We start from the raw sequence: 144,179 nt of genomic DNA on the forward strand, positions 1-144,179 counted from the left end.
GTTTTGACATGTTTGCTGTCCGCAGAAAGGCTATTTGGTCTGTAATGAATATTTCATATTCTTGGGAGCAGCTGAAATAGCAGTCAAATTCAGTGAGGGTGCCCGTGATCAACTGACATGGTGCTAAGACAACCCACTGGGAAGGATAATATAGAGCAACTGGGGTACTGAATGAATGAATGAGTGAGAAAATGAGTGAAGCCTCAAAAATTATTTCCTCTGATTTTAGCTGAGAGGAGAGGAAGTAACCTAAATTCTATTATTTAGTCTTTCTGTTGTTGGTCTAAGGAATTTAGTCTTTGTATAGATGATATTCCATGGAATATAATCTTCAAGTAAATAACCCATTCTGATTATAAACACAAATTTTAATCCAAATCAGGAAATATTTCTAACTCAGGTCAATGGACTTATAAGTATCCACAAACTGTCTTTGTGTATATATATTTACATATGAAATATAAATGTATATATTTATATATATAAGTTAGCAACCACTTAAAAAAGAAACATTTAGTATGGGCAGTCATTGCTCGAATGTTTTAGAAACTTTTTCTCATGTAATCCCTACAACCCTAGAAGGTAGATATTATTACTATCTCCACACAAATAAGGTCACTGAGATACTAAAAGGATAAGTAGGACTTAGAGCTAGGGAGTGGCAGAGCTGGGGTTTTAACTCAGGTAGTCTGGATCAAATTGTATACATGATGTCATGATAGGTCAAGGAGAAAGCATGGATGTGGAGTTGTTTTTCAGTTTTGTTTTATAAAGGAGGGTATATTGAAAGAAATCAGAGCATCTCATAGACTCCAAGGGCAAGAAAGCAGCTACCCTCACAGAGATTAGAACCAGAGGTCAAGTCATCAGGAAGCTCTGTAGCCATCTATCTGGTCTCTTAGAGTTTCTGTGTGTTTTCTCTGCAAGACTGTCCTATGAACCCATCCATCAGCTTGAACATGACTCATTATAGCTGATCAAAACACACCTTGAGGGCTTCCCTGGTGGCGCAGTGGTTGGGAGTCCACCTGCCGATGCAGGGGATGCGGGTTCATGCCCCGGTCCGGGAGGATCCCACATGCCACGGAGTGGCTGGGCCCATGAGCCATGGCCACTGAGCCTGCACGTCCGGAGCCTGTGCTCCGCAACGGGAGAGGCCACAACAGTGAGGGCCCTGCGTACCGCAAAAAAAATAAAATAAAATAAAAAATAAAACACAGCTTGAGCTTCTTAAGCTTAAGCTCCAGAAGCTTCATTGGAAATCTTGATTTGCACTGTAGCAGCCTGTTCGGAACTCCCCATTCCATGTTCCTTCCTTCATGCTATCATACTCATGGCAATGGACTTGGGCCAAGAAGAGGCAAAAGTGTGAGCTTTAGCCCAGGGATGACTGTGTTGAAGATCTAGCAGAACCCACTTTATATCTTAAAACCTCATTTCAATATTCAATCAGTATTATGAATTAGGTCAATATCACCATAATTACCTATGAAAGCTCATTGCTCAGGAAGTGTTAACATTTGGTGGGGAGCAGAATACATCATCTCCAGAATGTGCCACTTTGGCACGTGGATTATTTTGAGCTGAAGACAATTTGGGCCCAGCAAACTCAGAAAGAGCTTTTTTACCTCCCCGTTAACCGCCTAAAAGAATTTTAGATAGAGGGCCTGTACCAGGAAGAGAAGAACTATTACCAGAGATAAATTTTTATATCAGAAAGACTCATTTGGATGGCAGGGCAAACATTGTTAACCAAACATTTGCTCGTCTCATCTTCCTGTGAATTGTCTTCCTCCCTTCTAAAGCCCCAGATCCCTTACCCCTTCTCCTTAGCTCAGGATGGTATGTAAGCCTCAATCACCTGACTGCTGGGGAGTCTCATCTTTACAGGCCTCTCATATGTACAAAACTTGTTTTTCTCCTGTTAATCTGTCATGTGTCAATTTAATTATTAGACCAGCCAAAGAACCTAAAAAGGAAGAAGGGGAAAGTTTTCCACCACTACGTGTTCCATAAGGAGCGAGCACCATTGTCCATGGATCCCTAGGTGTTCTGATGCATCTTATCCTGTAATTCAAAGAGATCACTGTGTGTGCGCTGTCCCCAACTTAGAAGGCCCAACTGGCAACTTTCCACATTCATACTGTTCTTATCACAAGTCACACACACACACACTCTTAGTCCTTAGCACCCACAACTTGTGTTAAAACTGGCCTACTTACTATACCAATGTAGTCACTCATGCCAATTATCAGCTGAGTGAATTGGCAGAACAATAATTAGAAAAAGCAATGAACCCACACACCTATGGTCAATTAATCTTTGAAGGAGGCAAGAATATACAATGGAGAAAAGACAGTCTCTTCAGCAAGTGGTGTTGAGAAAGCTGAACAGCCACATGTAAATCAATGAAGTTAGAACACTCCCTTATACCATACACAAAAATAAACTTAAAACGGCTTAAAGACTTAAATATAAGGCATGGCATCATAAAATTCCTAGAAGAGAACATATGCAAAACATTCTCTGACATAAATCATACCAATGTTTTCTTAGGTCAGCCTCCCAAGGCAAAAGAAATAAAAGCAAAAATAAACAAATGGGACCTAATCAAACTTACAAGCTTTTGCACAGCAAAGGAAACCATAAACAAAATGAAAAGACAACCTATGGAATAGGAGAAAATATTCGCAAGTAATAAAACCAACAAGGGCTTACTTTCCTAAATATAAAAACAGCTCATACAACTCAACAACAACAGCAAAAAAAACCCAATCAAAACATGGGCAGAGGGCTTCCCTGGTGGCACAGTGGTTGAGAGTCTGCCTGCCGATGCAGTGGACACGGGTTCATGCCCTGGTCTGGGAAGATCCCACATGCCGAGGAGCAGCTGGGCCCGTGAGCCATGTCTGCTGAACCTGCGCATCTGGAGCCTGTGCTCCGCAACGGGAGAGGCCACAACAGTGAGAGGCCTGCATAACGCAAAAAAAAAAAAAAAAAAAAAAAGGGCAGAAAACCTAAGTAGACATTTCTCCAAAGAAAACATACAGATAGATGCCAATAGGCACATGAAAAGATGCTCAACATCACTAATAGAGAAATGCAAATCAAAACTACAATGAGGTTTCACCTCACATGGGTCAGAATGACCATCATTAAAAAGTCTACAAATAACAAATTCTGGAGAGGGTGTGGAGAGAAGGGAACCCTTCTACACTGTTGGGGAGAATGTAAATTGGTGCAGCCACTATGGTAAACAGTATGGAGGTTCCTTAAAAAACTAAAAACAGATTTACCATATGATCTGGCAATCCCACTCCCGGGCATGAGAAAACTCTAATTCAAAAAGATATATGCAACCCAGTGTTCAGAGCAGCACTATTTTCAGTAGCCAAGACATGGGAACAACCTAAGTGTCCATATCAACAGATGAATGGATAAAGAAGATGTAGTATATATACACAGTGGAATACTACTCAGCCATAAAAAAGAATGAATTAATGTCATTTGCAGCAACGTGGATCGACCTAGAGATTATCATACTAAGTGAAGTAAGTCAGAAAGAGAAAGACAAATACCATCTGATATCACTTATATGTGGAATCTAAAACATGACACAAATGAACTTATTTACAAAACAAACAGACTCACAGACAGAGAAAACAAAGTTACAGTTACCCAAGAAGAAAGGAGGCGGGGGAGGGATAAATTAAGAGTTTGGAATTAGCAGATACAAACTATTATATATAAAATAGATAAATAACAAGGTCCTACTGTGTAGCACAAGGAAGTGTATTCAGTATCCTGTAGTAAACCATAGTGGAAAAGAATATGGGGGAAAAAAAAGAAAAAGCAATGGGCTAAGTCATGAGGTGGAATAATTTTTGATCGCATGGTTTTATGTGCAGACATGCAAATCATATACTTTTCCACCAAAGCAACAATTTTTACCAAGACAGTATCTCTCTGAAAAGCTAACAGCACATGTGATGAGATATCAAAGATGAGTTTCTAGCATGAGTTTAAGGATAGTTTGAGATTTCAAGGCTATAAACTCAGGGGGGAAATATAAATGCATCAAAGAAGCAAAAGAAGAATTTTCAAGAGAACTGAGCTGAAACTCTTGAAGAGGGTAGTCATTGCAGAGTATTTTACATCAAAAAACAAGGATCAAGATTTCCTGGTCAAAGCCTGATTGCAGAGGTTTTCAGGCATATTGACTCATAAGAAAAGTTTGAGTTGATTTTCATTTGAATTCAGTTCAAAGGACCCTGGAGCAAAAAAGAGTGCTTAGGAAGCTTGTTAGAGGGATATTTGCCAAAAAAGGAAGCCAGCGCTTGCATTTCAGACTTCTTTGCTCTCAGATTTTTATAAAGTCTCTTTAAGAACAGAAAGAAGAAAATACAATGTAGCCTTTACATTCCCTATTTGATTTTTGCTTCTTAATAAATGTTTGCAAAAACATGCATTTGGGGGTTGCTTTTTCCTTCGTTTATGTTCAAGATTAATGTTGGTATTTTTAGGGTATACCAAGTTTCCATAGGGTAATACCAATTCACAGCATCACTCCTATGGGAAATAAGGATTTACATTGTCAACTAGATTTGCCAGCAGAAAACAATTAGATTAGGAGCTGCAGCTTAAGTATATTCAGAGTAGCCATAAGATCACCTGTGCCTTGGGAGGAGTTATGGGAACATGCCAGAATCTTTCCTTAAGGAGAAATGTAACTTCTTTACTGCCATTTTTTGATGTTGCAACTCAGTCGGTGAAAGGGGAAAAGTCTGGCCACCACAGTAGTAGAAGTATAGACTTTGGAGCCCAAGAGAACCGCATTTAAATCCCAACTGGGATCCTAACTGGGCTCCTATGTGATATGTTTGATCTTCAAGAGGCCACTTAACCTTCTAGGACTGGGCCTCTTCATTGTGAAATGGTAAGGATAATACCTACCTTGCAAGGTGATGGTAAGTTTTAGAGATAATATACTTAACAACACCTGACACATAAGATAGACCAAATAAATTGTGGCCATAATTTTTTTGTTTTTGATGATGAGATTCCTGATGTTTTTATTAGAGGTTTGGGATCATTTTCAAACAACCCCCTGGCTCTTTACCTGTGGATCTCTGGAATACGCCATACGATTCCAGTGCATTGTTATAAATCCCTGTTTTTATTTTGTAATTCATCTCAATTCTGCTCAGCTGTGGGCATGATGCTGGGGCAAAGTGTGCAAACACGAATAATGCCTTGCCTTCAAGGAACTTAAACTAAATTTGTGTTTATTGTGCTGAGTGTTCAGCCCCAACTCAGAGGACACCAGCAAACCTCAGTCCTCTTGAGTTTACTTGTTTGTTTGTTTGTTCATTTGTTTATTCAGCAAACATTTATGTTCCTACCGTATGCCGGCACCATCTCAGATCTTGCACCAGACAGTCTCCTCAAGGAGCTCTCTAGAGGGGAAGCAGAGGGAACAGGCAGTGAGAGCACAAGTCATTGGTACTGTGCCCTGCTTAAAACTCAGGGAGAAATGACAGTGGGGACGTCAGTGTAGGTACACTCTTCCTGGCCAGGGTTCCACCCTGAGTGCCTGGCTGATTCGTACCCTGTGGCAGCAACACTGTGACTGATGAAAGCCTCTTGAGAAGTCCCCTTCTTTCTTTGGCTTCTAGACCAAGTCCCCGCTCTGAGCACTTAGCTTTCTCCTTCATCTCAGCCTGGCCCTCCGTGGCCTTTCCAAACTGAGACCCCTATCAACCATAGGAAAACCCAGACTGTTTTTCCATCCCGATCCTAGCATCCATCTTATCCTTGGCATCTTGCTTTGGCTACATCCCAGAGAACCCTTCTTAGAAGTTCTAGCAGGAGATGGGGCAGGGGAGTGATTGGACATCAGAAGAGCTGGTTACAAGCCCAGATCCAGAGGCCAGACAGGTGTGGCTTCCAATCTGGACTCTGCCCCTGTGGACTATGGGATCTTTGGAAAGATATGCAAACTCTCTGAGCCCTATTTCCTCCTCTGTCACATGGAAATAACAGTAGTTCTTAGCTGCCAGGGCTCTTGTGGATTAAATAAGTTAATGCTTGCCAAGGCAATAGCTTAGTGTTTGACATTTGATAAGCCCTCAACCAATTTTTTCCTGTTGAAGCAGGAGCACTCCAAAAATGCTGCAGTTTGGAACAAACTGCCATAAGTTCGGTGAGGGCTTGAGCTTTCGACCGGGGACATGGCTCTGGGGGATCTCTCCCCTTCTCTAGAAAAAGAGAGGAAAATGAGAAGGAGTGAATGAATCACACAGAAGAAGAAGGAGAGCATTGAAAACATACATACCTTCCCAAAAGGCACACCCAGCCTTACCCTCCACCCAAATTATTGCAATTTAACCGTCATTTTTGCTTCAGATTTTTTTTTGAAGTTGACATACAGTTGAAGTTTATTGTGTATCCTCCCACTTCCTTCCTTCTCCAAACATAACTATTGTCCTAAATTTGGTATTAATTATTCCCATGCATGTTTTTATATCATAATAAGTATGTATATATCTATAAACAGTATATCACATTCTTTTAAACCCTATATAAATGGCACTTCCGATAGAAACTCTTTGTTGCCTACTCAGTATTTATTTATTAGTTGACGTACTTCAATATTTACTTTTCTTCTTTGAAGAACAAGTAGTTTGTTCTGGGCAACAATGCATCCAGCTAAAGGCCTACATTTCCCACCTTCACTTGCTGCTAGAGAGGCAGCCAGTGAGATGAAGGTGAAGGTCATTGGCCAGTGTTTCTGGAATGACCCTTTGAAGAGACTCAGCTGCCAGGTGCACCCTTGCTCTTCCTCCCCTTTTCCTCCTTCCTACCTGGAATCTGAGTGAGGTGGATGAAGCTCCAGTAGCTCTTTGGTTTATAACACACCTGGAGGTTGGACGCCAGTGCTAAACGTGGTGGAGCAGAAAGGCCTGCGTCCCTCATTACCCTGGAGCTTGTGTATCAGCCAGCCTTGGAGACCTACCTCTAGATTTGTTTTGTGTCATGACTAAATACCCTGGTTAAGGCACGTTTTGTTACTGTGGTTAAATGCAGTTGAAGCTAAGCCTAATCATACTAATCAGAGAATCATACTGTATGTATCATCTTCCAAACTGAATTTTTGTTCAACATTATATTTTCATTGCTCAGCATTCTATTTATTTTACAAGACAGGTATAGGGTTTAAAGCACCCATTCTGGAATTAGACAGGCTGGCTCACAGCCCACCTCCGGCACTGACAGCTATGAGACCTTGGGTAACTGCTTAAACGTCTCTGTATCTTAGTTTACTCATCTATAAAATGGGAATGATAATAGTACCCTTATCACAGGATTGGCAAGGGAATTAAATGAGTTAATATTCACATGCAAAGTGCTTACAGTTGTACCTACAGCAACATGATAAGTAAACCTGTAGAGACTTATTAACTATTATTTTGCAGCTTATTGATGGTGATATAGTTCAATTTTAACTGCCATACGATATTCCATTTTATAAACATGCTATAATTTATTTCTTTATTCTATGTTTGATGGATTTTTAAGTTGTTTCCAGTTTTTAACTTTTACTAAATGATGGTGCATTGAACATTTCTGAATGTTTCCTTCTGTACATGTGTGTGAGTTTCTCCTGGGTATCTACCTAGAAGTGGAAATGCTCAGTCCAGAGCCATGTGCACTTTCCACCTGGCTTGATAAAGCTAATTTGCTTTCCCAAGTGGTCATAACAATCTCTCTAAGAAAGTGTCCATTACAGCTCATCTTCCCCAAATCCCAATGTAATTCGGCTTCTTATTTTTTGCCCATCTGATGTTGTAGCAAGGTATCATTTTGTTGTTGTTTAAATTTGTATTGCCCTGATCAGTAGTGAAGCTGGGTATAATTTCATGTGATTTGGAGCCGTTTGGGTGCTCTCTTCTGTGAACAACTTGTTCTTATCATCTCTCATTTTTCTTCAGGGTTGTTTACCTTTTCCTTTTTGAATTTGTATCTATAATAATGTTACAAAAATATCTTCCCAATCTGTGACTTGTCTTTCCACATTCTTTAGGGCATAGAAATTTTAATATAGTCAAATTTATCAAACTTTAATTATTGATGTCTGTGCCTTAAGAGTTCCCTCTCAACCTCAAGGTCATAGGGATTTTCTCCTATATTTTGTTTTAAATTCCTCTCCCCAGGAGGGGAGTCTTGACTGCACCTGCGATTGTTTTTTGTACGTGCAGTGTTAAGTAGAAATTGGTTGCTTCTGTATGAGTTAACAGTGATCTCAACACTATTGATTGAGCAGTCCGTCCACCCACACTGATTTGTAAGGCTACCTCTGTCACTTATTGAGTCCCCATATGTACACGAGTCTGTTGCCCAGCTCTCTGGTGTGTATCATCTGTCTGCTTGCTATCCTAGTGCCAGTGTGCACTGCCTGAATCTCAGTCTCTAAAGGGTCTTTAGTCCATGAGAACCCTGGTTTTGTGGCCTCGTGCAGATAAATCAAATCATAGTTAGGATGGATTTTCCCCTGTTCAGACAGCTCTTCCAGCTTTATGTAGGACAAGTCTCAGTGCCACAGGGACACAGCAGAAGGGAAAAATAGGTTTAACTCAAACGTGCATCTTCTCTCTCTTCTCAGTATATACCCTGTGGTGTTTCAGACTCCAAAACCCATACGTGCATCCTGCCACCATCAGAGTTTACTCTACATGATGCTGTACTCAACAGTACCCCCCAACTCTACTTGATAACAAAGCCATTTTGTCTTTCTAATGGTCCAAAGAAAGGGAAAGGTGCCTAGATGCAATATTTATAGCCAGATAGTTATGAAGCACCTGGGACAGGAACCATTATATTGGAGATGTAAAACATCATCAAATCCCCACATGCACAACTCTAAAAAGGTTGAGAAAATTAGAAATAAATTATCTGTTTACCAGATGGAGTGTTATCTCCTTGGCTCTTTCATAAAAGGACAGAATGAAGTGATTAGGAGGTGGGAAGGAGAGTGAGTGTAGCTACCTACATGTGTTAATTTGCTTTTATCTCAATTTTCTATATCAGAATAATAGGCCAAACAAAGTGCCTCAGAGAGAATGCTGATTTTGCTTTATTAATCAGGTAACAAAACCCCTGCAACACCCTAAGTAAATGTTTAAATGGTTGCCAACCACCCCCGGGCACCAGGAAATGTCAGTGGGTCTGCTTCAGCAGCCTCAATCAGAATTCAATCAGACAAGAACATAAAAAGCAAGGCCCAGTGGTTTTTCTAAACATCCAGGATCTCTCACCAAGGACTGAGGTTTAATGAAGAGGGGAGAATTGGGCCTCGGGGACCAAGTCTTCAGAAGGGGTAAATTTCCTGGAGACGTGTGCAGCCCCCAAGCTCCATCAAGCAGTCCAGCCAGGGAACATCACTCTGCCATTCTCCTTCAAGCTGATCATGGCTGATTGATTTATCACTGTGCTGCTTCTCCCCTATCTCCATGGGCCTTTGCCATTTAAGGCAGAAGAGTATTTAAATGGTGAAACCTATTTTCCTACTTTCTTCCCATTTCTTTTTTGTCTATTTTCTCTCTCCTTCTGTCTCTGGGTTTATGATCTCACCATAGGAAACCACAGTCATATTCTCCTTTACAATCTTGTAGACCTCCATTCACTCACCCGATATTAACAAAATTTTCTTTACTGTGGGAAACAAACATTAACAACTGTGGTCTATTATTCTTCACAAAGCCGTATGTGGATCTGTGTGCCCCTATCCTGAAGGTAAATTGTGCATATTACAGAAAAGGAAAAAGAGTATGTGATGTTGTCACATGCCAATGCAAAGCCTCTGTCCAGAAATTTGCTTGCTTGCAGTTTACTGAGTCTTAAAATAGCCAGAGAACCTTTCAGAGTCTGAAATGAGGCAAGAAGCTTGTGATTAGCTCTTCTCAAGAGTCCAAAGTTACTGCCCTGAAGAGCTAGCCCCCTGCCCACTCACACCAGCTCAGGGCTCTGCCATAGTGGGAGAGATAGAAGGAGTGTGGGTGTCATGAGAAAGTCACTTAGTATCGTTTCAGATAGGAATAGAAGGATATGAAAACAAACAATCCACCAACACATATTTAACCCATTGAGTCTCTTGCTGCCAGTGATCAAGTATTGTGGCCCTGGGGTCAAGCTCTGTTTTTTTCTCTAATTTGAAATGCTTTGTAACTTGAGAAATTGTAAAATGCCAAGGTAAAACCCAAATAAAGTTTGTAGTTTAATTAATTGTAGTGTACGGACACTAATTTCTCATTTTGACAAATGTATCCTGGTTTTTTAACGTTAGGAGAATCTCGGGTAAAGGAAGTCTCTGTACTATCTTTGCAACTCTTCTGTAAACCTAAAATTATTCCAAAATCAAAAGTTTATTTTCAAACAAACAATCACAGGGCAATCACAGATGTCTAAAATTATAGGAATAAACATAAATGGCTCACATTGACATAGAAAAACCAAAAGCCATTTGTCCAGCCTATATATTAGGAAACTGATGTCAGCTCTACCACTGATTATTTGTGTGACCTTAAGCACGTCACCTAACCTCTCTTCTTTTTATTTATTATTCCAGAGAAAAAGGGCAATCAAATTGATCTGCAAAATATGGAAAAGTTCAGAATTATCCACAGCCATCCCCTCCAAGGCATGATTTCACCAAACATGAAAATTCAGTAGCAGCAGATTTACTTCTGCACATCTAGTTGACCCAGGCAATATCAGTTCTGGTATATGCAAATATCACATCATTTCTAACAGAACAAGGAACTAAAGAGGAAGAAGATGGTACATTGGAAGTAGAGATGGGAGTGACATAATACTGAAAGATAAAGAATACTGAAAGCATGTGAATTGTGATCTTAGAACCGCACCCTGGTTCTGTAGGGAAAGCCTTTGCTGAGAGGTATGAGAGCATTTTGTTACAAGCACTCTGATCAGAATTCCTTCTGAGCAGAGTGAAGGACATGTAACACTGTGTTATGGGAAGGTAGTTTGAGAAGCACGTCCCCAATAATTTGCCCATATCAAAAATCCAGTCATTCAGAGTCTCTGAGATCTGAGGAGCCAGAAATCAAAAGCTCTGAGTCATAAATCAGCAATTTTGTTTTCATGCTTCATAACAGATGCTAGTGACAAACAAAATTAATTTCAAGTTTCTCGTGTTAGCTGAGGCAAGCATTAAAATGTTCCAAGGAGCAGATTCTGAGTGAAATTGTGCCATACCTATGGTTATTTTAAAAGATAAATGTCATTGATATTGACATGCTATCTTGATTGCTTTGTTCAAAATATTTTTTATTACACTCTCAAACTTGGTCGCAAGGAAGAAGAACTTCTACTATGAGTTCTGAAGTTCCTTAACCACAGGTTCTCCTAAATGGGTATATTGAGGAACTTAACACCTACAGCTGGGGAGAACCAGTATAATACAGACCCAGCCTACCTCAAAGGATTATTTGGAGGGTAAAGTGGAATACAGTCATACCTCATTTTATTGCACTTCTCAGACACTGCGTTTTTTACAGATTGAAGGTTTGTGGCACATCTGCTTCGAGCGAGTCTTCCGATGCCACTTTTCCAATGGCATTTGCTCACTTCGTGTCTCTGTGTCACATTTTGGTAATTCTCCCAATATCTCAAACCTTTTCATTATTATAATATCTGTTATGGTGACCTGTGATCAGTGATCTTTTTTTACATCTTTATTGTAGTATAATTGCTTTACAATGGTATGTTAGTTTCTGCTCTTTAACAAAGTGAATCAGTTATACATATACATATGTTCCCATATCTCTTCCCTCTTGCATCTCCCACCCTCCCTATCCCACCCCTCTAGGTGGTCACAAAGCACCAAGCTGATCTCCCTGTGCTATGCAGCTGCTTCCCACTAGCTGTCTATTTTACGTTTGGTAGTGTATATATGTCCATGCCACTCTTTCAGTTTGTCATCAGTGATCTTTGATGTTACTATTGTATTTGTTTCGGGGCGCCACGAACCACACCCATATAAGACTTGAACTTGATTGTTATTACATAAACTTAGTTGATAAAGCAGTGGCAGGGTTTGAGAGGACAGACTCCAATTTTGAAAGACGTTCTACTGTGGGTAAAATGCTATCAAGCAGCATTTCATGCTACAGAGAAATTGTGTGCAGCAAACTTCATTGTTTTTTTTAAGAAACTTGTACAGCCACCCTAACTTTCAGCAAGCACGACCCTGATCGGTCAGCAGCCATAGACATAATGCTCTTGCATACTTAATAGACTACAATGTAGTGCAAACATAACTTCAAATGCCCTGGGAAACCAAAACCAAAAAATTCATGTGACTCACTTTATTTTGCAACATTCACTTTATTGTGGTGGTCTGGAACTGAACCTATAATATCTCTAAAGGTATGCTTGTAATAGAGTTGAAGTTCTTTGAAATTTTTAAAAATAATATTGGTATATACATTTTTTTTTTTTTACTGTACGCGGGCCTCTCACTGTTGTGGCCTCTCCCGTTGCAGAGCACAGGCTCCGGACGCACAGGTTCAGCGGCCATGGCTCATGGGCCCAGCCGCACCGCGGCACGTGGGATCTTCCCGGACCGGGGCACAAACCTGTGTCCCCTGCATTGGCAGGCGGACTCTCAACCACTGCGCCACCAGGGAAGCCCGATATACACATTTTTTATTCATCAGAGAAATCAAGCATGTCTTGGTGCCTATCATTGCACTGGGAAAGGAGGTGTAAAGTGCTGACTGCTCCCAGGAGACACTGGTGGGTAGAGTAGTGACTACCCTGTAGAAACCCTCAATCCTGACAAGTACATAGGCTTAATATACAGAACTAGGAGCTAAAACGGGATAAGGACAGAGAACTGTGAGGCACACGAGTAGCTCCTCAATCATATTTCAGGACAAAGGATGGCTTTCTGGGGGAGGTAACATCTAAGTCCTAAAAAAAAATGAATGGAAATTAGCTAGGTTTTGGGGGGATGGGAGCTAGGGAGTGCTGGTGGTGTTGGTTGTGACAGACAGACACAAAAGGAAATAAAATAATTTCCTATGATTAAAATAGAGCATGAACGAGAGATTAACAAAAGATGAGGCTGGAAAGAGAGGCCATCGCCAGATCATGGAGGGAAGGAGTTGTCAGTTATATTAAAGTTTTGTTCCTTATCCTGTCTGAGGGAAACTGAAGCCAGAATGGGGTTTTTTTGTTTTGTTGTGCTTTAATAAATTCATTTATTTATTTATTTGTTTGTTTGTTTGTTTGTTGCTGCATTGGGCGTTCGTTGCTGTATGCGGGCTTTCTCTAGTTGCGGCGATCGGAGGGCTACTCTTTGTTTTGGTGCACGGGCTTCTCATTGCGGTGGCTTCTCTTGTGGCAGAGCACGGCCTCCAGGCACACAGGATTCAGTAGTTGCAGTGTACGGGCTCAGTAGTTGCGGCCAGCAGGCTCTAGTGTGTGGGATCAGTAATTGTGGCGCACGGGCTTAGCTGCTCCGTGGCATGTGGGATCTTCCCGGACCAGGGCTTGAACCCGTGTCGCCTGCATTGGCAGGTGGATTCTTAACCATTGCGCCACCAGGGAAGTCCCCAGAATGGGTTTTGAGCAAGGTTATGGCATAAATGGATGGACAATTTGATGATGTCTTTCTGACTTTACTGTGGAAAAACAGATTGGGCGAGGGGGGTGGGGGGTGTTGGAAGCAGAACGACAAACTATGAAACTGTTCAAGTAATCAAGGCAAGAGATGTGAGTGGCCTGGACTGGGGTGGTGGCAATGGGCCCAGAAAAGAGTCAACAGAACTGACAGATATATAGAGGTTACAATAAACAGGACTTGGTAACTGATTGGATACACTGGATGAGAGAAGAATCTAAAGCTTGGGTAACTGAAAGGATAGCATTGCCATTCCATGGAGATAGGAAAGAGGGGGTAATAGCAGATGTAGGAGTAAAGATAATGAGTTTACTTGGAGGCAAACTGAGTTTGATATTCTTAAGAGATGTCCAAGTGGTGATGTCCAATAGACAGTTGGATCTTTCCTGAAATGTCTCTCCACTTTGAGAATAGAAGTTTGGAACATATGGAGGCCTTTTGAGAACCTTGTTATTAATATATTAATCTAATAGAAGAGGAGAAATAAAAATGAGAGAGTAAGTTATTTCTTTGGAAATAAGAGAATGTTCAGTCCAAAGTATGTGTGAGAGAGTAACTCAACCAAAATGGATGGATGAAAAATCTGCATTTCTGAAAAGAGAAAAGATCAGCCACTTAGCAATTATGTGCTGTGAGATCACTTACCTTTTATGAAAAGGCTGGCACCTGGGGAGGAAATAATCTGCCCTCTGGCAATATCCCTCATCAGGGGCACTCATCCCCTTGATTTCAGAAAAGTCAGTGAATTAAAGCTGAAGTGAAAGTGTGAGAGACATACATGCGCCTTCACCATTACCTGGTCCAATTCTTTCATTTTATAGAGAAAGGAACTAAGACCCAGAGAGTGTGACTGACCTGCCCATGGTCACACAGCTGGTCAGTGGGATGTGTAGGCCAGATATCAGCTTGGTGTCTTACTCTGCCCTTTAAAATCCAGATGAGATCAACCTGAGCCCGCATCCCATATCCTATGGAAAACCCCATGCCACCACTTCCCCTGCCCCCAACTTCTGTGAATTCCTGTGGGACTAACGTTTCTGCCAGTCATCTCTGGTTCTCATTCCCAGCATTTGCCAAATTTCTCACTCTCTACTTTTTCTTGTGGCTCTTCTTTTAGCTTCTCCCATTGGCATTGAGCCAAATATGGGGATGCCTCCTTCTTGACTTTTAGACCTCTACCCCCAATCAAACGATACCAATCAGACAAGGCCACTCTGTGTTGTAAAGTTTTACTAACAATTTTAAAGTAACATGGATGGATATTATATCACATTATAATATCATACATATTTGTAAGTAAATATTGTTTAAAGTACCATTTATACCATGGAATATTATTCAGCCATAAAGAAATAAGGAAATCTTATCATTTGTAACAACATGGATGTATCCTAAGGATGGATTATGCTAAGCGAAATAAGCCAGACAGAGACAAATGCTGTATGATCTCACTTATATGTGGAATATAAAACAAATAAAAAACAAGTTCATAGATACAGAGAACAGATTAGTAGTTGCTAGAGGTGGGTGTGGGCGGTGAGATGTGTGAAGAGAGTCAAAAGGTACAAACTTCCAGTTATAAAATTAAGTCATGTGTAGTGTACAACGTGGCAACTATAGTTAATAATGATTTGAAAGTTACTAAGAGAGTAGATCTTAACAGTTCTCATCACAAGAAAAAAAAATTTTGTTACTGTATATGGTGACAGATATTAATTAGAATTCTTGTGCTAATCATTTGCAAAATATACAATTATAGAATCATTATGTTATACACCTGAAACATATATAATGTTATATGTCCATTATACCTCAATTTTAAAAAATAGCCCCTCTGCCCTTTTTTGACAACACAAGCACCAACCTGCTCCCATCTTAATCTCATTTCTCATGCTTTTGGCAACTGATTCTCTCCCATTCCCTTTCCTGTTTCCTCTTTCCCTTAATTCTTGTCCTCTTGCCTTTCATCCCAAGTACTAATCAGAGGATATTCCCTCCCTAGAGAAACTCTGGAGGTACCTGCTAAACTATCCATTTTTCTCACACCACTTAACAAATATGGTCCTATGCTCTTTGCACTAAGCCAGGTGACTCATCCATCTGACCTTGTAGAAAGGTCCTCCCAAATTTCCCATGTCCTGCTCCCTGCCTATCCCCACCTCAGGCTTTCCTGGGCTTGTTAGTCAGCATGAAACTCACATAAGCACGCATATGTTTTGAGTGACGTGAACTGAGGCCATTAGTGTGTACTATTGTCTTTTAATTGCTTTCAGCCCTGCAGACTTTGAACAACTTTCTTCACCCTCAGCTCAGCACTGATTTATTCAGCTTCTACGAGCAATTTATTCACTTTTAATTAGACCCAACTTAATTATTTTGTTGGTAAAAAAACCCAAAAGAATCTATAAAACAACTTTTAAGTGAAATCACATTTCTGCCTGGAGAGATATAAAAAATGAAATTATGCATCTCATTTTACCTGCCTCTTACAAAGACAGGATTGCCCACATTGTCTTTTTATTTCCCAAGACCTTTTGTCTTTCATTAAGGAAAAGACTTGGGAAATCAGGCTTGGAGTAGAGGGGAGAAAATGAGAAGAGGTCATTTTCAATGGAGAGCAGATATGTGAGCGCATATGGCAGGGCCTCTCCAGGTTGGTTCTTTGGCAACCCCTGCCATAGAATATCTGGGAACTGGTTAAGAGAGCAGATTCCCCACCCTAGCCCCAGGCTTTCTGACTAGTAGGTCTGAGAGGTGGGGACAACAGATGGGGCTTCTCACTTGCCTATTCTTATACTTTCTGGACCCAAGCCTGCTTCTGGATACCCAAGTCCTCATATTCACTAATTGGCCACTTCTGCTTCCCCAGGAACTTGCCTCATCCTTCCTAGTCACCCAGGTTTTCTTCCATCTCTGACAACCGCCACTCCTTGATGTCTGCATTTATTCAATTCCCCATTGATAGCCTATCCAGTTACCTTTCCTATGTATACATCTCATGTCTGCAATTATTTTGTTAGGTCAGGAACTGTGCATTACAGATCAGTCTCTCGTCCAAACACCCTGCGTGCAGTCCTGGGCTCCCTCTACTATACCAGTGTTTCCAACCTTTCAGAGCCCAAAGATCTCTTTTGTCATCAAAGAATTTTGATGACGACCTCCACCTGGAATTTACTATAATTTTAATTGAAAAAATGCATAGCAGCTAAATCCAATTGTGTATTTGGTAATGCCTTTATACAAATTTACAATATATCTATCTTAAAAGTATCTGCCACGCTTTAAAATAGGGGCTCACATATGTATGCAACACATAATGTGTTCCATCTACAGACTGTGCCAGGAGCCCATGGGAATTCTCTGACCTCTTGCTGTCAGCAGTCTACCTCAAGGGCAATTTTGAAGGGTCAGAGTTTAGGAGCTACTCTCTTGGCCTCAAATTTGAAGTAGAACACACAAGTAGAAGGTGTCAGAGTATTTGGAAAATGTAAACTCTTTCTTCAGCTAACGGCAATAATGATGTTCTGACCATGTCCTGTCGTCATGCTGCCACGTTACTCCAGTAGCACTCACTGGATTAATCTGTTATTTAACTCTCTGAAGAAACGTCTTTTAATCTGCGACCTGGAAGAGACAGCCAATACCCACCAAAGATTCTGTGTGTTTCCCACATAGCCCAGCCTCCCTTGCAGTTAAGATGAGGCCATGTGACTGATTCTGGTCATTTGACTATGAGCAAAGTAATGTTATTCACTTCTGGGTCCTTGTCATGGCTATATTTAAAGCCACATGTTGAGATCATGGGGTGGAGGGAGCCTGGATCCCTGAGTCACTGGATGGAGGTGAGTTACTTGGACCTGCAAACTCTTCATAGGTTGTGCTAAACCACTGAGATTTGGAGCCTTATTTGTTTCACAGCCTAGCCTAGGTTAAAAGTGAAAAAAGAGCTTTTAAGGAAAGGAACTACTAAATGCCTAGATCCATGCACCAAGAAAAAGAGAGAGAGAGAGAGAGGGAGAGCTTGGAGTGTTTGAGAATATTGAGCAGCAAGGAAAGAGGTAGGCAGGAGCTGCATCCTATAAAGAAATGTAGGCCACAGTGAGAAGTCTCGATTTTGTACAAAGGCAATCATAAAGAGCATTAATAAGAGAACTGACATGATCTAACTTACACTTTAGAAAAATAACTCTGGCTGCTATGTGAAGGCTAGATTGGAAAGGGAACAAGCAAGGATGTAGGAACCAGTTAAAAGTTTGTTGCAGTAACATCCAAGACAAGAGATGCTAATGCCTCTTTTAATTGGAAGCAGTAGAAATGTTGAGAAGCTGATGGATTTGAAGAATATTCAGAAGACAAAAATGGATAGAACACAAAGATAGATCAGCTGTATCACATGAAGGAGGAATCAAAGGTAATGACTAGGTCATTTGGGTAACTGGAGATGCTATTCATAGAAATAAGGACTACTGGAGCCAAAGTGAATTTTGGAGAGAATCCAGGAGTTCTAGAAATGATAAAGTTGAGGTACTCAGCAAAGAAGTAGAGATGGCAGGTAGGCAGGGGGATTACCTTGGTCCAATACTCCATGAGTGAGGTTTGAGCTCCAAGTACACTGAATGAGAGATAAGCTTGCTGGATAACTTGGTGGTGCCCAAGTGCTAATGAACTCAGGGGATAATGACATTTAACATGGCAGACTACAGAAATATCTTCTCATCTGTTTAAAAAATAGTTGTCCTTGAAAATCTGTTGGAGTAAGTCTTTTATGGACTGAGGAGCTAAGAGAAAATCAATCGGATAAGAAACATTAACGAGACTCATCATGGACACTGAGCGTGGCACGCTGATAATGCGTAAGTTTTATAAAAATCTATCTTTTGATAGTTCCTTTCCCACAAAGGTCCTATAGGATTTCATTTGTCAGGTATTTTCATTATCTTCTGCAGACCTGCATCCTTTGGTTAATTTTATTTAAGGTGATTGCTGTTTCGTTCTCACTCTCCCCCCACCTTTCACACTACTCCCACTTTCACCAACCTCTAAAAGCAGCCATCCTCACCCCACCCTGTGCAAGGGCCTGCAGACTCGGTTCTTATTCAGTATTTCTTCCTCTCTAGAGGAAGGCAGCATCTGGCATCCTAATTATAGGACACGTTTTGTGGTCTGTGAATGAGGCACAATCACAGCTTTTGTCCTTCCCTTTGGGAAGGACAGAGCACTGTCTAGTACTTACAGGAAGTGATGGCTCATAGCAGCTCTATGTAGACTCCTGTACTGAATTCAAGGCAAATGAAGACTCTGAAGTTGAGGCATCCACAAGGCTTCTGCCCGAGCTGAACTCTACTGCAGGAAAAGGTCTCCCCTTTGACCATTCCTTTCTCATGAAGCCTTACTGAACTTTCCTGGACAGGTCCTGGAACTAGAAACCTTAGTGAGCGGCTCCCAAACTATGATTTCTGTTTTCTGACTGCAACCAAAGACATTTCTTTGAATCTAAAATGCTATCAATTTAATAATGTTGTGAGGAAGCCTGCCGGCTAACTCAGTTGGTAGAGCATGAGACTCTTAGTAATGTTATGAGGGTAAAAAAAAAAAAAAGAAACATTACCGTATCAATAATGTGACATATCCTAGGTTCAAAACAAATGTGAAAAAAAAAGTTGGACTTCCCTGGTGGCACAGTGGTTTAGAATCCACCTGCCAATGCAAGGGACACAGGTTCAATCCCTGGTCCAGGAAGATCCCACATGCCACAGAGCAACTAAGCCCATGAGCCACAACTACTGAGCCCGTACTCTAGAGCCCGTGAGCCACAACTACTGAGCCTGCATGCCACAACTACTGAAGCCTGTGTGCCTAGAGCTCATGCTCCACAATAAGAGAAGCCACTGCAATGAGAAGCCTGCGCCCACAACAAAGGTTAGCCCCCGCTCACCTCAACTAGAAAAAGCCCATGTGCAGCAACAAAGACCCAACACAGCCAGATAAATTAAAAAAAAAAAAAAAGGTATACCTCAGATTCTAGTAAATATAGGTTTTCCTGAAATGGAGTAGGAAGAAATGACAGGTTCTACAGAGAAATTATTCTATTTCCCCTATTTTTGTTTTTTCATCTGTAAAATGAGTATGGGTAAAATAGGTAAAAGACTACATAAACGTGATGGTCATTTCCTTAAGCAAATCCAATCAACATAAATGGAAAAAGCAAAATGAATAAGAAATTGATGATAAGATTGTTTTATTATAAATCTTTCCTTGATCTAGTAAAATGCTTGGGGAATGGATAGGAATGTGGTCACTGGACTTTTGCTTTAATTCAGGGTTGATGAAAAACCTTTTGTTGCCGTTGCGTCTGTTGTTCTGAAACTTCTGTGAGAAGTAAACAAAAGTCTTACAAAACGTGTTAGCAGTCTTTCCTGCAGTAGTTGGAAATACCTCAAATAATGAAAATGACTGATACTTTCTGGGTGATTGGTGATGTTTCTGAACCTGGTTTCCAGATAGCAAATAGAGTTATAAATGGTCTAGGACAAATGTTGTAGTAACAGGCCAACAGTTTTTATTTTAATAAAAGTCAGACCTGTTAGTGCCTATTAAAAAAAATAATGTGTGTCAAACTCCTCATTTCAGATATCAGTGTTTTAGCACAAAGCCAAAGTTGATTAAGCTTTTAAAAAGTGAGTTGACTTGAAATAAAATATACTGCATTTAATAAAACAAATGTTATTAGGGTATGGCAAGAATTGGAAAGATGACTCTAGAATGCTTGCAATTTGGGGAAAACTGATATAATTGATAGATTTGAGGACACGCTAACCCCAGACTATTTCTTCTAAGGTGTTTATTGTTTAACTCAGTGTTTAACAGGAAATTGTTTTTGTAAGATTTACATGTTTTGTCCTCAGGGTGGAGTGCTTTAAAAACCCCTGTGGTTAACTGAAGACCAAACTTTCTTAGATTCTAATTAATTCTAATATCAGGACAGTGTACTATTCTTCAAGAATCTAAGTGTAGATTAAACTTAATTTTTTAGGGTCCCCCCGCTCCCACGGTCCTGACCAACTGATATTATTTTCAGAGAACTGTACATGAAGGGAAAATAATTTTCTACTCACCACTTTGTCCTGCTTTCTAGCCCCACTTGGGTCTTTTCATTTTTAAAGTCAACATGTTTTCTGTAGCCACAGGAAGCCTGCAAATGTGGCTTCTTCCTAGGTTGCTCACTTACATCCAGACACACATACACAACTTTATCCAGTTACTTCTCATCTCTTGATCTCAGCTCAGTGAACCCCACCTCCTCAGGGACGGGGCCACATCCCTCTGTCCTGCAATCACATGGCACCCTCTTCTCCTTTGTGACACTTATCCTGACAAAGGTTCAATAAGTATTTTTTTGATTCAATGAATAACTGGTTAATTGACCCCTAACGATAAAAATGGAATTTGCTAAAGATGGGGTTTAGTTGAGTTCATTACAATGTAAAAACAAAGAACTAGGGTGAATTGAAAACGTGAGCCAGGCAGGATAGAGAAAGTGTGGGAGTAAGAACAGAATTTCTTAGCAAACTCTCATTAACCCAGACTAATGGTCCACCGTATAGAAATACTCCCCCCACATACCCCATCTAGGGGACATTCTACCCAGTGGAAAAGTGATATTGGTGCTGGAGAGGATTACTGTCTCAAGCCAGAGGTGATCTGAGTGTTCATTAGCAAAATAAGATAATCCCCAAGTTTATTGTTAGTGGAAGGTGCCATTTCGGAAAAATTAGAATGAGAGAGAGATTTTACAATCGGAAGGACCTTGGAGAGTTGCTTCAGATATGCCCCTCCCTTTCTGAAAGCACTAATAAACCACACCTCAGATAAAAGAATTGCACAATCCCCCTTTGTTTCCTGTTCTACTTTTGGAAAGAAGTGGCTTCTCTGGAGCAAAGGGGAAGCAGTGGGTTACGGAGCTGCCTCCCCGTCTTGGTCCCTCCAGCCCATTCTCGTGCGCTTCACGCGGCCTGGGGCCCACAGCTCTGCTCGATGCTGCTTCCCTGCCCAACACCCTCCAGGACTTCTTACTCTCAGCATAATAAATAGCTCTAACAGGCCACCTGCCCTTGCCTGCCTCTCCACCCTCACCTTTTGCTACTCTTTGTCCCCTACTTCATGGCCCCTATAGAACAGACCTATGAACTTTCTGTTTCTAGAACCAGTTCTTCTACCTGGAACACCCTTCCACAACCTCCTACCTAGCTAACTGTGTATATATACACACACGCATATATGTATACACACACATATACAAACATATTATTGTCTGAACCATTGAAGTGTCTTGCCCCTTAACCCATAACTACTTTAGGATGGATTTCCTGCAAACAAGAGCAATTTCTTTTTTTCCTTTTTTTTTTTTTTTTTTAGTATATATTGATCATCTGCTTTGTGAAAGGTCATATGCAAGCTGCTACAGATAATACAAAAGACACGATATATGGCCCCTTCCTTAAGATTCTTTGTTTCAATGACTAATGAAAAAGAGCTTATTTACTAAATTCATATATATTATTATTTAATTAAGTACTGACTAAATATAGCCAACTGCCTAAGAGGCTGGATCAGGTAATACATGTATGCGCGGGGACAAGAAGTAAGATTTCAATGCGTGCAAGAGTTAGGAAATGACACTAAAGTCAACGTAAGGGAAAGCAGAGCTGAGATGGTTTACTGTTGACATCATCTGAGTACCTACCTCTAACCATACTTAAATATAATCTAGCTAAATAAGTCAACAGTTTCCTTCCTCCCCTTATTTTCCTTTAGCTTCTTCTTGCTGACCTCTTTGTTGCTTTTTATTTTTTATTAATTTTTATTGGAGTATACTTGCTTTACAATGTTGTGTTAGTTTCTGCTATACAGCAAAGTGAATCAGCTATACATATACATATATCTCCTCTTTTTTGGAGTTCCTTCCCATTTAGGTCACCACAGAGCACTGAGTAGAGTTCCCTGTGCTATACAGTAGGTTCTCATTAGTTATCTATTTTATACATAGTACTGTGTATATGTCAATCCCAATCTCTGCATTCATCCCACCCCACCCCACCCCCTTCCCCTCTTGGTTTCCATATGTTAAGAACAATTTCTTATATAACCACTATGTAATTATCATAATCAGAAGATTTAACATTATTAAAATCCTGTTTCTAATCCACATTTCATATTTAAATTTTTCCCATTATCCAATAATGTCTTTTATACCTATTTTATCTCCCCCTGTCCAGGAGCCAATCCAGGATCACACAATACTCTTAGCTGTCATACCTTTTTAGTCTTCTTTAATCAGAAGCAGTTCCTCTGCTTTTCTGTGACCTTTGACATTTGAACAACCTAAGCCAGTAATTCTATAGACCAGCCCCCAGGTTGGGATTTTTCAGTGTTTCCTTGTGACTACCACAGAAGTGACGTTCTTCTCAGTATATCGTATCAGGAGACCCAACATATCCAGTTACCCCAAAATGGGTGATGTTTGCTTTGATTTCTTGGGTAAGGTGGTGTCTGCCACATTTCTCCACTACAAAGAGATTCTTTTTTTTTTTCCTTTAACCATTGTAATTAATAACTTGAAGGAAAGATACTTTGAAACTATGCAAATATTCAGTTCCTCATCAAACTTCATCCACTTGTTTGGCATCCACTTTATACCTGCTTTGCTTTTAAGGAAGCTCATTTTACATTGTTAATAAAGAAAATAAAAGAAAAGAATATGATAAGTGGACTTTCTCAATTGCCCCACCTAACATACCTGCATCTCCCGTGTCATCCTTTATGAAGACCTTATCACGTAAAATTGACAGATGTCTGATATGTATGGCATTAGTCAAGGCAAGATTTCTTGTTTGCATTTTCCACTCTATTCATGAATGATATTTTCATTTCCTTTTCTTTTATAATAATAATATTTTAAAAAAAGAATCTGTGAAAGGGGCATTTATTTTAATAATGAGAAAGAAGATATACATTATTATTTCGGGCTTACCACATGTCATAATATTGCTTTTGTCTCATTATGATGGGTGTCAGTAATTGCATTTACTTTTTTTCATGCTTGATACAAGGGCTCACTTAAGACTCTGAAGAGCTTCTTTCAGCCTTGGGGTCTGTGCATTAGAAATCATTTGGATTCATTAAAGTCATGAGGAGAATTAGGGTAAGGGTCAGATCATAGGAGCATCAGGAAGGTAAAATATTACCATTTAAATGAGAAATGGAACTTCTCCTTTAGTGAATCACATTTTCAATGACAGATGGTGTTGCTCACTGAGATTAATAATGCCTGACATTCACTCATCCATTTATTCAAAAGAAAATCATCCTGCAAGCCTACTAGGTGAGAAGCAAACTATCTACAACTTCTAACCTTATAAAGTATGTATTTGAATTAATTCTACTGGGTCTCTAAGCAAGATTTGGCCAAAAGGAACTTTGAGAGCTTGCTTATAGGTTCTATTAAAAGAGCTCAGAAACTGGAATATCCTAGATAAAGCAGCCTCCTTCCTCCATCTAGGTTAAGGGCTCAGTTTCAGAAACCACCAAATGGAATAGCAAGAAAGAAAGGGGTCTCCAACCCTCACCCCCAGACAACCAGATCAGGAAAAGCCCACGGCGTTCATGGAACCACATTCAGTGCAGTCCAGTCACCTCAGGCCCAAATTTCCTAGGAAAGAGACTTTCTCCTGTTTCACCAATCACTCTCACGTGAGGTTCTGACCACAAATGAGCTTCTCTGAAATATCATCAGTATCAGAAAACTTTAGAGCGAGGGAAAACCTAGAGAATAAACAGCTTTCCCTTTAAGACATGTCTCCACTTACTCTTTATACTGTCCAATTTGTTCCTCACAAAAGGCTTGTGAAAAAAATTACAGTAAGACTAGGTCTCCTCATACTCTGGTGAGGACACTGAACCCCAGCGAGGTGAAGGGGCAGTTTGGAGTCAGGAATGAACCAGAGCTAGAATTCTGAGTCCTGGGTTCACAGTCCTCCAGGCCACACTTTTGCCCCAACGAGGTCATCTACAGCCTCTCCATACCATCCACCAGCTGAAATGCTTTCATGGCACTTATCAGAGTGTTAGTTGTATTTTATTTATATGGTCATTTGTTTAATGTCTCTCACCCTAGAATGGATGGATTATAGGGATTGAACATATGTTTCTCACCTCGTGTGCCACAGTCTACCTTGGATGGTTGGGTGGACAAGTGGATGAGCCAATATGCCACCCGTGTATCCTAAACATAGCCACACCTTGTGTTGACACGCCTCATATTTCTCCTGACCATGGTGACTTCATGTCCTTTCTCAGGTCGTAGCTTGCTGCCAGACATGGCCCTCTCAGTGGACTCGTCTTGGTACCGGTGGCAGTGGCGAGTCAGAGATGGCCTCCCACAGTCTCCATCAGAAGCCACACCACTGCTGTCCCCAGAGGAGGGGGCGCAGAACTACAACCTGGCGCAGCAGCGGGTCGTGTTCCCCAACAACAACGTATTCCACCAGAATTGGGCCAAGGTCTCCAGGAGATACTCTGGCAACAGAATCTGCACCACCAAGTATACCCTCTTCACTTTCCTGCCCCAGAATCTCTTGGAGCAGTTTCACAGGTATATGACCACTTGGCTGAACAGTACACACATTATAGCCAAGTATTTGCCACTCAGATGAACTCAGAAATGCTACCCTCTGGGCCAAATGTGTGGTAGCTTTGTCATTCATTCATTCATTCATTCATTCAGTATTTATCAGATTCTACTCTGTGTTAAGTCATGTGTTGTGTATTAGAGATACACGAGTGAAAAAAAAAAAGACACATTGTCCTGACTATATTGGCTAGTGAAAGAGACAGATACTAATTTTAGGAATTATGTAAATTGGCGTAAACTATAATTCAGATAGATACTTCCAAGGAGAAGTATATGGTGCTATTAGAGTGAGTACAAGAGAAATCGGGCCTAGTTAGGAAAGTCAAGGGAGACTTCTAGGAGGAAGTAACTGTGGAAGTCTAATATGAAAGAAGAGAATGTGTTAACTAGGTGGAAAGAGGCAGAGAGAAGTCAGAGAAGGGAGCCAGAAGAATGTTCTTTCAAACAGACCTTCACGTGCAAAAGCACTGTGGCAAGAGGGAGAAAGATGCACTTGGAAAATGTAGAAGTGCAAGCCACTCTTTTGAGATAATATATGCAAAATTAACTTTTAATTATAAAACAAAATATGCACCTAGACATTATCCTAAATTTTGTAATTATTAGCACCTACCATTTATTGAGCAACTACTATACTCTGGAACCCTCCATTGCATACATAACAAATATTCATCCCATGTAATATTTATAGGAGCCCTTTAAAGTAGGTAGTACTATACCCATTTTAAATTGATTTGACTTTAAAGCCCTTACCATGATGTTCGAGGTGACACTGAAAGAGACTGTCATTTTTAGCTGGCAAGGGCTAATAGTAGGAAAGCAGTTATGCGGCAAGTATATTTCTCTTCTCCACGGTTTTCATTCATACCTTGCTTGCCCCTTCCAGATGGGCTAACCTCTATTTCCTGTTCCTGGTGATTCTGAACTGGATGCCCTCCATGGAAGTCTTCCACAGGGAAATCACCATGTTACCCTTGGCCATTGTCCTGTTCATCACCATGGTCAAGGATGGCATAGAGGACTTCAAGAGACACCTCCTTGATAGAGAGATAAACTGCTCCAACATCCAGATATATGAAAGGTAAGGGAAATCATTCCTCTGTTTTCTCTGTGGCAAATAGATTATGCAAACTTATCAGTGTTTTCAAAAAATTGGTCTCTCTTCTCACATTAATTTTCTTCAATTCATTTAATTCAGTGATACTCAACCAGGGCAATTTTGCCCTGCAAGGAACTTTTGACAATGTCTGCAGATGTTTTTGGTTGCCATATCGGGAAGGAGGTTGCTACTGGCATTTAGTGAGTAAAAGCCAAGGATGATGCTAAACATCTTACAATATATGGGACAACCTTCCACAACAAAGAATTATGATCCAGCCCAAAATGTCAATAGTGCTGAGATTTAGAAACCTTAATTTAACTCATGTAAATGCCATAAGAGCAGCGTTGAAACTTCAAGAATTAAACTCTAAAATTGACTGAATCATCTCAGGAGACCAAGTTCAGGAACAGCTCTCTGGAGAGTGACAGGCAATGTCTCCCAAACAGGAAAATGTATACCGTTTTTTTGTTTGTTTGGTTGGTTTTTTTCTTACATCTTTATTGGAGTATAATTGCTTTACAATGGTGTGTTAGTTTCTGCTTTATAAAAAAGTGAATCAGTTATACATATATATGTGTTCCCATATCTCTTCCCTCTTGCGTCTCCCTCCCTCCCACCCCTCTAGGTGGTCACAAAACACTGAGCTGATCTCCCTGTGCTATGCGGCTGCTTCCCACTAGCTATCTATTTTACGTTTGGTAGTGTATATATGTCCATGCCACTCTCTCGCTTTGTCACAGCCTACCCTTCCCCCTCCCCATATCCTCAAGTCCATTCTCTAGTAGGTCTGTGTCTTTATTCCTATCTTACCCCTAGGTTCTTCATGACATTTTTTTTCTTAAATTCCATATATATGTGTTAGCATACGGTATTTGTCTTTCTCTTTCTGACTTACTTCACTCTGTATGACAGACTCTGGGTCAATCCACCTCATTACAAATAGCTCAATTTCATTTCTTTTTATGGCTGAGTGATATTCCATTGTATATATGTGCCACATCTTCTTTATCCATTCATCCGATGATGGACACTTAGGTTGTTTCCAGCTCCGGGCTATTGTGAATAGAGCTGCAATGAACATTTTGGTACATGTCTCTTTTGGAATTATGGTTTTCTCAGGGTATATGCCTAGTAGTGGGATTGCTGGGTCATATGGTAGTTCTATTTTTAGTTTTTTAAGGAACCTCCATACTGTTCTCCATAGTGGCTGTACCAATTCACATTCCCACCAGCAGTGCAAGAGTATTCCCTTTTCTCCACACCCTCTTCAGCATTTATTGTTTCTAGATTTTTTGATGATGGCCATTCTGACTGGTGTGAGATGATATCTCATTGTAGTTTTGATTTACATTTCTCTAATGATTAATGATGTTGAGCATTCTTTCATGTGTTTGTTGGCAGTCTGTATATCTTCTTTGGAGAAATGTCTATTTAGGTCTTCTGCCCATTTTTGGATTAGGTATACTGTTTTTAAAGCATCTGTGGCTCTTGGCTAAAAATCCTTGCTTTTAGAACTTAGCCAGGTAGGTTTTAGGACCCAGAGTTGGCACACCTGTTCTTGGTTGCCTGGGGTGGAAAAGGAAGCTACCTGTGGGTGACGTCTGCATTCCAACAGGTGGAGTCTCAACAAATAGAAGGAAGTGACCTGGTGGGTACACACCTGTTCTCTGCAAGCTCTTTCCTTGTCATACTTCTCCCCTAGTGTTTATACACCGGCTTTTTATTTTTAGTTTCCCTTTTGAAAGAAGAGAGAAATTTTCAGCAGAGAAGGCGAGCAAAAGATGTCAGGAACATCACTCGCTGACAGCTGAACAATGGAACTGATCAGGGAAGAGCCTCTTTTATGGGGAGCTCAAGTGTCCTGCTATGAGAATTAAAGAGACGGGATTGAGCAGAGATGAGAAAGGAAGGCAAGAAAAGGCTTAAAAGGAAAGAAGACAAGAAGCGAGTGGTGGCCTCCAACCTGCCCTTTGAAGGACGGTCCCACAAAGAGAACCCCAACAGACATTATCATGGGAATCAAATTAAGACCAGCAAGTACACTCTCTTGTCCTTCATACCCAAGAACATCTTTGAACAGCTACACCGGTTTGCCAATTTCTATTTTGTGGGCATTGTGGTTCTGAATTTTATCCCCGTAGTCAATGCTTTCCAGCCTGAGGTGAGCATGATACCAATCTGTATCATCCTGACGGTCACTGCCATCAAGGATGCTTGGGAAGACCTCCGGAGGTACAAATCCGATACAGTGATCAATAACCGAGAATGCCTCGTCTATAGCAGGTAAAACGAAACACCCGGGCAAGTCTCGGCCCCAGCTCTGATCTTTCTGTGGCTGCTGCTACCGCAGGTGCTGTTTATAGAAGGATGGGGTAGGGAGATTGCATTATTTTATCGCAGTGAAGCTGTTCAGTTCTCCACAATGGGGATTATGGTTTAAAACCGAAAAACACAAAGCAAAAGAAATTGAGGCTTGAGTCAATCGTTCATTAAAATTAGGAGGTCTTTATTATGTAACATTTTCTTTGCTGTTTCAAATGTGTTAGACACTTAAGAGTTTTGCATAAATTCACAACCATTTTAGGTCCAGTGTGGCCATGAGCACATTGGAGCAGGTTTGGAGACCCTTGGAGAAAAGTGGCATCACTGTTTTTCAGGGAAGCAGTAGGCAGTGTATTAGGGGAACCAGCCCCGGAGACACACTGCCTGGATTGAACGCTGTCTCAATCAGTCGTTAACTCTGTGACCTTAGGCAAGTGACCTACCTAACCTCTCTGAGACTCATTTTGTCCTTCGTAAAATTGGAACACTTCCTGAGGTGGTCGTGAGAATTCCATGTGATAATCCTTGGAAAGTACTTAGCACTGCTCCTGATGTATGATAAATACTCCGTATGCAAACTGTAGTTGCTTTATTTTTAGAATGTAAAACTCACATTAGCTCGATCAAGACTATCCTTAAGCTTTCTCTCTGATATCCCAACCCAAACAAAAATGGCTCACCACCTGTCTTGCCATGTTCTTTAACATAATTTTATACCTGTCATTGTCTTAGAAAGACTCCATTGAGTCAAAAACCAAACTGGGTTGTTAGGAAAAGGACATGCTCTCGATCAGTAAGGGAAGAAAACAGAGTTACCGTGTGTCTCAACTTTGTGACAATCCATGTAGCCCAGAAAGAAGCAAGGGAATGGAGGCTGGGCTTGCAGTGAGATTGCGGTGACAAAGAGTGCTTTCTGGGCTGGCACTAAGAAACTTAGGATGAGTCAGTCACTTAGATGAATACAGCAGGTAGGGGCTTGACTTCCTGCCAAGTAAGGGGAAAAGTCCATCTCTCTCAAGAAGCACCATCCCTCTGACTTGTTCCTTCTGACCTTATGGACCCCAAGATGTTCTGCAGTTGCTCGGGTCCTTCTTAGAGTGAAAGGGGCTTGCTCTGATGTGTGCCCTACAGCTGTTTAAGGGCTGCTTCTTTCTAAGAAGTTCTCTTCCCCGGGGGAGAACATGGAGCTTATGACTTGGAGCTGGCTGATGATAGCTTATGAGCCAGACTCCACTCGGAAAATTGTAGCCTGGGGAAGCTTCTAAGGAGATCATGTAATGCAAGGGACTCAGCTGTCTCCAGGGCACCCCTAAGAGAACTTCTGTACCGTCTCCTCAGCAAAAATGAGCTTCTGTTCTGTTTGCCTACAGGACCAAAATTGCACATCTAAAAATATTAATCTGAAGGCTTGGGGTTTTTTTTTTTCAGCTGGATCTAATTGTCTTGAGTATTATTAGCCCACTGAATACCTAGAGTTGAGATTGAGTCATTCCTCACCTTTGAGTAAGGAAATCATAAAGAGAGAAAATAAAAAAAAACTGTTGGAGTGTGCCACTTTTCCTAAAGAGACTGATTTTTTAAGAAAACATTGTTTTTCTCTTGTCACAAATCCACCCCATCACTTTTTGTTTTCTGTCTTTCTCCTTTGTTGTTTTTCTCATAGAAGATGCACAGTGAGGCTGGTTCCTTGGGGAGGGATACAGGTGGACCTCAGTGAGGCTGGTTCTCTTCTCCCTGCTTTGCCAGAAATCCTCTGCTCTGAGCATCCCAGAAAAATAGGCCTGTTCTTGGGGATAATCTCAGTGTCAATCAGACCACAGACTGACCTGTGCTGGGTGCTGGCCTGATACAGGCCAGGCTGTTGTCATTCTGTTCTCAAAATAGCTTCCAGGAAAATGGCAGAAAACTGACGAGATAACAATCCAGAAAAAAAGAGACATTTATCCCCAGGCTCACTGGCAGGGAGGGACATACAGGTTTGTTTTTTTTTTTAACAAATAATATTATTTATTTCTTAATAATATAATTTCAGAGAAATCATTCTAAAATTATTATAGATAAAAGTTTAGTGATAATAATGGGTTTGATCATTCTTCACTATTTTGGTGAATCATAGTTTAACAAAGAGAGTATTTGAAAACCAGGTTCTAAGTTCAGTTTATTTCAATACTTGATTATCATAGTTGTCAGGACGGAAAAATTACCTTGGAGAAGCACACATCGGGCTCCCCTGGTGGCACAGTGGTTGAGAATCCACCTGCCAATGCAGGGGACACGGGTTCGAGCCCTGGTCTGGGAAGGTCCCACATGCCGCAGAGCAACTAGGCCCGTGAGCCACAACTACTGAGCCTGCGTGTCTGGAGCTTGTGCTCCGCAACAAGAGAGGCCGCGACAGTGAGAGGCCCGCGCACCACGATGAAGAGTGGCCCCAGCTCACTGCAACTAGAGAAAACCCTCACACAGAAATGAAGACTCAACACAGCCAAAAATAAATTAATTAATTAATTTTAAAAAAAAGAAAAGCACATATCATGCAATATGTACTTGGGAAGACTTTATGGTTATTGATAATGGATATACAAATTCATATTTTTAACTGAAGTATAATTAATTTACAATGTTGTGTTAGTTTCAAGTATACAGCAAGGTGATTCAGTTTTATATATATTCTGTTGTGTCAGTTGAGATGCTCTCTACTGCAAGAAGCAGAAACCTCAACTTAAACAATTTTAACAATGAAGAGACTTTGTTTCTTAAGTCACTACAAATATGCTGAGGTGGGCAGGTGATCAGGCATGGTTCATTCAGCCAATCAGCCTTCTAGCTGCAGCAGTTAGCTCTCCTTTTCATTCAGTCCCCCTCTGTGTCATCTTTACCCTCAGGTAGATTTCCCTCATGGCAATGAGATGGCTGCAGCAGCTCCAGCCCTCACATCTACATATAATAACCCACAAAGGGAGAAAGAAAAGCACTTCCAGAAGCATTCTTGGAAGGTCCAGGAAGCTTACTCCCCAGATCCTCCTCATCTCTCAGTGACCCCAGTGGGTCACATGCCCATTCCTGAACCAATCCCTCTGAGCAGGAGGTGAGATTATGCTAATTAGTTTATACCTGAGCCATAGAGCCCAGCATGAGGTTCACTTCCCTGAAAGCATATGGGCTACACAGGGAAGGTGAAAAATCCAAATTTAAAAAATGAGGTATTTCCAAGAGAAGGAGAAACACATGTTGGAGAGGCCACCACCATGTCCTCAACATCATCACCTTAAAATAGTTTTGAGCCTCAACTCCTTGTGAATTGCTTTCCACATATTAACAGGGGCAGACACACTTTAGGACATTCTGTAATATATATCCTTAAAGTTCTTCTAACCCTGAAGTGGATTAATTCTATGAAAAACCTCAGAATAGGAAGTTAGAAAATGCTAGATATTATTATTATCTTAAGTGATGATGCTGAAGGAACATTTCCTTTTGCCAAACATTGAAGATATTGGGTTAGCCAAAAAGTTTGTTCGGGTTTGTCATCCCATCTTACTGGAAACCCCGACTGAACTTTTTGGCCAACAAAATACATGACGGGATGTCAGGCAAAGAATACAAGATCTGAGAGGACAATTTTTTTTTTCTGAGAAGCAGCATAAAAGCTTATATCTCAAGCACTAGTTCTATCCATTTTGTCTCAGATTCACACATTTGAGAAACTGATGTCAAATGTCCTCATTTTTGTACAGTTGAGTACTAGGACCCTAAGAATTTTGCTCACCTTAATCCCATGTATCATCCAGCCTAGACTTGTTTATACTGTGAGAGAATCTTTTTGCAAACAGCAGAAGCCTTGTTTACAGAATTACAATCCTGTTAGAGCATTTTCTTTTAAGATAGCAACTGTGCTTGTGGTCTAAAGGTGACCCATTAATCAGATTTATGGAATGACTTCAAGGAGAGATTAGCTTCAGAATTGTATTAGCTTAGTTTCTCCCAGGGCTCAATTTAATGAATCTAGAAACCATACCCAGCAAGAGAATTGTATTTTTCCATCCAACTTCATATATTTTTATTTGTATTCAGAAAACAGGCAACAAGGAAGCAGGAGTGGGAACCAAGGGAATCCTGAAGGTTTTTGTCCCCATATTGTAATGCAGTAAAAGCCTTCCACTGTTTCAGCAGCTGAGCACACAATTATTCATCTGTTCAGCAAGTCTTACGTCTGGACCGAGGACGTGTATATCAACATGGAAGGTCCCATGTACCCTCGAGGGGCTCTCAGTCCAGAGAGCATGAGAAACTTGTAAACAGCTACAGTGTCCCTTGCCTATGGACAAAGGGTCACAGTCATGCATGGGCCGCAGTGACACAGCTGCCTGCCAGAAACATCAGAGCCAGCCGAGGGAAGCCTTCTCTGAAGAGGTGACATTTCAGGAGGGCACTGAAGGACAAGCAGCATTCAAATAGGTAAAGAAAACAGGTCAGCTCACAGCCTATTCATGTGTCACCTAAATTGTATGTGTGATTTATGCTGGTATCAAAAAGACCAGGATCAAGAGATATCAGGAGCTTAAGAGAGAAATGATTCCGATTAGAAACTTTATTTTATTTTATTGGCCTCGCCGCATGGCTTGGGGGATCTTAGTTCCCCGACCAGGGATCGAACTCAGGCCCTGGCAGCGAAAGCTCCGAGTCCTAGACACTGGACCGCCAGGGAATTCCCTAGAAGCGTTTAAATTCTGACTTTTTACCAAGACTTGAAGATTCTCTTTTCTGTAAGTCAGGTGGCTGCTATAACATAAAAAGAATTCCAGATGCTACAGGATCGCAGCCAGTCTTCTGACAGCATGGCACTGAAGGCCTGGTTTCCCAGCTGTGGAAAGCTCTGTTGGAGAAGGCAGATGCCTGGCCTGCAGCCTGTTTTTATTTGTATGTCAGTTTCCTTCCGTGCCGGTGCCCCCATAGGAAAGCCTGAGAATGAGGAAACCAGAGGTCCTCATCCTGGGTCTGTCACCAATTATCTACATGACCTAAATGAAGCCACTTAGGCAGTTGTGTCCCCATTTGTCTCATCTTTAAATAGTGGTCATAGTCTCTCTATGGTAAATTTTGTGAAAAGATGTGAGATGACATGTCAGAGGGCTTGAACGTAGCAGAGCTATAGAAACAACTAAACAATGCAGTGCCAAAGGAGAGTGCATAAAGCAGTCTCAGCAAGGATGTTTAAAATGTGACATCATACTGAATGCTTGGTATTACACCTGGGCTTGTCTCAGAACTGCCACTTACTAAATGTGTGGACACTTGTAGTTACTTGATCACTACAGCCTCCATTTCAACTTGTATAAAGTAGGGCCAGTATCTCCCAGGGGCATGTGGGTTGAATGAAATAATCCTTATAAACCGTTAACTCAGTGTCTGCACCATAATTAGCACTACGTAATTTTTTAAATTTCCAGTCACTTCAACTCTAATTTTTTCAATGTCAGGCCCAACCTCAGCCTTCATCTTTCTTGCTACATTTCCCACCCATACAAGGGAGGAATTGTTTATTTTATTGGCAAAAGTCACGGACATTCACTGCGCCACATTTACCAGTGGGCAGTGTAACAGTGTTTTCAAAGCAAAAACTTAGGCTCTGCTCTCTCATTTCTCTTCTATTCTATGTGGCAGGATTTAAAATCTGAATTTGGGAAACCCTTCTAGAGCCTGGAGCTCTTTCCCCTAACTCCGTTTCCACAGCACTCCTGAGCACACCCAGACCAAGATTTAGATTTAGGTGAGGGATTTAGGTGGCTTCATCTGGCCCGGAGCCTAAGCCACATCTCCCAACCGAGCTTCTAACATAGAATGTACATTCAAATATCATATTTGTGTGACTCTTAATATAATAGCTATTTGATCCCCATTCTACTATCATTTTCCTCCATATATCATCGCTCTGGGAAACCCAAAGGATATGAGATGATTGACAGGGTAGAATTTAGGCTTTGCCAGGACCGTCCTAACATCGAAATACAATGTATTCTTTACCCTAAAACTATATCCTCAGTTTGCTGCAGCTGTTAAATGAACAGCTGTACCATCGGTTTGCTGCAGCTGTTAAATGAAGTAATGCATGTAAAATGCTTAGTATAGTTTCTGGCATTCAGTAGCCCTCAGAAAATATTGGCTAAAATGTTACTAAGGAGAGTTCTATAACCTTGATAGCCAAGAGTCACCATGAGCTTGACTCAAGGGAAGTAAGAAAGACAGATCATTGGCTGGGGTTTTGAACCACATGGAAGAAGACAAACGCTTTACCATAGAACTTGACGCCAAGCTATAACAACATAGCAAAATAGGCCTGGGGAAAGAATCTGAAAGTGCACAAAACAGAGGATCACAGTGTCATTTGAAGCATGACTATGAAAAGTGCCACTGGCTGTAGTTGACAGACCAGCAGACCCCTGCACCCACTCTGCGGGTCTTTGCTCTGCATTTGGCACCAGCCAAGTAGCCTCCTCTCTAAAGGGTCAGTTTTGCTAGTGCCCACCCGACTCCCATGGCCTCGCCCTGTGCTCAGAGAAGGCCATAAACTATGTTGGCCAATTCAGCTTGTCATTTCAGGATAGAATGCATTAGGTTCTCCCCCAAACTCAATGGGTGGAAGAATCATAAAACAAGAATTCAGGTGTCCCTGAAGCTCTGCACTTGTGTCAACAGGCCTGATTTGTATCTGAGCGGGTGAGCATTTATAGCCTCTGATTTGCCATTGTGGAGCTCACAATTCCAAAAGCTGAGGCTCCTGTTCCCCACCCAGCCTCAGTTATGTTTATGTCACCAGCTTCTGAGGCGTCATCTGCTTAGTACTGCACTTTTGAACAGGACCAAGAGACCACGCTGAGCCATGAAGTCCCCACAGCTATCACTCCTATGTCCTGGCAGACACACCTATGTGACCTTACACAAGTTAGATAACCTTTCTGGGCTTAAGTTTCCTCATCTATGAAACTGAGATAACAGTAATAATAAAAGTTGTGTCATTATTAGGCAGCTAAATGGTAACGTTGGTTAAATGCTGGGCTTATTACAGGCACTTAATACAAATAAGTTTATTCTATTACATTACATTAAATACATTATATTATATTATATCATCTCATCATATCTCATCATATCATACATCATATTATTATGATGCCATTTTGGGAAGTCTCCATTAGTGCGTCCATAACAAAAAGATGTCAAGATGACTTAAGATTAGGAAAAGCTTCTCCTCTACTGCCTCATGTTCAAGACAAATCTACACGGAATCAATTACTGAATATTTACTGAACACTCCCCTGTGTGCTAGACACCATACCGGACTCCGCGTAGGTACGGAAATATAAGACTCAGGGTCATCCCAGCTCTCAGCAAGCTTATTACATAGTTGAAAGTAGAAGACACATGAAACAATTAGGCCTCTGGGTGTTAATGAATTCACATAAATACAGATGCCCCAAGCTGCTGATTTGGGTCTTCATTCTTCCCGCCCTAATACTCAGGCCTCCCCAGGTATATCTGGGCATCCTCAGGTATAGTTAATATGTTCATGTCCCCCAATATTTCCATCCAAGCCAGGGGTCCAGGTCTCCTACCCACTCCTCTGGCCTCAGCTGTTTCTTTCTGGAGCTTCCCTGAGTCTAAAGCCCCTGTCATCGTGGTCTGTAGCAAACAGGCGGGTGCGGGGACACAGCTGCACTCACTGCCCTCTGCCCCAGGCCCACGCTGTCTTTAGCGTAACTTTAACTTAACGCCAAACCTTTAACTGCTGTTCTATTTCCATTTTGTGGGACCAGGTCAAGACAGAAGCCACAGGACCCTTCCTCCCTTTTCAGTTCCTTCCCCCTTACTAAGCTCCTCCTCCAACCACAAAGCCCAGCCCTCATTCACGACAGCTCATGAAAATAGACAACCACACAGATTCTGTTCTCCTATCACCACAGCAGTGACCCTGTTTGCTCCAAGCTAATAATAACTAATGATCATAATAGCAGCAGTAAATGCCATTTGCTCTAAGGTCATTTCATGTATTATCTTATTGAACTCTCACTTTAACCTGTAGAATAGATTTTATTTGTCCATTTGGTAGATGAATAAATTGAGGGTCATATAGTCAAGTAGTGGGTTCAGGGTCACACTACCTTGTATGTAAGAAGTAAGTAGTAGTTCTGGGTTTTAGTCAGGCTCACATGACTCCAGAGCTTTTAACCACCCCCACGATATTGTCTCTACGTGAGCACACCGCTGTCAAGACAAAGACAGTTGGGCATTTCAAGTATTCCTGAACCAGCTTCAGGACGCTTGACTCTTCTTGGAGCCATGGAAAGAATAGAGGTTCCAACCCAAGTTTTGTTGCTATACACCTTGGCCAGGTCAGTTTCCTCACCCAAACTGGAGATTTATCAAATTTCCTCCAGCCTTGTTTTAGGTTCACAGTAAAACTGAGGGGAAGGTACAGAGATTTCCCATATACCCTCTGCCCTCACACACGCACAACTTCCTCCATTATCAACATCCCTCACCAAAGTGGTCCGTTTGTCGAAATTAATGAACCAACATTGAGACATCATAGTCACCCAAAGTCCATAGTTTACAAGACGGCTCACTCTAAGTATTATACATTCTATGGGTTTGGTCAAATGTATAATGACCGGTATCCACCATGATGGTATCATACAGAGTAGTTTCACTTCCCTAAATATCCTCTGTGCTCCATCTGTTCATCCCTACCCACCTCCCAACCCCTGGCAATCACTGTTATTTTTACTGTCTCCATAGTTTTGCCTTTTCCAGAATGTCTTACAGTTGAAATCATACAGTGTGTAGCCTTTTCACACTGGCTTCTTTCACTTAGCCATATGCATGTAAGTTCCCTCCATGTCTTATCATGGCTTGATAGCTCACTTCTTTCTAGCTATGAATAATATTTCATTGTCTGCATGTACCATAGTTCATTCATTCACCTACTGAAGGACATCTGGATGCTTCCAAGTTTTGGAAATTATGAAGAAAGCTGCCATAAACATACATGTGTGGGTTTTTGCATGGCATAAGTTTTCAACTCATTTAGGTAAATAGGATATGTGATTGCTAGATCGTAGAGTAAGAATACGTTTAGTTGTATAAGAAACCACCACCTTGTCTTTCAAAGGGGCTGGACCATTGTGCACTCCGACCAACAGCATGTGAGAGTGCCTCTCACTCTACCTCCCCACCAGCAACTGGTGGTGTGAGCGTTCAAGAGTCGGGGCATTCAAACAGGTATTTTGTGGTATCTCATTTTAATGTGCATTTCTCTGATGACATGGGATGTGGAGCTCTTGTCATGTTTATTTGACATCTGTATATCTTCTTTGGTGAGATGTCTATTCAGATCTTTTGTCCATTTTTAATTGGGTTGTTTGTTCTCTTGTTGAGTTCTGAGTTTGTTTTTTTCTTTTTATATTTTGAATAATGACCCTTTATCAGATGTGTCTTTTGCAAAACACATATTTTCTCCCAGATGGTGGCTCGTCTTCTCATTCTCTTACCATTCTCTCACAGAACAGAAATTTTTAATTTTAATGAAGTCCAGCTTCTCAGTTACTTCTTTCATGAATAGTGCCTATGGTGTTTACCTAAAGGTCATCGCCATACCTAAGGTCATCTAGGTTTCCTGCTATGTTGTCTTCTAGGAGTTTTATAGTTCTGCATGTTACATTTAGGTCTGTGATGCATTCTGAGTTAATTTTTGTCAAGAGTGTAAGGTCTGTGTCTGGATTCTTCTCTCTTTTTTTTTTTTTTTTTTTTTTGGCATGTGGACATCCATTTGTTGAAAAGATTATCTTTCCTCGGTTGTATTGCCTTTGTTCCTTTGTCAAAAGTCAGTTGACTATAATTATGTGAATCTATTTCTGGGCTATCTATTCTGTTCCATTGATCTATTTGTTTCTTCTTTTGCCAATACCGCACTGTCTTGATTACCGTAACTTTATAGTAAGTCTCGAGGATAGGTAGTGTCAATCCTCTCCTTCAGTTATCGAGTTGGCTACTGTGGGTCTTTAGCCTCTTTATATAAACTTTAGAACTAGTTTGTCAACATCCACAAAGAACTTGATGGGCAGCCCTGATTTTAACAATGTATTTTTCTGGGAGTTTGCCCAGTAGCCAGCATCCAGAGCCCTTAGTCTTCAGTAGGCTGAATTTGGGTCCTTCTTTTCTGGACTTGGGGAAAATGTTTGGATTTTTTAAGTTCCTTGTGTTTGCACATTATGTGCCTGAGCCCAATTCATGAAATGTAATCACAGACATAAAGCAGGCATCCCAATAGCATGAAGAAGAAAATGCTGGGGCTGGCGGTGGTGGTTAGCCCTCACCATAGCATTAACATTCACTGTCATCAACATCATAAAAGAAGCTTGTATTCATCAAGTACTTACTAAGTGCAAAACCAAGATCTCAGTCCCTTACATGGGTCATGTCACTAATCCTTCCAATCACCCTCTGAGGCAAATACACGTATTACCTTCAACTGAAGAAATAGAGTCTCTGAAAGATTAAGTAACTTCCCCAAGTCACACAGGTAGTAAGCGGTGAAGCTGAGATTCAAACCCACTCTCAATCCCTAGATTGCACTCATTCTCACTGGCTTCCCCTTTCACCCTGGGGTAGTGATGCTGACCATCCTGGGCCTGACATTCCAGCTTCCTGAAGGACAGCCCAGGTCAGCTCATCATCTTGCACTGAATGGGAAATCCCACAGACAACTAAGCTTCCTGATAAATCCACTCTACTTTAGTTCCTTGAAACCCTTTTTACAAAACCCACATAGTATTTGAGAAATGGAAGCTTAAGCACCTTCTCCTCCTCCATTCCCCCCCCCTTTCACCTGCTTCCCCACAGGATCCAGTTGGTTATAAACCTCTCTTGCTGTTTATTTACCTCTTAATAAGCCCTATCTCCTCTCAGAAAGCCATTTAGCACTGCACCACTTAATTTCTCCCCATGGCAGAATCTGCCAGATGGAGTCTTCGTCCCCAGCCACGTCGATTTGTCTTATTTTTAAGCAGCAGTGAACATGCCACAAAACTAAAATAGCAATCAGTTCCCAGGTGTGGACTCACTGAGCAGGGAAATGACCAGAAGTGTGTGCATGTGTCCACCCGGGGCAGCTGTTCTGAACGGGCTGGATTAACCCAGGAATGACTCCCGAAGGTGGCTCCCAGCCAGCTGTGGCCACATCTGGGCATCCCTCACTGCAGAAGCACGCCGCTTTTCTGCCTCAGCTGGATTCAGCCACTCAGCACCTCCTCGGGCTGGACGCCCCAACCCTGGAGCTATGTACCCTTGCCTTTTCCACAGTTGAGGAGACAAAGTGGGCCCCCAGAGGATCAGGAAACCAGCACAGAATAACCCAGTGCAAGAAGGAAATGTCCCTGATGTCACTTTTTCTTATTCCAAAATTCCTATAAAATCTGACTCTGATTCTATAATATTACTACATTTGGGTCAATATAAATATAAAATTCTTCAAATTTTGTACCAGCTAAATTACTAAATTATGTCCCCCCCAAAAAAATTTTGAACACCCCAAAAATCATGTTGTTCTCATAACTTCAGTGCTCCTGGACACACACGACAAGATGTGTGCCTGGAGGTGTATGTGCCTCTGTTTGAGCAGCACGACCCGGAGATGGGCAATCTCTGTTTTGGGGAGGGTAAGCCTACAACAGGGATGAAGAGTGTCCCTTCACCACTGCATGTCATCCTAAGGAAGAGAAGATGACATCTAAAGGAAAGACAGGCGATTATTAACAGGACAGCAGTACTGGACAGGACCTCCCAGGGACCCAAAGAATAATAGAAAGAAAACAGAGACCAGTCTGACTTATAGCTTCTTGTGTCGTTCCATTGACCTTGCGATACCTATCATCATTATGGGAATTGACAAGTCAGCACTCCAGCCAAACTCACAGAAGTGACTGCTCATAAATACACACACACACACACACACACACACACACACACACAAATATACACACACATGTATTTCATAAGTTCATCTGCATAACATCCATCGTCCATCCCATTAATAATTCACATCCCATAATATGCAGTGGAGCCCTTTATTAGAAGGAAGAAGAATGAATATCAGTGTTCACGGGTGGAGGTGCATTGGCCTCGCCTTCAGTATGTCTATGTATGTAGCGTTCCCAACTAGCTTTTGCAAACCTTCTGGTTTGAACCAGTGTGCTCTGGAAGTGTTGGCAGTCAGGATATTGTTCACAGTCAAAGGTGTGCTCATTGAATCTAATCTCAATACCGGCCAGATTGCTGAGATTACAGCAAGCAACCAATGGTGGGCCATCCCCAAAGGCATTACCCAATAGGGCAGAAGTCAAAGGGCAGGAGTGTAAAGACAAGTTGAGTGATAATCCTTTATTCCTTGGAGCAATTTTGCTGTAATATTCAAGGATCCTTTTTTTTTTTAAGTGTCCTCTCAAAAAGGAAAAAAAAAAAAGCAATAGAGAAAGCCTCCCTCCTTCACCATACAAGATTCCTTTTCCAACGGAGAGTATCTGCCATTCCAATTTCTTTAAGTAGCTTTATATTTGGACATTTAACAGGTGTTCCCAAGGCTGCTCTAAAGAAAAAACAACAATTCTTCCCTGAATCAACAGGTAAATGTTTTTCTGAAATGACAGCAAGAAACAGATCTGGGGGGACTGTCTCTATTTTTCATGGTAAAAAATAATAAAAATTAAAAAAATAAGGTAGAGCAGATGATAATCTGCTCTAAAATAAGCTGAGGGAATGAAAAAGTGCTTAGAAAGCTGTTGCATCCTTTTTCCATTAAAATAATTATTATTAAAATGCTACAGATGCACTGCCCACAAAATGCTCACAAGTGGTCCCCGTTTGGGTGATACTGCCCACGGTTAACCAGTGGCTGCTGCACTGGGCTCCCTAGAGCATGGGCACTTCCACAGAACTCTGTGGGTCTTTACAGTTACAAGACTGCTCCCTAATTGTAATCCCTGATTATTTTATAGACTCTGATCCCATCTTCCCTTGGTTGGCCTTCCAAAAGTCTTCCAGATGGATGTGCATGTATTTCAGGAAACTGGGCGAGTCCTTTGCAAGGATCTTTTTGACAAGGAAAATGGGGTCTGAGGAGGGCTTGCTTGGGGTTCTCTAGAGGGCCCCCAAAGGAAGGAGGAAGGCGTCAAACGCTTATCCTCCTCAAGGACTTTTACGAACTCAGAGGAGAAAAGTGAAATTTGTCACGTCTCTTTCTCTGTGGAAGAGTGGTCTTGTCATGCCCAGGGCAGCTCAGATTCCAACAAAAACAGAAGCAGTAACATGTCCAGAGAGGCTGGAGCATCGGTGGAGAAAAAGAGCAAAAGAGAGCCTGCTTCTCCAGGCCTGGATGGGCTCAGAGGCATCCAGCTGCAAGCCAGCTGGACTTAGTTTAAAAGACCACGTGTGGAATATTGGTTTGGTCCCAGATCCCACATTTTAAGAGGAACATTTCCAAACACAGCCTTAGTCAGAAGAGCCCTCTCCTCTAAGACAGACCTTGAAGCTGTGTCACACAGAATAATTGAGGGCACTTGGAAAGTTAAATTTGACTTGGCAAGTCCAAAAGGCTCCAAAAGACACTTGATGAACACTTTAAAGTATTTTTTTAGGGCTTCCCTGTGTGGCGCAGTGATTAAGAATCCGTCTGCCAGTGCAGGAGACACTGGTTCGAGCCCTGCTCCGCGAAGATCCTACATGCCTGGAAGCAACTCAGCCCGTGCGCCACAGCTACTGAGCCTGCGCTCTAGAGCCCATGAGCCACAGCTACTGAAGCCCGGGCACCTAGAGCCTGTGCTCCGCAACAAGAGAAGCCACCACAATGAGAAGCCCGCGCACCGCAACGAAGAGTAGCCCCTGCTTGCCACAAGTAGAGAAAAGCCCACGTGCGGCAACAAAGACCCAACACAGCCAAAAATAAAATAAATTCATTAAAAAAAAATATATATATATATATATATATATATATTTTTTATGGTAGAAGATGGAGTAAATCAGATTGCCTGGGAGAGCAGAATTAGTTCAACATTTGGCTAATCAGAAGGAAGAATTTCGTAAACTGAGGGCTCTTAGAAATGGAATGTATTCCCTTGGGGAGTAGCGAGTCCTCCTGCCAGGGCTATAAAGCTGATGCTGCCATTCCACTGGAGAGGAAAGAGGGGAATGATTTCCAGGAGGTAGGATATTCAAGCAGTGAAAACTGGGTTTTGTGTCAAGTTGGACCCAGACTTGGGGTCCAGCTCTGTTTTTGTAAGGCCCTGGGAAATTTCTCTTGAACCCTCAAGTTCCTCATTATGAGATGGGTATAACACCTCCTCCAATGAGTTATTATGCAAGTAAATGAAGTATTAATTCACCCTAGTGCTTGGCACGGTAGAAATGTTAAATTCACAATTGTTGCTGCCCCTGTTATTACCCAAGCTTGATAAATTGGATAGGAAGAGAAAGTACATCATTTTCTCAGATTTCTTTAGCCCTCTGATCCTGTGGTCACTGTGGGGCCCATCCTATCAAAGTTCCTGGTGCCATCTTCCTAATTCCCTGCTTCCTATTTCAGCACCACTCCAGATCTTCCTAGACAATGGTCTATATTCTCACCTTTCCCACTGCCACTCTCCACCCACAACCAGAAGCAGTCTTTCCTATACTCCATTCTTTTGTGACCCTGCTTTCTACAGTGATAACTGGGTATTGTAGGAAGTGATGTATATTAAGAATACTATGTTAATATGACTATATAATCACCTTATCCTTTAAATTTTTTCTCCTGCTAGAAAGCAAGGGCTGAGCACAGCAAGCAGTCAATAGCCGACAGTCAATCAAAAGTCTACATGGTCAGAAGGAGGGCTCTTTACTAGTGGGATTCTACAGATCATGCTTCGCTTTTCTAGAGATGATGATAGTGGTCATTTGGGGCGAGGTAGAATACAGAGCAGTCCTGTGACAGGCTGCCTGGAGGATGTTAGGTGCAGGGGGACCTTTTCCATTCACTCATTCATGCTCTGGAGAGCTTTAACATTCACTCTGCCCCTGTCTTTCTCCAACCCCAGAAAAGAGCAGAGCTACACGCAGAAGTGCTGGAAGGACGTGCAAGTGGGGGACTTCATCCAAATGCAATGCAATGAGATCATCCCAGCCGACACACTCCTCCTCTTTTCCTCGGACCCCAGTGGGATCTGTCATCTGGAAACTTCCAACTTGGATGGAGAGACAAACCTCAAACAGAGGCGTGTTGTCAAGGGCTTCACACAGCAGGTAGGGCTCTTTCTAAGATCTTCAACTGGAATGGCGAAGGGAAGATGCCAGCCAGTCCTACTGGGAAACTTTATTTAATCTGTTGTGTAGAGGAGAATGTAGTAGATGCCTCCTTTTCCCAGGCACTTAGGTACACTTAATCTTCCCACCAACTCTCTGAGATGGATATCATCCCCTTCTCATGGATGGGGAAACTGAGGCTTGGGAAAGGTAAAGAACTTGCTGAAGGCCTCAGAATCCTTAAATGGGGACCCCCTCCATCCAACTGAAGAAACTGTGCTTTCTGCTCTAAACCGAGGAGTCTAGTATCTGCTCAATGACTCAAGACCAACCCATTTTTCTGTGCTTATCCAATCCTGGCTCATCCTGCCCAGCTCAGCTTCAGCAATTTCTCCTTCCATCAATGTTTTCTAGTACTCCTTTGACCGCAGCAAAAAAGCAGCAAGGTATCATTAACTATTTTTCCATTTGTGTAGGTCTTACCTTCTCAGCAGTACTGAAACCTCTTTAAGGACAGGGAGTGATCATCAACATTTTAATTTAATCCCCACTTTATGTGTGTGATACCTTGGATATCATGGAGGAATCATGATTGTTTGGTGGTGAAGAGCCCAGGCTCTAGAGTCTGGCAGAGCTGAACCCAAAGCCCAACCCCACCATTTATTAGCTGTCTCACCTAAGGCAAGTTATTACCCTCTCACACCTTCATTCCCTCATCTGGAAAATGGGCACAAAAATAGTCCCCTCTCCATAGGGTGTTTCTGAAGACTGAATTGTTACTGAGCCAAACTTGGTTCTGCTTTTGCCCACGTGCAGTAAAGCCAGTCTACTGACACTGGGTCGTAGTGAAGGAAAACGCAGCATTTATTGTAAGGCTCCATACAAATAGTCTGGGACAGCTAGTGCTCAAAAAGACTGAACTCCCTGATGGGTTTCAGGAAAACATTTTTAAAGGCCAGCTAAGGGGGGGGGGGTCACAGGGTATGTGATCTCCTCGTGCACAATTCTCTGATTGGTTGATGGTAACGGAACAGGGTGGTGTCACAGGGTTTATCAATCCACAGGCGCCATTAGGTCTTGGGGCTATGTGCTCATGGTCATCAAATAGTTAATATCTTCCATTTGATGGGGGTTTCCATGTCTGTCAAACAACTCAGGAAATGTGCATCAGATACTATTATCTAGGTACTTCAGAAAGGAACTAAAGCAAGGAATATGGGGGAGAGGTCAGCCCCAAAAAGGCCCCATAAGGTCCTGCTCGATTATAAAATAATATGTACATGAATTACTTAGCAGGAAGCTAGGCACATAGTAAGTAAGAGACCAGTAAATAGTTGGCAGTAAATATCAATGGCGTTCATAGGCAATATGCGTTGACTGATCAAAACTGGGTGTGATATTCCAGTTTTCAATTAAAATTCCCCTTGAAAGTGTTGATTTCCCATCTGGTACCTTGCTCTATGCATGGAAAAGAATAAAATTCTATCACTCCTCTTCATCCTGACAGCCTGTGGCTAGGGAGAAAACGAATGAATCAGGGGATTTAGAAGAAGGAAGGCAAGTGGTTCATTCCTCAGAGATGCTCATGAGCTAACGTTTCGTTATCTAGACAGAAACTTCTCAAGAGAAGGCCACTCATCATACCTCACTTTGCCTCTCTCAAAGCCCCAGATGAACAGTTCTCATAAAATCGCTTTTCTATGACTGAACTCTGTTCTCTCATCCTTACAATGGGAATCATAAGAATGGCTCTCCCAAAGTTGTGCTGTGTGATTCAAATGAGATAAGGAAAGTAGAGAACAAACTAGAGGGTTTGCTGCATTGCAGATACACAGTAAATGGTCTATGGCTGCTACCTTGGCTACAGTTCCTACAGTGGGAATGGAAACCACCACGACCACCGCGCCGTCATCTTGCTTTGTGGTTGTGATAGTGGCTCAGTCCTCCCATTGGTGTCCAGGCTCTGTTGAGTCAATCACTGCCCTGGGGCTTGGCGTCTGAGTTTTCTCTCCTTTGCTTGTCCTTGTCACACTCACCCAATCATCCCAGTGTTTACAAAAATGTAGGGCGGGATCTGGGTAAACTCACAAAGCCATTCTAGACACAAAATAATCTATTTCTTGGCTCAGGGCCCTGTGGGCTGCCCTCTAGAGCAAAGGTTTTCAAGCTTTTTTAACCACAAGTCACGATAAGAAATACATATTGCACACACACACCTATCCACATGCACACGTGGGTATGTGTGTGAGTGTGTAAGACTGCCACCTCAGTCATACTACATGCAAAGGACTCTGAAACTTTCTATTCTGTTCTATCGGGTTTTGGTTTTTGTTGTTGTTTAAATTAATTAATTAATTTATTCATTTATTTATTTTTGGCTGTGTTGGGTCTTCATTGCTGTGCACAGGCTTTCTCTAGCTGTGGTGAGTGGGGGCTTCTCTTGTTGTGGAGCACGGGCTCTAGGCACTTGAGCTTCAATAGTTGTGGTGCACGGACTCAGTTGTGCCACGCAGGCTCTACAGTGCAGGCTCAGTAGTTTTGGCGCACGGGCTTAGCTGCTCCGTGGCATGTGGGATCTTCCTGGACCAGGGCTCGAACCTGTGTCCCCTGCATTGGCAGGCGGATTCTTAACCACTGCGCCACCAGGGAAGCCCCAGTTTTTGTTGTTGTTGTTGTTTTAAGTTCTAGGAGCAGCAAAACGTGTGCGCGTTTGTAAATCTACCCTTCAGCTGGCCCACCCCAACATCCTCACCATAACTCTAAGTCTTTTACTCTTTCTCAGGCAGTTATTTCGGCACTGTTGAGGTTCACCCAGTCCCTTCTCTTTTTTGCCATTGGCAGTGGCTCCCAAGCTGTTTCTTGTATATTAATTAGTCTGATAGTTTGGGATTTGACTAGAATGAAGAGCTGGATGAAAGGGTCATTCACGCTCCACTGCTATAAACCAGCTAATTCAAGTTAATCACATCTCTCAAACTCTAACCCTAAATTCTAATAGGGTACTTGGTGTAATGATTTACCAAAATAAATAAATTCACTTGTAAAGGGAACAAGATTTATTTGATTTTGAAAGTTTCCAGAATTCTTTATTCTATTTCACTTCTTGATTCTCCCCCTCACTTTGATTAAGTGTGCTTTTCCAGTTCTATAAGAAAAGGGATAAATAGTACTAATAATAATGCCCTTTTTTAAAGCTCTTATACATATAAGGTAAGTGAGGCACAGAAACGTGAAGCAACTTGCCCAAGGTCACTAAGCTGGGAAGTATTGGAACCAGGATTCAAAGCCAAGTTTGTCCAGTCTCAGCACTTAAGGTTTGCAGTAGCTCATCTCCCTGGTCCTTTGACTCTCACCCAGACTTTACCCAGAACTGCTTACTTGAAAACACACATTTATCGTTTTCAATATTCTTTCCACATGTAAGTAACAAGCAGCAGGAAGAATAAAAGCAGGCCTAGCCAGCTCCCTGGGGAGGAGGAATTTTAGCTGCTCTTTGCGATCTTGCCTCTCCCTTATGTCTTCAGTGCAAAAAAGATTTCTGAATATGGACAGAATTCTCTTCTGACTAACTCTATATATAATATTTCTCAAATGTGTTGAACAAAGATGTTGATGAGAGTTGCAAGAAAAATACATGTTGCACTGTCATATAAGATCAGAAGGCAATAGGTTACAAGTTTTCCAACAGTGTGTACTGCAGAACTTCTCAGATACTTTAATAAAGGGGAAGGGAGGGGGAGGGAGGTACTAGTATATAAGATTTCTAATTATTTAACCACAGAAACCTTTTATTCCAAGGACCATATCCCAGGACTACTACAGGAGAGGTGGGATCACAATTTAGAAATTTGCCTTAAACGCACTGAAGGTGTTTTGGATGTATCATAACCATCACAGGGAGAAACTTTTTCATATATACATGCATCCTTCCCCATTATCATCACCAAATTATGATTCATGGGGACTGAGTAGTGGTCTGGGCATGCATATTTTTTAAATGTTCTCCCGGATGATCTTAATAGGAACCTACCACTAGTTCATCAAAAACCTGTATAATAAAGGGAAGGTGTTACTTCCAAAAAACACTCATCATAATAATGGGAATAAAGCCACCATCTACAGGAGTCTTACATGTTTTGCCCATATTGTCCTTTGTCCTCATGACCATCCTGTGAGGGGGACATCACTACTCCATTAGACAGATGAAAACCCTAAGGTACAGAAAAGGCAAAATTCACCACTTGTCTCAGAGAAGATTTTGAACACCTGCAAATGTGGTTTGCTTGTCAATTTAATACCTTAAATAATTAGTATTAATGACTTTTTTTAGCTTGTTATTCCTATTGGCTATGAGACTTTGATTTTGCCCAAAGGGGGTTTTTACTAACCTCAGAGATTTCTAGAAACTCCCAACCCCACACCATATACCCACAACCATTTTCACTGCTGTGTTCTGTTCATCCAGAGTCAGTAAGACAAACTTTGTCCCAGCTCCTCTAGATCAGCACTTCTCAAGGTGGAGTCTGCCAAACCCTTATCTCAAGAGATAGTTCTTAAAAAACAAGGTCTGTGGTCAAATCTGATTAGGAGGCCGGAGTCCTGTGGACCCCTCTTGGAGGTTCCAATGTCCATGAACATTTTAAGGTCTCAGAGAAGACCTAGAGGAAGGAGGCCAGTTAAACTTTCTTTAACCCTGAGCTTCCCAAACTCATTTAACCTCAGAACCATTTGGGGCACAATAATTTTTCACCTTCATATGGAAACTTGAACACATTAATCTACATTGTGTGGAACACAAGTGATCTCAACAGGTGAGGAATGACCGAGAGGCTGACCATCCTCATGGCTTAGACAGCTCATCCTTGCCTTTCCTGTCTAGGTTCAGAGGAAATTATAAACATGAGAGAGCTTCTCAAAAGGATCTTTCCCCTGTGACACAGCACATCATTCTCAAGGTTGCCAAAGAGTTAGTTTCAAAATCCATTTCCCAGAATGCAACTTGGACCAAGTCAGGTTTTGGTTTTTTTTTTTTTTTTTTTCAATTGGAACTTTTATCATGATGGGCCATCTTTACTTTCACAACATTATTGACCTGTTCTTGAAATATTTATTCCTACATCCCACTGCTGGGAAAAGGACAGAAAAGGAAGGAATACAAAATTAGGATTATGCCGAGGTCTGCAGAACAGGCAAGAGGACTTCATTAGAGAATTAAATTGTACAGTTTTCTCTTTGGGGACATTTTTAACACCTGAAATCACTTCTTTTGAAAAAAATATTAATTGAAGTATAGTTAATTTGCAATATTATTTTAATTTATGCTGTACAGCAAAATGAGTCAGTTCTACACATATATACATTCTTTTTTCATAGTCTTTTCCATTATGGTTTATCAAAGAATATTGAATCTAATTCCCTGTGCTATACGGTAGGACCTTGTTGTTTATCAATTCTGTATATAATAGTTTGCATCTGCTAATCCCAAACTCCCAATCCATCCTTCTTCCACTGCCCCCGGCTTAGTAAAATCTCTTCTTTAAAGGGGTTCCAAGATGGGCACTAGAGATTTGACACCTGAAAATAAGTATGTGCCATTTATTTTGGTAGATGGAACATTTACCAAAGCCAAAGAATCAGAAATGAATTCTTCCAATTAGTATTTCAGAGCAATTCTCCTAGTTATCTTTTGTCCAAACCACTGAAGCCCAAATCCTACTGAAGTGTGTGTCAGATCATTTCCCAGTGACAAGGAATTTGAGACACCAAGTTGACATGGACCAGCCTCCTCAGCATCACCCGAAAGCTTGTCAGAAATGCAAAATTTCAGGCCCTGCCCCAAACTAAACCAGACTCTGCAGTTTAAGAGATCCCCAGGTGATTCATGTACAATTGAAGTTGGAAAGTACTGGCCTAGAGCACCACTGATTAATGTAATAATTGTGCCTATCTGTTTTATTGCCCACGTGAAAGAGTCTTAATTGACTCTGCCTTTTAACTAGCTTGAATTCCACTGATGGTTAGTGCTTTTAAGCCATTTGCTCAACTAAAAAGAGCCATTGTAACCTGGATCCTCCGCAGTGAATGTGTGTGTGCTGATTTAACATATTTAGACAGGAGAGCACTTTACCTACGGAGTTGAGGTGGGATGGGGAATTATCTGTCACCATCCCAGTTCAGTGGTGATGCATCCTGAATGAAACAAAAAGTCTCTGCCTGTCCATTCAACTTGTCCGCCCTGAGGACCAGAGAAGAATCCTCTTTCCTGGTGGATTTGATAATGGGACTGCCCCTAGTGGGCTGTTACACATTTTCTTGAAGAATGATACTTAGGGCGAGCTGCCCGTGACGTTGCCTGCGCTGTTTGAAACTGCAGAACCCGTTACCAGCTTGGGGCAACTACCGTTCCGGCTGGTTTCGGAGCCCGTGCGTGCCAGGAGGGCTAGTGGCGGTCGTGAGGTGGCTCTAGCCTTTCGCGTCTCTGCAGCCTGGAGACCAGAACCGGCACTTTCGTAGGACGCCACCTCCAATCGCAGCGCTGCTGGCGCGGGCGGAGGCTAAAACACACGAGTCCTGAGACTGAGGAAAATGCGCCAAGTTCCCGTCGGCGGTGTAGTGGGGAAGACCCCAGCGGTTCGGGCGCCGGGCGAGCGGAGCCGCTTCTGGCGCTCCTTGCCGTCCTGGGGCGGGGGCGGGGGCGGGGGCGGGGGCGGGGGCGGGCGCGGTCGGGCGCCGCTTCGGGGATGTAGTCGGTGCCGGCGCCCAGGCAGGACCGAGTCGCAGCCCGGGTTCCCGCTCTTGAGAGCGAATGGTCTCTCCCCTGCGGGGAGGGCCATCCGGCCAGCTTTTCCGTGGGTCGCGGGCCCCCGCAGGCTCGGGGCAGGGGCTCACCTGTCGCCCCCGCCCTCAGCCCGGTTAGACTTGTCGGCGTCACCGCCGCGGACCTCGCTCTGGGCCATGACCATAGTTACGGGAGAAACACTGGTGATGTCACAACCCCCAGTGATAAGGACAGCCAGGAGCAAGAAATGGTATAGCAGAAGATACGGCACCTGGTCAAATGTTATATTCTAGATATGCTTGGTGATTACAGGGTCCCTGTATAAATGAATTCTCCTCAACTCCTTGGGATTTGAAGAGAAAATGCCCCGTGTCATACCTCGTGAAAGTAATAGGCTTTCCAGAGGTAGTCCCTCAAAAAAAACCAGACGTCCCTTGAAGTTTTTTCAGAAAAAGGAAACCAAGAGAGCCTTGGATTTCACAGATTCTCAAGGAAATGAAGAAAAAAACTTCTGAATACAGAGGATCTGAAATTGATCAACTTATTCCTGCAGCACAGTCCTCACGTGTCAACTGTGAGAAGAGAAAAAACTTGTTACCGTTTGTGGGACTGAATAATCTCGGCAATACTTGTTATCTTAATAGTATACTTCAGGTATTATATTTTTGTCCTGGTTTTAAATCTGGAGTGAAGCACTTATTTAATAGTATTTCAAGGAAGAAAGAAGCCCTAAAAGATGAAGCCAGTCAAAAAGCTAAGGGAAATTGCAAAGGAGATTCTTCAGTAAGTTTTGAACTAATATGCAGCTTGCATTCCTTGATCATTTCAGTCGAACAGCTTCAGGCTAGTTTTCTCTTACATCCAGAGAAATATACTCATAAACTTGCTACTCAGCCAAGGCGACTACTTAACACACTCAGGAAACTCAACCCTATGTATGGAGGATATCTACAGCATGATGCACAGGAAGTATTACAGTGCATTTTGGGACACATTCAAGAAACATGCCAACTCCTAAAAAAAGGAGTAAAAAATGTGGCAGAGTTATCTACTAAGGTAGAAGAAAAACATCAGAAAGAGGAAATGAGTGGTCATAACAGCATGGAGATGGACAGTATGAGGCATTCTGAAGACTATAAAGAAAAATTGCCAAAAGTACATGGGAAAAGAAAAAGTGACACTGAACTTGGTAACATGAAGAAAAACGTTAAAGTCTCTAAGGACCACCAGTCTTTGAAAGAAAACCAGAGACAAACCAGATCAAAAAGAAAAGCTACAGTTGATTCATCAGATATTCCTGCTAAAATAATCCCCAAGTACATTTCTGAAAATGAGAGTGCAAGACCCTCACAAAAGACATCAAGAGTTAAAAGAAACTGGTTCAAGTCTACAGCTAAGCAACCCAGCATTATTTCTAAATCCTTTAGTCTGGGTCAAATAACAACAAACCAAGAATCCAAAGGACAATCTAAAGAAAATGAATGTGGTCTTGAAGAGGACATGGGGAAGTATGAGAATGATAATACAGCTGATGGTTGTGGACTTGCATCTCCAGGGAAGAATGTTATGCCTGTTAAGGAAGTTAAGCCCATCAACAAAGGTGCAGAGCCAATTGGTTTTGAGCTGGTGGAGAAATTATTTCAAGGTCAGCTGGTAATAAGGACTCGTTGCTTAGAATGTGAAAGTTCAACAGAAAGAAGAGAAGAGTTTCAAGACGTCATCGTACCAGTGCAAGAAGATGAGCTTTCCAAAGTAGAGGAGAGTCCTGAAAGTTCTTCAGAGCCAAAACCAGACATGAAGACCCTGAGATGGGCAATTTCCCAGTTTGCTTCAGTGGAGAGGATTGGAGGAGAAAATAAATATTTCTGTGAAAATTGCCATCATTATACTGAAGCTGAACGAAGTCTTCTGTTTGACGCAATGCCTGAAGTTCTAACTATTCATTTGAAGTGCTTTGCTGCTAGTGGCTTCGAGTTTGATTGTTATGGTGGTGGACTTTCCAAGATCAACACTCCTTTACTGATACCTCTTAAACTGTCACTAGAAGAATGGAGCACAAAGCCAACCAATGACAGCTATGGATTATTTGCAGTTGTGATGCATAGTGGCATTACAATTAGTAGCGGGCATTATACTGCTTCTGTGAAAGTCACTGACCTTAACAGTTTAGAACTAGATGAGGAAAATTTTGTGATCGACCAAATGTGTGAAGTAGGTAAGCCAGAACCATTGAATGAGGAGGAAGCAAGGGGTGTGGTCAAAAACTATGACGATGAAGAAGTGTCAATTAGAGTCAGTGGAAATACCCAGCCAAGTAAAGTTTTGAACAAAAAAAATGTAGACGCTCTTGGACTTCTCAGAGGACAAAAGACTCAAGCAGATTATGAGTTATACAACAAAGCATCTCATCCTGATAAAGTTGCCAGTACAGCATTTGCTGAAAATAGAAATTCTGAGACTAACAATACTAATGGGACCCATGAATCTGATAGAGACAAGGAATCCAATGACCAAACAGGCATTAACATGAGTGATTTTGAAAACAAAATTTCATATGCAGTGCAAAGCTTAAAGGAGTATGAGGGGAAGTGGCTGCTTTTTAATGATTCTCAAGTGAAAGTTACTGAAGAGAAGGACTTTTTGAATTCTCTTTCCCCTTCTACATCTCCTACATCTACTCCTTACTTGCTATTTTATAAGAAATTATAGAGTGAGTGTATTTTCCTTGTGTGTATATTAAACATTGGTAAATTGATTACATCAAAAAGTCTTTAGCTTATCTTTTGAAGCTATTGGATATTATTGGTCTCTCTAGGTTTCTATATAAATAGTGAAATCTGAGTTATTGAAAACCATGTTAATTTTTAGAATTCCTTTTCCTTAGTGGAGACTAGTGATTGATGCATTAGCTTCTGGGAACAAACTTGTATAGGTTCTTAACTGAATTATTCAAAATGGAAGCATTTAAACACTTTGAATTTACACCTATCTTTTGTGTTTGCTTTTTCAAATAAATTGCTTGTATTTTTATCTCCATATTTTGCAGTAATTATCTACATGATGTTTACAGGTTCTGTGGTTTTTCAGCTAAGAAGCAGAATCTCATTTCAGTACATTTACTTGTGTAAGTCATGAAGCCAGATCTTTGATGGGCTGTATTAGAGGCACGTGTATGTATTCACAATAGGGCACATTTTGTGCCTTCAGTCACTTTCAAAAGTGTCTCAGGCAACCTGAAGAGTCAGTCCTCTTCTATCTTCAAAAGAATTTTATATGTATTTATGAAAATGATCCTGTACCCTAGTAAATATTTTTCAGTGTGGACTAATTTGTATCTCTTCATAGTCATACTCTGCACGATCTGTATATAATGCAACGAAGTTCGAGGTGTGACCTTAAATTTAACTTTTTTTAAAAAACCAGGAGGTCAATAAAATTTAAACTGCTTATCAAGTAAAAAAAAAAAAAGAATGATACTTAGTCTTTTTACTTTTGGGCCAGTGATTAAATGTTGAGCAGAGATCACATTTTCTATATCTTTTAATATAAGATCTACGTAACAGTATACAATAATACTACTACTAATAAACAACAGTATCAAAAGATAACTTGGTTGAGCACATACTCTGTGCTATAAGCAGCTCTTCTAAGTGTTTCATACCTATTATTTCTTTCTACTCCTTCTGAAAAACCCTATGAGAGAGGCACTTTGATTATTCCCATTTGACAAATGAAGCAAGAACAGTTCAATAACTCTGCAAGCAGAGGACTGAGCTCAGCTTTAAACCCAAGCAGAGTTCTTTTATTTTAACTTTTCACTATGGGAATTTTCAAGTATATACAAAAGTAAGAATAATATGATAAATTTTTATGTGCTCATCACCAAATTTCAACAATCAGCTCATAACCAATCTTGTTTTATCTAGATCCCCACCCTCTTCTCTCTGTTAATTATTTTGAAGCATGTCTTTTCAATATCCAGCATTGTATCTGTAAATATTTCATTATCTATCTGTCAAGAATAGGATTTTTTTTAATATACCATTCTATCTTTGTCATGCCTAAAATGGTGGCAATGATTCCTTGATCTCAACTTTCAAGTCGGTGTTCAATACTTCCAGTTTGTTTGAATAAGGATCAAAATAAGGCCAAATACTAAGATTACTTTCTTAAAACTCTTTTACTCTGTAGGTTCCCTATTCAGTTTTTTTTTTGTTCCCTTGCATATTTAGTTTTTGCTGCTGAATAAACCAAGTTGTTTGTCCCGTAAAATTTCCCATAGTCTGGATTTTGCTGACTGTGTTGTTTCCTTGTGGCTCCATTTTATGTTTTCCTACCCACTATATTTCTGTAAATTGGTGGTTGGATCTAGTGCCTAAATCAGACTCAGACTAGACTTGTGTTTGTGTGCATGTTTATGTCAACATTACATCATAGGAAATAAAGTGTGTTACCATCTTGAGGTACAAAATGTCTGGTGGTCTTTTTTCAGTGTAAGCAGTCATTGATGATCATTGTTTAGATCCATTAATTCAGTGGGGTTTGCAAAATGGTGACACTCTAACTCATGTATAAAGAGGAATTTCCCCTCATCAAGTATGTGGTTACTGTGCACTACCCTCTATAAAGGCAGGATAAGTGTTTGTTCCTTTCCTTTTATTTACCAGTTTTGAAACAATGACTTGATTCCCTAACATCCCCCAAAGTTGACCAATGAGTTTTTCTTTCTTAGTATCAATATGAACTCCTGGATTTAAACATGTTTGATGTATGTCAAATCATTGCAGTTATTATCTTGATTGACTATCCCATCTTTAGCCAGTGGGAACTTCTTCAAATTGGCTTCCAAGTTCTTTTGCCATGACCTCAGTAGTCTTTGATAAGTCTAGTCCCTTTCGATAGAAAAATGGCATTTAGAAATCATAGTAAGTACATGCTGGAGGTACTTTTTGCTATTGGGTTGATCATTGTTTCTAAGCCATTTAAGTGAACAGAACTAGGACTTTTTTTTTTTAGGATTAAATACATCAAGAATTATGCTGATACTTCAATTCAAATTCAGGGCTAGAGGGTTTTACTCAACCTCATCAATATCGAGTATGTAAATCCTTCTCCCACATCAGGCAAAGTCCTTAACCACTGTACTACACAGCTCCCTTTTTGATATTTGACACTCAGTATTGGACACTCACCATTAGAAGTAGAATTAACAACATTTTCAAGATGAGAAAACTTAATTTCAGAGAGACTGAATCTTGTCAAGGATTACCTAGCTAATATAGTACGGACACAGAATTGGAACTAAATTCTGATGTACCTGATTATTTCTCCCACTGCCAAAGTAAATTTTAGATTCTTTTGTATGTATTTTCCATTTGTCAAATAAATACAATTTTCATATATATGAAAATATGAAGTTTTATAAGTTTTAGTTATAATTATATACAATAATACTTAGTATGACCATGATGGACACAACCCTACAAAAAGCTGTTATTTTTATTTTTATAGCCCCCTGACTTCCTTTTTTTAAAAAATTCAAACAAAAAGTCACAAAAATTATAATCATCCTCATCAGTTCACCCAGTCCCATGTAATTAATTTGTTTTTTCATCTTGATCTTTTGTTAGCACTTTTATGAATTCATCAGTTTTCCATTAGAGTTCTGAAAATGCTTATTCATTCAGTTCAGCACTGTAGTCAGTTACCAGAAACCTGTACTTGTCAGAGTCTTTTCCATGAATTCCTTGAAGATGAAACCCTTTTGTAGGATCATTTTTGCAAAAGCATCACAGTACACCCAGAATGGTCTGTAAATGACAAAAGACTTAAAAATGACCACGGTTAAAGATTTGATGCAAGTTCATATAATGCAATTGACAAGAAAATATAGTTATTTCTGAGATATACATTTTAAAGTAATAACTAGAATTATGACTTATAACATTATACCAGAACATATAAGATTTTTAGAAATTTCATGTAATGTCTGAAACATTTATATTAACATATTTCCATACAAATAACCCAAAGAAAGTTTAGTATTACTTGTTTTTTGTTTGTTTGTTTATACTGCAGGTTCTTATTAGTCATCAGTTTTATACACATCAGTGTATACATGTCAATCCCAATCGCCCAGTTCAGCACACCACCATCCCCACCCCACCACGGTTTTCCCCCCTTGGTGTCCATACATTTGTTCTCTACATCTGTGTCTCAACTTCTGCCCTGCAAACTCCTTCATCTGTACCATTTTTCTAGGTTCCACATACATGTGTTAATATACGATATTTCTTTTTCTCTTTCTGACTTACTTCACTCTGTATGACAATCTCTAGATCCATCCACGTCTCAACAAATGACTCAATTTTGTTCCTTTTTATGGCTGAGTAATATTCCATTGTATACATGTACCACATGTTCTTTATCCATCCATCTGTCAATGGGCATTTAGGATGCTTCCATGACCTGGCTATTGTAAATAGTGCTGCAATGAACATTGGGGTGCATGTGTCTTTTTGAATTATAGTTTTCTCTGGGTATATGCCCAGTGGTGGGATTGCTGGGTCGTATGGTAGTTCTGTTTTTAGTTTTTTAAGGAACCTCCATACTGTTCTCCATAGTGGCTGTATCAATTTACATTCCCACCAAGAGTGCAAGAGGGTTCCCTTTTCTCCACACCCTCTCCAGCATTTGTTGTTTGTAGATTTCCTGATGATGCCCATTCTAACTGGTGTGCAGTGATACCTCATTGTAGTTTTGATTTGCATTTCTCTAATAATTAGTGATGTTAAGCAGCTTTTCATGTGCTTCTTGGCCATCTGTATGTCTTTTTGGAGAAATGTCTATTTAGGTATTCTGCCCATTTTTGGATTGGGTTGTTTGTTTCTTTAATATTGAGCTGCATGGGCTGTTTATATCTTTTGGAGATTAATCCTTTGTCCGTTTCTTCATTTGCAAATATTTTCTCCCATTCTGAGGGTTGCTTTTCATATTGTTTATGGTTTCCTTTGCTGTGCAAAAGCTTTGAAGTTTCATTAGGTCTCATTTGTTTATTTGTTTTTATTCCCATTACTCTAGGAGGTGGATCCAAAAAATCTTGCTGTGATTTATGTCAGAGAGTGTTCTTCCTATGTTTTCCTCTAAGAGTTTTATAGTGTGCGATCTTACATTTAGGTGTCAAATCCATTTTGACTTTATTTTTGTGTATGGTGGTAGGGAGTGTTCTAATTTCATTCTTTTACATATAGCTGTCCAGTTTTCCCAGCATCACTTATTGAAGAGACTGTCTTTTCTCCATGGTATATCTTTGCCTCCTTTGTCATAGATTAGTTGACCACAGGTGCGTGGGTTTCTCTCCGGGCTTACTATCTTGTTCCATTGATCTATGTTTCTGTTTTTGTGCCAGTACCATATTGTGTTGCTTACTGTAGCTTTCTAGTATAGTCTGAAGTCAGGGAGTCTGATTCCTCCAGCTCCGTTTTTTTCCCTCAAGACTGCTTTGGCTATTCAGGGTCTTTTGTGTCTCCATACAAATTTTATGAGGATTTCTTCTAGTTCTGTAAAAACTGCCATTGGTAATTTGATAGGGATTGCATTGAATCTGTACATTGCTTTGGGTAGTATAGTCATTTTCACAGTATTGATTCTTCCAATCCAAGAATATGGTATATCTCTCCATCTGTTTCTATCATCTTTAATTTCTTTCATCAGTGTCTTATACTTTTCTGCATACAGGCCTTTTGTGTCCTTAGGTAGGTTTATTCCTAGGTATTTTATTCTTTTTTGTTGCAATGGTAAATGGGAGTGTTTCCTTAATTGCTCTTTCAGATTTTTCATCATTAGTGTATAGGAATGCAAGAGATTTCTATGCATTAATTTTGTATCCTGCAACTTTACCAAATCCATTGATTAGCTCTAGTAGTTTTCTGGTGGCACTTTTAGGATTCTCTATGTATAGTATCATGTCATCAGCAAACAATGACAGTTTTACTTCTTCTTTTCCAATTTGTATTCCTTTTATTTCTTTTTCTTCTCTGATTGCCATGGCTAGGACTTCCAAAACTATGTTGAATAATAGTGGTGAGAGTGGTCATCCCTGTCTCGTTTCTGATCTTAGAGGAAATGCTTTTAGTTTTGCACCATTGAGAATGATGTTTGCTGTGGGTTTGTTGTATATGGCCTTTATTATGTTGAGGTAGTTTCCCTCTATGCCCACTTTCTGGAAAGTTTTTATCATAAATTGGTGTTGAATTTTGTCAAAAGCTTTTTCTGCATCTATTGAGATGATCATATGGTTTTTATTCTTCAATTTGCTAATATGGTGTATCACATTGATTGATTTGTGTATATTGAAGAATCCTTGCATCCCTGGGATAAATCCCACTTGATCATGGTGTATGATCCTTTTAATATGTTGTTGGATTCTGTTTGCTAGTAGTTTGTTGAGGATTTTTGCATCTCTATTCATCAGTGATATTGGTCTGTAATTTTCTTTTCTTGTAGTATCTTTGTCTGGTTTTGATATCAAGGTGATGGTGACCTCATAGAATGAGTTTGGGAGTTTTCCTTCCTCTGCAATTTTTTGGAAGAGTTTGAGAAAGATGGGTGTTAGCTCTTCTCTAAAGGTTTGACAGAATTCACCTGTGAAGCCATCTGGTCCTGGACTTCTGTTTGTTGGAAGATTTTTAATCACAGTTTCAATTTCATTACTTGTGATTGGTCTGTTCATATTTTCTCTTTCTTCCTGGTTCAGTCTTGGAAGGTTCTACCTTTCTAAGGATTTGTCCATTTCTTCCAGGTTGTCCATTTTATTGATATAGAGTTGCTTGTAGTAGTCTCTTAGGACGCTTTGTATTTCTGCAATGTCTGTTGTAACTTCTCCTTTTTCATTTCTAATTTTATTGATTTGAGTCCTCTCCCTCTTTTTCTTGATGAGTCTGGCTAATGGTTTATGAATTTTGTTTATCTTCTCAAAGAACCAGCTTTTAGTTTTATTGACTTTTGCTGTTGTTTTCTTTGTTTCTATTTCATTTATTTCTGCTCTGATCTTTATGATTTATTTCCTTCTGCTAACTTTGGGTTTTCTTTGTTCTTCTTTCTCTAGTTCCTTTAGGTGTAAGATTAGATTGTTTACTTGAGATTTTTCTTTTTTCTTGAGGTAGGCTTGCATAGCTATAAACTTCCCTCTTAGAACTGCTTTTGCTGCATCCCATAGGTTTTGGATCATTGTGTTTTCATTGTCATTTTTCTTTAGGTATTTTTTCATTTCCTCCTTGATTTCTTCAGTGATCTCTTGATTATTTAGTAACGTATTGTTTAACCTCCATGTGTTTGGTTTTTTTAGGTTTTTTCCCTGTAATTCATTTCTAATCTCATAGCGTTTTGATCAGAAAAGATGCTAGATATGATTTAAATTTTGTTAAATTTACTGGGGCTTGATTTGTGACCCAAGATGTGATGTATCCTGGAGAATGTTCCATGAGCACTTGAGAAGAAAGTGTAATCTGCTGTTTTGGGATGAAAGGTCCTATAAATATCAATTAAAACTTTCTCATCTATTGTGTCATTTAAAGCTTGTGTTTCCTTATTTATTTTCATTTTGGATGATCTGTCCATTGGTGTAAGTGAGATGTTAAAGTCCCCCAATATTACTGTGTCACTGTCGATTTCCTCTTTTATAGCTGTTAGCAGTTGCCTTATGTATTGAGGTGCTCCTATGTTGGGTGCATATATATTTATAACTGTTATATCTTCTTCTTGGATTGATCCCTTGATCATTATGTAGTGTCCTTCCTTGTCTCTTGTAACATTCTTTATATTACAGTCTATTTTATCTGATATGAGTATAGCTACTCCAGCTTTCTTTTGATTTCTATTTGCATGGAATATCTTTTTCCATCCCCTCACTTTCAGTCTGTATGTGTCCCTAGGTCTGAAGTGGGTCTCTAGTAGACAGCATCTCTATGGGTCTTGTTTTTGTATCCATTCAGCAAGCCTGTGTCTTTTGGTTGGAGCATTTAATCCATTCACGTTTAACGTAATTATAGATATGTATATTCCTGTGACCATTTTGTTAATTGTTTTGGGTTTGTCTTAGTAGGTCCTTTTCTTCTTCTCTTGTGTTTCCCACTTAGAGAAATTCCTTTAGCTTTTGTTGTAGAGCTGTTTTGGTGGTGCTGAATTCTCTTAGCTTTTGCTTGTCTGTAAAGCTTTTGATTTCTCCGTTGAATCTGAATGAGATCCTTGCTGGGTAGAGTAATCTTTGTTGTAGGTTCTTCCCTTTCATCACTTTAAATATATCATGCCACTCCCTTCTGGCTTGTAGAGTTTCTGCTGAGAAATCAGCTGTTAACCTTATGGGAGTTCCCTTGTATGTTGTCATTTTTCCCTTGATGCTTTCAATAATTTTTCTTTGTCTTTATTTTTTGCCAGTTTGATTACTATATGACTTGCCATGTTTCTCCTTGGGTTTATCCTGTATGGGACTCTCTGCACTTCCTGCACTTGGCTGGCTATTTCCTTTCCCATGTTAGGGAAGTTTTCGACTATCATCTCTTCAAATATTTTCTCTGGTCCTTTCTCTCTCTCCTCTCCTTTTGGGACCCCTATAATGTGAGTGTTCTTGCATTTAATGTTGTCACAGAGTTCTCTTAGGCTGTCTTCATTTCTTTTCATTTTTTTTTCTTTATTCTCCTCCACAACTGTTAATTCCACCATTCTGTCTTCCAGGTCACTTATCCATTCTTCCACCTCAGTTATTCTGCTATTGATTCCTTCTAGTGTAGTTTTCATTTCAGTTATTGTATTGTTCATCTCTGTTTGTTTGTGTTTGTTTGTTCTTTAATTCTTCTAGGTCTTTGTTATACATTTCTTGCATCTTCTCGATCTTTGCCTCCATTCATTTTCCCAAGGTCCTGGATTATCTTCACTATCATTATTCTGAATTCTTTTTCTGGAAGGTTGCCTATCTCCACTTCATTTAGTTGTTTTTCTGGGGTTTTATTTTGTTCCTTCATCTGGTACATAGCCCTCTGCCTTTTCATCTTGTTTACCTTTCTGTGAATGTGGTTTTTGTTCCACAGGCTGCAGGATTGTAGTTCTTCTTGCTTCTCTGACTTCCTTTTGGTGAATCTCTCCTCCAGAGTTCTGCTGGGGCATGGGTGCACACACACACACACACACACACACACACACAGAGACATGGGATGCCCCCTTCCCAATGGTTTGCCCACTTCTATTAAACATTCTTTTTCCATTTTTACCCCTTAAGGGCCTCATTAGGAAGCTCTGCCATGTTGTGTGAAAGATATAATCTCATTAAGGTGTTAAACAGATGAAATCTTTAACATCTTAAAGTTTTTCTCCCTCCCACTATCTCCATACCCCACAATAACATATTTATGTTGTAATAGTGGCCTTCACTGTCTTAAACACTGTGGATAATTGTGGATATTTCAGGCCAATGTGGGAAATACTTGGTATCTCAAAGGAGAGACATACCACTCTAGTATATGGATTAGTCGGGACTCTTGGTTGCAGATGACAGAACTCCAGTTCAAAGTAGCTTGGACAAAAAGGAATCTTATTGGAAGGATACAGGGTGAGGTGGGCCTCAGAGTGATGTGGACCCGAAATTTCTATCCATCAGTACAATCTCCATCTCCTTTGTCTACATTTCTCTCCATGTTTGGTTTCAATCTCTCAAACCACTTTGTTTCACGTGGAAGAAAAATTGGCACCAATAAAACTGCATTTACGCCCTACCCCCCAAAAAGGGACTGGAGACCTTCCCTGTTGTCCAGCTTGAAAAGCATCCCAGGGAGAGGGAGTGATTAGCCTGGCTGGTGTCATGTGCCCACCCCTAGACCAATTCACTGTGGCCAGTGGGGAAGGATTCTGTCCTTGGCATCCTCTAGTTCAACTTCATGTTTGAAATTGGCCTGTGACGCAGGAGAGTACTAAGCAGCATATCAATAAATATCCATTGCATCTATTCTGCATCAGGGCTATATAAGCCTAACTTAGGTACAACAAAGGTCATCTATGCTTAAGGAGGGGGGTCCAGTGTCCTCTCTCCTATAGCTCCCAGTGGCATTTCCTCTTCCCCAAAAACCCTTTCCCATCTGCCCTTTCTCTGCGTAGGCACCAGGTACCTGTGATGAATCCCTCCTTTCTTTGTGCTCCCATAGACTTCGTTCTTGCCACTCTCAACCACTGCACATACCTCTTTGTAGTTCATTCGATAAATTCATTTACTCAACCAGCCCCCGATGAGGTCCTTCTGTTGCCAGACACTGTGTTAGGATTTGTCACTGTTGTTGTTGTTATCACAGGGGTGACTCATTATGATCATCTCTTCTGGAAATAACTGAATATAGATTTTCTCAAACTGGAATTCCTACTCTCTTCTTTGTCACCTCTTTTGCCAAAACATGAGGTACAGAACATTGGATCTCATGTCATTTTCTTGTGTCTCAGTTATCCACAGCAATAAAAATGTGTACAGAAAAGAATGTCTTTGCAACACTCCCTTAAGGCTCCACTGCCCATCTGGTGGCAGCTGCTCATATTTCCAGCATCATGCATTCATGCATTCATTCACCAAATATTGACTGAATGCCTTCTATACGGCAAGTACTGTAGCATGCTCTGGGGGTCCAGGTGTAAACAAGAGAGATACAGGCTCTAAGAGGGCATTAAACAGACAATTGTTAACAAACAATTCCACCAATAATTAATTGATTCCTTTTAGGAATGACAGAAGAAATCATTCTTTTTTCAGTATTAGCTTCACATGCCAAACCCACGCCTTTTTGTTGGAAAAATGTCATGGGAAGATTTCAAGATTAAATTTAGTCTTCACCCTGAATAAAAATCAGAATATTTATCCACTTATAAAAAAGGGAACACAGACTATAAGGAATACTTAAATAGACCTCTTCTCCCACAGCCCTCCAGCCCACTCTGTGTGCTTTTGTGGGAATCACTGGGGCAGGCAGGGAGACCCAGGTACTTGCACACGCAGACGATTTCCTCATCCAGAGTCAGAGAGGAAAGTATCTGCCAGTCACTGTTGCAGGTTATCTTGAAAAGAACTCTGACCAGAAAGCAGGAAGGTTATCAAGTTCTGGTAAATGTCATCAGTTTTCAGATAGAATTCTCAGAAATCACCGGGTTAATTTGCATGTCGCATGTCAGGGAGGAAACCTCAGTCACCTGACTCAGCAGCTGGGGCATGAAGAACATTTACTTCTACCATTTATCCAAACTAGTATGCTAAAAAAAAATATTTTTTTAACCACTTTAAGTAGTACTCTTCTAAGGTCACATTATATCTCCTGTGTAGCTGCCCAGGTTGGTGTGGTTTGTGTACCCTGTAACCCTGGTCCTTGCAGAGTCCCTGTGAGCCTGTGAGTCCTTGCAGAGTCCACAAATGACTTACAAATGCTGCTTTGTCATCCTCCTCCTGGCATGGAATGGAGATGGCTCTTCTAGTCGTCTAACCTGAGGGTTGTGTAAAAACACACACTGAGAGCTTTGCAGAAGCTTGGCAATCCCTTGTTCAACTCTTCTTTTTCACATACATCACCAGCTTATGATAAAAGCTCAATATGTAAGTGCTTTCTCTGTTGGAGGAAAGAGTTTAGCTGATTTCTCTTTCTTCAATGAACAGAATCTTTCGTTTTATTTTTTTAATGAGCTTAGCTCTTTATTTTTTTGTTTTGCTTTTCATTTTCTTTGAGTTTTATTGAGATATAATTGACATACGGCACTGTTTCCGTTTAAGGTGTAGAGTATAGTGATGTGACTGACATACATCATGAAATGATTACCACAATGAGTTTAGTGATCATCCATCATCTCATAGATACAAAATAAAAGAAAATGAAAAAGTATGTTTTTCCTTGTGATGAGGATTCTTAGGAGTTATTCTCTTACCAAGTTTCATATATAACATACAGCAATGTTAATTCATGTCAGCAATGTTAATCATGTTGTACATTCCTTACCTAATAGTTATTTATCTTATAACTAGAAGTTCGTACCTTTTACTGCCTTCATCCAATTCCCCCTCCCCCCACCTCCTGCCTCTGGTAACCATAAATCTGATCTCTTTTTCTATGAGTTTGTTTGATTGGTTGGCCAGTATTAAACTATAATTGACCTACAACAATATGTTAGTTCTGGTACACAACATAGTGATTCGATATTTCTATACATTACAAAATGATCACCACAAATCTAGTTACCACCTGTCACCATACAAAGATACTACATTATTATTGACTATATTCCCCATATTGTACATTTCATCCCCATGGCTCATTTATTTTGTAACTGGAAGTTTGCTTTTGTTTCCCTTGCCTGAGGAACCAGATCCAAAACAATATTGCTAAGACTGATGTTAAAGAATGTACTGTCTATGTTTTCTTCTAGGAGTTTTATGGTCTCAGGCCTCAGATTTAAGTCTTTAATCCATTTTGAGTTTATTTTTGTATGTAGTATGAGAAAGTAGTACAGTTTATTTCACATGTAGCTGTCCAGTTTTCCCAGCACCATTTATTGAGGAGACTGTCTTTCCCCATTGTATATTCTTGCCTCCTTTGTCATAGGTTAATTGACCGTATAAGCATGGGTTTATTTCTGGGCTCTCTATTCTGTTCCATTGATCTATGTGTCATTTTCTATGCCAGTACCATGCCGGCTTGATGACTGTAGTATAGTTTGAAATCAGGGAGTGTGATACTTCCAGTTCTTCTGTTCTTTCTCAACATTATTTTGGCTATTCTGCATCATTTGTGCTTCTAATTAAATTTTAGAATTATTTGTTCTAGTTCTGTAAAATTTACCATTGGTGTTTTAATAGGGATTATATTGAATCTATAGATTGCACTGGGTAGTACGGTTACTTTAACAATATTATTTCTTCCAGTCCATGAGAATGGTGTACCTTTCCATTTGTTTGTGTTGTCTTCAGTTTCTTTTATCAGTATCTTACAGTTTCCCAAATACAGGTCTTTAATCTCCTTGGTTAGATTTATTCCTAGGTATTTTATTCTTTTTGATGCAAATGTAAATGGGATTGTTTTCTTAATTTCTCTTTCTGATAGTTCATTGTTAGTGTATAGAAATGCAACAGGTTTCTATGTATTAATTTTGTATCCTGCAGCTTTACCAAATTCACTGATGGGTTCTAGTAGTTTTTTGTTGGCGTCTTTAGCATATTCTATGTGTAGTATCATGTCATCTGCAAATAGTGACCTTTTACTTCTTCCTTCCCTATTTCGATGCCTTTTACTTCTTTCTCTTGTCTGATTGCAATAGCTAGGTCTTCCAATACTATGTTGAATAAAAGTGGTAATAGGTGGCATCCTTGTCTAGTTCTTTTTTTTTTTTCTTTTTTCTTTTTTTTTTTTTTTTTGCGGTACGCGGGCCTCTCACTGTTGTGGCCTCTCCCGTTGCAGAGCACAGGCTCCGGACGCGCAGGCCCAGCGGCCATGGCTCATGGGCCCAGCTGCTCCGCGGCATGTGGGATCCTCCCGGACCAGGGCACGAACCCATGTCGCCTTCATCGGCAGGCGGACTCTCAACCACTGCGCCACCAGGGAAGCCCTTTGTCTAGTTCTTGATGTTAGAGGAAATGCTTTCAGCTTTTCACTGTTGAGTATGATGTTGCTTGCAGGTTTGTCTTACATGGGTTTTATTATGTTTAGTTGTATTCCCTCTATGCCCACTTTGTTGAGAGGTTTTTTTTTTTACATAAATGGATGTTGAATTTTGTCAGAAGCTTTTTCTGCATCTCTTGAGATGGCCATATGACTTTTTATTCTTCAGTTTGTTAATATGGCGCATCACATTGATTTGCAGGTATTGAATGATCCCTGCATCCCTGGAATAAATCCCACTTTATCATGGTAAATGATCCTTTTAATGTATTGTTAAATTTGGTTTGCTAATATTTTGTTGAGGATTTTTCCATATATATTTATCATTGATATTGGCCTATAATTTTTCTCTTTTTTTAACATCTTTATTGGCGTATAATTGCTTTACAATGGTGTGTTAGTTCCTACTATATAACAAAGTGAATCAGTTATACATATACATATGTTCCCATATCTCTTCCCTCTTGCGTCTCCCTCCCTCCCATCCTCCCTATCCCACCCCTCTAGGTGGTCACAAACCACCTAGCTGATCTCCCTGTGCTATGCGGCTGCTTCCCACTAGCTAGCTATTTTACGTTTGGTATTGTATATATGTCCATCCCACTCTCTCAGTTTGTCATGGCTTACCCTTCCTCCTCCCCATATCTAATTTTTCTTTTTTTGTCTTTGGTTTTGGAATCAGGGTGATGCTGAACTCATAGAATGAGTTTGAAAGCATTCCTCTTCAATTTTTAGGAATAGTTTGAGAAGCGTAGGAAGTAACTCTTCTTTACGTATTTGGTAGAATTTACCTGTGAAGCCATCTGGTCCTGGAGTTTTGCTTATTGGGAGCTTTTTTGGCTACTGATTCAATTTCATTTGTGGTATTAGTGGTCTGTTCATATTTTATATTTCTTTCTGATTCAGTCTTGGGAGATCATATGTTTCTACCAGTTTATCCATTCTCCTGTCTTTTCATTTTATTGGCATATAACTGTTCATAGTAATCTCTTCTGATCCTTTGTATTTCTGTGGTGTCAGTTGTAGCTTCCTTCATTTCTGACTTTTTTGAGTTTTCTCTCATTTTCTTGATGAGTATGGCTAAAGCTTTATCAATTTTGTTTGTCTTTTCAAAGAACCAGATCTTAATTTCATTGTTCTTTCTTTTTTGCTTTTTTAGTCTCTATTTCATTTATTTTCACTCTAATCTTTACTGTTTCTTTTCTTCTACTAACTTACAGTTTTGTTTGTTCTTCTTTTTCTAGTTACTTTAAGTATAAGGCTATGTTGTTCTTTTGAGATTTTTCTTGTTTCCTGAGGTAAGCTTGTATCTCTATAAACTTCCTTCTTAGAACTGCTTTTGTTGTGTTGCATAGATTTTGAATCATTGTTTTTCACAGGCTGGTGGGTGGGGCCAGGCCCCAGCTCTAATAGGCTAGAAAGAGGACTTCAGGATGGCAATTGGCAACATCAGAGTCCTCGTGGTAGAATGAGCTTCTGAAAATGACTTCCACCAGCATCTCCCAGAGGGAGTCCCAGTTGCTTCTGGCCTCTCTGGGAGGCTCTCCAAGATTAGTAAGTGAGTCTGACCCAGGCTCCTTTCAAATGACAGCCTTTGTTCTGGGTCTCAGAGTGTGTGAGATTTTGCATGTGCATTTTAAGAATGAAGTCTCTGTTTCCTTCAGCTCTCCCATACACAAGCCCCACTGGCCTTCAAAACAAGGTAGTCTAGGGCCTTGTCTTTCTCATGCAGAACTCCTGGGCTGGGGAGCCTGATGTAGGGCTCAGAACTTACTCCTTGGGGAGAACCGTTGCAGTTGTGAATTACCCTCCCATCTGTGGGTTGCTTACCTGGGGGTATGGATCTTGACTATTACCATGTCTCTGTACCTCCTACCCATCTCCTTGTGGTTCCTTCATTATAGAGAGAGTTTTGAAAACTCTCTTCTGCTAGTCTTCAGGTCATTCTCATTGATAGTTGCTCTGTAAATAGTTATAATTTGATATGCCCATGGGAGGAGTTGAGCTCATGGTTTTCCTACTCTGCCATCTGGCTAGCAGAATCTTTCTTGAATATTTCCTAATGGCTCTAGAGGGGTTTCAGAATGGTCTAAGACATACTTCCTGTCCTGTAAGAGCCTAGAGCTATGGGACCCTATTTTTCTTTAACATAAAGACCCTCAGTGACTATCAAAAAATTTTGATAATCCTAACCCCCCCCATCCTTCCTCCCTGAAAGTGGTTGTCTTTTCAGTGTCCGTTAGTTAAGAAAATAAATTAAAACAAAAAGCTACCATGAATTTGGTGACCTTTTTAAATGGATTTGTATTTATTGTTCTCAGGAATTCCTACAGAAATTTGAAAACCATGTATGTGTGAGAGTTATTTTTACTCTGTCTACAGACAGCATTTTGGTGCACATGGGGATGTATAGACAAGTTGCAATGCTTCATCTACCAATTGGCTTATAGAAACAGCTTGGTATTTGACAAATAAAAGTGTAAAACATTTCAAGTTCCAAGTGAGTGTTGTGGATATTACAAATTGTCTAGGCTCAAAGGAAGGAGAATTTGCTATGATCTGTGGTAGACATATGGATCCTTAAGAGGTAAACCCTTGAGCTTGGCAATGAAGGTTTAAGGGAATTGTCAATGTGAAAAACTTGCAAAGAAATCATGAAAAAGGCTCAGAGGGTTTGCTCTATAAGAAGACAGCATTAAATGCTTACATCCAGCAAAGAACAAGCACAAGCTTTAGAATCAGACAAACGTGGGTGTTCATGAGCTGTGTGACCTTGGGCAACTTACTTAGCATCACCAACACTCAGGTTTCTCTCTTATAAAATGGGACTAACCTGTCCTGAACACTTCGCAGAAGAGTTGGGAAGATCAAATAAGGTCACATAAATAAGGGGCAGCATTTTGTGAAGTGTGATTTTACCAAGTAAACAAACATCATTATTTTTTAAAGGCCTAGAGATGTCCAATGGACTGAGTAGACCACTGTGTTGATTAGGATTCTTTGTTTTCAAGGAACAGAAATGATTCTGGCTCACTTAAACAAGACAGAATTATCAAAAAAAATGTGCTGGGAGGTGAAGTGGAAGGGATGAAGTACACAATATGACTCACAGATTCTAAGGAAATCTGAAGAACCAGGCTCAGAAACAAGAACCAGGAAATTTCAGCTCAGCAGGAGAATAGTGGTAGCAGCAATTACTTAATGTTCTCCTTTGTTTTTCCTTCCCTGAGTTATTCTACTCAAGGCAAAGTCCCACAGTGAACGAATTTAGTGGGCAGGGCATCGTGATTTATAGTCTCATTAAGATTATGAACCAGGGAGAAAAGGTAGTTTTCCAAAAGGAAGTTAAAGGATTGTTAAAGAAAGGAGAACACAATAGAGAGTGAGTCAGCAGAAAACAACTATCCACTACAGACAATTTCAAAAGATCATCCATACATTAATGTAATCATATTTATTGATCAACTTTGAATAATAGTGAAAAGTAAGCCTAGGATAGTAAAAGTTGAGGCTAATTCAAGGGAAATGGCCTATTCTAGATACAGGAATATATCTCAACCTCTTTGATTCACCATGGCCTTCCCGGTTGCCCCAGGAGGATACAGCTTACTGTATCTAGGGCATAGGTCAGTGAGGAGTACATTAATCCTGGAGGGTCATTACACACTAACACTTGGCTCACTTTCCTTTGCTTTCACTGATACCACCATTGACACACCCGGCTAAACTGGGAACTTTGAATTGTTTTATGGCTGCAATAATTGATTTGTGTCAATAACCTCTGCCTTCTCTCCAATTCTCACTTCCATGGCTCATACATTATGAGTATTCAATAAATACTTGAATACATGGATGGATGGATGGATGGTTGGATGCATGGATGGATGGGAGACTAGTCTGGCCCATGTTGGGATCTAGGATTTTGACTACTTTTTTTCTTTTTTTTTATTAGTTGAGCCAAAGAATTTCCTTGCAAGAAGCAATCTTATTCCCATGAATCAAAGTTAAGATTTGTACCTGGGGCTTTTCCTACTTGTGTGGAGCAGTCTTTACAGAGAGGTTTTCTTTGTTACCTCCTCATCCATCACCTTTCAGTATTAATATTTATAATATTCATCTCCCCAGCACTAACCTTACCTCTCCAAGTCTTTATAGTGTGCCTGTTAACACAGGAGATGCTCTAGAGGAAGGTGACAGTTTACTCAAGGAAGCAGAGATCTAGATACATCAGTGTTAAATGGAGGCATGAGAGTTGATGTGGAAACATGTTAAAAGAGCAATTTTTGTTGGCTGGGGTGAAACAGTCTGTGGGGATATGGGTGGGCTTCATAGAGGAGGTGGCAAATAAAAAAACTCTCAAATGCTAAAAATATATATAAAGTAATAATTCTCAAAAGAATGTTCTCTGTCTAGGCAATTTAGTATCTTAACCTCTACCCTTTGAAGGTACCCTACTTTAAAATGCAAATTATACTTGGAAGAGGTAACACACCACATTGCTTATTAGTTGTAGTAATTTTTATATATTTTCTACTATATGTTAAAAATGAATTCTTTTTTCATAACAAATCCCCTTTTGTTTATTTATTTATTTATTTATTTTTGGCTGCGTTGGGTCTTTGTTGCTGCACACAGGCTTTCTCTAGTTGTGGTGAGCAGGGGCTACTCTTCATTGCAGTGCATGGGCTTCTCATTGTGGTGGCTTCTCTTGTTGCAGAGCATGGGCTCTAGGAGTGCGGGCTTCAGTAGCTGTGGCACACGAGCTCAGTAGTTGTGACTTGCGGGCTCTAGAGTGCAGGCTCAGCAGTTGTGGTGCACAGGCTTAGTTGCCCTGTGACATGCGGGATCTTCCCAGACCAGGGCTCCAACCCATGTCCCCTGCATTGGCAGGCGGATTCTTAACCACTGTGCCACCAGGGAAGCCCCGCTTTTTTATTTGTAACTGTAGGATAGTACATATATTGCCGGGAACCTCCACCATGCTTATGCAGTAGTTTCTGTGGTAGACGAGTGATATATACAGATTTCTCTTATTACAAGTCATTATGACCCCCAGTCATAAAACCTAACTTTTTTCCAACTGAAGAGAAGAAAATAGAAAAATTTGGACTGTGTCCTTTCCTAATGGACTGGTAGGATAGAGGGTATTCTCAATCTCGGCAACTTATCTCATGTTAACTTGGAACTTTTTCTAGGGCAATTCTTTGTTCTTCCCCCTCCCCCAAGGGACATTTGGAAATGTCTGTAAACATTTTTGGCTGTCACAACTGAGGGGGAGAAGGGGAGGGTGCTACTGGCATCAAGCTGGTAAAGGCCAGGGATGCTGCTAAACATCAAAGAATTATCCAGCCCAAAATGTCAAGAGTGGCAAGTTGAGCTACCCTGGTCTAAAAATGCCTTGAGCTGCCAATCAACCAGATGTCTGTGTAGACACTAGAAAAAATGAAAGTGAGCCAGTGCAAAACCTTTCATGAAACACAAATACAAATCTTTTAGAAACAATCAAAGAAATAAAAAAATTTTAATAGCAGCAAATCAAAGGTCAACATGACAATATTATATAATTTAGTTTTTGATTCTTCCTTATCTGACCCAAGTTAAGAAGGGTGGTAGTGATGGTGATAATGATGATGGTTTCTAGACACTGGGGTTTGCTTACATTTTTTATTGAGATACAATTGGCATATAACATTATATTAGTTCTAGGTGTCTAACATAATGATTTTATATTTGTATATATTGTGAAATGGTCGCCACAATAAGTCTAAGTTAATACCTGTCATCATACATAGTTACTTTTATTCTTATGAACAGCACTTTTAAGGTGTACTCTCTTAACAACTTTCAAATATGCAATACAGTATTATTAAACATTGTTGCCATGCTTATGTTATATTCCTTGACTTATTTATTTTTTAACTGGAAGTTTGTAACTTTTGACCCCCTTCACCCATTTCACCCACCCACAACTCCCTGCCTCTGGCAATAAGTTTTTTCTTTAAATTTAGATTCCACATACAGTTGACCCTTGAATAACACTGGGGTCAGGGATGCTAACCATCCACACCATGGAAAATCCACATATAATTTATAGCCAGTCCTCTGTACTCACAGTTCCACATCTACCAATTCAACCGACCACAGATTGGGTAGCACTGTAGTATTTACTATTGAAAAAAACTGCATAAGTGGATCCACACAGTTCAAACCCATGTTGTTCAAGAGTCAACTATATACAGACCTCATTTATTGTACTTCGGTCATAGGAAGTGGAAAAGGAATATAGAAAAGGAAATAGAGCCAAAAGGAGATCTTAAACAATAATCTTTCATTGTGCATCAAAATAACACTGTGGTTTAAGAGAGCAGTCTGTGTGGCGTCAGACGTCCTGAGGTTAAAGCCTGTCTTCTGCTTTGCTAGCTGTGTGCCATTGGGAAAATTCACTGAATCTCTCTAAGCCTTAGGTCCTTCATTTGTAAAATAGGGTAATAATAGTACCTACCTGATGGAGTTATTGTGTGAATTCAAGAGAATAGCATGTATAAAATATTTAGTTATACTTGACACACAATAAGCATTCAGTAAGTACTGTAATAATAATAACAATGAGAGGAGAAAGTGGAAGAAATGTATTGATGATGATGACGATGATAACAATGAAAATGACAGTAATGATGATTGGCTTTGGAGTCTGACGATGTGGATTGCGGTGCTGGCTCTGTTACTTACCAACCAGAAGTCAATTGTTTTATTGAATCTGCATTTGCACTTCTATCCACACCTCTTAAGGTTACTGTGAGAACTTAATGAACTTATGTGCCTGGCACATAGTAAATACTCCAGATCAGTAGGTCTGGCCTGAAGAACCACAAATACACTGTGCTCTCTGGAAAGGGTTTGCCTTTTCCTGTACCCTGATGACTGTTCCTTTCATAAGGACAACACCTTAGATAAAAGCCTGGGTCAGAAAGAAAAGGTGGTTAGGTGGGCTTCATTCCCAAGCTAAGAAAAGCTGAGGGGTAGTGAGTCCGAAGTGAATCAGAAATTCCTGAACAAGGTAAAAAATAAGGACCCTGACAGATTTGTAGGGCTTGGCAGTGCCCCCGCCGCTGCTGTCCTTGAGTTCTCCTAGTAGCTCCCTGGAGTGAGTTACAGGAAAGCCTAAAAAGCAAGCCATGCTGATGGGTTCTCTGGAGACAGCCGGGCTGTGTGGCCCTCTCCACAGTCTGTCGCGGGGAGGAACAGAAGGGGCCCGAGGTCAGAGAGCTAGAAAGGGCGAAATCACCTCTCCGTGTAGAGAGGGAAACAAAGCACCCAAGGCCAGTGCCCAGAAGAATAAAAGAACAAGGGGTGCTTCAAGAGGAAGGTCATTGGGAAGCCCCACTGAGGGACAAGAGACTTCAACACTGCCAGAGATCCGCCTGGTATGATTAAACAGCTGACAGGGACTCACTGCAGCAGAATCATGAGCTCTCAGACCGTGCTGCCAGTCACATCTGAAATAAGTTTGGATTTAGAAAGCTAGCGATGAGCTGAGTGGTACAGATCAGGAGGGAAGCACACGGCTTAATCAGGGCCGTGAAAGCAGCTGACAAATTACAGCGTGATTTGTCATCATCTCAGAACTCGGCAAGTGTTTGTCCCTGAAAGAATCAATACTTGGAGGGAAAAGGGCTGTATTTTTAGAAACTCCTGGATGGGTAATTTATTTCAAGTGAATGGAGAGTTTATGTTGGCGCCCCACAGAACCAATGGACAGTATATTTACACGAAGCCAGAAAATGCTATCATTTTTTCTAATCAATTTACTCCTTTGAACAGCTGTACCTTGAAGCTTGGAGTGATAAATTCACTCCCGGCGCTAAAAGCTCTACTCTGGGAACCACTTCCAATCCCGCCTTTAGTACTCCTTCATTCTATATGCATAGCATGTTATACCTTTCAAAACTTTCCCACATGGATTCTATCTTCTGGGGCACAAGTGAGATGGACAGGGAGGTGGTGTTAGCCCCATTCTACAGAGGAGAAAACTGAGGCTCAAGAGCTGAATGTACTATTAGCCAATGTGGGGTAGAATTAGAAAGCAAGATCTCCCCACCCCTAGTTATGTTTTCCCCCTCATTGAACATAAAGAGATTGTACAACTAAAATACTGAATGAAAGAGAAAAGTGAAGAGTCGAGAATGTGTTTTAAATGCTTTGCCATAAGAATGTTCACCAGGGGGCAGTGTGCTGTGCAAGTAAAGAACAGAGGGTCTGCACTCAGACTTGGATTCAAATCCCAGTCTTGATATGACCACGGACAGCCACTTAACCCTTGTGAGTCACAGTTTTTCCATCTCTAAAGAGGGGCTAATCAAAGTTCTTACTTCATAAAATGATTGAAAGCTTGAAAAAAAATAGCATTTCTTAAGTTCTCATTGCAGCATCTGACAGAAATAAGAGTCAGTAAATGCTACTTGTTTTGTGTTTTTTTGATTGTTTTTTGGGAATTTTTATTTTATTTATTTATTTTTGGCTGCGTTGGGTCTTGTGGGTTGTGGGCTTTCTCTAGTTGTGGCAAGCGGGGGCTAACCTTTGTTGCGGTGTACGGGCTTCCCATTGCAGTGGCTTCTCTTTGCTTCAGAGCACAGGCCCCAGGTGTGCGGGCTTCAGTAGTTGTGGCTCACGGGCTTAGTAGTTGTGGCTCACGGGCTCCAGAGCACAGGCTCAGTAGTTGTGGTGCACGGGCTCAGATGCTCTGCGGCACACAGGATCCTCCCAGACCAGGGCTCTAACCCATGTCCCCCTCACCAGCAGGCGGACTTCCAACCACTGTGCCACCAGGGAAGTCCCTACTTATTTTGTTTTATTAGCTACTATTTTCACAGCATTTTTGCAACAGCCAAACAATTGAAACCATGTCAATGTTCAGTAGTGAAAGGATTAAATGAAATAGGGTGGCATTCATGCAATAGGTATCTATCCAGGTAACATGTAAAAATGTTCAAGTTGTACGAACACTAAATCTCGTTGTTGAAATGTATAAATGTGTATGTTTGTCCATACATAAATGTGTATGTAGGTGTATGCATATATTTTTTAAAGCCTGGAAGTTCTGTATACACACGAATATCTGCTAGCTGTAGGTCGTGTGATTTATAATCTCTACTTTTTTGATCATCTATTTCTGTGCTGCCCAGTTTGGTAGCCACTAGCTGCCATGTGGCTATTTAAATTAGTTAAGTGAAATTAAATAAAATTTAAAAATCAGTTCCTCGGTCATACTACCATATTTCAACAGCCACATGCAATGCGTGGCTTCTACATTATACAGTGTGGACATAGAACATTTCCATCATTGCAGTAAATTCTATGGGGCAACTTGAGTCTAGAGACTCAAACCCAGGCCAGGGAAAAGTGGTCAGGACAGGGCCCTCCCTTTGCAGCACATCCAACTTTTCATCTGCATCTATTCTCTCCCTCTTAATGAAGATTTAACTGTTTCTTTTAACACATTACAACTATCACAGTGTGACAAAGCAGAGATTACCTTATTTGCAATGGTTCTAACAGTGATTAGCTCTCCTGATGATCCTATTAAAATGAGATCCCTCTGACTTAATAACCTCACAGCGTCCTCTCTCTCACAGGAGGTACAGTTCCAACCAGAAGGTTTCCACAACATCATCGTGTGTGAGAAGCCTAACAACCACCTTAACAGGTTTAAGGGTTATATGTAAGTATGTGCCGCCTGTATGCTGCTTGTAAATATCTCCTCTGCAGCTAGAAAACATTTTTTCTTGAAATGGCCAAACAGATAAGCATCTGGATCCTAAGGAAGTTTATTTCTTTTTATCATAAAAAAAGGGCTAGGGAAAACTAACTAAATTGGGAAAACTTTTCTAGTCTCTTTTTTTTTTTTTTTTTGCTGGAGTGATATTTAATTATCTCACAGGGTTAAATTCACTAATAGTTTTTTCAGGACTCTGGTGAAATAGCATCAAAATCGAGACCACACTCTGATTCAGGGGAGGCAAGTAGGATTGAATTTAGATCAGATTTCTGAAGGGGCCTTTACTGCCCTGTAGGTAAGAATGGGGACTTTGGAGTTGGACAGACCTAGGTTCGAAACCAGGCTCCATCACTTACAAGCTGTGTGACCTTGAGTAAATTAATTAACCTCTCTGGGCCTTCATTTCCACATCTGTAAAATAAAGATTATATCTACATCACAGGATTTTTCTTGTCTAAGAACTGATCATATGCAAAGCCCGTAGCACAGAAACTGGCACAGAGTAGATAGTTAATGCGACTGCTGCTGTTGGAATTATTGTTGTTATTGTTCCTCACCTCTGGTTCAGCCTAAGAGTTTTATTGTAATTTTGCTCCCACATTTGACTGCCGGTCTTACTGCAAAAAAAAAAAAAAAAAAAAAAAGAGTAGTGGTAACAGATGTGAATAAATGCCCGTATTCTGGCTTTAAGGGTTAGAGGACTTTCACAGACCATGGTCTCATTTAATCTGCAAAACAACCCAGGGAAGTGAGAATTATGATTCCCATTTTTCAGATGGGAGATCTGATGATAAGATTTTTCAGGATTCTCCCAGAGGCACACAGCAGCTTCAAGGCAAAGCCAGGACTTACAGCCGGGTCTTTTCACTCCAACCCCGGTGTGTTTTCCATTGTCTGCACACACAGCTCAGACATGTTATAGCAACTTCTCTACCAATGTGCCCTGCAATGAAGCTTAAGAAGGCTTCTTGGGAGGCAGGTGTCAATGCTTTCCCTCCATCCACATTTTCTCAGGCCATATGAGATATCTTGAGGAGCAAGATAAGAGGGGAAAGCGTAAGAACAGTACAAGAGAAATAGCAGTTTTTCAACGCAAATTACTTTTTAAAAACTCATAGAGAGCAGACGGAGACAGGCGAGAAAGGACGAGCTCCTGGGAGAGAAGAGGATTCGTCACAGTCACCTGGCAAGGTAGAGCTTGCCAGCTGCCCAGGCAAGGAGTCTACCCTCGTGCCCGAGTTTTGTGGATTTGGTTCATCCCAAGTCACCCATCCCTTGAGTCATTCTCCTTCCTCTTAGAGAGCAGCCTCATCGCTGGGTTTCTCTTTGTAATCCTTTCTCCCCCAAACAGCTCATGCCAGCACCCAGCCTTTCTAAGCTTCATCCTGGTTTCTGGCCCCTCATCTCAGACAGCACTTTCCCAGTTCCATTCGATCCCCAGCACCTCCTCTTCCTGGCTGCTGCCCTTAGAGTTGTCTTTCCCCACCTGCCCGGGCCTCATGGATGAGCCCTGAAAGTCCAGTTGGTCAGTCCAGATTATTACTTTTCTGTTCTCCCCAATGTTGTGGGAAAGTTATATTTAAATTTCCTGAAAAACCCAAATGGAGGGCATCAGGATAGAATAAGGGCCAGACGCTGAGTGATCACTAATGTGGACGGACTCAGGAGTTTCTAGTGTGAGGTGGAAAATTGCAATGCTTCCAGAGGCTAGAGAAAGGGAAACACTCCACGTACCTCGCTTTTGAGAAGCTGCCTTGCAGGATGTTGCACAGGGTCGCTGGTCCACCTCCTGTGAGGTCTGTTTATTTTAGGGCTTCCTCAGCAGAGTTCTGCCTTTTAGGTGAGTAAATGATTACGTCCTTAGGGATGGGTAATTCCCTTCTAATGGTCCAGCCCCCACTAGACATCCCAGGAGCAATGAAGAGTTGCACTTGAACATGGGGATTAGATTCTGAGTTAACATCACTCTTCTGAAGAAGAGAGAGAAGAGGGATCTTGTTACTCGCCACTCTAATTCTATGACACTAACCCATGACAGCGTGGAGAGGCCACCAAACAGCTCCCTCTCTTTCCTCATCCCCAGGGAACATCCTGACCAGAGCAGAACCGGCTTTGGCAGTGAGAGTCTTCTGCTTCGAGGCTGCACCATCAGAAACACCAAAGTGGCTGTTGGCATTGTCATCTACGCAGGTGACTGTCCCTGGACAGCTTCCTATGTCCCTGTCCTTTATCCTCTCTCCTCCAAAACCTCCTCCAAATTTATCTTCAGACAGTGGGAACTCATATCAGTTCTAAGGAGTAGTCATGTGACTTCCCATTTCTCAGCTAAGCAAACTGAGGCTGGAATCACAGCAGTTCACTTGGTCCACAGAGACATAATTCAGTTCCAAATTACTGTCACTCATCCAGACAAGACAGGGAGGGGGACTCATGCTCATGTATCCCTAACACTTTTCTGACACTAACCATAGGTGGGATGAAGAGTATCTTCTTGAGCCTGAGGAATAACCTCACCAAAGTTAGCAACTTCACCTTGTGTGCCTCAGTGTCCTCATCTATACGACAGGAAAAATATTTGTATCTGCCCCATAGGTCCCCCATGAGGGTCCAGTGACCCAGCACATGGAAAGAACCCAGTACTATGTGTAGCAAGTGAGGGCGGGATGGGTTTTAGTTATTGTTTTTATTATTATCTTTATTCATTTTGTGGCTCCATATATGGTGGTCTCTCTCTCCTTTGCACTTTGATTTTGCTTCCCATTGAAAAAAGGTAACAGCAGCACTTCTCACAATGATACCTGAAGTATTGGAGGGAGGTCTTGGGACTGCTGTATCCCCAGTACCTAGCATCTGGCACTCCGTGGGTACTCAGTACGTGTCTATTGTTACGTGAACAACTGCAGACTTCTTCTGTAGAGGAAACACAGTCTCCCTGGAGTGTCTACCTTCCCTGGAAGTCTCCAGAATACGTTTCCCTGGATGTTCCACTCACTGGGACACCTTGTAGTATTTCATTTGCTTGTTATTTTGTTTGATTTGATTTGTTTTGGTCTGAGTAGACTCCCACTTTTGTTAGACATAGAAGAGCACTAAAACATCAATCCACCCTAAGATTCCCTTTGGGGGACTGTGAAAGAAAAATAGGTTTTTCAACAAATGCTGGAGAAGGTGTGGAGAAAAGGGAACCCTCTTGCACTGCCGGTGGGAAAGTAAATTGATACAGCCACTATGGAGAACAGTATGGAGGTTCCTGAAAAAACTAAAAATAGAATTACCATATGACCCAGAAATCCCACTACTGGACGCATACCCTGAGAAAACCATAATTCAGAAAGACACGTGCACCCCAATGTTCACTGTAGCACTATTTACAATAGCCAGGTCATGGAAACAACCTAAATGTCCATCGACAGATGAATGGATAAAGAAGATGTGGTACATATACACAATGGAATATTACTCAGCCATAAAAAGGAACAAAATTGGGTCATTTGTAGAGACATGGATGGACCTAGAGACTGTCATACAGAGTGAAGTAAGTCAGAAAGAGAAAAACAAATATCGTATATTAACGCATATATGTGGAGTCTAGAAAATGGTACAGATGAACCGGTTTGCAAGGCAGAAATAGAGACACAGATGTAGAGAACAAACGTATGGACACCAAGGGGGAAATGTGAGGGGGGGGTGGTGGTGGTGGGATGAATTGGGAGATTGGGATTGACATATATACACTAATGTGTATAAAATAGATAACTAATAAGAACCTGCTGTATAAAAAATAAATTAATCAAATTAAATTTTAAAAAAAGAAAAATGCTTTTTAAAAAGTTGTGTCACAGTGTAGCTGGCTTTCCCTAATTTGGGGGAGGGATGTTATATTTGTCAGCACAGGTCACTGCTTTCAAGGGTCTTTGGCAATGGAGTTCAATGCCATCTGGTAGACCTAGTAGACATGAACGCTTCAACAATCCCTACTGCACCAAAAAACCTGCATAGACATGGATTTACTTCTCTGCCTAATCAGAAACAAAGGTCGGAGTGGGTGATGGGAGTGGTGTGTGGCGAGGCAGATGGAGGGAGAATTAATCGTGACTGGGGACTCAGGCTGCCTGGGGCTGAATCGCTGCCTGGCTGCAAGTTCCTGAGAAGCTGGCTAAGTTTTCAGCACAAGGAACACTGATAACCCCTGCCTCCTAGGGTTATAAGGTGCACAATGCCTGGCACACATTAGGGTCTCAAAAAATGTGAGCAAAAATGGTACAAATTGTGTTTAGTGTTACTGTCTAGACCAGGGGTTCTCAACCTCAGCACCATTGACATTTGTTCCAGATTGTTCTTTGTGGTGGGGGCCGTCCTATAGGGTGTTTAGCAGCATCCCTGGCTTCTGCTCACTAGATGTCATTAGCACCACCTCCTCAAAGGTGACAACCAAAAATTTCTCATGACTTGGCCAGGTGTCCCCTGGGGAGAATGACTGGCTTAGAGCTACATTCTCTGCCTTGATAATACAGATGGACAAAGTAGGAGCACCTCGGAGTCAAAGGCCAGAAAATGGACAAGTGAGCTTTCCAGAAGGAAGAGATTCAGTGTGGAGGTATGCGTTCCTCACAGCAAACATGTATTGAGCCCCTACTGTGTACCGGAAACTAATTTAGGTACTTTATGTATATCAGTTCACTCCCCTACCCCAAAACACACAACGATTATATCTCATTTTGCAGATGAGGGATTGAGATACAGAAGGATTAATTCCCCCAAGGTCACATGTCTCCTGAGACTAATTCCCTATAACCCAAGGTCAGGTCCCTGCAGAGCCAAGCTCTGTCGGACACTAGAGCCCACATTCTATCCACTACACCATACTGCCTCCCCCTTGAGCCCAAATTTTGCCAAAAGAACGGGCATCTTAGGAAGTGAGGAAGCAGGTGGGTGCAGGGGGTGGTCCTAGGACCCCTTTTACGGGGTGAGCCTGGGGCACGCAGGAACCACAGCTGTGTCAGCCCCTGCACAGCTGCAGCAACTTGAGTCTAATTTAATAAGCCTAGCATGCTCACTCCTACAGTTTTGTTGCTGCTTTAAATCCACAAGGCCACCAGCTAAGTAGCATTAAACCACGCACTGTTGGAGCTGATATATATTGGTTTTCTCTAATTTTGCACAGAAAATATGTGACGGGTCTCTTTTAATTTGACTGCTGAGGGGTACAGCGTGGTAAATACAATTTGGTAGCCCCAAAGGGGGAGGCTCTGTTCTAAAGACAAAGGCTCAGTTTGACTCTCACCTCTTAGCTGGGTGGTTTCCAGGAGTGACTGGAAGGAGAAATAGACTGGGAGCCAGAACCCTGGGTTCTCCATGTGGCTCTGGGGTCAATTTATTCTTTCATTTGGAGTGGGTCCCTTCTACGTTTTGGTCCTGAATTTCTCTAATTGGAAGAAAAAGGGGGGTGGGTTGCCTGAATGAGCTCAGTAGTTTTTAAATTTTACTGTCTTTTCTTTAAACAGAACTTTATGCAGAACTCCAGGGTAGGAGAGTAGCTGCCCAGAGTTAATGCTGGGGTGGAGACCTTTGACCGCTACCACTCTTGCACGAGCACGACAACACCTTAGGCAAAGAAGCAAGCATGATAATTACTGGCCTCAAGTACAGTCCTGCCACAGGGCCTTGGCACATACTGTTCCCCAGCCTAAAACCCTTTTCTCCCAACTCTTCTCTCTCCCTTCAGGTCTCCCTCAAATGTCACCTCCTCTGAGAAGCTTTCCCTGACCACACTCTGTAACACCCTCTCTTATTGATTAGCCCCTTACTTATTGTTTACTTCATGGGACTTATGGCTAACTGTAATTACCTTATTTACTTATTTCCCTGTATATTTTCACCAGATTGTGAGTCATCTGTCTCACCACTGTATCCCACCACCGAGCCCATAACAGCACCTCTGTGCAAATTAGAAAAAGATGGCCCTTCCTCAAGACAGCTTACTGTCATTTGCTACAAATGTGTCCTAATGGACTTACGAATCTGTGACAGCTACAAAATGAGGGCCACCTCTCGAGTTGTGCAGGGCACAGCCTGTGCACAGTAGCCCTGTCCATACCCACCAGTGCCTGGCAGGTAGGGGATGTTCAGTAAAAACCTGCTGACAAGTTGTGTGAGGTCTCTTCGGCCGTTCCCAGAACCTCCCTGCAGCAGGACAGATTCAGGTTAGAGAATGAAGCTTCTCTTGTATCGAAATCTCATGGGAAAAGAGCCAGAGGCAAGCAGGGGCCAGGGACTGATGATCTCATTTTCTCTCAAAGGCCATGAGACAAAAGCCATGCTGAACAACAGTGGCCCACGGTACAAACGCAGCAAGATCGAGCGGCGCATGAACACAGACATCTTCTTCTGCATCGGGATCCTCTTCCTCATGTGCCTCACTGGGGCTGTAGGTATGGAAGGTTCTGGAAAGGACAACCCCACAATCATCTTCTGTTTCTTTGGGCGAGTTGCTGCAACTCGGAGCCTCAGTTTCCTCATCTAAAGAAAGAAAAGCCTCAAAGAAAGCCTACTCTGTACTCGAACAGGGTGCCAATTAAGTACAAATGCAGATGACATTCTCCTGAAAGTAGTATGCACTCTAAATCTTAGGAAGATCATCTATCATGTATCGGTCCAAGAAATACTTCCTGAACCCAGGCACCCCCTTATCATGAAAGGGTAACAAGATGAATCAATCACAGGACCGGTCCTCAAAGAGCAGGAAGGTCCTCATAGTCTAGTAGGAGGAAGTCCAACCTGAGAGCAGAATCAGTAACACCATCTGTCCCACTCAGTGAGGGCGGTACCAGGTGCTGTGCTCCTTTCCTAGTGCCACTGTCAAAAGTCAACACAAATTAAGTGGTTTAAAACAATGCTAGTTGATTCTGTTATAGCTGTGGAGTTCAGAAGTCCAAAGTCAGTTTCACTGGATTAAGACCAAGGTGTCCTCAGGGCTGGAGATTCCAGGGGGGAGAATCGGTCCCTTGTCTTTTTCAGTTTCTACTGGCTGCCTGTGTTGCTCCCTTTGAAGCATCTTCTTTCATCTTCAAAACGCATTGCTCCAATTTCCACTGACATTTCCTTCTCCTTGTCTGTGGGAGTGTGGCCCTCTGTCTCCCTTTTATAGGGGCACTTGTAGTTCCATCATTGGGCCCACCTGGATAGTCCAGGCTCCCCTTCCCCATCTCAAGATCCTTAACTAAATCACATCTGCAAAGTCCCTTTTGCCATCTAAGGTAGCACATTCACAGGACCCAGGGATGAGGACGTGGACACCTTAGGGGGCCATTATTCAGCCCACGACCGGGATTATGGGAGCATCAAGGAAGAAAGTCTTGCTGGAGCTGATTCCAGATGCAGTAGGTGCTCACCGGAGGAGGGTGGTGACAGGAATAGGATGGGGCAGGCAGCTGTGAAAGGAAAGAGAGAGGTCACTTTACCCCAGGGACAGCACAAGCAAAGCACAGCAGCAGGAAGGAGAGCCATGTTATGCAGAGGAGTGTTTGGCCATTTGGTGTGCCAAGAGCAAGGCCAAGGATGGAGACCTGATTAGAACTGGGCTGTGGCCAGGTTCTACAATGGCCAGGTGTAGACAGCTGTGGGAGGTATGGACACAAGTGATCCGGAGCCATTTCAGTAGATCCTCGGAGGGTAGGGGAAGAGAGGCCCTCACTCTTACCCACTCTCCCCCTCTATGGCTTAACACTAAGGATGGTTCTCAGGACCCTAAAGGAGACCCCAAAAAGAAGCAGGGAGGATCAGAAGGAAGAACTCGGATGCTGAGTCCAGAACCCCCTGCCAAGCCCACACCAGTGAGCAGCTATAGCGTTTGCACTTTACTTGCTTTTGTCCGAAATCGCACCCATCACTGTTTTTAAAAGACAGTGTCCAGGGGGTCCCCTGGTCGCCTAGAGGTTAGGATTCAGTGCTGTTACTGCTGTGGCCCGGGTTTAATCCCTGGCAGGGGAACTGAGATCCTGCAAGACATGAGGTGCGGAAATAAGCCCCAGTGAGGTACAAAATTAAAAAAAGACAGTGTCTAAAGCTTAAGATCTTCCTAGGCCCACAGAGATTCTCTGTGTCACGACAGTGAGGACAGTGGGATTCAATCTTGTGCGTGGCCTGGAGTTTTGAGTGAATGTGTCTAATGGCACTCCATGTGAGGGGCTCATGGCTGGAAGGGCAGCACCTGCATGCGAGGGAAGCAGGCAAACAAGAAAACCAACTGTTTGTTTTGTGGGCCATCCCCGTGTCCCCGGAAATTCTGGAGAACTGCCAGCTCTGCTTCAGGACAGGTTTTTCAGGGGACGTCAGACCTGGAAAGGACATCGGAGATCATCTCACTGTGTCTCCAGGGAAAGGAAGTGAATGATTAAAAGGTCACAGAGCTAGGTGAGGTACAGGCCAACCAGAAGCAGCTTGGTAGATTGCCCAAAATAATAAAGACGTGGAGAAAGGAATTGGGAGAGGCAGGATTCTATTCTGTCTGAGAATAACACAGGCGGCTGCTGGCACCGTATCAAACACAGTTCCCGCGGGAGAGGAAAGCTCTCGAATGAGCACCATTCAGGGTCGTTTATCACATGTTTGCTTTAATTGTGAGAAGATGGTGCTTCATTTTTATTTGCCCAGAATGTCCTCCCCAGGTTTTTCTGATCACCCAGTACCCACCTGGGCTTCAGAACCCCTTCAGGCCTCCTCCTCCATGCAGCCTGCTCCGACTTCTTTCATGGTCTGTAGTAACCCTTACTCTGTGCCTTACATTTGGCCCTTAACCTCACGTCGGTAAGTCTCCTTTCTTCTGCTGTATCTGACCCAACCTCCTGTGCAAAGAAGTATCTTAGGGGCAGGGTAGGAACCCCTATGCCTTTTATTCTCTATAGTCCCTGCCCTGGGGCCAAGAGCATCACACACATTAGGTTATCCTGTTCTCACAACAACCCCATGGAGAAGGTATTATTACTAATTGACCGATGAGGATGCTGAGATTCAGAGAGCTCGGTGCGAGGTGCACTTATCAATCCTCACTTGATGGGTGTTGTTATCCCCATTTACAGTTAAGGAAACAGAGGGTTCGGTCTGCATCTGGTGCTGTCACTATGGGCTCTTGTAGTGCTCCAGGATCTGGCATAGCACACCTCATGCCAGGTGGGATTTGTATCTTTACATCGTACTCCCTGACTTGGTAGGGAACTCCTCAAAGACAAGAAGTAGGACCGACTCTTTCTTGAATTAAAAAATGTTGGATAAAGGGAGGGAAGGAAGGAGGCAGGGAGGAGTGAGTGAACAGAGATACAGATGGATGGACGGATGGGTGGATAGATGGATGCATGTATGGATGCATGGACAGGTGGAAGGGTGAATGAGTGGATAGGTAATTGGATGATTGACTGGATGGATGGATGGGTGGATGGGTGGATGGGTATGTGCATGGGAGAGAAAGAGGGACTAGGATTCAGGTCTGTCAAGACTTCCCAGCCATGTACTTTCTACCACACAACTGAAAAGAAAAAACTCATGCCACTTTCTCGTTTTCCAACCCATGAATAACAGGATTTCAACAAAATGTAAGTAATCCCCATGCTAGTCTCCTCCGGGAGGACAGACTTAATGCCTATCAAGAGATTGAAATGTAGTATATATGAAGGACCACTTTAGACATCATGAATACACACACACACACACACACACACACACACACACACACACCTATGTTATATAGAATAAGGATGGGCTCCTGCAAAGCACACTCATTTCTGGCAATAGGTCAAGGAAGGGCTGATGTAATTGACCAATTTAGGATTAGTTGGAGATTTTGCCTCATACCTGGCTTTGCCTCCTCTTAGGTCACAGCCTCTGGAATGGAACATTTGCAGAACACCCTCCCTTTGATGTGCCAGATGCCGAGGGCAACTTCCTTCCCCTTGCCCTTGGAGGCTTCTACATGTTCCTCACCATGATCATTCTGCTCCAGGTAGGAGGCTCTCTGTAACTTGGGACTCAGAAGACCCGTGGCCAATATCTGCACAACTTTGCAAAATAAAGAAAAATCAGCGCTGGCCCCGTGAAAGAACTAACTGGACTGAGATGGGGAAATATTTGTCACTTTCTTATGGGTCTTTGAAAGTATTCACAACTGGGATTATGCCAGGACCAGCCCTGCCTTGTGGAGGGGACCTTGGCCTCAGATAATAACAGAGGGAAATATTTATCAGGATTTTCCATTTAAAAGTAAGATTATAGCAGTGATCCACGTGTGCCTGTCCCTCTGCCAGATCTAAACAGGTAAACCCTAGTGACCTGGGAACAACAAAAGATAATGCAGCACAGAGAACTACAGAGAACTTTCAGACCCCAAGCACTGAGAGAAAGAAACCACAGGTTAGTGTTTTCTCATTTGAAAGTTTGAGATGGAAAAAGAGAACTGGCACTATATAGGAGGAAAAAAACAAAAACATAGAGCACCTACGAGAGAGGTAAGAAAGGCAATTACTGTAGGTAAACACCTGCAGTGAAGTATAAAGAGACAGATTTTAAAGATCCTCAGGCTCTATAAATAACCACAGTCTATGAAAAGATAAGGCAAGTTGTAGTTTTGTTTTAACAAAACCCCATCTATGTTTGAGTTCTTACAGTATTTGAGGGTGTTTCACTGTCCTCTTACTGATGATCCTTTTTCATTCATGAGTTCGTTCATTCATTGAGCACAGTAATCCTTTTAAAATGTGAGTCGGGTCATGCTCTCCTCTGCACTGAACCCTCTGGTGGTTTCACATCCATTCAACGTGAAAACTGAAGTTCTGACTGCAACCAACAAGGTCCTAGGTGATCTGGACCCCGACTCCCTCCTGGACCACGTCTCCGAGCTGTTTCCTGCACACTCACACACAGGCCTGCTGACTCTCACGCCCGCCCTGCAAGCACCCAGCCACCCATGCACTGCCCGGAACCGTCCTCTTCCCACAGATAACCTCACACTCACACCCTCATTTCTTCAGGTCTCTGCGCAAAGGTCATGGCTTATGACCCACTCCCTCCCAGCCTTCACCCTTTTCACTTTTCTTTACTCTTTTTCATGAGACTTACCGCTACCCAGTATCTATTTCTTTGTTTGTTTACTAGAATGTGAGGTTTTGTTCTGCTCACTGCCATTTGCAGGACCTAGAACGGCATGTGACACCTAAAGCACCTGATAGGTACTAGGTATTGGATCAGTGGGCAGTGATCAACAATGAGTCTGAATAGGAAACAAACTTATGGTTACCAAAGGGAAAAGGGGGGGGAGGGATAAATTAGCAGTTTGCGATTAGCTGATACACACTACTATATATCAAATAGATAAACAACAAGAATCTACTGTGTAGCATATTCAAAACCTTGTAATAAACGACAATGGAAAAGAATATATATATATGTATATTATATACATAAAACTAAAGCACTTTGCTGCATACCTGAACCCAACACAGCATTGCAAGTTAACTATCCTTAAAAAGAAAATGAGTCTGAATACCCGTCAAAATGGGCAGCAGTCTTTGGTGGCATAGAGATCCGAGGGGCATCAGGAGACTCTGGACTGAGGTAGCTAGAGCTCCTTACCTCCTTCTGGCTCAGTCATTAAACAAGCGATGGTGAGTGCCTACCCAGTACTGGATATCTCTGGTTGAAGAAGGCGTATCTCTTTCTCAGATGACCCTAAGAATGCCAAGGGAGGCATGAGGTCATTAATCTTTAATTTCTCAGAGAAAGTCCATCATGTGAGCTGACCTGAGCTTTCCATGAAATCCCTTTGCTACTCCCATCACCCAGTGAAGGTTCTGAGATGGGGGACCGGCCCGTTTTCTGATACGATGGGAATTGATCTCCCCACAGATACTGATCCCAATCTCCCTGTACGTGTCCATTGAGCTGGTGAAGCTCGGGCAAGTCTTCTTCCTGCACAATGACCTTGACCTGTATGATGAAGAGACCTATTTGTCCATTCAGTGTCGAGCCCTGAACATCACTGAGGACTTGGGCCAGATCCAGTACATCTTCTCTGACAAGACGGGGACGCTGACCGAGAACAAGATGGTGTTCAGGCGTTGTACCATCATGGGCCATGAGTATTCTCACCAAGAAAATGGTACGAGGGCTTCCAGGGGCTCCCACCCCTCTTCTAAAGGAATTGCCCCTGCTCTCCTGAGAGAATGGTGATAAAAACCATTATCCTGGCTCCCAGCAGAGGCTGGGTGGCTCTGTGGGAAGTGGCTTCCTGCATCCCTGTGGCTTCCTTGTCACAGATCAATGCTGTTCTTATCACTTGTAAACTTTCATTTGTTCACAAAGGCTATCAGTGATCTCCTGTGTGGGAGCCCTCCAGTCAGTTGATCTTTGTCTGGTGCCATTTACACACAGGATTTTTATCCGTCAGGAATGCACTGGGGAAATGTCCAAATTATGTGCCAGTCATGCAGCCAAAGTTTAAGAATTTCTCAGGTCCCCTTACCTGACAGGACAGGCCCAGGTGTAGGCACATGGTGAGATGTGATACATCCAGGAAATGCCCTCCATGCTAACTGATCTCTTAGATTTTCACCGACACAAAGCTTTGCCTTAGGGGATGTGGCTATAAAATGCCTGGACTGTCATCTTGCATAGACTGAAGGTGGCCGACAGAGCTGACTGATCCCCTCAGCTCCCTCCCCCGACAACACACACACACACACACACACACACACACACGCTTCCTAAGTAGGAGAAGAAACTCACAAGAGCAGCATTCATTCTCTTGAGTGGGGGGGATGGAGAAAGAGAAAAGAGGGGATATTATAGGCGGTGCAATCCCCTTTGCCACAGTGGTCACCATTTACATGGAGCTTCTAATCTCTTCTTAATAATAATACAGCTACCACTACCAGCCCTTAGAGTCTGCTAATCACTTTTATATCATTATATCATTAAGTCTTCAAAACAACCCTGTGAGTTAGGTACTTTTTTATAACCCCTAATTGAGGAAAGAGAGGCACAGGTTATGCGAAGCTCAAAGTCACATAGCTAGGAGGCAGGAGAGCCAGGATTTGAACCTGTGCAACTTAGTTGCACCCCTCTTTCACCAGCTAGGGTAGCCAGCTGCCTACTCTTAGCTCCACCCCCAAAGTCTGGCATCTCCCCAACCATGATCTGGCCAAGGTATGACTGGCGCAATAACGGGGTTTCTTTCCTGCAGCTAAGCGACTAGAGACCCCAAAGGAGCTGGACTCAGACAGTGAAGAGTGGACCCAATACAAGTGCTTGTCCTTCCCAGCCCGAAGGGACCAGGGACCAGCAACAAAAAGGGGCCAAGGAGGGTCCCAGCCTCTGAGAAGGAGCCAGAGTGCCCAGGCATGCATCCAGGGCCACTTGCGACAAAGGTCCATGGGGCGCTGTGAAATCTCACAGCCCCCTGTGGCCTTCAGCAGCTCCATAGTAAGTCCCTGCCTTTTCCTCTTTGAATTGCTAGTGGCCTGTCTCGGGAGAGAAGGGGGAGGGCTCTGGGGTATGAAAGAGAAAAGGGTGTATAAACCCTGAAGAGCTCTCAGAATGGCAGCTCTTGGTCGTGTATGTAATCTACACAGGTTTTTTGGGGCATGTACGAGTCTTGTTCATTTCAAATGTTCAATGTTTAGAAATTGGGAGATTTCTAAATGGAATTGAAAAAAGTGTCCCCACTAAGCCGGCATTTCCTTGTGGCAATAAGTGGTTTGAATGAAGAAGTCGGTGCTCCTCAGCCTGGGCGTGCCATCCTCAGTTCATCACTGTCCCTCACCCCCTCTCTCTTTATCCTCATCCCTGAGCTGAGGCCCAGCAGCATGTTCATTATGCATTTTTTCCAAAATACAGTTAAGAGGAAAAAGAAATATCTGACATGCCCATGTTTCTATAAAGTGGAAAAACAAAAGATGAGCCTGTAAGGCTTAGGTTTCAAGAAAAATGGGAGAATGTATTTATTGTGATAAAGAGTCTTAAATTGTTATGATGCAAAGAACATCTCTGTCAAATTTCCTCAGTCCACCTCACTCCCTTAGGCTAACTGCCAGGCCCCTAGGATGTTCAACTTTGCAACTGTGGGGCTTTCTGCATCTGGTCCCTCACATTTGATCCATTGGGATAGTTACCACTAGACGTCCAGGCAGCAGGTGAAGAAACTGAGTTCTTTCCCCAAGATGACACAGCATGCCCAAAAAGTCAAGGCCAGAACCAGGGCCTCTGACTCCTGTCTCATCCCACTTTCCTCTGCACCAGGCTCTTCCTCTGGGGAACACATCATCCAGAGTCTTCTGCACTTACAGAAAAGGCCTCAGGGAGCCCCAGGTATCTTGAACAAGACACACATACAGAGGGACTGAAAGTGCTATTATACCATTATTAGAACATTAGATTTTCAAAATGATCATTTTGGTGAATTTCCTTCCAGTCTTTTATTTCCCGCACTAATACACACACACACACACATGCACACACACAAACTACATATTTTAACATTTTTGCAGTCATAGTACACATAAGTTATAGCTGCTGGGTTTTTTTAATCTGACACGATATGAAGAGCCTTTTCCACATTGCTACCTAGTATTCATTACCCAGGACTCTGTTTTCTGACTGTGACAAGAAATGCTGTGAGTCTGTATGTTCTGGGTTGTTGTTTATCTAACTTTAAGTAAGTACAGGTTTAGCTCTCTTATGTTATTATCATGCACAGAAATGCAATAGTAGCAAGGAGAAAACAATAACAGTGTGGTAAGACATATGATGCTTATAAACCTACAAGAAGAATGATCCATTGATGCCTTTGGGAAGATTTTGGGTTTTATTTTTCTTTCTGATTTTCCCAAATGAAGTAACAACGAGACATGCATGTTGTCAAGTCTTTCCTTCTTTAATTTAATTGTCCCTTCTGAATGGAATGCCCTTCCCCTCAGCTCTTTACCTAAATATCTGGACAATGAATTCAGTGAATTCTCATTGGGCACAGGTAGTAAGTCTTGCACTACTGGTGTCTTTTGGCATCTTCCAGTTCTAGATACCATGAGCATCCCGTGTGTCTGAGAATGTCTCCCCCAGGACACGGGGGGAAAAAGGAAGCTTTCCTGTGTAGATCTCATTTGGGATACACAGATTCATTGCCCAGCCTGACAAATCTCAGCAGCCCAGAGAAATTGCAGCCCTGAGTCAGTCAGTATAACTTTTATTCGGGGCCCTTAGCTGACGGTCAGTGAAAGGGACATGTTAACTCATGAGCTGTCTCCAGATCCTGGATGTCATCGTTCTGCCTGGCTGGCACATTCCAAGTCCAGTTCTAACTAAATGCATTTAGGAACAATAAGGAAATTGACACATAGAGTAAGACCCAACTCTTGTTGCCTGAGCAGGAGAGGATGGTGATGTGTTCTCTTTATGAGCTGCTAAATATGCTGTTCTACAAGTCAGGCTGAAAATCTGGGGTCAGTGGGACAATAGCATCCTGGCTATTTGTTAGGGAGGGCACTGGGCCAAGGGTCAGGAAACATAGGCTCTGGTTTCAACTCTGCTGAGGCTTGCTGGGTGGCCTTATGCAACACGTTAAACCTCCCTCTATCCCTGTTTCATCACCTGAAAATACGTTGCTTACAACTCTGACTGGCTGTTCTAAAAGTCAAATACCATGATGCTTGTGCTGACCTGCAAGGTCGCTGCCAGCTATGAATTAAGCACATTTGGGGTCAAATGTCCCAGGTTCTCATCTTTGCTCCACCGTGTATTAGCTCTGTGACTTTGGTCAACTCACTGAGCTGGAAGCCTCAATGTTCTCATCTTGAAAAGGGATTATTGTTATGCCTCGTGAGTTGATTTTGAGGATTTAATTCTTAAAGCTCATGTGTTCTAGACAGATGGATAACTAATAGAAGTTTTAAATGACTTTTCTAAAGGAAAGATGTCTGCCTTGGGCAAACGTTCACATAACTGATGACAGGGAGGGGAAATGGGAGTTTTCATAAAACACAATGTCAAGCTCTCTCCCCTGAGATTCTGGGATATTCGGTCTAGGGTGGGGCCTGAGCATTCATGTTTTTATTTCTGATGATTCCAGTGAGCAACCAAGATTGAGAAACACTCTAAGCATACCATCACCCCACTGGAAAATAGTCTTCATTTGGCTCAGACAGGCGCCTTGTACAGCTTGGGAGGCATTGGCTAAAGGGAGTGATTTATGTTGTCTTAAATGGCTCTGGCACTAACCTGTAAACTCTCTGTGGCTGAGTGGCAGACCCTTGAGTGAGTCCGTGGCAGCCCCAGGGGGATGCCCTGGCTCCTGGCTCCCGCTCCCCCCCACCCCTTGGCAGGCTTTCTGTGTTGCCTCCTCTTCCACCCGCCCGTCTGGCAGCCAACCTCGTTGGATAATCTCTTGGCAAAACCAGTGCTTTACCTTTCCTTTGTAAACTCAGCCAGAACTTGCCTCTGAAGCCCCAGGGATGCCAGGTCATGGCGGAGCACCCAACCCCATTCCAAAGAAGCCTATTGCTCTGAACCAAAAATAAAATGAGCATCAACAATAACAACCACTACAACAAAAGCTGGCTTTTTCCTTTTACTACAAAGATCAAGGAAGCATCTGTTATTGTTGTCTAATTGGCTGCTCTAAAATCTGTGGCTTTAGGGTGGGGTAATATTCTTAGGAAAGTGGTGAGTTCTGAGCCAGCATTTAATAGTCCTGCCAGAGGGAAAATGAAATGCCTTTTCACCCCTGGTCTGTAAGCAGCCAAGATTGGAGTAGAGAGTCTTTGTTTAGACATGCCACTTGGAAATATATTTTTGTGTCATCAGACCAAAGACTATTTTCCTAATCATAAAGTTTGCATCAGGGCCGTTTAGGTTCCAAACCCCACCACCTCTCCATTCTGAGGGCACGACCCCTCCCACCTGTCTAGAAAGAATGCAATGGAGGGAAGTAGAGGCGATGTCTTTGGCCCTCTGCCTCATTTCTTGAAACTTGGTCTTCCTTTCGTTCTTGGGAAGATATTTGTGCCATACTTATAGACTGCTCCAGGCTGACAGGGACAGCCAACAGGCACAGACTCCCATGGCAAGGTTAGGTAAGAGTCCTGATTTAACTAGTCAAGCACGCAAAATCTTTTAGTAAGTGATGTGACCACGCAGGGCAAGAAATGGATGAAGCCTGTCTCAGCTTTGCTTCCCTTAGCTCCCAGGGTCCCACATGGGGGCATACAGCTGTGGTGACCCTTTTCACAGAACTGGGTCTTACAAGATCTGGGATACTTCCTTCTTTTTTTCTTTTTTTTTTTTTAATTGAAGTATAGTTGATTTACAATGTTGTATTAGTTTGTGGTGTATAGCAAAGTGATTCAGATAGATAGATGATAGATAGATAGATAGATAGATAGATAGATAGATAGATACAGACATATTCCTTTTCATATACTTTTCCATTATGGCTAATTACAGGATATTGAATACAGTTCCCTGTGCTATACAGTAGGACCTTGTTGTTTATCTGTTTTACATATAGTAGTTTCTATCTGCTAATCCCAAACTCCTAACTTATTCCTACCCACCCCCGTTCCCTTTGGTAACCATAAGTTTGTCTTCTATGTCCATGAGTCTGTTTCTGTTTCATAAATAAGTTCATTTGTATCATATTTTAGATCCACATATAAGTGATATCATGTGGTATTTATCTTTCTCTGTCAGACTTACTTCACTTAGTATGATAATCTCAAGGTTCATCCATGTTGCTGCAAATGGCATTATTTCATTCTTTTTAATGGCTCACACACACACACACACACACACACACACACACACACACACACACCTTCTTTATCCATTCATCTGTTGATGGGCATTTAGGTTACTTCCATGTCTTGACTATTGTAAATAGTGCTACTGTGAACACTGGGCTGAATATATCTTTTTGGTTTGTTGGGGGTTTTATTGCAGTACGCGGGTCTCTCACTGTTGTGGCCTCTCCCGTTGCGGAGCACAGGCTCCGGATGTGCAGGCTCAGCGGCCATGGCTCACGGGCCCAGCCGCTCCGCGGCATGTGCGATCCCCCTGGACTGGGGCACGAACCGGTGTCCCCTGCATCGGCAGGCAGACTCTCAACCACTGCGCCACCAGGGAAGCTCCTGAATATATCTTTTTGAATTAGAGTTTTCTCCGGATATATGCCCAGGAGTGAGATTGCTGGATCATATGGCAACTCTATTTTTAGTTTTTTAAGGAGCCTCCACACTGTTTTCCATAGTGGTTGCACCAATTTACATTCCCACCAACAGTGCAAGAGGGTTCCCTTTTCTCCACACCCTCTCCAGCATTTGTTATTTGTAGACTTTTGATGATGGCCATTCTGACCAGTGTGATGTGATACCTCATTATAGTTGTGATTTGCATTTTTCTAATAAGTAGCAATATTGAGCATCTTTTCATGTGCCTATTGGTCATCTGTATGTCTTCTTTGGAGAAATGTCTATTTGGGTCTTCTGCCCATTTTTAGATTGGTTTTTTTGTTTTGTTGTTGTTGAGTTGTATGAGCTGTTTGTATATTTTGGAAATTAAGCTCCTGTTGGTCACATCATTTGCAAATATTTTTTCCCAGTCTGTAGGTTGTCTTTTCATTTTGTTTATGGTTTCCTTTGCTGTGCAAAAGCTTATAAGTTTGATTAGGTCCCATTTGTTTATTTTTGCTTTTATTTCTTTTGTCTTGGGAGACTGACTTAAGAAAACATTGGTACGATTTATGTCAGAGAATGTTTTGCCTATATTCTCTTCTAGGAATTTTATGTTGTCATGTCTTATATTTAAGTCTTTAAGGCATTTTGAGTTTATTTTTTGTGTATGGTTTGGGGGTGTGTTCTAACTTCATTGATTTACATTTACATTACAGCTTTCCCAACACCACTTGCTGAAGAGACTGTCTTTTCTCCATTGTATATTCTTGCCTCCTTTGTCAAGGATTAATTGGCCATAGGTGTGTGGGTTTATTTCTGGGCTCTCTCTACTGTTCCATTGATCCATATGTCTGTTATTGTGCCAATATCATGTTGTTGCTGTTGTTGTTGCTGTTTGTTTGCTGTACGCGGGCCTCTCACTGTTGTGGCCTCTCCCGTTGCGGAGCACAGGCTCCGGACACGCAGGCCCAGTGGCCACAGCTCACGGGCCCAGCCGCTCCGCAGCATGTGGGATCTTCCCAGACCGGGGCACAAACCAGTGTCCCCTGCATCGGCAGGCAGACTCTCAACCACTGTGCCACCAGGGAAGCCCTATCATGTTTTTTTTTTTTTTTTTTTTTTTTTTGCGGTACGCGGGCCTCTCACTGTTGTGGCCTCTCCCGTTGCGGAGCACAGGCTCCGGATGCGCAGGCTCAGCGGCCATGGCTCACGGGCCCAGCCGCTCCGTGGCATATGGGATCCTCCCAGACCGGGGCACGAACCCGTATCCCCTGCATCGGCAGGCGGACTCTCAACCACTGCGCCACCAGGGAGGCCCTATCATGTTGTTTTGATTACAGTAGCTTTGTAGTATTGTCTGAAGTCGGGGAGGGTTATGCCTCCAGTTTTGCTGTTTTTCCCCAGAATTGCTTTGGGAATTCTGGGTCTTCCATGGCTCCATACAAATTTTAGCATTCTTTGTTCTAGTTCTGTGAAAAATGTCATGGGTAATTTGATAGGGATCACATTAAATCTATAGATTATTTTGAGTAGTCTGGTCATTTTAACAATATTAGTTCTTCAAATCTGAGAACATGGAATATCTTTCCATTTCTTTGTATGATCTTCAATTTCCTTTATCATTGTTTGATAGTTCTCAGCAGATAAGTCTTTCAGTTCCTTGGTCAGGTTTATTCCTAAGTTTGGTTGTAGTTTGGGGTTTTTTTGATGCAATTTTAAAAGGAATTGTTTTTTTACTCTATCTTTCTGATATTTCATTGTTAATGTAAAGAAGTGCAACAGATTTCTATATGTTAAACTTGTATCCTGCTACCTTGCTGAAATCATTTATCAGTTTTAGTAGTTTTTGTGTGGAGTCTTTAGGTTTTCTATGTATAATATCATGTCATCTGTATATAATGACAATTTTACCTCTTCCCTTCCAGATTGGATATCTTTTATTTTTCTTGTCTAACTGCTGTGGCTAGGACTCCCAGTACTATGTTGAATAGAAGAGGTGAGAGTGGGCGTCCTTGTTTCATTCAGATTTTAGCAGGGAGACTTTCTCTGTTGATTATTTTGTTGGCTGTGGGTCTGTCATAATTAGATTTTATTATGCTGAGATATGACCCCACTCTACCCACTTTGGTAAGGGTTTTTATCATGAATGGATGCTATGGGAAACTCTCTTCTTGCTATTAGGCCACTGAGTTTTTTTCCTTGGGGCTTCTGTCCCATTGGGGAAAAGCTTACCTTAATAATCCACATGCTTCTATTTAAGCAAATATTTACTAATATTGAGCTCTCCCCATTCTTGAACCAAACTCAATATCATCAAGGCCACAACCTCATCAAGGGCAACAACATGACTGCCCTAAACAATACTTCAGCCTTCAGCTTCCCAGCAACTGGGAAAGTTTGTTTCCGCAATAGCAATACAACCATGTGGCTAAGTATTCAAAAGGAACCAAAAGTCAAATGAAGAGAGTAAGCCTCCCTCCCTCCTCGATTCCCCACCACCTCAGAGACAACCATTATTTGTATATTCCTGTGTCTTTGCCAGAGGTGCTGTATCTATATAGAAGCAGGCAAGTGGGGTGTACACAGAAACACATCCTTTCCCACAAACAGAAGCATAGCATACACACTGTTTTGGACTTTGGACTTTTTTTTAACCTAATGAATCTTGGGGAATATTTCATATATGTAAACAAACGGACAGATATTCAATGGAGAGCCGCTTATCCCATTTTTAATGGCTGTTAGAATTTGTTGGATGGTCGAGCCATCACATGTTTATACATGTATATAAGTTTTTCTATGGTATTCTTAGAGCATACCTGCTAAATTGAGATGGTGTGCATTTTTTAAATGTTGATCGATACTTCTCACGTGGTTGTACGAGTTCAGACACTCACCAAAGTGAATAGAAGGGTCTGCTCCCTCCCCTTCTCCCAAGTCTTTGTATTCTCAGTGTCTACATGTCTTTAGAATAGCCTTTCATTTATTGTCGGTCGGTCAACAAATACTAAATAATATGGCACGTACTGTTATAGACACTGGGGATGTAAAGTCTAATGGGGCATTGTCGCTGATTTCAGGCACTTACAGCCTAGTGAAGGGGCAAGAACCCCAGTGCTTACAGGACACTGCTCTCCGTGCCGGGGTGTATGGGTGCAGAGGTTCTATAGGCGCCCAGAAGAGTTGCACCTCCATCAAACTAGGCATCAGGGGGCTTCCTGGAAGGGTTAGCATCAGAGCTGAATTTGAGACAAAATTTTAAAGGTTAACCAGAGCAAAGAGAAGAGACCATCTATTGGGGAGAGTGCAGGTTGTTTTAGGGGAGACATTCTGCACAAGCAAATGGAGACTTGGGGTTCCAAGGAATGGCTGGAATAAGAGGCACAGGTCGGAGAGAGGTGAAGGAGGAGATGGAGGCGTGGGAGGAACCAAGCCACAGAGTTTGCTTCCAGGCCTATATGCACCAGGGTTCCTGTTCATTTCCACCGCTGGCTCTGTGGGTTCCCATAGCAACAATCTGCTGCACCCAATTAGTGATAGTCATCAATGTGACCATGAGTGAGCCGTCACTAAAACTGAGAGGAGAGTAATGGAATGGAGCTTGGCCTTCTTCTCCCAGCCTTCAATGCAAAGCACTCCCCAGTCAGAGAGGAGGTGGGAGTGATAGGGCAACCCTATAGCCTAGAGCCTTGCTACTCAAACTCTTGTCCTCGGACCCCCAGCAGGAGCACTGCTTGGGAGCCTGTAGAAATGCAGATGCTCAGACCCCACTCCAGACCTGCTGCATCAGCATATGCATTTAAATAATACACCCAGCTGATTTGTGTATATGTTAGAGTTTGGGAAATGCTGGCATCGTGCTTAAGGGTTTGGGTTTTGGCATCAGCAGAACTGGATTCAAGACCCAGCTTTTTAATTGATTTTGGAAGCTTAGCCAAGTTACTTCTCTTCAGTGAGCCTCATTTGCCTCATAAATAAAATGGGAGAATGATAGTAGCTATTTTGATGCTGTTATAATGATTACATGATGTACATGGAAGCACTTACCAAAGCCCCTGACTTTGCTGTAAGTTGTCAATAGATATAATCTGATGATAATGAGAGGATCCTTGAGGGTGTGGTGTGAGGTCAGAGATCACCTTCCCCAAAGAGGGTTTATCTGAGCTTCAGGTGTTCTGCAATAGAAAGAAATCCAACCAGTTGGGTGCCCAGCTGCCACAGAGCTCTAATCTGAGCAACTGGTAGCCCCACAAATGTATATTTCTTTTCCTTCAGAGAAATAGACTAGCCAAAGGGCCTGGAAGGGGTTGGGGGCACTGCTTTCTCTAAAAGCGTCCTACATGCCAAGTTCCTAAATGTTAATGAACCGGACAGCAAACCAATGGGCTGTGGATGAAGGGAACCACGAAGAAGCTTGCCCTGCAGAAACAAGTTTGCGTGCCTGGCTAAAGCTTCCCTGACATCTGCCGCTGACACCTGCAGGCTGGGCCTGCTGCCAATGCCAGAGAGAAGCAGGCCCTTTGCAGAACTTTTTTTTTGTGCATTGCTATATGATCGGGTAGAAATATACTAAATAAGAGTTTTAACAAAGAACCCGCATGGGTTAATCAGTGGTGAGGTAGCATGGTGTCCTAGATAGGAGTCAGGCAACAAAGGTTTGAGTGACTGCCTACAGGCTGCCAGGCACCGGGGACACATCACAGTCTCTGCCTTCATGGCACTTAGAGACTAGAGAGTAATGGACATGCAATACATAACCATTAAATCATTTTAACTGTGTCACCGTTTGGAAATACACAATGCATAGCTTGGAGCAAAGCAGTGTGGTGTCAGAGGCCGGAGTCAGGTGGTGTGAAAACTGTCCTAGTTCTGACCGTGATTCAATGTGCAATCTTGGGGAGTTCACTATCCTACCTGGCACTCAGTTTTAGCCTCAGGAAAATAGGGGATTTGGCCTTGATGACCTCCAAGCTTGTTCCCAAGTCTGGGTATCTTTGGTAAGGGTTAAAAGCATCCCATTCATGTACCCCTGCCAAAAAAAAAAAAAAAATGAAATCTACTTTCTGAAAAAGATCCCCATAATCCCCTTTATAATCTCATGGACTCCCTGCTGAGCCCTAAGGATTAGATATATAAGCCCGTCAGTTGTATTTGGGATCCCAGACGCTAAAGATGCCAACTGTCAGCAAGTATCAAAGTCCACTTCCTTCTCATGGGAGATCTTGCCTGGCATGGAGGTTAAATAACATGAATTCTAGAGTCGGACTATCTTGAATCAACTTGCTGTGAGACCTTGGGCAAGACACCTAATCTCCCTGGGCAGCAATTTCCTCGTTTGAAGTACAGAGGTAACTGGGAGAGTAATAGTACTCAGTAGATAGTGTGCTGTGGGGATGCAGTGAGATAATGGATGTACCCGGAACATAAGAAACACCCCACGAAATGGAACTGTCGTTACTATTATCAGAAATTGGCTCAGAGTCCCGTGAGTGATGTTGGTAAACTGGATGGACCCTGGAATCTGGTTAGAGGAATATGCACGGGAGCATTAATAAGGGAACATAGCTACTTTACCACGACCACAGAAAGGAAGACCCTAGGCTCGCAATCAAGGGGGCTGACATCAATTCTGGCTTTACAATGACTCCTTGGGTGACACTGGTCAAGTCAGACATCTCTCCGGGTTTCAGTTAAGTTGGGGCTAGTTTCATCTCAACTTGGGACTGTGAGAACCCAGTGAGATCACATAACTGACATTGTTGGAAAGGTAGGATTAGCTCCGTCACTCTGAGCTCCTGTTATGACAACTGTACTCAAAGGCAGGGAGGATGGATGGTTCCTGCTCCTTCCTAAGCTTTCTGAAAATAGGGTCACTGTATGGTATGGATGGCCCACCATTACTTACTACAGGGCAAGGAAAGGAAATGCAGACTTATGTGGTTTTACTCGCACTCTTCCTCTTAATAAAAAGGCTTTTTTCTGGACACTGTCCTCTTAAGATGGTATAAACAAGTTGGAAGTGTAGGTGTTGGCTCTGGGAAAGCCCTCCAAATGAAGGTCAGAACCCTTTACAGTGTGAGCTCCACCCGCAGTCCACTTACCTGATCAAGCTGTGCTGTTGGAAAACCTGACTCTCATCCCTCCAGCCATCCAGCACCTCCACATCAGTCTGGGTTTCCTCCCCTGTGGCTCTCGCCTGTGCCAGCAGTCCCAGGGAGGTTAGAATCTGACTTCTGGAGTCACTGCAGTTGGTAGTCAGAGAAGACACAGTCTGAGGACTCTTTCCCCACAGGATGTTTTTCATCTCAACGTGGGTTCTTGTTTGTAAAATTTGCTAGCATGTTGGCCCTCAGTCTTCACTCTGCACGAATCAGTCAAGATTCCCTCGGTTCATTGCTTCCAATCATTGACTCTCTTCTAAACTTTAATTGTGAACTTTAACCTGTGAACTCTGAACATTGATAGAAATGGCTTTTTGCGGAATGGCTTTTGTCATATCTATGAAGAGCTAGTGTTTATTGAACTTCTGCTTCAAACAAAGCAACCTTTGGGGTTACAGAAGATACAACTTCATGGAAAAGGCAGTCTCTGTCTTTCAGGCTCTTGGTTTTTCTCTAGAGAGATTAAACATGGACATAAGAAAATTGAATTTAAAATATAGGTCAATATGTAGTGAATTCTAGAGGGATGGTAGAAGTGACAACTTCAACAAAGATGTGGAAAAATTGGAAACCCATGAGTCAGATCCAGCCCACAGTATTTTTAAAAAAGAAAAGAAAAAAAAAAACAGTTCTCACATCATCTCTACTTTATCTTGAAAAATCCAGAGATTTGGCAAAATGTACCAGCCCTGGAGCATGTTAGTAGTAGAGCAGTTGCCCCCTTTTAGGTGGGGTGGGATTTGCCAGGTCTCACAGCCCCCCATCCCATAGTGTCCTCATCTGTACCTTGGCCAGCTTCCCTCATTCACCTTACCCTGCCTCCTGTGCACATTCTGCATTCAGGAGCCTGCGGCTCAGAGACAGAGAACTCACTGTGGGCTGGATCAGATCTCATGGACCCGTGGAGTTTTCATGGTTACTGATGTCTAGGTAGGATTTGGGTAGACAGGAGAGGACTTCAAACAGGGTGTGATCAGAGGCATAGGAGGAGAATATACCCCCAGGAGGCAGCAAACAGACCACCTGGCCTAGCTGAGGGTCCACAGTGCAGAGTGGTGGGAATCAAGAGTGGAAATGCAAATGGGAAAGAATTTAGATGCCAGACTGAATTGATCGTGTTTACAATGAAGATCTCCTGGAATTTTTTCACACTCAAGAATACCTTGAGGGAAATAGTATTTTAGGAGGATGAATGGGTGATACATATGAAGGGTTTGAAAGAAGAGAGGTGAAAGGCAGCCACTTCACTTTAGAGGCTGATGCAGAAATCCAAGCTGGAGGGCTAGAGGGTCTGCGCTTGGCTGGAAACATCAGGAATGAGGGGTAAATGGTGGGGAGACCCTGTGGGGAAAGAACTACCAGAGCCTATAACTGATGGACATGTGGGGTTGAGGGAAAGGGAGGAACCAAACCACACTCTACAATGACCAGGCTCAGGGGAGGGGGAGACGTGCTGGATGCAGGATCGCAGCGGGGGACTGTATCAGCCTTTCCCAGGCATGAAAGAATCTGCCGGAGGGGCTTTCCTCCCCAGTCCCTTCAGGAAAGACTCTGACCTGGGCTTTTCTCTCCCAGGAAAAAGATGTGACTCCGGATAAAAACCTCCTGACCAAGGTACGAGATGCAGCCCAGTGGCTGGAAACCCTGTCAGACAGCAGACCTGCCAAGCCTTCCCTCTCCACCACCTCCTCCACTGCTGACTTCTTCCTGGCCTTAACCATCTGCAACTCCGTCACGGTGTCCACGACCGCAGAGCCCCGTCAGAGGGTAAGGACCGCTGATGGTAAGGTGGGATGGATGGGAGGAGGGGGAGGGGGGAGGGCGGAAGCCCTGCACAGGGGGACAAGATACTTGGGTCCTAGCCACACTGTCACCATTTCATCACTGTGAGACCTTGAACAGAGCTCTTAGCCTCTCTGGGCCTCAATCTCATTTTTTAAATAAAATATTAAAAGTTCCATATGAGCTCTCGATATAGGTTTCACATTTTTGTGTCTGTCTGTCTGCAGGGTAGATGTTAAAAGTTAATATTTACTGAGCACTTGCGGTGTGCCAGGCTCCATGCCAAACATGTCACCTGCACTATCATTTAATCCTCACAGTCCAACAGTCCTAGGAGGTATGTCTTTGGATTTAACAAGTGAAGAAACAGTGGCATGGCTCAGAGAGTTAGAGGAACTTAAGGAAGGGTGTATGGTGAATACACGGCAGAATGATCTGTACGATTCTGTAATAATATCACGGTATAGTGGTATCTGCTTTTTAATGGAGGGTTAAAAAAATAATTAACACCATGTGTGAAGTTCTGCCAGTTTGGAGATAATGCACCTGGATGGCCACTCATAGGACATTATACTCTGAATTATTTTTCAGTACAGAAGATAGATTTATCTTTGATTATCCACATACTCTCACCCAAGCTCCCTTGTAAGTGAAAAATAAGAATAATTGGGTGTTATACAACATGTGGCCACAAAATCAAGAAAAAGAGGCGTTCATCCAGGCACCAAACCAGAGCCCCCATTATTACACCCAGATTCTAAACTACCCTGAAAAGTCGGCAAGTAATCGGAAGTCTTCAGGGAGTTTTGGGAATGCAGGAAGCATTATCTGAGCAATTCTCCCTATTTTCAAGAGAGAAAGCAGTACCATTTGTGGAAGGACAGCATCCAATTCTCAATTTGCACGTTAATGGGGAGGCTTTAGCTGGCAGGTAGCTCAAGAGCCCAATCCCTGGAGTCAGACAGACCCAGATTTGAGACCCAGCGCTGCTATCTACACACTGGGTGATCACAGCCAATTTAACCTCTTTATGCCTCAGTTGCCTCATCCAGAAATTGGGATAATAATAGGCTCCCCTAGCATCGCTGGGAGGATGAAGTGAGAAGCTGCGTGCAAAAATAAAGCAGACAAGGCGATGGTAAGGGTGCAGGGCATGTGAACCCCTACTATGAGTCTGCCTTTTGTCTCTTTTGCTTTGCTTTGCTTTGCCCATGATCAGAGTGGGATGGTCATAAGATAGAGGAAAATGAGTATCGCCAATCCCTATGATGTCAGGGCTGGAAGGAAACCAATGGCCTAACTCCCTCATGTTATAGGTGGGTAAACCGAGGCTCACAGAGGGGAGAAGACTTGCCCACCATCACTGAAGCCCCACCCAATTCACTGATTGCAAAATGAGATTCATAAGACAGCTTGATAGTTTTCCCAACCTGGAGAGTCATGGTCTCCTTCCCTCCTCTACCACAAGGTCACAGTGCCACCCTCGACCAAGGCTCTGGTGACATCCCTGGAGAAGATTCAGCAGCTGTTCCACAGGTTGAAGCTTTCGAGCCTCAGCCAGTCATTCTCGACCACCGCACCCTCCGACGTGGACCTGGGGGAGAGTTTGGGGGCCAACATGCCCACCACGGACTCAGAAGAGAGAGACAACACGTCTGTGAGCAGTGGCAGCTACTCCACCGACGGCGGCTACAGGAGCAGCACATGGGAGCAGACCGACATCCTGGGCGCAGTTCCAGGTGCCTCCCTGGAGGAGGTGCTGCAGGCCCCGGCCCTCAGCCTGGCCGGCCCCGAAGTCTGCTACGAGGCTGAGAGCCCCGATGAGGCTGCCCTGGTGCATGCTGCCCGTGCCTACAGCTTCACGCTGGTGTCCCGGACGCCCAAGCAGGTGACCGTGCGCTTGCCCCAGGGCACCTGCCTCACCTTCGACATCCTCTGCACCCTGGAGTTTGACTCTGTCAGGAAGAGGATGTCCGTGGTCGTGAGGCACCCGCTGACCGGTGAGATCGTCGTCTACACCAAGGGTGCCGACTGCGTTATCATGGACCTGCTGGAAGACCCAGCCTGTGGTGAGTCCACCTCCCTGGGTTCCAAGAAGAGAGGGCTTATTTAACAGGCGGCGTGGACGGTAACCAGGGTTTCAGGTTATAGTGTCACTCAGTCCGGCAGGTCCCAACTGGAACACAAATCCTCAAGATGCTCTCCACAAAGCAGCTTGCTTTACACGTCTCCACGACCTGCAGAATTAGAGCTCATTATTAACTTATTAAAGGCTTTGTTTGGGCAGTCTTGTCATAGAGGAACTTCTTTAACTTTATCCCAGTTTCTAGTTTTCCAAACTCATTTAAAGATGGACTCTCCATACACAATTTTTTTTCACCAGGACACCCATTAACATACCCTAGAACACACTGTGGTCCTAACTCTTAGTTTTGGAGAGAAGCCAACTGAACCCAAAGAGGGAAGTGACTTAAAAGAAGTGGCCCCAGCTAACTAGTGGTAAATCCTATGTGGAGGTATCCTGAATCCCAGTTCAGAGCTCTTTCCGTGCTACCAGAACTCTGCATCAGGCTCGGTTCACTCTGGGAAGCCTCAGGTGGTCCTCTTTATCATCCCTTTCCCCAGCCTCCCCCAAATAGATTTTCATAAACTTGCTCCAAGCCAGAAACATGTTCCAAAGTCTCTACGTATCAGTGTCCAATTTTGGAACAGCATGAATTAGTGTGCAGCCGCTTCCTGATTGCTAGCAAGGAGAAGACAGTTATGGGGCTGTGATTCTCCCAGGGTAGTACATTCTAGCCAAGCTTTAGAATTGCCCAGGCAGCCCTGTGCCTCCTGAATTATCAGCTATGGATCAGAGCCAAGAGGTTCATGGGGATAGATGAGTGTTTTGAATGGGAAGGGAGCTCATTAAGTCTCTTCATCCCCAGACTCTGGCAGACAAGTGAATTCAGTGTTTCCGAGTCAAGGGTGCCACGGCATTCTATCCCCAGGCAACAGCCTTCCACGCTGCCCTGGAAATGTTTCTTTCTCTGTTCCTCACCTGATTCCAAAATGGATTACCGATGCCTCCAATAAAAAATACATAGACAGTGTTACTATAAGATTTGTGAAGCAAAGATTTCAAGAGGAGGGGGAAAAAATAGCCTCAGGGTTTAATATATTTACAGTGTTTGAACATTCAATTTGACCCTGAGGTTCCTGGGAGCCTGAGCAAAAATGTAAACTCAAAGGCACACAGGTAGAAGGCAAAAAGGTGTTTAATCTCAGGAGGTGATGTCTTTGAAAATAAAATATTGTGGATAGTGCTCAAAAAGATAAGGTACAGGGCTTCCCTGGTGGCGCAGTGGTTGAGAGTCCGCCTGCCGATGCAGGGGACACGGGTTCGTGCCCCGGTCCGGAAAGATCCCACATGCCGCGGAGCGGCTGGGCCCGTGAGCCATGGCCGCTGAGCCTGCGCGTCCGGAGCCTGTGCTCCGCAACGGGAGAGGCCACAGCAGTGAGGGGCCCGTGCACCACACAAAAAAAAAAAAAAAAGATAAGGTACAAAGACTGTCGTTAAGGTACCAGGAAACCAGTAGCATCTGAAAAATGAGAAAATAATCTTTGAAGGGATTTTTATACTACATAAAAGCAGCCTTAGAATAGTATCATGGAGAAAGTCAGAGCTTTGTTGGACTTCCTTATACTTATCTTACTGTTAAGAATTGTACTTTTAATTTTGCACTATATGGAGGGATGGACAAAGTGTACAAAATCTGTTTACCGCTTAGGGCTTCTAAAGATCTCAATCCAGCCCTGGTAAAGAAGGATTCAGAAGCTTTTTCCAAGCTCAGATTTACAAAGTGCTGCCACTGACTAGTGATGGCTCACATCTTAGATAAAGGAAGTGGTGATTGCATCAATCCTGCCCCATAACCACCAGCCCAGGCTGAAAAATTCTTTTTTCTCTGATAGATCAAAGTACTGGAATTTCAAAAGAAAAAGATAAATTTCTTCTAAGAGAATCGTATTATGTAGGACTTCAGAAGGGGGACTTTGAGCAACACAATGAAATATTTTTCACAGTAGATTTATAGGAATCCAAAAAATATTTTTTCTAAGCCTAACTCAGCAAACCCAATATGGTGAGGAACTTAGTAATGAGATTCAGGTCTGTAGCCACCTTGGAAGCAACTTGCTATAAGGACTAAAGTAGATGACAGAGAAGGTGATGGATAGTATGTCTGAGACTTAGCAAACTGGTCATCCAGGGCTAAACTGGCCACATGGAAAACTCCTTAGGTAACAAGAAACACTCAGACTTCTGGTCCCCTGATTCAGCAGGCCTTCAACCTGACCTGCGAATCTCTATTATTGGTTTAAGTTCCCTGGTGGTTCTGATTCAAACAGATGTTTGGGTTATCCATGCTTTTTTTTTTTTTTTTTTTGCCTCACAGCATGCAGGATCTTAGTTCCCTGACCAGGGATCAAACCCATGCCCCCTGCAGTGGAAGCACATTGTCCTAACCACTGGACCGCCAGGGAATTCCTGCAAACAGGCATTTGGGAACAATACCTGGAACCACCTACCTTCCCTAAATAGTACTTCTCTCAGCCAGACTTTGGATGATCAGATATAGAGAGCAGACAATTTAAGGACCCGTGGAGTTACCGCCTTCCAGGGCAGCCTGGGAGAGCTGTTCCATGTTTACGGGGGGCAGGGGTATGAGGGAATTCCTCCTGTAAAGATGCCTGAGTGTTAGGAACGGGATCCCTAAGCAATTGCCCACGACCTCATGGGGGACAATGACTATTTGACAGCAACTCACGCTGATGTGGAAAAGAAGATGAGGAAAATCCGAGCCCAGACCCAGAGGCATCTAGACTTGTATGCAAGAGATGGCCTTCGAACATTGTGCATCGCCAAGAAGGTGAGAAGAAATTCCACGCTTAGTGGCTGAAAGGCCTCGACCCTGCTTCTGTCTTTTCTATTTCTTTTTTAGAAGATCCTCAATGTTGGTTGTTTTAATACTTTCAAAATTATCTATTCTGACCACAGAGACCCATGACTTTGACAATTTTGCTGGGACAAAAATCTGAGTGGCAAGGTTCCTTATTAGTGTGGCTTTGTGGTTCCTTGCTTTCCATTGTCTATGTAACTGATAACCTATAACTCATCATTTTTTAATGTTATAATTTTGCCTTCAAATATCCTTTGAACATTTGCATTATTTGCCTAGATTTGGAATTGGGGAGATTTTATGTGATCACATACAAATCTAGATTTCTGGTTTCTCTTGAAAATGCAGAGGATCTGGAAAACTGGATCTCCATTCTTGAATAGCTACAAATAGCTAGAGCCATGTAACAGCTGATCCCTTTGGTGAAGGATATATTCTGTTGTGTTCTGGGGTTGGTCACGGCTCCTACCATTCCCGATTGCATTGCCCTTGTCCCAGCTATAGTCAAGTAGATTACCCACCTTATGCCCTTCAGGTCTTTCACTTTGCTGCCCCTACAGGAAAGGAGGCAAAGAGCTATGAATCCCAGAGCTGGGGCATCTAATGAGGCACCTAAAATCAGATAGGGGGCATACATTTCAAGGTGGCTAGAAGGGGCTTCTTCTCCATAAATCCCCAGAGCTCTTCATCTCTTTTGTAGGTGCTTAGTGCACCATAAAGTTTAAGAGCACCCACTTTGAAGTCAGACCTACCAGGGGGCGAATCCCAATCTCACCACTTATCTGTGGTGTGACCTTGGGCAAGTTTCTTCACCTCTCTGAGTTTGGGGATGTTCTTATCTGTAAAAAGGTGCTAGTGTTCCCTACCTCATATAATTGTCAGGGACATCAACTAAGATAACACAGGTACAGCACCTGGGACAGTGACCAGCATTACTCTTCTATAAATTGTAATTATATCCTTACCACCTTCTATTTTTTATTGACATGATCTATTCCTATTTGGCCTCCTCTGATGAGACTGTTCTTCCTTGAGAGCAAAAGGCCTACCTGTGTCCCCTTGGTTTTCCCTACAGTGCCATGCACGGAGGGAAAATTAAAGAATATTTGATGCTTGAAGAAAAGAGTCATTCATTACTATAAGAGACAGTAAGGATATAATGCCAACAGAGGGGTCTAAAAGTGATATGGACTCCAGATATGCCCTCTAGTTGGATGCTTTCAGCCATTGGGCACCCCCAGTAGCTGGTGGAATGGTCTACCAGGCTATGCAAGATCTGGCTGCTCCTCACATTTCCAGCCTCATTGCTGGTCCTCTCCACCTGGCTCTCCATCCTTAAGCCAACTGGTATGTTCAAGGGACAGAAAGAAAGCCAAGTCCACTGCTATCTCATGGCCTTTGAACTTACCCCTCCCCGTGACAGAACCCTTCTTGTCATTGGATCTCAGCCTACATGTCACCTTGTCTCAGGGACCTGACGATCCAAATGAAATAACCCCTCTTCCCACAACTATCCCCCTACCCTGTCATATGCCATCGTATCACCCTCTTTGCTTTCTGTATGGAACTCCTTGACATGATCCATTCTTTTAAATTATTCACTTGGATAATGTCTCTCACCCTCCACTAGCATATAAGCTCAGGCCTATAGGATTCTTGTCTGTCTTGATCACTGGTATATCTCTGGTGACCAGAGCATCACAGGGGCTCAACGGAAGTTTGATGATAATGGAACACGAAGAACCAATACTTCATCAATTCAAGACTCAATATATATATATATATATATATATTGAGGGAAAAGCCCCATCTAATTGTACAGTGAAGCTCAAACTGGCCCGTAGGAGGCCCAGCACATGGGCAGGGGGAGGGAGTCACCCGGAGCTGTGAACAACCCTCTTCTTTTTGCATAGATCTTAAGTGAAGAGGACTTCCAGAGATGGGCCAGTTTCCGGCGTGAGGCTGAGGCGTCCCTCAACAACAGAGATGAGCTTCTCATGGAGACAGCACAGCACCTGGAGAATCAACTCACCTTACTTGGTAGGTAAAAATAAGTTATCATTACATTTTTAAAAAGGAATACTGCAAGCTGGAAAAGGAGTTCTTGGCCTTGATTCTGACACTGCTACGAATGTGTCTCAATTAGGAACCTCCCTGGGGTGCCCTTCCAGGCATTTGGCGCCAATGGGCTGTGCCGATATCCAACCCAGACTCCACACGCAGCTTCCTGAGGATGCCCCAGGAGCATTCCTGCACTCCCTGCTGGATGAAGCCTGGTTGCTTCTCCTCCAGTCGTTCAAATGTTTATTGAGCACTTACTATGTGCCAAGTAGCATGCTAGGTATCATGGCTACAACAGGGAACAAGAGCCGCAGACCCTCACCTGAAACTAACACAACACTGTAGATCAACTATACTCCCATAAAAATTTTTTTAAAAGCAACACAGACCCTGCCCTCCTGGAGCTCAGAGTCTAGCAAAGACACTTGGATGATTAAACAAGTAATTTCAACAGAGTGTGATGAGAGGTGGGCTGGAAGATGTACCTGGTGGGATGAAAGCACAAAGGAGAAGGTGGCAACCTACTGTGGAGCCAAGAAGGGTGCAGGGCAGCCAGAACTGAGCAGAGTAAAGGAGCCGGTCAAAGGGGGAGGGTGTTCCAGGAGAGGGCAGGACCCGAATGAAGGCCTGGAGGCAGGAAAGCCTGGGCTAGCTGGAGACTCAGAGGTCTTCTACGTCTGGACCCCAGAGCGCGGGGGAGATCAACAGGATGAGGCGAGGTGCAAGAGATCAGCAGGATGCAGGTTATGAAGGGCCGTGTAGATCATAGGCTAAAGGTTTGGAGAGGGGACGGGGATCAAAGCAGGGACAGATTTGTGTTTTACAAAAATCACTCTGCTGCTGTAAAGACGTATCGAAGTTAGATAGATACTCTCGGGGGAAAGATGGAAAACACCAGCTAAGAGACAGCGCTGGATTTCTGTTGAAGGAAGAGCGTTGCCCAGGGAGAAGGGGGAGGCTTTATGTATCAGACTAATCTCTTCACAGCTCGGGAATAAGGTCCAGGAAAGGCGATGCCTGAACAGCATGCACATACTGGCCATGTGGCAAAAGGCTTCTTTCATCTTGGGAGGCAGTGCTGGCCTGGGGATGAAGGCCACATCTTGGCCCTGTGGAGACCTTGCTGTGTGCTCAGGGACACATCCCCATAGCCCTCTGAGCCTTTGTGCCTCCTCTGGCTAAATCACCAAGCTCAGCCAAGCAGGGTGGAAGGGGGAAGACCCAGGGTCGCTGTAAGGAGACGGTAATACCTCTTTATATATAAAAGGTACCAGCAAGATTTGGTCAGATGGGTGGAAAACAGGGGGAGACAGGTTTGCTCCCCACCTCCTTTGGCTTTTTTGTTTCCTGTGTTTGGACCGCAGGGGCTTTTGTCCGCTGCCTCACAAGGCCCCCTTGAAAGCTGGCCTCGAGAACCCATTTTAACAGGAACTAGAGGGTAGCTAGTCCAGACAGCTCCATCCGGCACCCCGGGCCACCCCTGGAATGTCATCCCATGAGGGCACCTGACCCCCCTTCACACCCTCTCCCCTGCGGTTTCTTCTGTTTCAGGGGAGCCTTTTGGCCTCAGCTGGTGAGAAATGCCCCTGAGCCGATAGTTCATGAAAGAGAACACACCTGTCAGGACCCGCCGTCGGCTTCCCTGGCTAAGAAAGGCTCTCACCACCCTCCTGGTTCATTTTCTCTTTCACACAACTAAATGTGTTCTTCCTGCTCTCTCCTTCACCCTGCCTCCCGGGAACACACATCATTTTCAGTCTCACCTTCCAGGCTAACGCTTGGCAGAAGAGACGACGATCGGGCATCACTTTTCATGGGTTGGTTTACCTGTGCACTTGGGCCTGAAATACGAAACAGGCACATTTCACGATAGAGAGGTTTGTTTTTTTCCCTCAAGATGGCTTGCGATGGAGAGGACTAGGGCTGGGAATAGAATTCATCCTGCCACGAAGAAACTGCCATGCCATTAAAAAGCTGCCATGCAGGGCTTCCCTGGTGGCGCAGTGGTTGAGAGTCCGCCTGCCGATGCAGGGGACACGGGTTCGTGTCCTGGTCCGGGAAGATCCCACATGCCGCGGAGCGGCTGGGCCCGTGAGCCATGGCCGCTGAGCCTGCGCGTCCGGAGCCTGTGCTCCGCAACGGGAGAGGCCAGGGCGGTGAGAGGCCTGCGTACTGCAAAAAAAAAAAATAAATAAAGCTGCCATGCATTCACACCGGGTCCCACAATATTAAATCAACTTTTCAATATGCATCTAATGTAACTGCTTTGCCAACCTATTGTCACTCGGGATTATTAAAAGAAATGGCACGCCTGTTCCTGCCCAGAGTGAGATGGGTAGCCACTAGTCTGTGGTCTGAAATGAATCTCAATTTAAATGCAGATTTATTTTTGCTTAATCACTGAGCAGCTATTGGATATTTGGGTATATAATCATCAAGTTTGGCTCAATGCTTGAGACCATTCAAAAAATGATGGAATCCGCATCTTTAATGCCCTCCAAGAACGTTATCAAAAACCCAAGTCTGTTAATTCTGTGGTGAGCGCTTGCAGAGCAAAGATTCCAGTCTCTCCATATCTTTCCACTGCTATTGCCGCGATGCCAGTCCAGCCACACCAGCTCTCCTCTGACTGTTAGCCCTGAATCTCATCCTGCTTCCTCCACCCTCCAATCCATTCTCGAGAATGATCTTAAAATTCATGACCGATCCCATCACTCTCCAACTTAACTCCCTTTAATAGCGTTCTTTCTACCAAATAAATGCCAAATCCCTTCATGCCCTGACAGGCTCTACAGGATCCAGCTCCACCCCTCCCTGCCTGGCCTCATCTCTCTCCCTGCTCTGCCTGCCTTTCTGTGTCATCTTCTACTCTGACCTCTGGGCCCTCACACATGCTGATCCCTCTGCCTGGAATTCCCCCTCCTTCCCCACCTTTTGGGTTTATCTCCCAGGTCTGAGCTTAAGTGGCCTTCCTCAGCAAGGCCTTCCCTGACCTTCCAAATGAAGTTCGGGTCTCCTGATATATGTTTGCCCGGCACCCTGGGCTTCTCTCCTCACATAGCTCAGTTATAAATCCTTATTCAACAGGCCTTTGAGCACCGAGAGGGTGGGGACCAGCTCTGTCTATTTCACTGCTGTATCCTGGGCATTTAGCACAGCCTAGAACATGAGACATAAGTTAATAATCATTGCCTGGCTTGATAGGGCTTTGGGGAAATTAAGCAGCTACTTGCTCAACATGAATGTGAGTTCTGGTGTCTCTAATCACTCCAGGAGCCACTGGGATCGAAGACCGGCTGCAGGAAGGAGTTCCAGACACAGTCGCTGCTCTGCGGGAGGCTGGGATCCGGCTCTGGGTCCTGACTGGAGATAAGCAGCAGACGGCAGTCAATATTGCCTATGCCTGCAGACTGTTAGACCAGACGGACGCCGTTTATTCCATTAACACAGAAAGTCAGGTGAGGCCAAAGTAGAGCTCAAATGTCCAAGTGCGGAGCAGCTTCTAGGCCAACAGGAGACGGGATTGTGGGTGGGACTTGGGTACACAGGAGAAGCACCCCTACCCCCACATCTTGGAGTTCCGAGGGCCCTAGAAGGCATCCAGCCCAATATCCTCGACCCCATCCCCACATATGGTTGACCAGTCTATTTATATTACATCTAGCAGTACCTAGTAGCAAGTTGTGCCTCTCTCGAATCTCATCCTTGGCCCAGTCTCCCCATTCTACACATGAGAAACTGAGGACCACTGGAGCTAAGTCACTTGCCCAGGGCCACCCTGGTAGTTTCTGATGGACTAAGTCTAAAATGCTCTTCTCCGGCCAGGCCAGTGCTATTTGCATTATACCAGACTGTTTGCTCACAGATCCTCAATTGTTTCTTATACTTTGGATTAACTTATCCATTGAAAAACCCCAATTAAATAGAAATGATTCTGAGTTTAAAATTTCAGCTCCAATTCATATGTGCAATTTGTTGCCACAGAATAAAACCCGAAGGAAATGATACATGAGACCAGTATGTTTTGATGGGATGGAGGAGAGAGAGAAAGATAAGCCAAGTTTGAAAACTGCAATTTTCAGCCTGAATAGGTTGTGAGTGGCAGGGAGCAAGGTTTGGAGACAGAGGACCGTATAAAGTCTAAAGAAGCGTATTTAAAGTCATAACACAGTTTTATATTTAGGAGGAAAAAATCTATTTTCATGATGCAAACTGCAGAATGTAAAGTTCCACTATCTCCTTGGCTGATGAATATGGGAAGTAGGCATTGAGTTGTGTGCTCCTATCAAAGGGAGCAGGACTGGATTAGATGTGCGGTTGGAACAAGGAAAGCAGTGGGTTGTTGGGGGCGACGGGCACCTGGAGGCCTAGAACATACCGTGGGGAAAAGGATGGAGAGCGGGAGGAAGATGGAAGATGGAATGAGCAGCGCAGAAAGAGGCAGGAAGGGTGATGGGATCTCACGCCTTCCCTTTTGCCTGAGGCTGAACTGGACCCAGAATAGACGTTTACAGGTTTCAATTTGGTTTTCATTCCATGAAGAATCCACGTACACATATGTTTTTTAAAGAGGTAGTGAATCCTAATAAAAGTGCCAGAGGCCTTTTAGATGAAATGGGAGAATCACTTACCTTCTTGTCAGGTGAACAGATAATGCCATGATTAGATTAAACCCCAATGAATTTTCAAAATGAAACTATTCTCAGGGAAATCTTGGCGTTAATATTATGCCTAGGAAAGAAAATAATCTGCAGCTTACTTGAGTGCTTGATCCCTGCAATAGTGTGGATATCTGCCTGCCCCACTTGCAATGGAAATTCCATTTGCAATCATTTCACTCCAGCAGATTCCAGGAGGAGGATATCAACAAGCCTGTGAGTGCTCCTGAGGGGGATAGAGTGGGCTTCTGTGGGTTCTGTTAAATGCAATGCATTCCTGTAGGAAGCGGAAGATGTCTCTTGATTAATTAGCCAAAGTTCCCAAGGAACTGTGGGCCATGTTCCAACTTGAGCTCAGTCACTGTCAACAATTTTAAAGCTGTCCACAACCCTCCAAGATGGTACCTGAATGTTGGGCCCTACCTACACCCCCAGGCCCACTAAACCTGGAAAATTAGGCTTTCTCAGCCCCTTGGGAAAGTGGTAGGTGCAGAGATATGTTAAGACAGAAACTGGGGAAACCTATTCTAAATCTCAGACTTATTTAAACCCCCGTTTAATGTAATTACATATTTGGTGGATATTTCCTCTAAGGGTTTTAATCTGCCTGATTCAATATAAATTGATTTAGGGCTATGGTTTTTTTGTTATATATCTTAAAGCTATAAGCAAGCCATGGGACCTGTCTAGAACTCAGGGTTCTCATCCATAACACGAGAAAATTACTAACCCACCACTGGAAATGTTGATCTGTCAAGGAATTTTAGAAGGGACTATATAGTATTAGATAGGAACTGGTAATAGCAACTATTATTGTTATTATTAACAACATCTATTGAAGGCTTAATATGGTCCAAATACCATATCTCTCTGAACTTCATTCTTCTCATCTGTAGAATAGGGATTAAAAAGATTTATTTCAGGGCTTCCCTGGTGGCGCAGTGGTTGAGAGTCTGCCTGCCGATGCAGGGGACACGGGTTCGTGCCCCGGTCCGGGAAGATCCCACATGCCGCGGAGCGGCTGGGCCCGTGAGCCATGGCCACTGAGCCTGCACATCCGGAGCCTGTGCTCCGCAACGGGAGAGGCCACGACGTGAGACGCCCACGTACCGCAAAAAAAAAAAAAAAAAAAAAAAGATTTCTCTCAGAGGCTATTGGGAGGGTTAAATAAGTTCACAGAAGAACAATACTTACTAGCACAGTATTTATATGAGTTGACAAATTACCCCAAAACTTAGCAGCTGAAAACAGTAAACATTTATTATCCCACAGTATGTGTGGGTTATGAGTCCAGGAGCAGCTTAGCTGGGTACCTCTGGTTCAAGGTCTCTCCTGGGGTTGCAGTCAGGCTAGCAGTCAGGGATGTGAGCTCATCTGAAGGCTCAACTGGTTGGGTCATTTGATGATGGAGAGGAGTCCTTCTTTCAAGCTCACGGACATGATTATTGACAGGCTTTGGTTCCTCACCACAGGGGCCCCTCTACCGAGCTGCTTCACAGCATGACAGCTGGTTTTCTCCAGGGTAAGCCATTCAAGAGAGAGAGTGAGAAAGATTGCCAAAATTGGTAGCCACAGTCTTTAGATAAACTGACCTGGGAAGCGACATCCCATCACTTTTGCAGAATTCTCTTCATTAGAAAGGAGTCATTAGTCATAACCACACTCAAGGGTTGGAGGTTACACAAGGAAGGACATGAATACCAGGAGGTGGAGATCACTGAGAACCATCTTAGAGGCTGCCTGCCTCAGTACCTGACAGATACTGAATGTTAAATGAATGGTAACGATTGTGATTATTACATAGAAAATTTGAAATAAGTAAATTCAGAGATTTTATTTTGAAGCTTATATTTCCAATGACTTGCTGCAGTCACATATTGGAAGAATTGGCAGCATACCTCATTGGATTGCACTTCCTTGCACTTTGCAGATACTGTTTTTTACAAATTGAAGTTTCGTGGCAACCCTGCATTGAGCAAGTCTGTTGGCGCCATCTTTCCAAAAGCATTTGATCGCTTTGGGTCTCTGTGTCACATTTGGTAACTCTCGCAGTATTTCAAGCTTCTTTATTATTACTGTATTTGTTATGGTGATCTGTGACTAGTGTTCTTTGATGTTTTAGGGTACCACGAACCGCACCCATATAACATAGCGAACCTAACTGGTAAATGTTGTCGGTGTTCTGACTGCTCCACGGACAGGTTGTTCCGTCTCCCCCCACTCTCCTCAGGCCTCCTTATTCCCTGAGACACAGCAATATCAAAATTAGGTCAATTAATAACCCTACAATGGCCTCCAAGTGTTTGAGAGGAAGAGTTGCATATCTCTAGCTTTTAACCAAAAGCTAGAAATTCTAGCTTTAAACCAAAAGCTAGAAATGATTAAGCTTAGTAAAGAAGGCATGTTGAAATCTGGGACAGACCAAAAGCTAGGTGTCTTGTGCCAGTTAGCTAAGTTGTGAATGCAAAGGAAAAATTCTTGAAGGAAATTAAAAGTGCTGCTCTGAAAAACACATGAATGATAAGAAAGTGAATCAGCCTTACTGCTGATACAGAGAAAGTTCTAGTGGTCTGGATAGAAGATCAAGCCAGCCACAACATGCCTTTAAGCCAAAGCCTAATCCAGAGCAAGGCCCTAACTCTCTTCAATTCCATGAAGGCTGAGAGAGGTGAGGAAGCTGAAGAAGAAAAGTTTGAAGCTAGCAGAGGTTGGTTCATGAGGTTTAAGGAAAGAAGCCATCTCCATCACATAAAAGTACAAGGTGAAGCAGCAAGTGCTGATGTAGAAGCTGCAGCAAGTTATGCAGAAGATCTAGCTAAGATCATTAATGAAGGTGGCTACACTAAACAACACATTTTCAATGTAGAGAAAACAGTGTTATATTGGAAGAAGATGCAGTCTAGGACTTTTATGGCTAGAGAGAAGTCAGTGCCCGGCTTCAAAGCTTCAAATGACAGGCTGACTCTGTTAGGGGCTAATGCAGCTGGTGACTTTAAGTTGAAGCCGATGCTCATTGACCATTATGAAAATCCTAGGACCTTTAAGAATTATGCTAAAATCTACTCTGCCAATGTTCTATAAAAGGAACAACAAAACCTGGATGACAGCATAACTGTTTACAGCCTGGTTTACTGAATATTTTAAGCCCACTGCTGAGACCTACTACTGCTCAGAAAAAGAGATTCCTTTCAAAATATTACTGCTCACAGACAATGCACCTGGTCACCTAAGAGCTCTGATGGAGATGGACAACGAGATTAATGTTGTTTTCATGACTGATAACATGACATCCATTCTACAGCCCATGGATCAAGGAGAAACTTCAATTTTCAAGTCATTATTTAAGAAATATATCCCATAAGGTTATAACTGCCATAGGCAGTGATTCCTCTGCTGGTTGTGGGCAAAATAAATTGAAAACCTATGGAAAGGATTCACCATTCTAGATGCTATTATGAACAGTTGTGACTCATGGGAAGAGGACAAAATATCAACACTACCAGTTTAGAAGAAGCTGATTCTAACCCTCATGGATGACTTTGAGGGGGTCAAGTCTTCAGTGCAGGGAGTCACTGCCGATGTGGCAGAAATGGCAAGAGAACTGGAATTCGAAGTGGAGCCTGAAGATGGGACTGAAGTGCTGCAATCTCAGGGTAAAACTTTAATGGATGAGGCGTTGCTTCTCATGGATGAGCAAAGAGAGTGGTTTCTTGAGATGGGATCTGCTCCTGGTGAAGATGCTGTGAAGGTGGTTGAAATGACACCAAAGGATTTAGCATATTACAGAAATTCAGTTGATAAAGCAGCAGCAGGGTTTGAGAGGATGGACTCCAATTTAGAAAGTTCTACTGTGGGTAAAATGTCACCAAACAGCATTTCAGGCTACAGAGAAATCCTTCATGAAAGGAAGAGTCCATCGATGTGGCACCCTTCATTGTTGTCTTATTTTAAGAAATCGCCTCAGCTACCCCAGCCTTAGCAGCCACCACCCAGATCAGTCAGCAGCCACGGACATTGAGGCAAGACCCTCCCCCAGCAAAAGGATTACCACTTGCTGAAGGCTCAGTTGATAGCACTTTTTAGCCATAAGTATTTTAATTAACATATGTACAGTTTTTTTAGACATAATGTTACTGTATACTTACTAAACATAACTTTTATATGCCCTGGGAAACCAAAAATTTCATGTGACTCACTTTATTGCAATATTCACTTTATTGCAGTGGTCTGGAACCAAACCCACAATATCTCCAAGGTATGCCTGTATATACTGTGTGCCAACCCCAAGTTCCAGCAAGGACTACCTCGATCTCTTTCCCAGAAAAGTGCTTCGGGTATAACCACCTGCTCCTGAACTACTTGCTGTGGCCCCGCTAGGTCCTGTGCACAACCTATTGCTTGCAGTGCTCAGTTTAGCATCCCCTAAAGGAAGCCTCCAGAATAATGAACTGCAGTCCTACTCACTCCAGAAGGAATTATTCCAAATATTCTCAGAAGCCTCTAGATCAGGGGTCTCCAAACTTGTCTTTTCAGAACAACCTTCACGACTTTTGCCTAAATCCACATATTATCTATACTGTTGTTTATTTAATGATTTCATTTAAATAGACTCACTTTGAACTTTTCAAAACTTAGTTTTAGAAGAACTTTTTAGCACTACAGTAAATGAAGAATCATCATCCCTTGCCACAGATAAAAGAACACTGCTAAATAAAGACCCCGTGAACAGAACAATGAAATTAAAATTGATAATACAGCTGACTGCCACCACTTTTCTCTATCTTCATTTAAAAGTGATGTTTAAACAAGTGAAAGAGGTATTAAGGATATCTTTAGATCCAAGATCTGTCTTTATCTTTGATACAATCAACAGTAATGGAGGAGAATTGATCAGAGGAGACAATTTCTTCACCATGTTTCAAGGTAAACATCAGGAAAACTCAGTAAGACTCACATACATGGTCAGTTTTAACCAGTACGACCAATACATTTATACAAACGGATAAACACGCAGTCAATGTATTTTTTCAGTTAAGAAGCCACAATTCGAGATGACCTTGGGCAAGTTACTAAGGATTTCACTGTTTCAGTTTCCTCATCTCGAAACTAAAGTCAGTAATACTCACCCTACCTACCACACAGGAATGTCCTGAGGAACAAAGGGGAACAGAAGTGACTTGTGAGAAATGGGAAGCAGGACACCAGCATGACCCAGTGTCATCGTTTGCCATCATATCAGTATCATTTACTACATTCTATCATCCCTGTAAAAGTCCCCCATCTTGCTGAGCTATCTCCACTCCCATTCCCAAGCTGTCTCTCCTATTTTGGCCATTAATTTGGTTCCAAATTACTATTGCTTTGATGCTGTTTGAAATATTGCAGAGAGATGTCAAAATCAGAGAGTGAAATCCTGGGTCATCTCTATGGGGGTAGAGTTTTATAACTCTTTAACTAAAGCATAAAGTGACATTTTTAACCTGTTTCCAATGTTGGTTACTGACACAAAATTCATTATTCTGCTCTTTATAGGAAACCTGTGAATCCATCCTCAACTTGGTATTGGAAGAGGTAAAGCAATCTCATGGACCACAGAAGCCGGACCACAAGCTCTCTGGGTTCCGCCTACCTTCTGCGACGCCACCCCCCACCTCAGGAGCTGCAGTTCCAGAGGTTGGATTGGTCATTGATGGGAAGACGTTGAATGCCATTTTCCAGGGGAAACTGGAGGATAAATTTCTGGAGTTGACCCAGTATTGCCGGTCTGTCCTGTGCTGCCGCTCCACCCCACTCCAGAAGAGTATGCTCGTCAAGCTGGTGCGAGACAGGCTAAGAGTCATGACCCTTTCCATAGGTACCCGTCAAGTGGAGATGTGGGGGGAAGCTGGGCAAGCCCACTCTGGACCAGAGGTGAGGGGTCACGTATCACCGTCAGGATGCTCAAGCTGAGGGTCATTGTCTTAGAGGGAGAGAGTTCGAAGTGACAATCAAGATGTGGCAGTCAGCAGGTGAGCAGAAGCTAAGCAGGGTGAGAAAGCAAATCCAAGTTCTCAGGATGAACAGGTCTGCTAAGGAAAAGTCAGGACTTGGATGGAGGCCAAAGCCAAGAGGGGCCTCAAGTTCAGAATATCCAGGTAGCTCAATATACATCCAGGCCCACTCACTTCTGGGATGCCGACCATGTGCCCTTCAATACTCAACACATGGCACAATATCACGCACCTCAGGTGCCTGTGGACTTGATATTCTGTCGAGTGTTGATGGCTGGTGGGGAGATCTAAAAAGTGAAGCTTGTCCCACGTTTAGTGTTGTATATTCATTTCTAAATATGAGACTCCACACAAAGCATACCCTCCATAAATGCTGACATGTTGGTTGTTGAAGAATTTCTCATAGGGGATTAAATTTTATCCATGGTTGAGGCCGAGAAATTAAGTGTCCTTACTTCAAACCTTCCAGGAACAACCAAAGCTTGTTTACAAGAACCTTCACGATCTGGGCTCCATTCTCTCTCCAGCCACCTTCCTCCCCACAACATTCAGCAGTCCACGACGTCCCAACCACATGAAGCTGCTTTCCATTCTCCAGGAGCCTCGTCCTCTCTCGCTTCCTGACCTTTGCTCAAGCCGTTTCCTCTGTAAAACCTCCTCCAACCCCGCCTAATATTCTTTTACTCCGTGGGCTCCCACAGAGCGCCACAGCATTGTTATGCCTTCAGTGCTAGGCTGCTCAGGAGACCAGAAGTTTCCTGAGTGGAGGGGCAATGTCAGTCTTACTCAGTTCCATCCCGTGCCCAGCGCATACCAAGCACATGGTAAACGTTGCTTTTGTGTAAGGGCATTTTTACAGATGGTTCAGGTTCTCTTCCTCCTACAAAGACATGGAAAGAGATTTTCTTTCCTGGCATTTCAAATAAGGGGCCTACTTTACATTGGTGGGGTTTTTTTTTTTTTTCCTTTTCTCCTGGTCTTCAGGTAAAAGCAGTTCAAAACCAGAAAAATAAAAAAAAAAAAGGAGTGGGCAGGAAGAATAGAGGGGGCAGAGCTTTAGCAACTGCACCCTAAGTTTATTCCCTGAATTGTCCTCTTCAAGGCAACAGCCCGGGATTGATTCCCAGAGGTCAGGGACTGGCTTCACTGCCGCAGCAGCAGAAACAAAGCCAGCGGCGCAAGAAATAGCAGGATTCCACACCTCTGCTTCCCCTGCCTTGCTAACAGAAGAAGTTAAAGGGTAGATTTGTTCTGCCATGGGGAAGATGAAAATCATGCACTGCTGTGCTATCAAGGAAAAAAAAAATCATCGTTAGAAGAATAACAGCGAGTTATACTGACAAAATTTTTGAGCTTAATGAAGTTTGTTGCCAGATAATTAGGAGAAGAAAATTTTCTCCCCCAAATCCATATTCTCTCTAATATGTCATAGAAATTGACTTGCAGATTATTATGAGAACCCACTGGAAAAACACGTGGTGCCAGGAGAAAGAGAAGGATGAAGGCAGTTCAGTCTACAAATCATGGCCCTCAAGCTGAGACTGGCCCACTGCATATTTCTGTAGAGATGCTAAGAATAGTTTTTGTGTTTTTAATAGTAAAATGTGTAAAAACGATTTGCCTCTCAGCAGGAACAGTTGTTCAGTTTTGCTTCTTGGCCCACAGAGCCTAAAATATTTCCTATCTGGCCCTTTACAGAAAAAGTTTGCTAAACTCTAGTCTGATGGATAAGGCATCATAGTCTGGAAAAGCCAGGCTTGTGAGGGAGACCTCACTGTTTAGAGCTGTGCCGTCCAACATGGTTGCCACCTGTTATATGTGGCTATTTAAAGTTAAATTTAAAATTAAAGAGAAATTCACCAGCCACATTTCAGTAGTCATAGGGGGCTCATGGTTTTCAAATTGGACAGTAAAGATACAGGACATTTCTATCACAGAAAAATCTGTTTGACGGTGCTGGTATAAAAGGTGGCATGTGTGTGTATGTATTTCCGTGCCCTAACCTCCAGTTTCCTGAAGCAACTGATTCATTGACTGGGAACCCAAAGTGACTCAATGTACCTCAACCTAAAAACTGAGTCAATCCCATGTTCCTATATTTAGAAACATCACTGAACATTGTCTCGGTCCTTGGACACCACTGACAATCTCTGATGATTTAGCTGTCCAGCATTCCAGTTGTCTTGATGTGGTGTCAGTATAAGTTATACTGAGTAAGGGGAGGTATGCTGGCCATGGAAAGAGAAAGATCTTAGTTCCAGTGCTTCTGGGTCCCTTCGCTACCTGGATTACCCTTGCCGAGTCCCTGTGTTGCTCAAATTCTCCATTTGCTTCTCAGTGAAGCCCACTGTAACACCTGAGAAGGCCTTTTTGGCAAACTGTAAAGCACTGCCCAAGGCTCACATACCATTGTATTCCCAATACCTAATATTGTACCTAAGAAAAAGATACAATAAATATTTGGTAAATGATAAAGAAAGAGTAGGGCTTCTTGTCCAAAGAAGAAAAGATCTCTCGGGCTAAATGCCTGTAGCAATGACTCTTCCTATAGGCCTACTCAGAGCAACATTAAAAGGATTCACTTATGCACAAAATAGGGACAATTTAGGGCCACTTGTATAAAACTTCTCATTGTCACATAGCAGTTGGACCAGGATCTCATGACCTCTCTCCTTTCAGGTGATGGAGCAAATGACGTAAGCATGATTCAAGCTGCTGATATTGGGATTGGAATATCTGGACAGGAAGGCATGCAGGTATCATTTGTTTCAACTCTACTTGTTACTTTCTTACTCTCCTTTATCATTATTAGTGAGTTAAGCAATTCCCCACAGTGTTGGAGGAATTTATCCTGAAGAGCTTTGCAGAATTATCATCTGAAAGGCAGGTATCCTTGCCTATACAAAACCTCCATCACCACATCCCTACTGCCCAGTCCTTCAGAATAAAGAGAGTGATCAAAGATGCTTGGCTTCTTATAGACAGCTGGCGATACCCATATTCTAAAGCTAAATAGTACCCAACCATTCAGGGAAAACAAAGCCTTCACGATTCCATGCTTCCTCCCTGTAACCTCCACCCCCATGCAAGTTTGCAATGCCCTCTGTGAGCAGTGACAGATGTAAGGACATCGGAAAATATTTTTCAATTGCCATTTTAGTCGTGATGGCTACATGGACCTATAAGTTGCTTGGTATACCTTAAAAGTGTACCAAAATTACTCAAATTCAGCTTGGAACAAGCATACTAACTTGAGCTGCTGATGTCCCCCATTAAGACAGACCCCACCTTGGGGTTTTGAACCATTAACAATTGTATTCCCACCACCAGTGCAGGCATTAGGTGGTGCCTAAATTTGTTGGTGGGGAGGAACGAACACCGTCACCTTCTGAGTGTCTATCGTAGGCCAGCACTCTATTCGCACTTCACGCTTATTATCCCAATTAATTTCAGCAGCCACCACCCTGTGTGTTAGGGATTGTTATTCCACTTTTTCAGATGAGGAAACTGAGGCTGAGAGAGGTTAAGCGCCCTGACCAAGACTCGGACCAGGATTTATAACCAGGCACGTCCAAACCTCATACTCTAAGAAATTAATGTGAACTGGGCCTTGTTCTGAGTCATCCCAAGGACAAAAGACACATTTCAGCTCCATGGAAAGGAAGAGCTATCCATCCATCAGCTCCACATGAGACTGGAGCAAATGGCCTGCCTTGGTGGGTGGCCAAGGGTGTTGAGAGGTTTGAGGATCACTTGCGTGGAAGCCCCTACTCTCTGGTCAACCACCACATCCCTAGATGGTGCCCAAAACACACTGGTTCACAATAAATGCTTATTGGATAAGTGGAAGGAGGTGAAGGGCCGGACCAGACCACTGGTCCCTTCTGACCTGCCCTCCTTGGATTCTAGCGGGGTTTGCATTTCCCAGAGGAGAGAGTGGGGTGTCAGAGTCCATAAAGCCACCCAAGGGTGCTACACGTGACAAAGGGTCTTTTAGACCCTACCGGCTGTGGACCCAGAACACAGCGGCACCCTCAAGGGAGCCTCTTTGGTGCACTGGCAGCTGTGAATGGAAGCTGATGTGTCTGCTCTGCCCTCTCAGGCCGTCATGTCCAGCGACTTTGCCATCTCCCACTTCAGACACCTCAAGAAGCTGCTGCTTGTGCACGGACACTGGTGTTACTCACGCCTGGCCAGGATGGTGGCGTACTACTTCTACAAGAACGTGGTGAGTAGCCCTGCGGTAACCTCCCACCGGAGCCTTGGGAGTCGTGGCCAGGGGAAAGCCAGCTCTCCCCACTGAAATAGACAAAAGCATCTCTGTGTAAGGAAATAAGTCAGGCTAGCCTGGATTTTGAATCCTGCAACTGTCCCTTACTAGCTCGGTGACCTTGGGCAAGATAATTCAGTTCTCTGGGCCTCAATTTTGTCTTTGATAAAGTGGGCTAGTACTATTTGGTGAGGTTATCGTCAACATTGGCACGCACCTGGCACATAGGAGGCAGCGTGAGTACTCTGGAGTCAGATCAGATTGAGGCTCCTGTATTTGGTAATGGCTTCACACCTTAGTTTCCTCATCTCTAAAATGGGGATGGTAATAGTACCTTTCTCACACACTTGCCATGGGGATGAATTGACACAGCTTGTGTAGAAGGTGATTAGCGCTCAGTGGTCACCCTATAAAGTGAGCCATTCTTCTTTTTATCATTGTTGCTGCCGTCATAGCTCTTAGAGGGCCTCCATAAATGAGATTTCTTTTCTGACTGCAAGGAAGAAGGATGTGAAGAACAACTCGCCTAACTTGTAGCTTAGGTTTCCTCCCCAGATAGAGTCACCCGGATATTCAAGAGCAGCACCCTGACCCTCAGGAGAGTGAAGGGGAAGGTTTAGGATCTTGGGCTTCCACCCAAGACCCTGTGTATCACTTCAACATCGCCAGCATTCCCAACAAGGACTTCTAAATAAAACATATATTAGCAAAAATGTTTAGAGCAGGGTGATCATCTGGGTTTTAGTCTTGCCTGACTCTAGTATGCTTTGTGAACTTGAAAGAGTTACTTCAACTCTCTGAGCCTTGGTTTCCTCATCAATAATATGGGGAGACTAGGACTCCCTCTGTCCCTAGAAGTATTATCGAGAGGTTTTAGCATCAGAGCTCTGGATTGCACGTAGCACTATACAGTCATTTGAAGGTATTATTGTTTCTCTGAAAGATATACGTGTTTTTGTCTTGTTGATAAGGGCCCAAAGCAGGCACACACCAACTGAGGTATTAAAACTGTCAGAGGCTCTTGCTTGCAAAGCCCTTGATTAACAATGGGCCTAGGAAGAAGTCAGAGCACTGCTGTACTAAGGGAGAGAACAGGGCCTGCGTTTTTCATTATCTAGCTTGAGGACTTTTGAATAATCCCCAAGAGACTCCAAATAGAATCCAATTCCTTTTTGCATAAGCAAAAAGGGAGGATTAAGACCAGAGTGATGGAAGGGAAACACAGTAGCCAAGTAGCAGCTACAAAATGGCATATATTTTTTCCTCTCACTCCATTCTCCCAGGCCTGCTTTCAGGCAGTGTCACAGTTACCCTGACTCGGGAATAAGCACTTCTGTGCAAAGTTCAATGTATATGTAAATAAACAGCATGACAAAAAATAACGTAAATTCCATACACTGGATGGTACCATTATTTCAGCAAGTCCATGCAAACAAGTCTCTATTTGACCAGAAAGACTGTGTAGTTAGAATTCAAAATGCCCCCGTTTAATGTTTTTTCCTTGCCTCCAAAAGAATCATTCTTTTGAATAAGCACAACCTCTTCTCTGCATTAAATTTGTGAATAGAAAAGGAAACGTTTCCAGCCAGCCATGTTTTCAGAGCTTAAATGATATTTATTTCCAGCTCAATACCGGGGTTGAAATTGTGATATTGATGCCGTATTATCTCCCCTTTGCAATTAGAGGGTGGAATACTATGACTTCCATATCCGAAACCAATTTCAGAGGGGATTAAAACCCTGCCTGCTCTGAAATGTGAACAATGAATTAATTACTGCACTGTAGCTTCTTGGGAGGAAAAACAGGCGCCCAGTCTCAGCGATGCCATCACGGGGTTCAATATGGTCTCCCCGGGGTGCAGAGATTCCAGCCAGGCAGAGCAAGTGGGAACGCACAAGATCCTAACACGACCTGTGGAAGGAAACACACTTTCATGTTAAAACTCCAGGATGCATGTGAGGACAGTAGAACCACCAAGATGTACTTAGTTTGTTCAAATAATTATTGAACATCTGCCGTGTCAGGAACATTATCAGGCACTGGGTATAGAGCAGAGATCTAGACACACGTGGTCCCCACTCTCATGAGGCTTACGGTCTAAGTCGGGGCCTGGCAAACTTCTTCTGCAAAGGGCCTGCTCATAAGTATTGTCCGCTTTGTGGGCTGTATAGCCTCTGTCGCACCGACTCAGCTCCACTGTGGCAGCTATAGACAATATGCCGATGCATCGTTGTTGCTGTGTCCCAGTAAAACCTTATTTTTGGCTGGACTTGACATGCAGAATGTAGTTTGTCACCTCCTGGTTTCAATAAATCTCAAAATGTGGTTCCTGGACCCCCAGCATTAGCTCACTTCGATGCTTATTAGAAATGGGGATCCTCAGGGTGCACGCCAGGCCCACTAACTCAGAATCTTCACTGTGAATAAGATCCCCAGGTGATCCATATGAACATTAAAGACTGACAAGCCCTCCTATGGGGGAAAGAAATTAAAAATTTTAAAACATTTTCTTCAGTGCATCTCCCTAGAGTAAGGCCAGGGTGCTATGGACATATCGCCAGGAGACTCTTATTCTAATCAATCCAGAAGAAAATAGCATTTAAACCATGGTCTGAAAGACAAGGATATTTAACTATGAGTTAATCAGTTTCCTGGCCAAGGAGGAGATGTTTGACAACCTGAGTCCTTACAGGAAATATTTCAGGAAGTTTATGCATCATTTTATAGCATACGTTGTATCTAATTCCAAAACCAACTGTAAGAGATTTACAGTAAAAACACAAAGGCAGTAGGCAAGTTATAAAGGAAACATAAGAGTGTAGATCAGGACATAGAAAAAGGAGGAGTTTAGTCGCACCAGGAACCTGGGATAAGACACTATTTTTTTTTTAACACAAGTCCAAATTGTTTACTATTACATTCAACAGATATAAACTACTCTGTCAAATTGCTTATACAAGTTTCTTCTAAATGCTTTCTTTCAATTTCTTTACTTGTCTCATCATGGACCAGTAACAAACATTCCTGGGTCAACACAGGTCCATGCACAACACTTGGAGTAGCACTGGTATACATATGTCTCTAATTGAAAATCCCTGGTAGAGCAGAAGAGGAAGAGCAGTATAATGATGTGGTATTAAAAGCTCAAGACTGGAGGTCAGGAACCTTGTATTCTTTTTTTTTTAAGGATTAATACAGTTTCAATTTTTTAATTGGATTATTCCTTTTTAATTTAATTTTTGTGTTATATATAAGAGTATACTTGATTTACAGTGTTGTGTTAGTTTCAGGGGTACAGCAAACTGATTCAGTTATACATATACCCATTCCTTTTCAGATTCTTTCCCCATATATGTTATTAGTAATAATAAGAGTAATAATGTTATTACTGATTATTGAGTAGAGTTCCCTGTGCTATATAGTAGGTTCTTGTTGATTATATATTTTATATTATCTATTTTATATAGTATGTATATGTTAATCCCAAACTCCTAATTTATCCCTCCCCCAACCTTTCCCCTTTGGTAACCATAAGTTTGTTTACAAAGTCCGTGAGTCTGTTTCTATTTTGTAAGTTCGTTTATATCATTTTTTTAGTTCCACATAAGTGATATCATATGATCTTTGTCTTTCTCTGACTTATCTCACTCAGTATGACAATCTCTAGGTCCATGTTGCTACAAATGGCATTATATCATTCTTTTTATGGCTGAGTAATATTCCATTGTATATATGTACCACATCTTCTTCATCCATTCCTCTGTCAGTGAACATCTGGGTTGCTTCCATGTCTTGGCTATTGTAAATAGTGCTGCAATGAACACTGGGGTGCATATATCCTTTCAAATTATGGTTTTCTCCAGATATATGCCCAGGAGTGGGATTGCTGGATCACATGGTAGCTGTTTTTAGTTTTTTAAGGAACCTCCATAGTGGCTATGTCAATTTACATTCCCACCAACAGTGCAAGAGGGTTCCCTTTTATCCACACCCTCTCCAGCATTTGTTGTTTGTAGGTATTTTGATGATGGCCATCCTGACCAGTGTGAGGTGATACCTCATTGTAGTTTTGATTTGCATTTCTCTTACAGTTAGTGATGTTGAGCATCTTTTCATGTGCTTTTTGGCCATCCATATGTCTTCTTTGGAGAAATGTCTATTTAGATCTGCCAATTTTTTGACTGGTTGGTTTGTTTGTTTTATATTGAGCTGCATGAGCTATTTGTATATTTTGGAGATGAATCTCCTGTAGGTCGCTTTGTTTGTAAATATTTCCTCCCAGTACGTAGGTTGTCTTTTCATTTTGTTTATGGTTTCCTTTACTGTACAAAAGCTTATAAGTTTGATTAGGTCCCATTTGTTTATTTTTGCTTTTATTTCTATGGCCTTGGGAGACTGACCTAAGAAAACATTGGTATGATTTATGTCAGAGAATGTTTTGTCTATGTTCTCTTCTAGGAGTTTTATGGTGTCATGTCTTATATTTAAGTCTTTAAACCATTTTGAGTTTATTTATTTTTGTGTATGGCGTTAAAGAATGTTCTAGTTTCATTTTTTTACATGTAGCTGTCCAGTTTTCCCAGCACCACTTATTGAAGAGACTGTCTTTTCTCCACTGTATACTCTTGCCTCTTTTGTCATAGATTAACTGACCATAGCTGTGTGGGTTTATTTCTGGGCTTTCTAGCCTATTCCTTTGATCTATATTTCTATTTTTGTGCCAGTACCATAGTATTTTGACAACTGTAGCTTTGTAGCATAGTCTGAAGTCAGAGAGTCTGATTCCTCCAGCTCCATTTTTCTTTTTCAAATAGCTTTGGCTATACGGGGTCTTCTGTGTTTCCATACAAATTGTAAAACTTTGTGGTCTAGTTCTGTGAAAAATGCCATTGGTAGTTTGATGGGGATTGCATTGAATCTGTAGATTGCCTTGGGTAGTATAGTCATTTGACAATATTGATTCTTCCAATCCAAGAACATGGTATATCTCTCCATCTGTTTGTGTCATGTTCAAGTTCTTTCATCAGCATCTAATAGTTTTCAGAGTACAGGTCTCTTTCCTCCTCAGGTAGGTTTATTCCTAGGTATTTTATTCTTTTTGATGTGATGGTAAGTGGGATTGTTTCCTTCATTTCTTTCTGATCTCTTGTTGTTAGTGTACAGAAATACAAGTGATTTCTGTGTGTTAATTTTGTATCCTGCAACTTTATCACTGATGAGCTCTAGTAGTTTTCTGGTAGCATCTTTAGGATTGTCTATATATAGTATCATGTCATCTGCAAACAGTGACAGTTTTACATTTCTTTTCCAATTTGGATTCCTATTATTTCTTTTCCTTCTCTGATTGCCATGGCTAGGACTTCCAAGACTATGTTGAATAAAAGTGGCAAGACTGGACATCCTTGTCTTGTTCCTGACCTTAGAGGAAATGCTTTCAGTTTTTCACCAATGAGAATGTTGTTTGCTGTGGGTTTGTCATATATGGCCTTTATTAGGTTGAGGTAGGTTCCCTCTATGCCCACTTCCTGGAGAGTTTTTATCATAAGTGGGTGTTGTATTTTGTCAAAAGCTTTTTCTGCATCTATTGAGAAAATCATATGGTTTTTATTCTTCAGTTTGTCGATGTAGTGTATCACAATGATTTGTGGATATTGAAAAATCCTTTCATCCCTGGGATAAATCCCACTTGATAAGGGTGCACAATCCTTTTAAGTGTATGGATTTGGTTTGCTAGTGTTTTGTTGAGGATCTTTGCATCTATGTTCATCAATGATATTGGCCTGTAATTTTTTTCATGTGTGGTAACTTTGTCTGGTTTTGGTATCAGGGTGATGGTGGTCTCGTGGAATGAGTTTGGGTGTGTTCCTTCCTTGTGATTTTTTGAAATAGCTTCAAAAGGATAGGTGTTAATTCTTCTCTAAATGTTTGGAAAGAATTCCATTGTGAAGCCATCTGGTCCTGGACTTTGGTTTGTTGGAAATTTTTAATCATAGTTTCGATTTCAGTACTTGTGATTGTTCTGTTCATATTTTCTATTTCTTCCTGGTTGGGTCTTGGAAGGTTATACCTTTCTGAGAATTTGTCCATTTCTTCTAGGTTGTCCATTTTATTGGTGTAGAGTGATCTCTTACAATCCTTTGTATTTCTGTAGTGTCCGTTGTAACTTTTCCATTTCTAATTTTATTGATACAAGCCCTCTCCCTTTTTTTCTTGATGAGTCTCACTAAAGGTTTGTCAATTTTATCGTTCAAAGAGCCAGTTTTTAGTTTCACCGATCTTTTTCTGTTGTCTTCTTCATCTCATTTGTTTCTGCTCTGATCTTTAAGATTTCTTTCCTTCTACTAACTTTGGGTTTTGTTTGTCATTCTCTAGTTGTTTTGGGTGTAAGGTTAGGTGTTTGTGATTTTTCTTGTTTCCTGAGGTAAGATTGTATTTCTATAGACTTCCCTCTTAGAACTGCTTTTGCTGCGTCCCATAGGTTTTGGATGATCATGTTTTCGTTGTCTTTTGTCTGTAGGTATCTTTTTATTTCCTCTTTGATTTCTTCAGTGATCCATTGGTTGTTTAGTAGCATATTGTTTAGCCAGAACATCTAGGTCTGGACTCCAGCTTTGTTACTTACTAGTCTGTAACCCCAGCCCCATGATTTGACCTCTCTGAGGCTCGGTTTTCTCAATTGTAAAATGAGGACAGTAGTGATATACTCATAAGGCTGGTAGATGGACTGATGCGTCAGAACAGAGTTTGGCACATAAGATGCGCTTTAGGAGTCTGTGTTGCTGTTGTTTGCTGCCGTTGCTATCCTTGGCCTCGTCTGTAGATGGCGTCACTTCCAGCCCTGGCGTCCTAAGGTTCTACAACCTCAAGTCACAGTTCCAGCCCCAACTGGCAGAGGGACTTTGGTGCAGTCACTTACCCCATCTGAGCCACTCAAGCTGCCTGTGCATACATGGAGATAAGAGTTATTGTCTTACACAGCTAGCTGGGGAGGAAGAAGCAAGGCAAGGTGCTCAAAGGGCTAAAAACAAACAAACAAGCAGTCAAAGCCTCATGCAGTTGCTGAACCCTAGTATCAAGGAGACTTTAGCCCTTTGGTTCTTCTTAAACCAATCCTGTCAAGTGCACAAGTGGGTGATGTTGATTTGGGGACTCAATGTCTGCCCATAGTATATTTCAAACCTACCTACAGCACAGGAAACAGACCAAGCCCTCTCCTTCCCAAATCTCCTCCTCTGAGAAATAACTTCACCAAAACTCATAGGAGAAAAGCCCTCACAGCATCACGGGACTGGAGTGGGAGCGGGGTGACCTGAAGCCCCAGAGCAGCAATGGAGGGGAGCCCGGCCCTCAGACAGAGAGATTCAAGGTCCATCCAGGGTGTCTCAGAGCACCGGGGGTCTCCTTCAGAGCCAGGAAACCTCCCATTAGTCATCTTGGCAGAAAAGCCAAAGGATGGAGTGCCTCGGCTGGAAGAATCTCGGTCAGCATTGTTATTATATAATCCAAAAACAGGACTAAGAGGTCTTGGGTGTGGTTGAGGAGGAAGCTTTGAAAACCCAGGGGCTGGTTGTGCCATTTCCTGGCTGTGAACACAGGCAAGGAGTAACTGAGTATCTCAGAGCCTCAGATTCCTTGTCTGTAGATAATGTTAAATAATATTAACATTATTATCAAGTTATAATATTTAATAATACATAAATGTAGTATGATATTATTAGCAATAACATTAATCTTGCTAGGTTGATGGGACAAATTATGTATATTGCACATCTACTAATGTGGTATATACTAATATAGTATGTCACACACCTATCACAAATAGAAGCTCAAATAACAATCGTGGTGTTAATATGAATGTTAGTATTACTAGTAGTATTAAAATACTAAACAGAGAGGCTCTTAAAAATAACATGGGCCCAGCAATTAGGGAATGAGAATTCTAGCTTGAACACAAACCCACTGAAAGATTCCTTACAACATCCTTCACCCCTCTGTGCCCCAGCCACGCAGAGCTGAGAAGTTCTAGTTCTAATCCCAGGACTGGCTGCTTCTGTGACCTTGGTCAAGTAACCAAACCACATCACAATATGTTCGATAGTAATAGTGACCCAGCCCTTCTCAGGTGAGGAGGTCTTGGGTAGAAAGATCTTTTGAAAGCATAAAGCAACTTAGGCACAAGATTTTCTTCTTCACCTTTTGAGCTGTGTGACCATGAGGCAAGTGTTGTGAGGTCAACCTCCTCACGAAGTCATCCTCCCGCCAGCCTTCCTGCCCGCAGTCAAGTCTTTCTAGTGTCCCTTTCTCTTACCATACTACTAAGCAAAACTACTACCTTTTGGTATCACATGTCATGGTCTAGGTACTACTAATTGTATCCAAAAGATGGCAAGATGACGTTCAGAAAGGCTAAGCAATTTGACCAAGTTCACACCCAACTGGGGTGTGACTCAAGCTAGTACATTACCCAACTGGGGATTCAAAACCAGTCCTTCTCTGCCTCCAAAAACCTATGCTCTTAACAACGTATACTTAACAAATCGGTCGAATTCCTTTCAGGTCCTAAGGAAGGTTAGTAGTAGTATTAGAAGTGGTAATGCTAGAATCTAAGGGATGAAAATTACCTGCAATCCTTATACAACCTTGCCTGTCACAAACAAGGAAACTGAAGCTCCAAGTCTGGGTAGGGACTTGTCAGAGCTCCAAGCAGCATCTGGTGACCCGGCTGCCCGCGGGTCCTCAGTCACAAGGCTGCACTCTCTGCCTGCAGAGCTACGTCAACCTGCTCTTCTGGTACCAGTTCTTCTGTGGTTTCTCTGGCTCCACCATGATCGATTACTGGCAGCTGATCTTCTTCAATCTCTTCTTCACCTCCTTGCCTCCTCTTGTCTTCGGAGTCCTCGATAAAGACATCTCTATGGAAACACTCTTGGCGTTGCCTGAGCTGTACAAGAGTGGCCAGAACTCTGAGGTAAGGGGCTCGGGCAGGCGGGGAGGTGACCTCCAGCTCCTCCCTTGAGGTGTCAGAGAAGGAGTGCTGGGCTGGCGGTCCTGTGTTCTGGTCACCCCTCTGCCACTTACCTCCCATGTGACCCAGAAACGCTGCTCCCTGTTTCTGGCCTGTTTCTCATTTGCTGTTGAAGGTGATGGACCAGACCAGTGGGTATTTTTCTTTTCAGTTATTTCTTAATTACATCACACATTAATATGGGACTGCCCTAGTTAAAGGGGAAGAGGGCTTACAGAAAGATCCCATCACCCTTATCTGGTCTTCGTCTGTAGGCTTTCAACAGAATGCCCAAGGCTTTGTTTGGGAACCCCTGGACTAAAACCATCAGAACAGTCTCTAACAAGGCACAGAGGCCACACTGATGCCCTAAATGATCTGAAGAAGTCAGACAGCAGGCAGCCTGACTAGCACACACATGGGCCAGGAGCTTGGATGCAGGAGGCAGAGAGGGGACCTGACTGCCTCGAAGAGGGAGCTCTGGGAAAAGGGATGTCGATATGCACGAGGGTACCTTTGCACCTGGGGAAAAGGAGGGCAAAGCCAGATGTGGTGCTTGAGAGCTGGTGATATTTTGGGGACAGCCAGTGAAGAACCAAGCCCCATCCTCACCCAGAGGCAGGTGGAGAGCAACACAGCAACCCCAGCACTTCAAGCAAGGGAGACGTGGCAATGGCACGCATACATCCTGGGCCCTTCTAACTGTCTCCTTCCCAGAGGCGAGCTAGCTGCGTAATGTCTTCCTTGAGTAACTAACATTAAAAGAAGTTAATGTGGCAAAAACATACAATGTGAACAGTTTCACTTTTCCCAGGGAAGGCAAGAAGAGTGAAGCACAAAACAAGAAAGGTTGTCTCTGAAGCCATCGAGATCTTGGGAACCTGTGACCCTGGGCTGTGATTGAGGGTTCTCTTTCAGATGCTATTTAGAAACCTCAGAATCTCTAAACCTACCAAGTCTGTATTAGCACTAACAATGTGCTAATGAATGATAATCATTCATTATCATTTGGTAATAATTTGGTAATATATTTGGTAGCTGAGCCTTTACTAGCTACCAAAGCACAATTGCATTTAGACCTCTTGAAACCCAAGGAAATAGTTGGTGTTTTTCTCTACTTTCTAAGGAAGAAGAAACAATGCTCAAAGAAGTTTAGTGACTTTCACTAAGGTCACACAGTGCTGGAGCTGGACCTGAGGTCTGTCACCCCCAGGCCCATGCTCTTAATCGTTCCATTCTATTGCTTCTAAGATAAGAAGCATTGTAAGTGCCGTGTTGTCTAGTCCGTCCATGCACAAGAAAGTTGCTTACAAAGAACAGAGGCTTGCTTTGATGGTGGTTACTGTCGATATTGTTATTTCCTGGCAGGGCTATAACCTGTTGACTTTCTGGATTTCCATGGCGGATGCGTTCTACCAGAGCCTCGTCTGTTTCTTTATCCCCTACCTGGTAAGTTGTATGGTCCCATTCTAACCGTACAAATAGTAGTGTAGAACTGGTCCTGTTTATAGGAAATCCCAGACTAATAGTTTCCTAATAGCATCTTCAGAGCAGGGGCTCCAAAGAGGAGGCCTGCAGACTCCACCCTACCCTAGGTATTCAAAAAGTCAGAATATTTTACCAAAACGTCTTAATTTCTGCCAGCTTCTGAAACACTGAAAGCTATTATCACACTGGGTCATTTTTCCCTCGTGGCGAGAATCCAGAGTTGATTCACTGCCCTGCTTAGATGGGGGGCATGTGCTCCAGTTTGCCATAGTCCCCACCATGCCCTTTTGTGTCATGCCTGGCCTTCTTCACTCATTTACTGCTTCTTACTTGAGCACTGAAGGTATTTGGATTTGCAACCCTTGGTTTATATTTAGATTTGTGCTTCCAAGGTCAAGGCAGGAAGTTCTGATAATAAGCGATACTACATTATATGAAATAAAAACAAGAATGCAGATAGTAAGGGATTCCAGCCCCATCTCAATTTGGTTCCCCAGTTTAAAGAGTGAGAATTTATATAGCATAGGATATCTGTATTCATCCTAGACAGGGAACTCAGGTGTGGGGTAATTGCTCCCAGGAAACCAGTGGTGTCTAGTCTCTGGCTCGTGTTCGTTTGCAAATAGCAACACGATGAGTGTTGAGGTGGGCATTTTGTGCTTTCTTTGAATTTTCTGGTTTACAATACCCTCCCTGGTCAGGTCTCTGCTTGCCTTTCCTGCTTCATCTTTTGCCCTTACTATGTGCTCAACAGACCTACCATCTAGGACGATTTGGACTTTTCACCCTCAGTTCTGGCCTTTGCCTTTCCTCTCTCTTTTCAAGAGACTAACTCCTCTTATTATATTCTCAGCTGATTCCTCTTCTCTACTCCCAGCGTTCCTTGTACTTGTTTCCATTATAGCATTTATACCCTTAAATTGTACCACATTTGCCCTGCCTAGCTGGTCTCTAAACTACTTGAAAGTGGACACAGCACTGTCTTTAGCAGTTGGTGTTGTGCCTGGTAGGTACTCAGTAAATTCTTTCTTGACTCCTTCTGCAATGTTCTGGAATACCCATCATGGCTTCCTTTGCAAATGTTCTTTAAAGAGTTTAGTCCTGTCAACTCACTCCTTCTCGTCTGTCCCTTGGGTCAGCTCCACATGATGGCAGCTGGATGCCTTCTCCCCAGCCTGCCCCTCCCTTGACACCTGCCTTCACTGATGTTTTACAATCACTTGTCAAAGCCAAGGCCTTCAGTCCATGGGCACATCTGCCAGTGCCTGTTTGTTCCTCCTCTGCAGACCTACAAGGATTCTGATATCGACATCTTTACCTTTGGGACACCCATCAACACCGTTTCCCTCGCCACAATCCTCCTGCACCAGGCAATGGAAATGAAGACCTGGGTAAGTGCCCCAGAGCCCTTATGGCCTAAAAATTGTGTTCCTGTTCATCAACCACCTTCAGATTTCTGAGCTGCTTTACTCCATGTAATTGATCCACTGGATAAATACATACTGAACTCCTACCTGTGTTCCACTTGTACAGGGATAAAGAGGTAGAGAAGATAAAATTGCTGGCCTCAACTTTGTAACCATCTAGCCAGGATGAAAAAACTAATTCATAAAGAACAATGAGACAATTTGTTGCCAAAATGCATATTTTTGATTTAAAAATTCAGGGGTGTTTGAGAGACAAAGGAAAACATTAGACTGATCGTACTTGAGGCTGTGTTAGGGAGGTATGCTCCCCATTTAACTTGGGGGTAAAAGATTAGAAGACTGTCTCCATGTAAGCATATCTCAAGCACGTCCAAATATCACATTTTAGTATCTAAAAAGGTAACACTAGGGCTTCCCTGGTGGTGCAGTGGTTGAGAGTCTGCCTGCTGATGCAGGGGACACGGGTTCATGCCCCAGTTCGGGAAGATCCCACATGCCGCGGAGCGGCTGGGCCCGTGAGCCATGGCCGCTGAGCCTGCGCGTCCGGAGCCTGTGCTCTGCAACAGGAGAGGCCCGCGTACCACAAAAAAAAAAAAAAAAAAAGGTAACACTATCTTTCTCATTAAATACGACTAGTCAATGATAATTACAAAAACAAAGAGCTTAAAATTATATGCCAGGTACATATCTACATGTTTTAATGTATTATCTTACTTAACCTCCCAGAGCCCTTTGTGTTAGATGGTATTTGGAGCGTTTTGTTCTGGTTTTTTTTTTCAGTTTTATTGAGATATGATTGACATACAGCACTGTATAAGTTTAAGTTGTACAACATAATGACTTGACATACATATATAGTTGACACTTGAACAGTTTGGAGTTTAGGGGCGCCAACCCTCCACGCAGGGGAAAATCCACACATAACTTTACCATTGGCCTTCCGTACCTGCAGTTCCACATCCATAGCTTCAATCGTGTAGTACTATAGTATGTATTTAGTGGAAAAAACCTGTGTATAAGTGGACCCGTGCAGTTCAAACCTGTGTTGTTCAAGTGTCAACTGTATTGCAAAGTGATGAATGTTAACTAAACTTACTGTGGAAATCCTTTGCAATATACACATGTGTTAGGTGTTGTTTTTAATTCCCATTTTATAGATAAAGAAATGAATATAAAGAGGTTAAGAAACTTTCCCTAAGTAGTTCAAGACTGAAGCTAGTTTGAACCCTGGCCAGCTGACTCTGTGCTAATAGTGTGAGAAGGTAAGACTGACTGGTGCAAGGAGACCACTTGACAGAAAGATTTGTCTTTAGCCAAGCTGAAATGGCTCTTTCTGAAAGCATTTGTATTAACCATTTAGAAGACCTCCCCAAGTAGGCTCCGTGTGTTCCCAGCATTCTGCAATGGGACTTCCTCCCCATGCCCTACTATCACAAGTTAGACCAGGCCCTGACATTGGGCAGTGGCTGATAAGAGCCTCCCAAGGGAGCTTCCAGATCACGGAGTTCCCATCTGGAAAACCCCTTTGCTCCAATTCATGCCAATGACAGATGGACCAAAATGATGAAAACGAAAAGGCCTAGCCAAGCTTAAGTACAGGATAAATTTCTTTCAGAACCACCAGAAAAACCACTTAGAAGCTGTGAGGAAGGCAGGCAAGAGTCATAACTTTAATGCTGAGAACTGAGCCAAGCTAAGGAAACATTTAGAACTCTTGAAAAATAGAAAAATTTTGTCATTGAAATTAGACTGGACACTGGCTAAAAGTAAACTACCAAATTGGAAGGTAGTATGGGTACCCATCCAGAATGCCACACAAATGTGAAAATGTAATCAAGAGGAATGGTGGCTAGAATAAATGGTTCCAGCAGCTACATAATAGGAGTCAGAGTCACAGAAGAACAAGCAAAGAATAGTAGAGAAGCAGTATCTGAAGAGATCATCACTGAGAATGACGATTAATCAAAATAAACCCGGGTATATTGCCTGGTATATCATAGTAAAACTATACAGTGTGAAAGACAGACTATGCACAAATTACTTGAAATTTAACAGCAGTTAAAAAAACAGTAGAAACCAAAAAAGCAATGGAGTAATTATCTTCAAAGACCTGAGGCAAAATAACAAACAGTTACACTATCGCTTAAGACTAAGTGATAAATGACATTTTCAGATAAACTCTGTAAGGTCTACCACCCATAGACCCTCACTAAAGGAAGAAAGAAACATGCAAGAACATAAAAGCTAAAAGTACAAGAAACACATAATGGCCAGGAAGGGCTGTTCAATCGGTAATTAACGTATGCTGAAGACTTCACTGTGAATAGGAAGAAAATAGAAATACACACTTAAATTGTTCCAGAAAAGTCAACATTTATTTAGTATCTCCTAAAACTTAAGATTAAGCATAAAGGAGAGGAAAGAAATTAGAGGAATATAGGAAACTATTAATTCTCCAGGCTGTAAGGAAGAGGAAAAGGTAAGAGCAAAGAAAATGATGGTAAAAATAAAAAATATGTTCAAAATAAAGCCAAATATACCAGTACTCATAATAAATGTAAATGGATTTAATTTGCCTATTAAAGGCAAAAATTATCAGATTGGACTTTTTTCATCCAGTGAATATAAAGAGAAATGGAAAAACTTAACAATTCTAGTATGAGGTTTTTATAGAACTCTATCAGAAACAGACATAGATCAAGCTTTGAATAAATTACCACATTTGACCTAATGTAGTTAGAGCTAATATATAAAATCCTGCTCTAACAAATAGTAAACATGCATCTTTCAAAGACACCTGGTCCATATACCAACAATTTAAAGAAAAAGACCAAATTCTAAATCACAAAGGACTCTGAAAGAATCATTATCATAAAGAACATATTTTCTGACAACAATGCATTTAGATTAAAAACAAGTAATAAAAATACAGCCAAACAAGCCTAACATGACTGGATACTTCAAAAAGCACATCTAAATATGCAATTCATGAGGTCGAGTAAATCATGATGGAAATTATACTTATTGCTGCTGAACAACTATAAAAATATTATATATGCAAACTTGTGGGATGCACCTAAAGCTTTTACTATGAAAAACAAAAAGATGAAAAAGAGGTAAGTTAAAAAATTCAACTCAAGGAACTTAAAAAAGTTACCATATAAACCTAAAGAAAAAAAGATTAGAGAAGAATCAAGGAAACAATAGGAAAGATCAGTAAGACCAAAACTGAGCTCTTCAAAACCCTAATGAAAACACATCTCTGAAAAAACTGATCCAGGGGAAGACACTGAAAGAGAAGACCACAAAAATGCTACTAGGAATGAAAAAGAAAGACTGCAATTATGAATATATAGTCACCTCTTATACCTGTGGGGGACTGGTTCTAGGACCTCCATGGATACCAAAACCCATGGATGCTCAAGTCCTTTAGATAAAATGGCATAGAATATTCAGCCCTTCATATCTACAGATGCGAAACTTGCATACACAAAGGTCCATGTAAATATTTTTCTGAAAATTTAAAGCAAGTCAATAATTTCTTTAAATGGGGACTTCCCTGGTGGTGAAGTGGTTAAGAATCCACCTGCCAATGCAGGGGACACAGGTTCGAGCCCTGGTCCAGGAAGATTCCACATGCCATGGAGCAACTAAGCCCATGCGCCACAACTACTGAGCCTGCACTCTAGAGCCCATGAGCTGCAACTACTGACCCCGCGTGCCACAACTACTGAAGCCCACACACCTAGAGCCCGTGCTCCGCAACAAGAGAAGCCACTGCAGTGAGAAGCCCACCCACAGCAACGAAGACCCAATGCAGCCAAATAAAAATAAAGACTTGGCTTTTTTAATTTATTTATTTTTGGCTGTGTTGAGTCTTCTGCTGTGTGTGGGCTTTCTCTAGTTGCGGCGAGCAGGGGCCACTCCTCACCACGGTGCGCGGGCCTCTCATTGCGGTGGCCTCTCCTGTTGCAGAGCACAGGCTCTAGGTGCGCAGGCTTCAGTAGTTGCGGCACTTGGGCTCAGCAGCCGTGGCTCACGGGCTTAGTTGCTCTGCAGCATGTGGTATCCTCCCAGACCAGGGCTCGAACCCATGTCCTCTGCATTGGCAGGCAGATTCCCAACCACTGCGTCACCAGGGAAGCCCCAAGACTTGACCTTTTAAAAATAATAATAAAAATAATTCCTTTAAATGTAAATTTTACCAAAACATAGTCAAAATCATTCAGCAAACGTGAATAAACCAATCACTATTACAGAAATTGAATCAGTAACCCTGTTCCTAAAGACACCAAGCCAAAGGATTATAAAGGTCAGTTTGACCAAACTTATAAGGGACAGATAATTCCTCTCTCATACCCATTGTTTCATGGATTCAAAAAAATAGAAAATATAGGCAATTCAATGTTCATGGCTAGAATAATTCTGATACGAAAATGAGCACGCATTGTTCAAGAAAACAAAATTACAGACCAATCTGTTCAATGAACATAAATGTAAAAAGTTCTAAATAAAATATTGCCACACTAATTCAGTAGCACGTTAAACATAATAAAGCCCAACCAAGGAACTTTCATATTCTCTTGGTAAACTATAAACTGACACCACCATTCTAGAGAGCAACTTGAAAATAGCTAGAGGAGTTTAAGTACTCACTATATGCTATGACACAATTCCACTGCTAAATATGCACCCTGGGCCATCCTTTTGCACATGTATATACATAGACATGTACAAGAATGTTTGTTTCTTCATTGTTCTTAATAGCAAAAAATCGGAAACAGCTTAAATGTTCATTAAAATGTTCATTAACAGGAAAATAAGTAAATAGTGGCATATTCATACACTAGAACAGTTAAAATGAATAAACTAGAATGGCATTTATCAACAAAAATAAAGGTCCAAAGCATAATTCAGAGGGATACCTATACATGATAAAATTAAAAAGCATCCATTAACATGGATACATAAACATGTATATATAAAATACACAGAAGAATGATGAACACTGAGTTTATTTTCAAGATTAATGAGAAGGCATTTGCAAGGGATACATGGGTGCTTGAACTGTATCTGTAAGGCTTAATCTTTTAATAAAATCTGAGGCAAATACGTGTAGAGGAAGAAAAAATAATTTTCCCTCTACCCTTCTAGGTTCTCAGCTTAGACACTCCTGTAATAAAAGACAGATTAATGGGAGAAAAACAAAAGTTTAATAAATACTTCCTATACACATGGGAGAGGCCAGGAAACGGAGTAACTTTCTGAAATGGCCCTGGCCACCACCTTAAATACCATCTCTAGCTAAAGACAAAAGAAGTTTTGCGGCTAGGGGAGGCCAGATATTGGAGTTGATAAAGATTTCCTAGAAATAGAGAATTGTCCTTTTCTTCCAGGTACAGAGAGGGAGACACCCTTACAAATGGAGATTTTCCCTTATAACTGTAAATGTCTCTTACAAAAAGATAACTTCAGTTTCCAGAGCTCCTCCTCTGTCTGCTGTTTCTTAAAAATAACCAGCTCAAGATAATCCTTATGCCAGAGACTTATTTTGGGGTGATATATTCTGCTCCCCTTTATATGGCATAGGGTTAAAATTGATAAAGCTGGATGTCAAGTATATGAGATTTGTTGACTATGCGCTTGAAATATTTCACAATAATTTAATTACTTTTTTTAAAACACCAGCACAAGGTATTTCCCAAGAGGATCTCTGCTCTCCATGACCCTCTTAACCATTAGGTATCTTATTAACCTTTCAAAATTGCCCTGTAAATAATCAGGCCTCAATGTGTAATATATTAAAGGGGTAATGACTGGTCATTCGGCCCTCTTTCTCAGAGCACTGCATTCAGCTGCTTTAAAAGACAGAACCTGTTCCTTTCACTCACCATTCAGCACTATTAATCCACCTAATGCATCTCTAGACCAGGTATCCTGGTAGTTACTGGTGATTTCTGTTGCTCTTGGGAAAGGAGTTAGTTAGCTACTAGAATCATTATGAAAAAAGTGTTTCCCTTTTTAAAGTGCTTGAAGCAGAGGGAGAATGTCTTTCTTCCCTGGGTAGAAATCTAACATGAATTTTAATAGCTGTGTCAGCTTTCACAGTCCCCACCAAAGTGATTTTAAAAGTTAGCTAACTGCTTTCTTTTTCAGGAACAGGGGCTAGGATATTCAAACCACCTCTTCCACTGAAAACAAATTAATGTGTGTGTGTGTGTATGTATGTATCTATCTATTTATTTAATATATGTATACATATATAAACATATATATGTATACACACATATAATATATATATAAATATATATACACACACAAGTATATATGTATACATATGCTAAAGGTATGAAAAAGATGACAGGATAAAGACCAAACCCTCTGGGAAAGTGGGTTTGTAGAGAAGCAAGCTGAGCCAAAGCCTCTGTTTTCTTCAAAGCATTTGCAACCCTGCCCAAAATGAACTTTTTGGCAGACTTCATTGAGCATAAAGTTCAGAAATTAAAACCCAGGCTGCTAAAGTGGGAGTCTAATAAGAGATCACGTTAAATTAGGACCCCAAAGGCTCTACCTTCAGAGTAAAAGTATACCCAAAAGTGGACCTACCTGCACTCCCCTCCCCAGCAGGGACTGTAGGGATTGTTCCCACTGTGCTGAAGAGAGCAGGGAGAATCAGTAAAAAGGACTTATCCTGGGGAATGGACCATGGGCTAGCCTCACACAGATTTGCAGCCCAGATTCTTTGTACCACCTGGGTGAGCCAAATTTTGACGTATGAATTCAGTTTAAAGTAACTGACAATGCCCAAGGATATTACAAAATACACACACACACCCTCTCCAGGGAAAGTTTTCCTAAGCCTCAAAGTATCCCCACTAATTTTCCAAGGCCAAGAAGCATCACATATTCAAAGATAAGGAAGCTCATTACCATACTAAGTGAAGTAAGCCAGACAGAGAAAGAGAAATATATGATATCACTTATATCATAATTTTTTTTAAAGATACAAATGAACTTATTTACAAAACAGAAATAGACCCACAGACATAGAAAACAAATTTATGGTTACCAAAGTGGAAAGGGGTGGGGGAGGGGGAGGGATTAACATACACACACAACTATATACAAAATAGATAACCAACAAGGACCTACTGTAGAGCACAGGCAACTATACTCAATTTTGTAATAACCTATAAGGGAAAAGAATCTGAAAAAGTATATATATATATATATATATAACTGAATCACTGCAACTATACTTCAATTAAAATATATATAATAAACAATAGACTTTAAGATTTTTGCACTATATAACAACAGATTGCATTAAGAAATTTCAATAACTCAAATGAGTAAGAAAAATAAAATTTTCAAAAACACACAAAAAGATAATGAAGCTCAAAATGAAACAAGAACTCAATGAGGATCACAAGCACAAACATCAGTAACAAATATCTCAGGTATTGGAATTATCAGATATAAATCATAGAAAAGGTTTGTTTGCTATGTTTAAAGATTAAGCTTTAAAATATCTGCAAGAATTGGAAAACCATGCAAAGAAACCTAGAAGATGTGAAAAAAGACCAAATAAAACTCTTAGAAATTAAAAAATACAATAACTGTAATTTAAGTTTCAATGGCTAGATTAACAGCAGATTAGGCACAGGTGAGGGGAGAATTAGTGAACTGGTCAAATTATCCAGAATATAAAAAAGTAAAACAATGAAAATTATAGAACAGATATTGAGATATATAGAAGATATGGTGGTATCTTAAAAGATCTAACATACATTTGATTAGAGTCTCAGAAGGAAAGGAGGAG

At 42.2% G+C, this 144,179-nt stretch overlaps 2 protein-coding genes across 2 annotated transcripts; both read left to right on the plus strand.

Annotated features, from left to right (window-relative positions):
• Positions 1 to 25,080: 25,080 nt before the first annotated feature.
• ATP10B (ATPase phospholipid transporting 10B (putative)) lies at positions 25,081 to 88,725 on the plus strand (the record flags this gene model as incomplete). Its single annotated transcript, XM_081231245.1, is given in 9 exon segments — positions 25,081 to 25,355; positions 26,281 to 26,475; positions 43,941 to 44,145; positions 76,224 to 76,309; positions 78,450 to 78,556; positions 82,666 to 82,797; positions 86,233 to 86,360; positions 88,259 to 88,574; positions 88,577 to 88,725. Coding segments are annotated over 9 exon segments (1,593 nt in total).
• LOC308617057 (ubiquitin carboxyl-terminal hydrolase 1-like) lies at positions 50,944 to 53,926 on the plus strand. The gene is given in 2 exon segments (XM_081233718.1): positions 50,944 to 51,426; positions 51,428 to 53,926. Coding segments are annotated over 2 exon segments (2,346 nt in total). The 5' UTR covers positions 50,944 to 51,285; the 3' UTR covers positions 53,633 to 53,926.
• Positions 88,726 to 144,179: the final 55,454 nt, after the last annotated feature.

The sequence above is a fragment of the Mesoplodon bidens genome (assembly GCF_964165515.1).
Source record: "Mesoplodon bidens genome assembly, chromosome: 4".
In the NCBI taxonomy this organism is placed as follows: domain Eukaryota; kingdom Metazoa; phylum Chordata; class Mammalia; order Artiodactyla; family Ziphiidae; genus Mesoplodon; species Mesoplodon bidens.